The 144179-nt window shown below is 35.0% G+C and overlaps 7 protein-coding genes and 1 pseudogene across 11 annotated transcripts in view; 3 read left to right on the top strand and 5 right to left on the bottom strand.

Moving 5' to 3' along the window:
* LOC132281116 (homeobox protein HD1) overlaps positions 1-818 on the bottom strand; it is a 7999-nt gene extending 7181 nt beyond the window's left edge. The window contains exon 1 of the mRNA XM_059782851.1: positions 1-818. This exon is cut by the window's left edge and continues 27 nt beyond it. Coding sequence (XP_059638834.1) covers positions 1-282 — 282 coding nt within the window. The 5' untranslated portion in view covers positions 283-818.
* A 7383-nt stretch (positions 819-8201) lies between these two features.
* On the bottom strand, positions 8202-25177 carry LOC132286374 (uncharacterized). The gene is made up of 12 exons (XM_059788700.1): positions 24846-25177; positions 24204-24322; positions 23898-24004; positions 23567-23654; positions 12620-13712; positions 12434-12488; positions 12242-12323; positions 12021-12101; positions 11417-11521; positions 11282-11331; positions 10508-10625; positions 8202-8475 (listed from the first exon to the last, which is right to left on the bottom strand). Exons 1-12 carry the CDS (start codon positions 24979-24981, stop codon positions 8389-8391), a joined length of 2121 nt encoding a protein of 706 aa, XP_059644683.1. The 5' UTR covers positions 24982-25177; the 3' UTR covers positions 8202-8388.
* A 13707-nt stretch (positions 25178-38884) lies between these two features.
* Positions 38885-89258, top strand: LOC132286604 (MADS-box protein SOC1-like). Of its 5 annotated transcripts, XM_059788963.1 has the most exons (8): positions 38885-39255; positions 39423-39648; positions 86554-86635; positions 87954-88015; positions 88113-88212; positions 88302-88343; positions 88455-88496; positions 88776-89258. In XM_059788963.1, exons 2-8 carry the CDS (start codon positions 39467-39469, stop codon positions 88893-88895), a joined length of 630 nt encoding a protein of 209 aa, XP_059644946.1. In that variant the 5' UTR covers positions 38885-39255; positions 39423-39466; the 3' UTR covers positions 88896-89258. The 5 variants fall into 5 exon arrangements, with proteins under 5 accessions (XP_059644946.1, XP_059644945.1, XP_059644950.1 ...); XM_059788962.1 differs by having other exon boundaries at positions 38885-39648; XM_059788967.1 differs by having other exon boundaries at positions 38885-39648; positions 88455-88501; positions 88785-89258.
* Positions 89259-93338: 4080 nt separating this feature from the next.
* On the top strand, positions 93339-95423 carry LOC132286857 (protein STAY-GREEN homolog, chloroplastic-like). Its single transcript, XM_059789263.1, has 4 exons — positions 93339-93858; positions 93961-94134; positions 94505-94672; positions 94780-95423. The coding sequence occupies exons 1-4, from the start codon at positions 93733-93735 to the stop codon at positions 95104-95106; spliced, it is 795 nt and encodes a 264-aa protein (XP_059645246.1). The 5' UTR covers positions 93339-93732; the 3' UTR covers positions 95107-95423.
* A 3685-nt stretch (positions 95424-99108) lies between these two features.
* LOC132286856 (PGR5-like protein 1A, chloroplastic) lies at positions 99109-113577 on the bottom strand. The gene is made up of 11 exons (XM_059789262.1): positions 113275-113577; positions 109133-109248; positions 108787-108883; positions 108568-108668; positions 106725-106781; positions 105661-105737; positions 105465-105516; positions 100451-100561; positions 100248-100345; positions 100013-100088; positions 99109-99417 (listed from the first exon to the last, which is right to left on the bottom strand). The coding sequence occupies exons 1-10, from the start codon at positions 113465-113467 to the stop codon at positions 100019-100021; spliced, it is 972 nt and encodes a 323-aa protein (XP_059645245.1). The 5' UTR covers positions 113468-113577; the 3' UTR covers positions 99109-99417; positions 100013-100018.
* Positions 113578-116400: 2823 nt separating this feature from the next.
* On the top strand, positions 116401-118776 carry LOC132284221 (anthocyanin synthase). Its single transcript, XM_059786305.1, has 2 exons — positions 116401-117164; positions 117997-118776. The coding sequence occupies exons 1-2, from the start codon at positions 116665-116667 to the stop codon at positions 118559-118561; spliced, it is 1065 nt and encodes a 354-aa protein (XP_059642288.1). The 5' UTR covers positions 116401-116664; the 3' UTR covers positions 118562-118776.
* Positions 118777-118896: 120 nt separating this feature from the next.
* On the bottom strand, positions 118897-125700 carry LOC132284223 (glyoxylate/hydroxypyruvate reductase HPR3-like; annotated as a pseudogene).
* Positions 125701-126219: 519 nt separating this feature from the next.
* On the bottom strand, positions 126220-130373 carry LOC132284222 (glyoxylate/hydroxypyruvate reductase HPR3-like). The gene is made up of 2 exons (XM_059786306.1): positions 129853-130373; positions 126220-126917 (listed from the first exon to the last, which is right to left on the bottom strand). The coding sequence occupies exons 1-2, from the start codon at positions 130318-130320 to the stop codon at positions 126393-126395; spliced, it is 993 nt and encodes a 330-aa protein (XP_059642289.1). The 5' UTR covers positions 130321-130373; the 3' UTR covers positions 126220-126392.
* Positions 130374-144179: the final 13806 nt, after the last annotated feature.

Raw genomic sequence — 144179 nt, 5'->3', positions numbered from 1 at the left:
GTGAGGAGAGAGAGTGTGGCTATTGTGGTGCTGTTGGGAGGCATAAGACCTAAGAAGATGGTGAGACTGTGTGACCTGCGCCTCAATAAGAGGCAACTGATCAATCGGCGTTGCGACGCGGAGACACGCGACGTGGGCGGCGAGAAGCTGCTCATAGAGAGGGTGGGTGGCGATCTCCCCCTTGAGCTGCCGGTGCTGCTCACCGGAAACCGCCATCGAAACATCGGTTAAACCACCAATCCCACCACCACCACCCATCATGCTGAAACCTTGCTCTTGCATTTTTTTTTTTTTCTTTCTTTCTAAACACTAGAACACTATGAGATATATATATATATAAATGAATCAATCAAACTAAAGGGTATATAGTAGAAGAGATCATGTGTGAACAAAAGGATTTTTCAAGAAAGCAAAAGGAAAAGTGGGGTTGAGTTTGAGACTACAAAAGAGTACTCTCTTATATAGAGGAATAGGAGTACTGTTGTGATACTCTCTGGTTGTGAATAGAGATGGAAAGAGAGAATAGAGAAATGAGAAAGAAAAAAGAAAAACAGTTTTCTTGTTATTGGTGTAAGAGAGACCCTCTATATTGGGATCTGAGACACAAGACTTTCTGCACCCCTTCTGTATGATTACAGATTTTTACATATACAGAGGAAAAAAGAGATGCCACTATGCAGGCTTACTTTGAAATTTTGTTTCTTTATGGATCCTTAGAGAGAGAGAGAGAGAGAGAGAGAGAGAGAGGGGTTATAGAATCATTACTATGAGAGGAGGAGGAAGAGAGGTCAGATAAAGAGGTCACAGATAAAGCTGCATCAGTGGCCTGACATTTTGAACACTTTTTTTTTATTTTTTTTATATATTTTTTTTTTGATAGTGATGGAAATGTCCAACCTTAACATCGCAACCAAGATTAGATTAATGGGTTGGATTAGGTATGCTGATAATCTTGAGTTATAAGAATAAGGTGATTAATCAATTCTTGTAAACTGATTAATTGATGTATCTGATTTGGGCACTACATATGGTTTTATAAATGGGGCACCACTTTCATTTAATGAAGACATTGTTGACTAATAACTACCCTTTATTGGCATTCATACACTGTTTGAAGTTTGGCAATTGGTACGGTACCAACTTCATATTCACCTGCCTTGATACATAGTTAATATTCATTGTAATTAGTTGATTATGAGCTGCAATATATATTATTAATGATATTTGTTTATAACACATGTAATAAATCATGTAAAGAGTAGGTACGGAAGTTCTATAGTTGAAAATGTTTATTGTTTCTCTAGATACTATTGAAGTGGTTATGTCATTCTAGATTTACAATGCACATTTTAAATATATTTACCGTGCGTGGTAAATCTAGAATGTTTGGTATGCAAGAAAATGTTGGAGCTAAAGTGTGTCCTTGTTTTGCATGCATGACATGTCAATTTAAACAGTATCTAAAATTTTAACTCACATAGTTTTATTTATAACTTGTATTAAAAGGATAATGTGCGTGTATATATATACATACACATGTAGTGCTATATGATCAAGGCATTTCTTTGAGTACTCTACAAAGCTATAACTTGCGGGAATGATCCAAAATGGATTAAAACAAAAGGAAAGTGTAATGATATTTTTTTTTCACTAGAAAATATCAAAAGGAGGAGTTAAACAAAGGTCTTTCTCGGATGCATTTGTCGGTAGGGAAACTACGTTATTCGACTCCCCCTCCGTCATTCTTTAAAAAAATAAAAGGATAATCAAGTTTTTTAAGAAACTATTACTTTTTTCAAAAAAAAAAAAATTCATAGAACATTTTACATGCAAACAAATGCTGAGAATGTTTCTCAAAACTATGTAAAAAAAATGGACAAATCACTGTATAATTATACATAAAAGAGTATGACAATGCTTCAATTCTAGCTTTTGTCCCAAATTAAAAAGAAAAACAATCAAAAACCTCTGGAAAAATTATTGAGTACACCAAAAGTATCAACAATGTAGTACCCGCATCGCTATTCAATGATAAGTAAATATTTTTTTTAATAATTTCAATACACCCGAAATACATTATTTTTTTTTCTTTACTGAGATTCATACAAATCAAGCAATTCAAAATAAAATATATATGGTTCGTAATGCAATCTGCCAATTTTTCACAATAAAGCTTCTCAAAGGCTCATTGTAAGTGGTGATAAAATAGACATTTCGATCGAAAAAAAAATAATAAAAAAAAAAAAAGGGTGCTCGATTAATAAAGTTGTGTTATTTTTTGTTATTTAAGAAAGTCGGCTGAGGGTTGAGCTGTCACTGTATTGCCCCCCTTGGCTTCTGTTTGCCCTTCGGTTTTAGTCTCCTTTCTACGTTTTCGGGATATCAGCCACAAGGAGAAGAAAATATTGGCTACACGTTTGTTAGGACACAAATGACCCACCACCAACTATATATCTACATATTTTATATATATACACAAATACATATACTATGGGTGTACGTATATATTAGTATAAGGTGGTAGGCAGGCATAAACATAGGTGTTGAGCCCCCAGCCGAAGCTTTGATGGGATGATATTAACCATTGGATCAATCAATTTCATCTTGACAAAATTTCTCAAAACCTCAAGAAATTTGTGACATAAACCAATTTAATGAATAAAGAATCTTTTGGGACGAATCATAAAATCAAAGATTTTAGAATTTTTCTTTCAAAAACGATTAAAAATATTTGATTTAAATGATATATGTAATATATTCAAAAATGTATCTAAAATTATCTTAAACTAAAAATTTATCTTAAACAAAAAAATCACATTTTATCAATTACATGATTTCAATTTTGTCACTTAAAAAGAATCATTTTTTAATTTTTAAAAGTTTAACCTACACTCATATTATTGTCATCTTCATCCATCAATTGCATTTGCTTTTGAATTGAAAAAAGAACAAATTGTGAATAAATGTTTCGTAAGAATAATGTGACCATATATATGTACGTATAGGCATATATCTCTTGTTAGTTATTGCAAACGTGTCCATATTCATGGAATGTAAATGGGATGTGTAATGTACATGTCACTCAATAAAGTTGAACGAAGGAATATGGTAGGTGTTCTTCGGAGGTGGTGGACCCCTTGTAGGAGAATTTCAATTGTGGGTCCCCACTACAGAGAATACAATTGTTGGGGAGTTCACAAGAAGAAGATTTGGGCTTAAGCAAAAAAACAAGAAAGAAAAATTATTTTATTTTGGTTTCTTGTGTTTTAAAGTGGCAATGTTGCTTGGATGCAAGGAATCTGCTAACTTTCAATAAGGGTGTGTTTGGTAGCAACAAGTTTTTTGTTTTTTTATTTTCATGATTTGATGCACCCATCTAAGTTTCTAGATAATCAATGATAGTTAAGTTCAAATAACAAACATGTCAAGCAAATAAAAAATTAAATAATATTAACAATTTTTATTTGTGTTACATTTGTTATTGGCGGGATAATACGAAGCCGTCACTGAATTAAATGTGTGAATAGAAAACAATTTTCTAAATTATATAACAATAGAAAACTATTTTTATAAAATTCAAATTAGTAATCTCTATTCAATTGAGTAATCTCTATGAAAAATTACATTGTAACCACGAACCGCGCGAAAAGATGTCTGGTTTGGTTAGAATGGGACTTGAAACTAGTTTATAGAATTTAGCGGCTTTAAATAAATCCACGTACATATTATTACATAAAATTATACAAATCATATTCAGACAGTAATTGAGACACACTTGTCGCCATTTCCATTATTAAGATTTGGACCTTCTTTAATAGTGATTACATTTTTGCCATATAGATGGCTACCTTCTTCTTTTTCTTTAAATTTTTTTTCTGTTAAATTAGGCGAAGGAGAATCGAACACATGAGAATTAATGAAAACCTCACAAGACATAAATTGAAGCTCCATTAGGCACTCTTTTGTAATCGTCGATTCTTCAAAAGCATTTATCACCCTTCTATATATGTTATAAATTCATATCTTATTTAAAACAAGTGGTTATAATGTTGCACATTAACAATTGTTGATGACCCTAACCACTTGAGATTGATTTAGTGGTGATGAGCTTAAAAGTCTTGTAAGGAATCAACCAATGCAATATAAGTTTCAACATGGTCATTTATAATTTGAAAGCTAGGGTTGTTTTTCTTTTTGAAAAAATACTTTATTGAGCGTAACATCATGTAAGTATCTAAAAGTTTAATCTTAGTAGGAAGACGTAGAGGGAGTGAATAGTCTATTTTACTCTTTTGATTAAGTTTTAGATTTTCTTATTATTATTTTAATCAATTTAAGAGCAGAAGAAAAGTAAAGAGACCAACACTAGATCATTTTACATGCAAGAAAAATGCATGGAAACTTAATTGTCTCTGGTGAAACAATTCACTGTAACTGAGAAAAATTACCAGCTCCAATGCCTTCAGATTTGCTCTTCACAAGAGTTTGATTCCAGTGCCATTAAAATCACCTATCTTATATTTACCTCTGACAGTTAGTGCCCTTCGACTCTAGTGGTCTTTAGAATTCACCAGCAACACTAATTCACGCCAACGCATTCAGCTCGCGATATTCTGCTTCTCTTAACGACTGAACTCATCTTGTCTTTCACCATCCGTGAAAAGATGGGAATGAGGGAATGAAACGTGTTGCTCTAATCGATTAAATAATTCTATTGGCAACTCAGAATGCCATTTGACTAGACCTGAAACATTATACTAAACATTCAATAAGGTCATTGTGTACCTTCAAAATAAAAAAAAATGGAATTATAATCTAAGTGATTTCTCTTCAATCTTTGAAGGTGGAAGATTAATGGTTTAATTTCGGTCAGGGATAATATATATATATATATATATATATATATATATAAAAGTGTGTGACTTTCTTGCCATTTCATTATAAAAAATAAAAATAAAAAATAAAAAAAAAAAAAAGAAAAAGGTCGGACAATTAGAAGGTAGGCTCATTGGAATAACCATGAGTTGACTCCATGATAGGTTTACTAATTTTACAGAAATGACACATGTATAAAGCTAAATTAAAGTAACTTCTGATCAGTTGTAACATCAAACACTCATTGTCGATGGCATCTCTCTTTGTACTAGTAGTGTACTACTGATTCTCATCTTCTTCTTTTTTGTTTTTGGGTCAAACGTGCCGTTTTCATCAAACAAACATGCAAATACTGCTACTCAAATTCCACAAATTAAATGAAAGCCCCAAAAAAAAAAAAAATTCACAAATTAAATTAACATTATGTTTGAGAGTATTAAATCCAGACAATTTGATTTTTCAGACTCTAAAAAATAAATTTTAAGGACTTTATAAAAATAAAAAAATTATTTTCAAATAACTATAAAAAAATAATTATCTGAAAATAAATCTTTCTTTTAACTGAATTTTTTTATTAAAAAAATCACTAGTAAAAACTGTCAATCAAGCATATTTTTTTTACAATTTTTTAATTTTAATTTTTAAAAACCATAAAATTATTCTTCGAAAATTGAACTACGCAGACGTGAGTTTCTATGAATTTAAATTACATTATGGTTGCGAGAGTCTTAAAATTAGAATTTAATATGTTATGATTAATTAAAACTTAAAATGCTACATTGTTTAAGTCTGAAAGCTTTTTTGTTGATGGTTTCCAACTTTCCATAAGCACTGTCAAAATGCAACTGTCACCAATGTACTGCTGCACATTAGAAGAGGGCACAAAATTTTGGTGCTACCGGAGTAAAAAGTAAAGAATACGTGTCAAAAAAGACAGAAGAGCGTCTGAGCCGAGCCGACACGAGCAGAGCTCAGCCGGAATTGCACAGTGTTTCTAAACAGGTGGTGGTGGGGTCACCGTCACAGCTGTAGCATTGTCGTATTCCCCGTCTAAGATCTCGACAGGTGTAGAGTGGTCCCCTGACTAAAACCCTAGAGAGATAATTTTTTTGAGTGAGAAAAGTGATGCGGACTATATCTATATATTTTTTTGGAACTATATATATATATATATATATATATATTGATAGAGAGAGGAGGGATACGGTGTTGTCGTTTTCATCACCCCCTACATTGTCTCTGACCTTTCTCTTTCCTTTCTCTGTCTGATCATTTTTCTTCCTTGCTTTTTTTTCCTTCTCCCCCTGCTACCTCGAAGTGCACAAGTCAATTTATGCACTAATCACATTAGCCAAAAGTCCATTGCAATTAAAAATATATACGATACATATCTATCAATGTACATAGTAGTCTATCCAATTGAAATACTCTAGTTATTTGAAAAGAAATATCATTAGTAGTCATTCAGTATCCTAATAAATAAATTGAATCTTGATCAGGTTGAAAATAAAAAATAAAAAAAAATTTGATCACTATGAATACACCCAAAAAATCACAATAATAACATTTTAGCACAAGCGGTATCAAATTTTTTAACAGCTTTGAATTTCTTTATTTTATTTTAATAAAATCGAAATGTCTTGAATCAAACTCCTTCAACTTCTATTTAGGTGTAAGAGGAGTTTTATCCCACGTTAAGTTCGGATATATAAAAAAGGAATGTATATATGGATCGATAGTTAACCGTATCTAACAGTTTGAGTTTTTTAATTAAAAGGCAATTACCCAAGCTGTTAGTGTTAATATCAAAGTCAATTAAAGACCTAATCCTTAATTCAATGTGAAAATTTCAGGGCATCTCATTATCAAATTTTATAGTGACGAAATATAACAGACATTTTAATTTAATTTGATCATGACCGTTGAATGCATTCATGTAGGCACTACTTGAATGAATCCAATGGTTATATTTAATCAGTTTTTAAAAGTCAGCAGCTTATTTAAATTCAAATTATAGACACTACTTCGTGCTCTTCATAATCAATAGAACTCGTATTGCTTCCAATTTTTTCAACAGTAAGCTTTTTTTTATAGTTGTCTATAAATTAATTAATTAGGATCATTATGAGTACCCGTAAAGGAAAGAAAGACGGAAACAAACCAACTACAAAATGGTGGCCTAGTTGTCGGTGCAGTCAAGTCCGACGTCTTAACACGATACAAATGTTCAGCATTAATGGGTTTGGTTCCACAAGTTAAGTTGTCATCTTATGGTATTTTTTTTTTTTTTTTTTATCAAATAATCTAAGTTAGTGATACTTACTCATTTTGCACTTTAAAAAATTGAAGGAAATGTATATGATTGTATTTCTTGTCGAGGTAAAATTATATATTTATTTATTAAATTAAATTTTAATTTTAAAAGCGATCTAAGTTTGTCACGTGACTTTCTTGTGAATAACCCTTTAGATCAAATTTTATTTTTCAAAATAAATTAAATAAACCACATGATTTTATTAAAAATCAGTCCGAAACAATATGACTTCATAGATAATATAGAACAGAGAATAAAACATCCGAGGTTTGACTGAGGTTGTCTATTATTTAATAATATTTTTCTTTTTCTTTTTCTTTTTTTTTCATCTCCTTGGATCACTCTTTTCTATTAGAATAATATTAGTTAATTAATTAATAATTAATTACCAAGCATTTCATTTTAAGAAAAATGCTTCCGAGCCTTCCGACTCAGTTGTGAAGCCCAGGTATCCAAGCCCTCCAGAGTGTTTGGGTTGTTGTACTTTGGGCTTTTAATAATTTGGGTCAACTCGTTGGGTTGTCCTTGTAATTATTTGGGTCATCCGCAAAGCATAGAGATTTTAGAATTTATGGCTAAAATCAAAACAAAAACTAGAATATATTACCGAATGATAAACAACATTTTATGAAAAAAGTGAATTAGCATTTCTGAAGTTGGAGCTGGCCGAACCCACCAAACATTGATCAGCTATGGCTTCGGGCACATAACATTATGGGTCGGAAAGAGCATGAAAATTCAGCATTTTGGATTGTGTGGGAGAGAATGGGGATTTGTTCGTGTGAATCGACATTTTTAGTACGTGTGGACATGGGTATAGTCATAAATAAAAAGAGTATCGTCATTGCTAGAATAAATTATGTAAACTCCGTGACATGTATGGACAGGTTTATAGTATGATACCACATACTAGTAGGCACACCTAGTCCACAAATGAAAGGTCTTAAAAGTGAATCAAACAGCAACCCATAATAATAATAACAATAACAATAAAAGCTGATTAGATGGGGGAGAAAAGAAAAAGAAAAATCATAAATTGCAGGCCTCGCAATGTGGTAACATTTTACTTTATTTACAGCCGAAAACCAATCTACAAACACATTTATATGCTGAATAGGCTGATGATATGGGATGTAAAGGGACCAAGAAAGTCGCACCATTTACATTACAAACTTCCAACCCGCCTCCTATTGAAATTCTCACATTACAATACACTTCTCTTTTGATTTTGCTTCCTGCTTCGAAGATGAAGAAGACGGCGGGGTTTTGTTATTATTCCTTGGGACCTGCACAATGCCATTAAATTGTTTTTAAGTATGGAGTGCATGCACTAGCAAAAGGACTAGTTCCAAGCTAGAAAGTACATAAAAAACGATTCAACATTATTTTACTTGATAGACATCGAGTCTGGTGATGGTTTAATACCCAATTTATAAGATTCTACTACAGCAAGAAACAAATATGTCCATTCTCAGAACAGTTGGAAAAAGAGTCAATCGGTTATATCTTAGTCCCAACAAACAGAAAGAAACACCATTAAATTCAACTAGTACACGGTGCTTCCAACTCTAAGAAAAATAATTTCTTACATAACAGACATATCAAAAGTTTTCTGGTTTTTTTTTTTAATCCGTTCATTTTTTGGTTTCTTTCTTTGGGGAAAAATAATTTGCATGTGCAATTAAGCAAAAAGCATGAACCAGAAAATATTGCACGGACATACAAACTTACAACTGTTTTTTGCAGTGTTTTCTAACCATTATAGATAGGCAGGCACTAGTTCATTTGAAGCTGACATTGACCTCCTCTCGCCCCCAAGTAACAACAACTATTCAAATTTGATTGCAACTAAATCGGGCATAGGTTATATAGAAGGATAGGAAAGACTGGTGGTGACAAACGTCACAAATCATTAGCTTTCATTCTTGTGTCACTTGTATTTCTGTATCTGCCTAGTACCCGCGCATGAAAACTTGGAAAGAAAGGGAAGGCAAAAAGGAAGTAAACAAATGAATGAACCTTTCTCATCACATGCTTTTCAGTTGAGAGGAAAGGAAATGAAGAAAGCATATTGCATCATTTGACAAAATAACATAGTATTAAAACATGTTTCTTTCATTCTTCCCTTGAATCTTCTTTTCCCTCCATACTTGTCATAGCAAATAAACAAGGAAAAAGAACTTTCCTAAATTGTCTTTTCTTCTCCTCCACAAAATACGCAAACCAAACAGAGATATTTAGGATCAATAATAGGACGGGTAGAATTGCAGATAGATGACGAAGTACTTAATAGGATAAAAATACATTGGACAAAATACAGACATGTTAGCGGAATCCTATGAGAAACAAATATCAAATAAGTTAAAAGAAAATTTTTATAGGACAATTATTTGGTCAACTATTTTCTTTAAAGCAAAATGCTGAACAAAAAAAGCCACAAGAACAACGCAATCATGTAACTGAAATGAGAATGTTAGGATGCTGATAGAAGTGACTAAAAGACATTAGGTTAAACAAACATGTTTTGGAATGATACTTAATAGACGGAGTGGAAGAAGGGAGGAGATTCTCGAACGAGGAAAAGTATCCAATGACTTCGAAAGAATTGAACGAGGAGCCGTATGAGGTGAAAATTTCATGTACGGTTCTGTAGAGTGGTAGTAAGGGCGACTTATCTGTCAACTTTTCCACTATCACCCCAAAAAAACCAAACTCTGTGCCTTACGTAAAGTTGCCAGAGTACAATTAACCTCTGGATTTGAAATCACTGCTTGTGGTAAAACAAGAGAAAACAGACTTAACTGGTTTCTATAAATACACCGTAGACCCGCGGATGTATTGGTAAGTAAAGAATTATTAGTTTGCATAAAAGATAAGAGACAAAGAGGCTGACCAAAAAGAGCAAGATATGAAGTAACTAGAAACGATTATAAAAAAATTAAATGTAATAGGTAACATTGTTTGTAATAGAAAAGATGGAAGAAGAGAATTAATGTGGCCGGCCACATTCAAATGGGAGATTAAGGTAAGGACGATGATGGTTTCTTTACAAATTTGGACGCCACATAAAGGTCCAAGAATGCTCCAAAGTATTCTGAATCAGAAACAATGAGTTCTTGGGTGTGTGTGTGTGCGTACGTCTTTGCAGACATCAACTCAAATTAGCAATTAATCAAAAGTAGCCTGATCAGCCAATATCACCAGAGCCATATTAGAAACACTCAAGTTTGGCATTCAGGCAATACACTAAATCAAAACCACCAAGAAAACATGAAATATTTGAGGCAAAAAAAATATAAGTACAAATTTAAAGCTTACCTGGGGTCCTGTGATCAGCCTTGAACCGCCACCACTAACAGTGGGTTGCTGCAGACTACGCTGTGGTTGTTGCTCAAACTCCTGTTGCTGAAGAGCTATCGCCAATTGCAGATCAGAACTGTCAAAACAAATATAAAACATAATAAGAAATTGATCGAAACAAAATGCAGACTCTAAACTTGATAAAATCCATTTCTAGAATGATTTAGCCCTTCAATGAACTACATAAGTAAATGTGAATTATTGATAATTTTGAATAGGAAGTGCCCCATAATACAAGAAATGAATTTCAGAACAAAAATTTGCAAATGTTTTAAAATGACACATTGAATTCGAAATTTTGAAGCTTGAACGATATTTCCTCCACAAAATTCCCCATATTTCCCCATTAACATAACATTTTAATATCTCACTTCAATATTAACTAGAGATGAAATTAATGCCAAGACGACAACAGGATATATGAAATATAAAAGTCAAACAGCTGAACTCGTGTAAAAATCTCAAAATTAATCCAACAAAAAGATACTACAGGTTTCTTTGTGGAAAGGTATACAAGCAGTGTAAAGGGAGGATAGAATAACAAGAAAAATAATCAAAAAGTAAATAAAACATTAAAAATTTCCATAAACTCCACCATAATGGGATTTAACAACGAAAAAAAAAAAAGGACATAACCACTTACTGAGTTATCTATGTACAATGTACAAACAAAATACTTAAAATAATAATAATAATAATAATGCATACGTAAGAACCAGTTAGAAAAATTACTTGAAACTTGAATCCACTTGTGCTGAATTATCAATACTGGCAAGATAGTCCTGGGGAACATTATTTGGAATTAGCTTCACAATAACCACTGGAGATAAATTTCTGAACATTTAGTGTAAAGGAAAAGCTACGTACAGCAGTACTGGCAAGGACATTTTGTTCGTTCCACGTGGTGTTGTCCAGATTTTCTACCTTGAATTCCTTAAAATTACCAGTCATAAAAACTGTATCTCCATTAACCTGAAAAACATCATGAATAAAAATTATTTACTGATCCCGCAGAATGATAATCCCAACAAATACTGTTATCTTCTTATTATATGGATCTTAAGTCAAATATAGGACAATCGGCAGTAATGGCAAGTATAAAAGTACAACACAATTAAAGCTAAACATTCTAGATTTCTTTCCAACTTTGGGTCACCTTCAAAACATCGACTTTTTGAACTGGACAACTATTTGTTGACACCCAAAAGTGTAGATTTCCTCGATTATCCCTTTCTAGTTACACGAGTTAAATAGTGGCAATGGAGGGGAGAGTTTGAAAACCAATAAGTTCTTGGGCTGCAGTGGGATTTTCTGTTAATAGACCAATAGATTGGGATTTCCAGATTTTGAAAGGAAAAAAAATTACTTTATTTAGATTTCAACCATGCCGAAATGCAGCAGTCAAATGAATATTTAATACAACTCTTAACAATATGTCCCTAATAAATAAGATCACTGAAAAATGTTTTACCTCATTTAGTTTTTCCCATACCAAGTCAGGCTGATTTATGTAACCTTGGTCTGTAGCTAAAAGGTATAGTTCACCATCAAACTGCAAATCAAAATAACATTAGATTAAATTCTTAAAAATTGATGTTGATGAAAACAAAAAAAAGACATATTTCAGCAGTCCATTGGTAGCAACATTTTTAATTAAACAGTAGCAACAGAGACTCGTTGCTAGTAACTGACCTTGAACATAGTGCTAAAGTGATTATTACGGAAAAATACACAAAGCTCGCGCTCTTTCAGACCATCTCGTAAGCAAAATAATCTGCCGGAAATGCAAACAGTAATAAAATAAACAACCTCCTCACACAGCAAACCAGAAATTATTGATTCTAAAAATGACTCAGAACTTCTAAAGCCAAACAAGAATTGTACCCGTATATAGTCAACTGGTTAGCACTGTTCTTCAGAAAATTCCTTATCAATTCTCCTAGAGAAATTAAGAAGTTAATAAATTAAGTGTACTTTACATAAGCTCAAGAATACATAAACAAACATACAAGAGTATAAAGAAAATAAGAAAAAATTAAGTCAACTTCTTAGTTATAGAGCACTTCTCACCATGTTTTGGAGTGATTTCATCCATGGAACTTGAATCATATCCATCTCTAGAGCTTTTGTCCACTTGTTCTGCAAGAGCCACCTCACCTTCATACATAGGCTCTCGATTTTCATAAATTTTTGTTCCTGAATCAAGTATGCATTCCTCTCCTTCATAAATGGGTTCGTTGTCATCAACGCTTGAAGTATAACCTTTGGGAGCATCTATCTGTTGTTTTCTGCTACTAGATGAATCTGAATCTGCATTTAGTGCAGATAAATTAGAACATTCTGTCGTGTCACAACCACTTCGGTCATCTTCTTCCCCATGTATCACGGCTTTGGAAGTGGATAGGTTCTGAACTTTTTCACCTGCACCAGAATTATATATATGTCTTTCGCAAGAAGATGCAGAAGAATCAGATGGTGCATTTTCCTCCTGGTCCAACACATCAACACTAGCTTTATCAACTAGATCTTTACACACAGCATGTCCTCCAGATTTTTCTGAATTTGATTCATCAGTGTGGATTCCCTGATCAGTCTTCGGCAATGAAGTAATAGCTTCATTTGCAACAGTTTCAATAGTTATCACATCACTATTGTCATTGCTCAAGGAATTGCAATCTGCAGACATAGGTGATTCCTGTTGATGAGACTTTTGACTTCCAACATCCATATGTCCTTCTAATGTCTCGGTGAGAACTAGAGGTTCAGGCTTTTTGAGATATGCGCTTTCCTTCAAACTGCCAGACAAATTTTGTCCACTAGCATTGTCTGTAAGAGAATCAACTGATAAAGTTGGTAAATCAGCCTCTGAAATTTTCAAGGCTCTCAACAGCTCAGCTTCTTCTTCAAGGTCTCCTTTTCTGAATTTAAGGTGATCAGACACAGAACGGGGGGAATCATCAAAAGATCTACCTCTAGAAAGGCATGGAGAAAGGCATGGAGAAGGAACACCTAAGGTTGCAGTTGTTGCAGCAGCAAAATCAATGCAATCTTCTTCAGAACCTTTTTTATGTTGACCCTCCATATTTTGTGTTTCAAGGGCAACAAGCTCCCCCGTGAGAGTATTGTAGGACTTCGATCCTATCGCGCACACAGTATCATGATCCTGGTACACATGCAAAAGAGAAATGGTTATAACAATGTAACGTTTGTGTATAAACGTAAATGCTAATCAGAAAATACACCTTTGGCCACATCTAAAGGAAGATAATTGCCCACTGAAGAACCAAAATGAAAAATTTTCACACAATGCTGTAGATGTAGAACTCTAGAGTCTAGATCCAAGATGTTGGTAACATGTGTTAGCAATAGAAAACTAAAGACAATGCTGCCTACAATTGTGTTTATGGTGGGCTTAAGTTGAGAAATCTTGCACCTTAAGGTTTCAACAATTATAAAATGAATAGTTTATAGATTAAAGGGCAAAAAAAAACCCTAAAAATATTGCAAGCATATGCCCCCGCCATTAAACTAATATTATTTTATGGTCATGTGCAATGAAAATGGCATATATTTTTAATATTATGACTATAATACCCTTGGTCACTATGTAAGATTGTCCGACCCATTAACCATTTTGACCTGAATAAAAATACCAAATCTGCCCTTATGAATCCACTTCTAAATGTTCAGCAACCTGCAAACTTTAAAATCCTATATTTTTGCCCCTTCTACAAGAGTAATAGTTAATCATGAGTGGCTCATGCATGCGAACCATCACTCGTTCTCCATCAATTCTCCCCAACTGAGAAGAATTCTCCTCCGGAGAGTAAAGCTGTTAATACTGCCCCGAAAAGCTCGGATGAACACAGCAACACTCATTTATACTCTCAAGTGTTGCTGCTGAAGAAAATGTATCTTCAGCTGTATGAACACAAGCTAATAACACAGGAGGCTCAGAGGTACCTTGGTTAGGCATCAAATACTCCACATGAAAATTTGGACTAACACTATTATTTGATTGCAAGTCAAATAAATATGGGTAAGGTCATGACATAGGAATGATGTGGAAAATCCCAAAAACTTGGGCTTGCATTGCCCGAAGTTCGGACGAATTCTAAGAATAAGGTTGCGGTGGAGGTGCACGAATTATAACAATATCTCCTTCAATAAATTCATGATTTTTATGAAGAGCATATGTAGTAAGTTCATAATTTTTATCTATGTTACCCAAACTCAGGTACAAGTGTCGGACACGGGTGCATGTCTAAGAGTCGGATTCGTCAATCTATCAATTTTCAGGACACGTGGACTCGGATTAGAAGTGTCCAAATATTGGACACGGGTACTTGGACACTTCGAAAAGAGAAAATTTTGTAAGTTATGTTTGAGACATTAATCATAAAACGAAAAAAATATATATCAATTGTACTTTTTTATAAAAATTTTATAATTATTACTGCATTTATTTGCCTCATTTGATAGATGGCATGTCATGGCTACGCATTCCCCTTTTACTACTATTTTATGGAACCTGTAAATAAGAAATTCTAAGCTATAGGGCTCCTTTTGTATATACCCAAGGGCGAGTTTGGGCTTGGGCTAATATGCCTCTGTATGTGCATCTGGCATTTGGGCCTGTACAAGTCAAAGCACAATTAAAAAGGATGACTAATTCAATATGGGCTAATATGTCTCTGTATGTGCATCTTAGTCATGGATTGATGCTTGGGTTTTGGGCCTGTACAAGTCAAAAGCCCAATTAAAAAGGAAGCCGATTCAATAGACACGGTATTTATAACAGCACTATAAAAGCAAAGTTACAGCTGTAAACACTCCACAGTAGGTAATGCTTTACAGCTGTGTCCCAATGTCTCTTATCTTTCCAGATCCAAATAAACAGGTGCTATGATCCTAACCGTTAAAAGGCTAGATATTAAGTTATTAACAATTGCGGGAAACCACGAACAAGATGGCACAAAATATTGCGCAAAAGCCAGCACGTGTGGGTTCACAAACAGCTAGTCGTCTTCAACCGTCAAACCACCGATCTGAACCAAAACGACCATTGTTGAAACAGAAAGCTTCGTATGGCTGCAGATTTAACAAAAAAACACGAAAAAAATTCCTAATCCTTCACAAGCATCAAACTACACATCATTTTATGTATTTTCGTCATCAACCATGCCCGATTGAAAAATGGAGGGTCGGACACATATCCCGTGTCCGTGTCCGTGTCGTGTCGTGTCGTGTCGTGTCGACACGGACACTCTGGCCTTCTCCGACGAGTCCAGGTAACGCAGATTTTTATTACTCAAAACAATTTGTCGTCTCGTATGGACATGAAACTCACGGACAAGCTAAACAAAGGAATCAAAAAAATTAAATCAACAAGGATGTGGAGGCAAATGAATAAAATCAATGCGTCTCCAATCATCCTCCTTTCTTAAAAGGACTTGATGGAATGCAAGTCTTGACATTCTTTCGGGTCATCAGCTATCCAACCTTTCGTGTGGTCAAGAAATGGTCTAAATCTAATTCATGGCACCGAAGTACTCAAATTAAATATGACAATGGATAGGTAGAGAATACCGATATATGACTCAAATTGTTCAAGTAAACCAAATTATCAATTGTTGCAATGCTCACACAAGAAACTAAAATGCTGAAAAGGTGAGAAATGATGACCAGAATTAAGTGTGGTAGTGGAGACAAGTAACAAAGAGGCCGTGGAGTGGTGAAGGTCAATGAGCAAACAAATAATGATTTCCAGCTGAAGCCAGCACATTTTGCAAATTTATGGATTCCAAACAAATAAAATTATTTATTTCAATTCTTAAGTGAAGTATGCGTATCTTTACTGAGTCCAATGAAGCTACCCAAATAATGAATGCTCCCAAGTAACTCCACAATCGGTTTTTTTTATTTTTTCTGTTCCTCTCATGGTTACTGGTTTTATACAGAACTGAGTCAGTTCTGGATCTGGGCTGGCACTGCTCTTGTATCCAAACAGGACTGAAGTGAATAAAATGGTTGGGTTCAAGGTTAAAATAGCAACATAGACTGAACTTGGCCTTGGACTAGAGCAAAATCGAACAAGGACAAGCAAAAAAATTCCGGCTTGGATCCAAATCTAGGCTTTTTATTTTTATTTTATTTTTTTTTTTAGCAATTCGAGTCAAACCGAGTTAAGGGTCGGATTAGTTTTGGGTTATAAAAGAAACCCAACTGATTGCCTATCCCAAATCTATCATTACAAAGAGAGAATGTCCAGGGTTCTTGGCTAGGTTTGTTGCAACAACTGACGGCGAGACAGGGAGTTCCGACAATGAGAATGATATAGAAAAGGTGAAGATGACAGCGTCGCAATGACAACAAAGACGACAATGTTCCGGTGATGGTGGTGAAATGAAACTTACGGCGGTTGCAGTTAATGATCGGTGACTGATCCGGTGGTTCCGACAATGAGAATGATACAGAAAAGGTGAAGATGACAGCGTCGCGATGACAACAAAGGCGACAATGTTCCGGTGATGGTGGTGAAATGAAACTTACGGCGGTTGGAGTTAATAATCGGTGACTGATCCAGTGGTTTCACCTGATTTGTGACAACCAATGAGATGTTTTGCTCATTGTCGTTTGTTCGGCAATGGCAAGCAATGGTTGTTGCAAAATCCGGTGATGTGGCTGTCGTCACCATTTGGGGCTATTGACTTAGGTCCGAAGGAAAAGGGTGAGATGGGTTGTGGTTGTCAATTGTGTTCGGGTTTGCGATTAAGTCTTGGGGCTTAGTTTGGGCTACACGACAGTGGGGTTTACAACGATGGGGGGTAGGGCTGCAAACAAGCTAAGCCGTTCGCGAACGGCTTGGGCTTAGCTCGTTAATTACTCGTCTCGTTAATAAGTGAACCGAGCTCGAGCCGAATTATGAGGCTCGATTTATAAACGAGTCGAGTCTGAACATTAGTAGACTCAACTCGTTTGTTCATGAACCGTTCACGAACTGGGCTCGATAATACATTCACGAACATACTCGATTATAATATATATATATATATACACACATACTCAATTATAATATATACAAAAGTTGGGGCCAGATTGTAAGATTGTAATTGTATGTAGCACATTTATATGTAGATATATATTTATGTTGGGGTCAGATTGTAATTGTATATAGAGTTTGTGTTTATTATACAAATAAGTCTTTCTTGTCTTTGTATATAAACTTTTTTATGTTTAGGAATTAGGGTTGATGGAATAATAAGGAGTTGCGTCTCCATCTATTCTCTCTCTCTCATGTAAACTTTTTTCCTTTTTTTTCTGAAAAGGAAAGTCCCCCGAAAAACGAAGTGAAGGATCGGGGGTAGATCTTCCGGCAATCGTAGATTAGGTTTGGGGGATAAAGCATATGAGTGTTGCTTTGCTATACCTACAGGTGTGGGTCGCCGCCCAGACGAAGGGTTTGGTTGGACTGCAGCATTATACCCTGGCAACTCTTACATTTTCCTTTAGTTCCGAAGTGCTCCTCATCTCCATTTCGTTTTCATTCCCCATCATATGTGTAGTCAATCAGCATGTCTGCCATGGGCTTAGAAGATTCATCTCTTAAGATTGTGCCTCTACGCTAATGTAATTTCAAAAGTTCCTTTTGAGAACTCTTTCCTGGACTTACCCCCCTACTGCTTCTGATCTTAAACTAAACGAGCCGAGAGCTCAAAGCTCGTCAAAAATAGCTCGACCCGAGCTCGAACTAAATTTTCTAGGCTCGACTTGAGCTCTAGCTGAGCTTGAGTAGCATATTACCTGACCGAGCCGAGCTTGAGCACACCATGGCTCGGCTCGGCTCGTTTACAACCCTAATGGAGGGTAAGGGTTTGTTTGGTGGTTTGGGTGGTGGGTTTGTTTTTATGGTAGCAGTAGATTTAGGGTTTGGGCTTCACTAGTGACGATGATGAAGGATGTGGGTTGGTTTATTACAAAAGGTGATTAGGGCGTGTTTGGGTTTCAATTGGATTGGGTATAGTGGATGGTAGTGTACATTGTGGTGAAGGCAGACAAGGGAAGGGTTCGACTGTAGGGATAGGGTAGATTTTGTTTATGAATGAACAGTAGGGTTTAGTAAGAGTGATGATTGTTGCTATGGATTTTTCGCTCTAATTCTAACTTGATACAAAGATAGTATTTTGATACAAAGTTTAAATAAAACCAGAATAAAAGAAGGGGATTTTAGTAATTTCTCATCACTACTAAAAGCAATATACACTTGGCCTTCATTACACTTTTTTTTAGTTTAGGGAGTTTTTTACAATGCCAAGGGGTATCTACAAAAAGTTGATAGTTTAGGAACTAGGAAGCACAAACAAGCCTAATAGATCGAAGTGTCTAACATAGCCCAACACGTGTCAGACATGCCAAAAAAACATTTCTGAATATTTGCCTTTCAGACACACCATGGACATGTCGGCAGACACACGACAGACAATGCCGACACACCACTGACATTCTTGTCTTATTAAAAGAGGATTTTTTTTTATTTTTTTTTTTTTTAAATGATGGGTTAAAATATAATGCAAGTATTTTTGTTCGAAAAGTTTCAATAATTTAAAGGCTAAAACATAAAAATAAAAAATAAAAAGTTAATTATAAAGGAATTTTATTTACTTGATCTTTTTATAGTTACTTGTTTGACATCGTAAAAGATCACAAAGAGAACGGTAACAATTTTGCTCTCTTTCGCAACCACGCTTCGAACTTACTACAATGGATTATCAAAGCTCGACTACCAGCAAACTTTCATATTCTCCTCCAATTTTTCTTTTCTTTTTGTCCTCTTCTTCCTAACACAAACGTCTTGGTTATCTCTGTAGGTACCTAGTCCATGACCTCCAAATGATGATCCGAACACATACAGACATATATATTTATATTTGTTGATATGTCATCCTAGCGTAAATACAGGAGTAGGTAGTGGACATGTGTTATACCACGTGACACTTGCCACATCACTTAATAAAGACCCACATAGTAAAAAATCAAGAAGTCAACAAGTTATGTGACACTTGCCGATTCATCAACAAATCTCAAATGGAAGACTAAACACTTGAAGACCCGAGTTGGGAGCAGCACTCAGAAATATTTGGGATCCGAGGAGGCAATTGGTTTCACTCCCATTCACCCTATCCTCACCTTATCCGTATTAATATAATTGATCTCGTTAAATAATTACCCTTGGTACATTTACAATTATACACCCTATTATTGTCTCCCACTACTTTATATTCTTTCCTTTTTAATTATAATAATGTTCATTACCTCAACATGACATCATCTACCCTCACTCACTTGGCCTATAAAAGGACATGGCCCAAGGTTAAGAGAAGAAGAGGACGGGTGAAACAACCACCCACACTCTAAGCTCTCTCACTACTCCCTCTCACCTCACCCCATAAATCCTCAACTAGGGAGTCAATGTGAACTGGCACACTGCCATCCTCTCTCTCTCTCTCTCTCTCTCTCTCTCTCTCTCTATATATATATATATATATATATATATATTTATATATTCAATGATTGAAGCAGTCTTTTTCGCCACATCGGTGCTAGACAGATCAGTTGGTGTTGATGGCAATGATGATGTAAATAGTGTTTCATCAGTTGTTGAAGAGCAGCAATAATCAGGCTAAGGCTTCATAAATGCCCTTGAGTTGATGGACCTTACTGATGAAGCTCTGTGCGAATAAACATTTTGACTAAACTAAAAGACTGACTTCTTGTTTGACCTGAGGCCTAAGGAAAAGGTATATATATAAGTTTGCCATATATATATATATATATATATATAAAAGTTTGCCTGGACTTCCACCTCACTCAGTCCACTCTGGATCTCTACCATGTTACAAGTAACGCCTTATTATGTATATAGAACCACGGACAAACAATCTCTTTTATTATCAACGATAAGTAGAATTGTCTTTCCTTATTTTCAACAAAGCCCTAGTTTTAGAGAGGGTTTAGAGCAGGGGCGGAGCCAACATGTGGGGGGGGGGGGGGGGGGGGGCAGCTCCACTACTATTTTTTTATATATATAAAAATATATGTATATAATTTTAGCTTTATGCCCCGCTAAAATTATCTTTTATTCTAAATCCCCACTAGTTCTTTTTTTTTTTTTTTTCTTTCTTACCCTCTTCTTCTTCAATTTTATTTTCTTCAAATAAATTTGCATTCCCCCTTTTCAATCAAACCCTAATTTTTTTCCCTTCATAGTTCTTTCATATACTTTTTTTTCTTCTTATTTGTTTTTCTCTCTTTTCTCTTAAATTTTTTGTTCTTGTACTCATGTATATTGCATTGCTTACTTAGAATTTTTTTTTTTTTTTTATCATATCTATTATGCCCCCCCTTAATCAAATTCCTGGCTCCGCCCCTGCTTTAGATATTCTACTAGAACCCATTCTCTCTCTCTCTCTCTCCTTTTCTTTCATTCTTTATACAACCGTCATATTTTGTTTAGCTATGGATTTAGATTATGACAATTTTTGTAAAGGGAGTTTAGAAACTATACTTCAGCCCATACTCTCTCTCCCTCTCTAATCTTTCTAGGTGATATAATTGATTTTGTAGTTCACTTTTTTTTTCTATGCTTTTGAAGTTAATTAGTTATTGTGATATGCATTGCTTACTTAGAAATTTTTTTTTTAATCATATCTAACCCCCCTCCCAAAAAAAAAAAAATTCCTGGCTCCGCCCCTGGTTTAGAGATTCTACTAGAACCCATTCTCTCTCTCTTTTCTTTTCTTTCATTCTTTATACAACCATCATATTTTGTTTAGCTATGGATTTAGATTACGACAATTTTTGAAAAAGGAGTTTAGAAACTATACTTCGGCCCATTTTCTCTCTCTCTTCTTTTCTTCCATTCTTTATACAACTGTCATATTTTGTTTAGCTATGGATTTAGATTACGACAATTTTTGTAAAGAGAGTTTAGAAACTATACTTCAGCCCACTCTCTCTCTCTTATCTTCTTAAATGATAGAATTAATTTTGTAGTTCACTTTTTTTTTTATGTTTTTGTAGTTAATTAGTTATTGTGATATGCATTGCTTACTTAAAAATTTTTCTTTCTTTTTTTGTTTTAATCATATCTATAATGCCCCCCCTTCGAAAGCACTAATTTGCTTCTGTACAAAACTGAATGGAAGAGGAGAGAAAGAAGACAAATTGTAGGATGCATTTCAAAGGACTTTACCATCCTCGTTTAGTAGGTGTACGTTATATAGTGAGGGGTATACAAGTTTACTACATATAACCCCAACATTTTCATTACTAGATCCCTTTCAACCACATTCTCATTCCCCTTCAATTACCATATCCCCTTAAACCACCAACTCATCCCCCACCATTCAGGTGAGATATGCAAAATTGATCACCCCTCTAGATTGAGCCACCCATTGGAAGAATTTATTTTGTCATCCACTCATTCAATGAAGTAGCACCATCTCTTTCACATCAACAGCTCTTCTCCAAAAATGCGACATCAATCAACATATTTAACTATTTATTGCTTTAGATCTCACTTGAGAAAGAGGCAATAACAAGCAGAGTCCAAAATCTCAAAATAATTTCTAACTTGCTTACCCAATACCCACAAAGTGAAGGGACTTCAATCACATATTGCAAATCTGAAGGAACTGGTGGCTCTAATAGTCAGTATCCTTCACGATAAAAAGAAAAATAATCCCAAAGCAGCTCTATCCAACAGCACATCAGATCACTCAACACCCCATCTCCATATCCAGCAACAAAGTGAAACTATCATGTCTTATATACTCAAGGTCTCCCAAGTCCAGTAGGATTCAGTGCAAACACCACAATGAGAGAGGTCTAACAGCCAATCATCTAAGAAGTGCCCAAAGATTGTACATCACTGTGATTACAACCTGTTCTCAAATATAAATATATATAGATATATTTATAAGTGCAACCTTTTCTCAACTATTAGGAACAACAGCACTATAACGCTGAAAAACAGAAAATAACTCAATAAATTTTAAAGCCCGACAGATAGATTAGGTGCAGCAAATGTGCACTGATCTCGATACAGACCTCATGCATATTAGCCATGCAAAATGGCAAAATGGCAAAATGGAAAAAGTGATCGATAAATCTTAAATTTTTATTTACAAATAGATGAAGAAGAAAAAAGAGATTATCGCAAAATTGTTTCTCAAATTTTATGGGTTCCAAATAGGTTTTCCAAGAATCAATGTTTGCAGCTACAAGTTTTCCATTTGCAGTTTTATTCCATCACCCCCTCACCCACTTTTCAGTTTGTATTGTCCACCGTCTCCCACTAGTTGATTTTTAGGGTACCAAAACCTCTTCTCTAACACCACACTTTTCAGTTTGTATTGTCCACCGTCCACCGTCTCCCTCTTGTTGATTTTTAGGGTATCAAAACGATTCTAACTATGCAATATAAAGAAAGGTAAATAAGAAACCCCCTAAGTTTCCTCCAGGTATACACTTTTCAAGGTGAAAGATAAGGCAATTCCAGATGAACCATGGACAGAATGTTGTCAAAAACCTATATTTACAGTTACAGAATCAATTCTTCAGTTATTGCTTATAAAAGAGAAAATTAAACTACAAAATTGAAAGGATCTACGACTTTACTCCAAATGAGAAAACTAGAGCACCGAGGTAGCTAGACAAAACTCCAGAGTTTTCCCAGGTTGGGCTAAAACTAGTAGCTTTAAAATTCTCAAAAAGAGAAAATACAGTGAACTTTGTATTTGCAAGTTCAATCTATTGATTTCCGAGGGTATAAGGACAAAATACAACAATTCTACTAATGTACTTGAATGGATTGCATATCAACCCTTTAAACAATAGTAATCAACTTCAATCTGAAAATTGAAAAAAAGGAAAGATGAAAATAGGACAAGTAAACTGAACTACTGTTGAAAATAAGTTGTTTTATACAATGAGATTTGAAGCCCAAAAAATTTGTACCTGGTGATCAACTATCCAACCATGATACAGTGGAATGTCTAGAAGATCAAATATTGCACACTCTGGAGTAAACTCAAAATCATCAATTCTGCAGGAGTAAAGCATTTTGGTTAAAACTAAGAGAGACAGAAGAGGCTAGTGCTTCTAACTCACCATCAGAAGCTCGTGAATATGAAGTACACAATAACAGATAGCCCCTCCCCACCCCCCCACCAAAAAAAAAAAAAATATATATATATATATATATATCCCACAAACCACACAAATAAATGAATAAAAACAACAAAGAGAGAAAATGAATTCCTACTCCATGGTAAGTTAACAAATTTACCTCCTAAATTTTATATTTACATCAATCCCAGTTGCAAGCCGAGGGAGCAAATCAATTGCATCAGCTATGTTCTGTTGTTGATTCTCAACATACCCTGCATCTTTGTTCTGTACCCCAATTAAATAGGGTCAAATTTAACAGAAAGCTGAAGGGGGAAAAAAAATGTCTCTGTTTGGTTCTTGGCAGTTATGAGAGAGAAGAAACTTGTTATAAACAACCTTAATCCAATTTTAGGCATTTTCTATTCTCTCATTCTTTTCAGAACCAAACAATGCTTTTAAAGATACAAAACAGGAGAGCAATTACATGGACGTTACTATTTGAATCAATTAACCGTTCCGCAACAAGAGAGAGCAATTTCTCCTGAGAGACTTCGGCAATGTCTGCACTCAAGTTCAAGTTGTTCTTTAACAGAAGAACATTACCTGTCACACACCCAGCATGTTGATCATCAAAACTCAATTCGAAATATAATTTCCCAACTTATAATCACAAGAAAGAAAACCGCCATAATTTATCACATATTTAGAATCAATTCATATTACAGAAACTCAAAAAATCAAACAATTTGCATACTGTCTTAATAATTTGCTGAAAATTATAAGAAAGCATTCCACTCAAGGAAAAATTAGAATACATTCCAGTCATCATCTATTAACTAACAGCAACATACTTTTGAGAATAAACCTAGATATTAAGTATATCATCAAAGCATAGCTGTATATCATATCAATCAGAAAGAAGACATAAACCTTGAATATAAAATTATTCATCAATATGACACAAACTTACTTTCAAATTGAGAATAGAATTACAAACAACAATTCACATCTCAAAATCATTTCCTTATTACAATCCTGTGAATTTAATCAAGCACCGTTGACACGATTGCGAAACAGTACGTACTGACGGCACTAAAATAAGAAACCCTAGGAGAGAGAGATTTACAGATAGCGAGGAGAGGGCAAGGGCCATTATCGTTCTGAAGGATGATAGGCGTTGCGCGTCCTAGGAACTGTATTACCTTCGTCCTGTGCACCATTTCTTTCACTGGCTCGTCTCTACGCTCTTCAGAAGAAGCCATAGGTGGACCTTGGACCGACTCTATTTAGAGAAAAAATATATTTGTTTATATATGTATATATGTTTATTGTTGTTATATATAGAGAGAGCGTGAGAAATGGAAGATACAGAGAGAGAAATGTAGAGATGAAGAGAGAGAAACGCACGGATGAGGGGAAAATTTAGGGAGAGAACGACCGACGAAATTGTATTAATATAAATATTTTTTATACATAGACGGCGACGCCAAACACTCCAAGGTCGTTTTGGCTGCTTTTTCCCGTTATGTATGATATTTTCGTTAAACCAATATATACATATTTAATAATTTATACAAAAATTATTATTTGTTCATACCAAAGTATGGTGCCAATTAAATATAATTGTTATATTTTTTGGTAATAACTTTTTTAACACTTAAATTATATCTAATTATCACCATGAACAAATGAATATTTCTGTATATATGTGTCGGACGAAAATGTTGGGTATATTTATTTGAAAATGTAGTACTTTCTTAATTTGGAAAGATAATTTTCTTCAACTTATTATTAAAAAATTTGGGGAAGAGTAGCTATTTTTTTTTTTTTTTAGGGATCTTGGCTGTACTTAGAAGTATAAGAACGTTCTGAAATATTATAAAAATAATAATAAATTTTATGAAACTTTTTTAACATAGTTGTTTGGATATATCAACGTATTAAAAAAAAAAAGCTTCTTTTCCCAATTTCCACAAAAGTATGTCAAGATCTGATAGCCCACAAAGCTTTTATTTGACGAAACCTACCTAAGATTTGCATGATGAGAATGTGGTATAAAACACACACACGCATAAATATACATATATATATATACACACACATAATACTAGCTACAATTTTGTATAAGGTTATGTGGACTTTGTGCGAGTATAGAAGTATTTATGTGAAAGGTTATATGAAAAAGGAGTTCTACAAACATCAAGTAGGTTCAAAATGTGGAATGATTGATAAGAAAAAGAATCCACGAGTAATGAAAATGTGTGTTATATTTTTTTAATGTGTGAGAATACAATGAAAATAGATATATTCGGTAACTCTTACTTAAAATAAACAATATATATAAGCATTTAATTAGAATGGTTCTCAAATAAATCCTTTCAACCTTTCCACGTGGTGTGAGGGGAAGTTAAAAAATTTTGCCTGTATCTGACTTTCCTGTATGGTTAACATGGTAGAGATTCTAACAAATTTTAAGTTCAGGGGTTCATCTTATTTTTGCCAGAAAGTATTTAATATTCTCGTACCAAATGCTTTTGACCATCGTGAACATTTACTTGTTCATATTAATCTTAAATTATCGACTTCTTACTTTAAAAAGTAAAACAGTAACACTATAATACAATCATTTATGATAAATCTTTTGAGTTTTAGATACCTAATTTTTATATATTTGTATACTACTATTAAATATATGTAAAGCTTAAAATAATATATTATTTAATTTATTAAAATATAGATTTATATATATATAAGTGATAAAAAATTGTGTGAAACACTTAACTATATATATAACTTGGTCAATTCTCATAGTACCCTTTTTATATATTTATATTAAATAACTAATAGATATTAATTTCATATATTTTAATAGATAATTGACTATTAAGAAAATATTGGAACTAGATAACATCGGTTTATATGTTTTGAAACTTGCTGAAGTCTTCCCCACGATAACATACAGAGAGATTTATTTCTCAAAGTTGTGAGGTCATCAATGATGCAGGGTCTAGACTTCTTCACTCATACGGGGCAATTTATTGTGCTCTCTGATGGCCATCCAGCTCTTTTACTTTTCATATGCTTTGTAACAGGATTTCACTTGTATCCTTGGTTTAGTCTAACACTTATTTTAATTTTAATTATTAAAATGATAGTGAGATTTGAACTCATGATGATATATCTTGTTAGTTTTGATACTATGTTGCCGAGTGGCGGACTCAGAAAATTGCAAGAGAGGGAGCTGACTTGAACAACAATTATATATAATAGGGTATTGTTAAAAATTTGAGTGGGGTGTTTTTAAATTTTAACAAAAATTATAAGTAATTTTGTAAATAAAAAAATCAATGATCACCTTCTACTCTTAATTCTTGTTGTTGGAGAGGTGTAACTTCAACGTTTAAATTCTTAACAGAAGTGTCAACGGGTTCTAATTGTTTCTATTTTCCTTTCATTTTTCTTGGCAACCAAATAGAACCTAGATTGAATTGTATTGTGAGAAAGTTGTATACAATAGTATCGTCAATTCTATGTTGAGCTACACATGCTTGAGCTCATATTTGCATGGTGTTGAGTTTGTTGCTCGAAATTCGTGTGTAGGTATTAATTTTTTCCCGTTTAAGACTCTAAAAAGGCATATACTTGTGAAGAAAATTGTTTCTCGTTCGGATGCTTCTATTATAGAATTATAATTGATATGATAATTTTTTTTAGGCAAGTTAGTGGAATTCTTGTCCAATTAAGGAATTGATATTTGAAGAGGATGGAATGATTTGGAGGGAAAGGGAAAGAAGAGAAAGAAAGGAGAAGAGTGTTTGGATGGCTTCAGCAGAGAGAAAAGAAAAGATGGGGAGGGATTTAGGGGAATAGTTATCCCTCAAATACTATTCCTCAAAAAATGAGAAGACAGAGAGGGAAATGATAATGGGTTAAGCTGCCCTTAACAATTGGGAGAAAATTGTTATTCCACTCATATCCGATTTAATTAAAAGGGTATGATAGTAATTTTATTATTATCATTTTTTTTCTTTTTTTTTTCATTTATCTTACCCAAACAATAACACTATCATTTCTTTTCTTTTCTCTCATATATATCCAAACATAAATAGTGATTATTGCTATAATTTTCTTTTATTTTCTCTTATAACTAATGATATCATTTCCTTTCTTTTCTCTCCTATGCATCCAAATAGAGCCTATAAGTAAATATGAGTTTAGGCAGAGGGATGAAGAGAGGGGAAAGATGTAAGGGGCTAATTATGTTTTGTGAAGAGAGGGGATAATATATGTAATTCATGTGGATGCCCGGATAAAAACATAAGAGTGGAAGAGTGTATGGAGTTTTGACATTTGCGGTTATATATTTTATTTGTCATACATAACAATGGAATCTCTCTTTTCATGAACATAACTCTATGGTTAAATGAATCATGTATAATATCACATTGTCCGTGGATGTGTATGATTATTATTTCTATATATGCATGTAATTGATGATGCTTTCATTGTGTACGACGAAAGACATTGAATTCTCAACAATAACCGATTGTGGAGTGGGTTGAAATAAGTTATTATTCTTAAAACATAAACCGTGACACAATTTTTTTATTAGAAATTATTGAATCATGACATTTATTACTATATTACGATTTTTGTTGTTGTTATTAGTATTATTTCATCTGTTATTGGTTACAACATAAGTGAATATAATCGTTCATTTAAAAAACACGCCATTCTTATACTCTATTAACAAAATTGTTGCAGTATATTATGCTTGATAGCATTAAATATTACGCTTTTATACTTTTTAGGAAAAAAATATATACTTAATTCAAAGATTGCAAGAAAAGATGAATATTATTCGCTTACTTGGTAGAGCGTATAGCTTTCTGAACGGATATGTTAAAAATAAATAAATAAATAAATGAAAAAATAAATGAAGAAGAGAGAAATAGCCAAATCATAATAATAACACTTAACAGTCATAAAATCACATAGGATCTTCTAGAAGACCAATTTGATGATTTAGATAACCTATTTACACAATCGAATCTTCATAGATCTCATGACAGTTTGAACTTGACCCACTCTGTTCAGTAAGAATGCTTCACCTGACGATCGGTCATCGCATCAGAGAGTAAAAAATAAAAAATATATATATACGTAGGTTGATAAAATTTACCGTAATAAATTTGTTAAGAATAAGAGTACTTTCACGGGTTGATTGGGTCGTCCCAAATTTGGATAAATGACTAATAAATTAGAATTACAAAAAGAAAAAATGTTAAATTGTATACAACAACTTTGATATTAAATAAAACTATCCACATCTGACAAGTAGAGTTTTTTTATTGGACTTTGGGTGATTTAAACTAGTGAGACTTTATAATATTCATTTGTATAGTCCCTTAAAAATATAAAAATTATTAATTTTTTTATATATTTTATATTAGTAAAATATTTATTCAAATTCCATCGAAAATAAATTTAAAGTCTTTATAAACCTAATTTCAAAGTAAAAATTAAAAATATTTTCGTACCACTCAAATACCAGAAGAACGAGAAACGCCACTACTATTGGGAAAATCAAACATCAAACTAATATTCTGTAATAGTTTACTCTAATGTCTCAATCACAATTAGTGACCTAACAACATGTCTTGATACGGATATTCCCCAAATCACTATTTTTTAATTTTAAAAAATAATACTAACGATTGAAACATACAAAATATAAAATTCGCAGTTAGACATACCATAACTTTTAAAATAGAACTAATATAATTAAAAATATATAATGGCATTCCTTTATGTCCTACACGTAGTTTGTTGCTGCAGAAAGAGAAAAAAGTAGTACGATGATGAATGGTACATACATGCTCTCTGTGGTATACAGATACGATTGGAGATTTTATTTTTATTTATTATTATTATTATTATTATTTCTTTTGTAGTTGTCCAGATAAATAACTCCTCCTATGTATTTAGTTATAACACTTAAAAAAATCTAATATATTACAAGAAGGTTATTTTTAAATTCAAAATAAGAAGGTTAAATAAGTAATATTATAAATATATATATATATATATATATATATAGTATTACTTTGACTTTAAATATGACATTTAATTTAGAAGGGAGGAAATAATAAAATGCAAAAGACTTTATTTGCGTTTTCAAGTCAACAAGACTCAAGTGGAAAAAAAAAAGTAGTCAAGACTCAATATTTTTCATACCAAACCAAGCTTTAAGGGGACAGAGAGTTGACATGACAGTTTGAGGGAGATGTTTATAGATAATTAGATATATATAATATAATTGCTCTATATATATATATGTGCGCGCGCGCTTGCTTATTTCTCCCATCTAATTTTGAGAATTAAATCTCAGTACCCAAACTTTTTTCGTCCCATTTTTTGACCCGCTAACTTTATCATAATTAATCAATGGCATCCACTAGGTATCAACCGACTGCTAAGCTATTATATAATTTTTCTTGATTGTATTACTAACCACTTACCCAAAGAACGCCAACTAATTAACGTACTTAATTATACAGATCAGGGAAGTTAAATACTCCTAAAGGGATTAGGTTGTTTATAGATTACACATAAACCAGCTATGCACCACTAATATATCTATGTGTACACACTCACACACATGTACATTATACGTCACCACTCACCAGAAGCAATTTATTGTCCTACAAACAAAAAAGTGATGATTGTCTTTGAACTCAAATTTGAATTTTCCACCCTTTACAATCCATGATTTGCACGCATAAACACACACATTCACATTTAAAATATTGTTCAGTATATTTAAATCGAAAATTTAATGTTTTATATTCTCAATTTAATAATGCTACAGTGTTACAATTCAATATAAATTAATGTGTTATGTGATTGTTACACCGTTGTTGCATTTAGAATGAAGTGTGCTGAAACAATTATGCTAGTGGGTGAAACCATTAATTTGTTGCAACCTATCCATACTAGTAATACAACGAGCTAGAACATATTTAATTTTAACAGTCTATTACAACAATTGGTCGTTATAAACATTTAAGCATGACCTTTTAGTTTGGTAGAGAGTAAAAGAAAGATGCTCTTAACATACTGTGAGCACCATAGGGACAAGATAGTATGTTTCAGGTAAAAAATAACAAAAAAAAGGAAGCCCAAGGTTGGGCCATCCATGAACCCCTTGTACATGTGTGTGGTAACTATTCACAATAAAACATTCCCGTAGATGGATGCAAATCATCTGCCGTGCGATTTTCATACTGTTTCCTACAGTGGACGGTAAGTGGCCTTGATTTGGCTACGTTTTACTCCAATTAATAGATACTAAGACTGTGTTTGGCAATTGTACCACTATTTATAAGTAACATTTCACCACCATTTATAACTAACATCACAGAAGTATAAAAGTAATATCACATTGTCTAAAAAGTAACATCACCACCATTTATAAGTATCTCCCTCAAAACGTGGTGATGTTACTTTTTAGACTATGTAATATTACTTTTACACTTCTGTGATGTTACTTATAAATAGTGGTGAAATATAAAAATAGTCTAAAAAGTAACATCACCACCATTTATAAATTTCAGAATCTGGGAATTGTATATTGTCATTAATTCTTTCTGTTAAAACAAGTAGCACTACTTTATTGAATTATTGTAGTTAATGCCTCTAAAAATATTGTATTTTTTGAAAATGCAAGCACTACAAGTAATTTCATAATTTGTTGAATATATGCTTAATTTGATTGATTAATTTATTTGTGGAAATGCTAAAAATTATTCTAACCCTGGTTGATTTCTTAATTTTATTTGAATTTTCTTAGTTGAGTGCTCAAAATAATGTCCAGTGTTAAAATTGTATAATTAGATCGATTTTTCCAATTGGGTGTCTAAACTTAAGGCCAAAACTTGAATTTGCTGATTTGGGTGTTACATATTTAGATGTATATATATATTTTTACATTTTACAGAAGTAACATTACAGAAGTCTAAAAAGTAATATCACCATGTTTTGAGGGTGAAGAAACTTATAAATGGTGGTGATATTACTTTTTAGACTATGTGATATTACTTTTAGATTTCTGTGATGTTGCTTATAAATGGTGGTGAAATATTACTTATAAATAGTGGTGCAATTGTCAAACACAGTTTTAGTGTGTATTAAGTGGAGTAAAACGTGACCAAACCAAGGCCACTTACCGCTCACTGTAAGAAACACATGGGAATCGCACAACAGATGATTTGCGCCCGGCCGCATATATATATATATATATATTGAAAGTTAAAATAATTCACTCACACACCCTAATTCGAGACCGTTCAAATCTTGACCTCTTTTGAAAAGTAATGATACGATACTGTTGGGCTATGTAGAAGTTATCTCTCGTTTCTCTGGCCTTCGCATGACACTAATCATGTTCAAACACATTCAACTATGCAAGTATCTCCAAATTCGTGTGTATGTTGGTTTAGAATGTTTGCACCAACACATCTAATCCTTAGGCATATGGTTCTCCATCTAAGATTAAAAAGTAGAGGCTTTGATTGCTTAAAATAATGGACAACACTTATGTCCAAGCCAAGTTGGATGAAGTTCATCCAACATGGGTACGTGGCCTAATCAAATTGCGACATGCGCTTATTAAGTTGGGCATTTCCCATCAATTTCCGAGTATAATCCATTTTTTTTCTTTCTCATCTCTCCTATTTTCCTGAGAAAATTATGAATTTCTTGAAGTCCAAACAGCATGAATCATCCTCACCGCAACCCAAATTTCTCCAATTCAACCTTCATCAAGCCTTAACAAACTTCCAAAACCATTGCTATAGTTTCTCCATAACCACCACCACCACCACCACCACCACGTACTCTTCAACATCCCTTTCTTCAGCCCTAAATCCAAACCCTATTCTCTCAAAACCCATCTCGAATCCACCCTTTCTAACCTCCAACGCCACGCAAAACAAGCAATCAAATTCGAGCTTCCGGGTCAACTTCGGGTTTGGTTCTTCTGGCACAAGCCCAGTATGGGGTCGTATTGCAAAAAAAAATGGGACCGGACATGCCGGGGATGGAGTTTTGCGGTGGACTGGAGATCTAATTGGCATGGACGTTGCAATGGAGAAAGGGGGAGAAGGGGTGGAGGTTGTCGATGAAAGCAAGCCAAAAAAAAAAAAAAAAAAAAGGAGTTATAAACGGGTTAACCCAAATAATTGGGTAATACCCAACTTAAATCCGATACTATTAATGGATAGTTGTCATGCACTGATTGGGTCACGTACCCAGGTTGGATGAACTTCATCCAACCTGGGTTGTACCCAAGTATTATCCTAAAATAATATACATATATATATATTTTTAAATCATTGGCTAGGGTCTGGTGGAGATCATTCAATTAGGCTATGTTATATGGACTTTTCATAGTAGTGAAGTATTCGTTTTGGACACATTTTACTCGGACATCGGTACGAGATATACATCCAACACTTTTGATTGGACATGTACTTAAAAAATATATCCGATTATTCAATTATATTATATTATTATTTTAAAATGTGTTAAATACCTATATTGAACATTATATTAGATAAAAAAATTACTTTACTCTAAAATAATAAAATAAAATAATTAATAAAATTAATATTTAGTCTTATCAGTGTGTTATTCAGATTTGACACATCCGACACATAGATATATACTTGCGTCCAACAAATGTACCCAGTCCATATAACATATAGCAATTAGGTACAAAAATTATGTATATGGAACAAATCTACATTAATATGAAAATGGCATGCTGGTCTATGGGGTTAAGTTTTGAAGATTAGGTGGGAACACTGCTTATTGGGCTGGATAAGACAGTGGATTGTTAGAGAGATATGTGGGTCATGGACAAGAGTTGAAAATGGAGGCCCATCCACTTGATTTACAAGCTGCAAAGAGGAGAGGAAAAAAAAACGCCTGGTGAGGCCCACCTTGTTTCAGAGTGATCTGGCATTGATTAAACACACGGGTCCCACATATAAGATGATTTCGAACTGGAAAAGGAACTTGTGTCGGTGTGTTATGAACTGGACTGAACAGAATGGGCCCTCTTGTATAAAAATTGCTTTTAATTATAACGGGCTTGTTGAACCCAGCACACATCATCTTCTAGTTTAAATCCAAACAAAATTAATATATACTTTAAGTATCACTCGGAGTTGTTGTACTTTAAGTTATAATAGTATTTCAGTTCTGTAATTTTTATTTTATTTTATTTTTGGCAATAGTGTGCAGGCTCATCTCATGATCTTGTACAACCGACAAAATATTAGGACTTGCCATTTTTTTTCAAGAGACAAAACATTTTTTCCTATGTGGAAGGGCTCTTGGTTTTATGGTCAAAATGGATTTCACAACCTCAAGAGTGAAGAGTAAAACAAAAAGAAAACACACACACACAATAAATTACACTGTGAGGACGGTGAAAGTAACCATTTTGGTGGTGACAACAACTAGGATGATCCTAGGAAGTAAAAAAAAAACACAACTAGATGGTAAAATTTAATATAATTCGCGAACACGACTCAAATATAATATATAGGAAATGAATTAGCGGGCTTTGAATTTTAATCGCGTTCACGTTCTAATCATGTCAGCCCCTTTAACTTATTTTATTAATGATATAATGTTCTGTGTTTCAGGGCTCAATCTAGATAACCTAATTAGACACATTTAATTAATTAATTATTTTCATTTTCATGAATTTATTATTCTCATATCATTTCTCATTATATTTGCATTTTATACTTAAAAACAAGTCGATAAACGGTATAGATGACCAATTTAATTTAAACGATTAAATAAGTTGTAAACGATTGGTGTCGTGTTGACTTACATAACTTACACTATCTAATTATTAAATAAATTACATTGATCATATTGTGTTACATGTGTTCACACCCTATTTTTCCATTCTCCAGAGGAAGATTGCTCTGGTCAATTCCAATGAGAAGGTATTATGACATTCCAGTGGAAAGTCTTGGGACACATGGCCGCTAAGGAAGCAAGCGATTATAAGTAATTACATGCAAAGTTATGAGACACATGGCAGCCTAGGAAGTTGGTTGATTCCAATGGAAAGGTATTACGACATTCAAATGGAAAGTCTTGGGACACATGACAATTTAGAAAGCAAGCAGTTACATGCAAAGTCATGGGACACATGGCAGCCTAGGAAGCTGGTCGATTCCAATGGAAAGGTACTATGACATTCCAATGGAAAGTCTTAGGACACATGACATTTTAGAAAGCAAGCGGTTACATGCAAAGTCATGGGACACATGGCAGCCTAGGAAGCTGGTCGATTCCAATGGAAAGGTATTACGACATTCCAGTGGAAAGTCTTGGGACACATGGCAACCAAGGAAACAAACGGTTACATGCAAAGTCATGGGACACATGGTAGTTTATGAAGCAAGTGGTTACATGCGAGCTACCATTACTAAATTCTATAAATAATGTATGATATTGTAACTTAGAAATCCGCTCAACGCCAAATCAAACACTCATTTCAATACAATATATACTTTTCATTGATATGCGCTTTCAATATGATTAGTTTTTGTCCTGCATTTTACTTTTCATTAGATAATTCATTTACTTTCATAAGTAACGTAGTTCTTCCTAACCAGTTAACTATCCCAAAGTCTTTTATTAAAGGCAAAAAGAACTCAGAGGTGTTCATTCCAGACCTTTTTACAATCGCCTGGTCTCGCAGTCTTCCTTCTGGAATATTTGTTTGAATCTCTCTTTAGAACTACTGCAGTTCCTGGCACGCCCATCCGGTTTTATAGTAACCGACCCCGCTTTTTTACAGGCCAAACAACATGTTTAATAAAATAGGACACGACTGTATTAAGGGTTCCTAACTCGATTATTAAACGAGTCCTATTCAACTTATATTACTTTAGGTTAGTTAATAGAACAACTACAACAAATTTGTGATAATTCATGGACTTTGTTTGAATTTTATTCGAGTTCATGATATTTTAAAAAATGGTTTTGAAATTAACTGAGAGTTAGCGGTGAGTTACCAGAGTTTTGGTGATGAATTGATTATTATTTATTATTGTATTTATTATTTTATTTTTAGAGACATATTTTTATTTTATTTTATCATTTAGCAGTTTCAATAAATAGGTATAAACTTTTTCGAAACTATAGATAAAATTCGACTAGGCATGTTTTAATATAAATAGAAATCATGTCTCAGTGAGTTCACAAAAGCTAAGCTACCACATTTAAGGTCAACTTGTACAATAATTAGCCTATTGAGTCAAGTTCAAGTTTTTTTTTTTTTTTTTTTTTCTTTTTCCTGCAAGTAAGACAAATTCAAGTTGTTTATTAACAATTCAACACTAAATTAATATACTAACTCGCTAGTAGCTTATTATTGTTTTTTCTTCCATTTTGAGGACATCATTTATTTGTTCATATTATTTATTCAAGTTTTTTTTTTTCGGAAATTGCTATTTATTCAAGTTGTTATTACTCTTCGGTACGAAATTCAATGTGCAAATTATTCATATTCCCTTTTGGGATAGATGTTGATGTTCTAACAACCTATATAAACTTATCACTCTAAACTTCCAGAATCGCCCAAAATGGTAATGGTCCCTTGCTTCGTACTCATTTGAATGTATTACATCTTTGCCATTTTAATAAGTAAATTTCTTAATAAACTATATATATATATATATATATATTTCAAAATTTGAAAGGGCCACCGACAATAAAATATATTGAAGGACTCGAATTTCAACTTTTTCAATAAAAATCGGAGAAATTGGATCATCGGACTAGTATTCGGTAGTAAACAAACAAATTGTGAATTAAGCAGCTCACGAGACATGCCTTCAAAAGATTTGAATCCCTTTAAAAATGGTTGACGGAATCAATCAATCAGTATGTTCTACCCATAAAATGCTGCTAGTTAGAGAAGACATAGCCATCACCGGATATGGAACCCTAGAGTGTGCCACCTCAAACCCTAGTGTGGTCCCCTTGTTAATACGAAGAACAACACATGCACCACTAGCACGCACCCGCCAGAAGACATGATATTATTCCCCAAAAAAAAAAAAAAAAAATTCAGTAATATTATTATATATATATATATCGATAAATCCAAAAGATCTAATGGTAAGGTCATTGGCCTTCCAAAAATAGCATCCAATACTACATCCATGTCCTTTCAAGACATGTGTGTGTGTGTGAGAGAGAAATTTGTCCTCCAGTTGCCTCCTTTATCCTTTCCCTCTTATTTCTTGAAAACATGTATAATCTTTTGATTTTGCGTCAATGGTTGGAATATTTGAGTGAAAATTTGGATGCCCAATCTCCCACCCAAAAGTTCTCCAGAAAAGTAATGTGATGACTAAGGCTATGTTTGGTACGGTGGGATTGAATGGGAAGGATAATATTAGTTATGAAGGAAATAGAAGGGAAAGAAAAAGAAGGGAAGGATAATTTTAACCCCCGTGTTTGGTTGATTAATGAAGGAAAAAAAAGAAAAGTATAATAATCATGTTTGAAAAAATGAAGGAAAGAGAGAAAAATTACTATTATACCCTTTTCCATTTTAAAAGATATATATATATATATATATATATATATATATATATATATATATATATACCAAAAATAAAAAAGTAAAATAGATCAAAAATAAATAAAAAAAAGTAATCTGTAAGTCACGTATATCAGTATATGAATGATGGGCCACAAGATTTAGGGCAAATCATTTCAGCCTCCCCAATCTCTCTGCCTCTATCTCAATTCTCGTTCTCAACTCTGAACTTGCCGTCTCTCTCTCTCTCTGTGTACTACAGCCACTGTCTATCGAGAATCAAAAGTTCAAAATCTATATATTCCAGTTTATCTATTAAGAATCAAAAGTTCAAAACCCATATCGACATATCATTTCAGATTGTTCAAAAAATCAAAACCCATATCTTTCAGTTTCCATCGCCCGCTATTTCAGTTCGGTTCGCCGTTCGCAAGCTTCAGCCGCTGGCCGCCGCCGTTCGCAAGCTTAAGGTGACGAGAAGAGGGTAAAATTGGCATAAAAAATATTACATCAGTTATTGCCTTCCATTTCCTTCCATTTCCGTCCATTTTTGGGAAGATAAGCATATTACTGTACAAAGCAGACCATAACCCTCCAAACCCTTCCCTCTCATTTTATTTCTTTTCACCCATTTTACCCAAACACAATTTTTTAATCATCCTTCATCACCTTTCATCCCATTTCCACTCTACCAAACTCTGCCTAAAAGATTGTGGTATGCTAAATGAGTGCCATTTTGGTGGAGGTGAGGGCTTACGGTTAAAACTAAGTTGAAGTTTAATCTAAAATTGAACTTGATGCAAATTCGAATCAAAATGAATTTAAATTCATAAAATTACAATGGTTGAAAACAGTTCACAAGAACTAATTAAAGCATTGCTTTATTTTGATTTTTTGAAAATAAAATAGTCAATTTAAGAGAGAGAAAATGAAATAGTCAAAAAATCATAGCAATGGACAATATCCTTGTCCCAACATCATTTATATCGGAGGGCCTTATTGTCAATTTAATGCAAAGAGGAAGAAAAGGACCACGACGCGCCAAGCAAGAATGAGCCACGTGATACTCGTCGCATAAAAGAGATGAGCCACGTGACACGGTCTGGTTATGGCATCGCTGGCACAATCCTATTGGCCTGAGCCCTGACCACATCGTACGGGAAGAGTAATAACGTTTGTTTAGCTTTTGTACGGACAAACCATTTTAAACACTCTCGCGGGTGTGTGTCCCGGGAGTGCGTCAACTTTACGTGCAACTACCATTTACGTTTACTGGCAACCGACAGGAATCTTTGGTATCTAACCCTAAACCGTGCTTTATCTTCATCCAAGAAACACCGGACTCAGAAGTTGTCAATGACTCTTCCCACCCCACGTGTCCACACTTGAAGTGGGTAGCATGGATTCTTACGCGCCTCAAATCCAATTTCTTTGTTCGTCCATGTGTCTACAGTAGTATTATTTTGGATTATATATATATATATATATATATTTATATATAGTTATAATGGACTAGTGATGTGGTTGCCATTTGTTCTCTCTCTTTATTTTGTTCTTTTTTTGGGTGGGTGTTCCATGTGAGCTTACCAAAAGAAGAAAAAAGATGAGGGTTTTGGCCTTCTCAAAGTCTCTCTCTCTCTCTTTCTTTAATAATTCATTCTTCTTTCTCTTTCTATCTATGTGTTCTGTCCGTTTTTCCTTGTAAATCTTTCTAGGGTTTCCACTTTTTTCCCTACCCAGCTGCCATAGATCCTACAACATTTGATTTGATTTCCCACTTGCAATTAATTTCTCTCTTCCTCTTCCCTTTCTCTCTCTCTCTCTCTCTTTTCCCCCTCTAGCTTTCAGATCTGCAACAACCCAAGAAAGCTTTTTTCTTGTTATTCTATTTTGGGTGAGTTCTAATTTTATCCTTTTAACCCTCTTTCTATTTTGGGAAAATCTTTCTGGGTTTTGATTTGTTTGTACTGTGTTTGAGAGTGAAACCATTTTTTTTTTCTTCTGTTCTGGGTTTTCTTGGGAATTTAATTTCTTTTATTTTCTCTCGTCTTCTTGAACTAGGTGTAAGCTCTAAATATATAGATAGATAGATAGATATATACATAATGGTGAGAGGGAAAACTCAGATGAAAAGGATAGAAAATGCTGCAAGTAGGCAAGTGACCTTCTCAAAGCGGAGGAGTGGGCTTCTTAAGAAGGCCTTTGAGTTGTCTGTTCTATGTGATGCTGAAGTTGCACTCATCATCTTCTCTACAAAAGGAAAGCTCTATGAGTTCTCTAGTTCCAGGTACGTACCTTCATTTAATTAATTTCATCATCAGATGTATCATTCCCATTTTATTTTTTACCTTCCTTTTATATAAATATTACTTGTTAAATGGCATAAATCTGTAACGGAAAGAGTAGGTTTCTAAAGATTTTTAGTTTATATTTGTGTTTTTATATATATATATATATATATATCATTTTGCTAGATATTATGCCAACATGCCACACATTAAATGAGTACAATTTTGTGTTTTTATACCACCGTACCCCCACCAAGTACAATGATCTCGATCAGTCAGTCTTTATCTGTCCAAAAGGATCATGATCTTCTCTCTCTAGCTGATCTCCTGTTCTTTTTATCTTTTTCCCTCGAATCAAATCTTACCAATCAATGTCAATGCGATCTCTTGATAGTTGAGCTTTCCTTGTTTCACCTAAAATTTCAGATCCCAAATCCCTTTTATTCCACGTGTTGGCTAGTTGTCGCTAAAAAGCTCTACTGGTACAAAATTGAATTCAAGCTGAAAGAACCCAAATGTGACATTTTCACCTACTGCATGGCAGATCAATACTTACATTTCTGTTACACCGTACACGGTACATAAGTTTATGTATCTGCAGTTTTGAGTGAATGTCAAAAAGCATGGAATAGGAAAACTATATAATTACTATTATTTTTTGGGTTAGTAACCCATACGATATTATTATTCTTTGTTGCATAATAGTGGGTTTAAATAGTTCTATTGAGAACGAAGAAGTGTAATCTGTAGATTAGCCATTATCACAATTGTAAGGTGAGATAATTAACCATCCAAGAAATGATCTTGTGGCCTTAAATGAAATAGCTAGCCATCATAGACATGACTTGTTAGAATTGAAAACACGCACCCGCGTTTTTTTCCATGATTGAGCCCTTGGCTATTGATGATACATTAGGAGTTAAAAAAGAAGAAGTGCAATATAGGCTAATTTTTATGATTGTGTAATATGTTCTTGCTTTCTTCCTCTTATTATATTATTAATTCTTCACACTTTTTACTCACAAAAGAAAAGAGTCATCCAATGATCCTCTAGCTACTTACTTTCAATACATGTACGACCCCTAGGACATACTGCTTTGGAACACTCTAATTGATTCATCACCGGTACATGTTCTTTTGTCCAACATACATTGGGCAATTATCAAAAAATTCCTTAAGTTGGCCTCAAGGAGATCACAAGGGGAGATAAGTCTTGGACATAAGTCTTTGATTCCACCATGTTTCCTTATCCCCTTAAATCTTGGACATAGTCTTTGATTCCACCATGTTTCTCTATATATCTTTTGAACTTAGGTTAAGTGAGTAGGATTTAAGATATACTAGGTGTGGATATAATACGATGTCGATATTAAAAAAACGTTACGTTGCACATCACATTTGGAAACAGAAAGGCATCTACCACATATAATTGGTTACATGGTTTATGGTATAGTAATTGATCATTTAATTATCACTTCTCTTATTATTAGGATACTGTTAGATTTATTTATTTATTTATTTATTTATTTTTTTCAAACATAAACTTGGAAAAAATAGTACTATTGGCATTTGTGACCATGCTTTTCTCTCTCTCGCGCGTGCTTTTTCCTTCCTATTAGTAAATATGTTTAAAATAATTTGTCAACTGTTTTTTGCATGTCCACCTATATTCTTACTCCAATTATTAACATTTTTTTCATTTTCTATCTTAAATTTATTTATTTATTTAATTTTGATTCTCATAAGGTTGGACTGTAGTTCATACTAGCTTCAATGTCCAAGAAGGTATGAATAAAAAATGAAAATGAAACGTTAATTCGTAAGATTATTATCCAATATTTTGAATCTTTTGATGCTATAAGTAGCACGCATAGGATGCAAAACTGATCTCTAGTGGGGTGAATAGGTCTTATCCAATTTTAACAAACAATAATGACTTTTAAATCACTACAACTATCATTTAGGCAAAGGTCTAGAAAACAAAAATAATTAGATCATGCAATCACACAAAAACTCCGTGATTTTTATGTGAAAAATCCAAACGGAGGAAAACTGCGAGACCTAGCCTAGAAAAATCAAATTCACTATGAGAAAGAAGTTACAACTAGGTTAACTAATTTTTCCAAACCTTATAAGGTCTACTTACCACTTGGCACGGATTGATCTACCAAATTCTTCACTAGAATCTTCAGACACAATCTGCTCGTTTACAAAATTGTTCCGTACACAACTTGCTTCTCTGATTAGTGCTTTAATCTACAATGATCAGTTGTTCAATCCTTTGATATGTAGATGTTGTGGTTGACCAGTTTTTTAAGTATTCAATAGAACTTATTGCTTTAGAATTCAATCACACAATACTGTAGGACATTCTATATGAAGTACCTCGGTTGTATAGGAAAATAATGCTCTGCTTTCTCTTGCACTTGTCTCTGTTGTGTTATGCTATTTATAGAACCCTAGAGCACATTTTTGTAGTGTTGAAGTGATTACAAACTAATTAGGAATGTTATGGTTTTCGGAAAGTTTAGGAAACCTTTTCGGACTCGGTTAGAAATAGGGTTGCAAATGAGCCGAGCCGAGCTTTACCTTGTTCGGACTCGTGCGAGCTTGGCCAAACTGAGCTCGGGCTTGGCTCGTCAATTTTTCGGTGAGCTCGGGCTTAGTTCGGCTCGGCTCGAGCTCGCATTCAATCCCCCCCCCCCCCAAAAAAAAAATTTAGAGTAAACCAGAAACTTCAGATCTATATTGTTTCAAAGATGGAAGAACATGCTGCATCTCTTTCACCGACGTCCGTCTTCAATCATCTTCATCTGATCTCGCCAACACTAAAATTGAATTGAGACATCAAGACCCAAGAGAGAGATTTCATAGCTATAAACGAAAGAGGAATTGATGACCCAAGAGAGAATTTCATAACCATAAACGAAAGAGGAATTGATGTTGGGTCAAAACTTGAAAGATATTAGAGGAGTGATGTTGCAAGATTTGTTGTGGTTGCACATGGATAGGGTTTCATCCTAGATATTTCAGAGATTTGGAGATCGTGGCCGAGTAGAGAAGAAGAAACAATGTTGCGCGATGTGTGAGGCTACCTATGGTTGGGGTTCACAAATGCAATCCAACGGTGATATAAAGATAAGGCTGTGATTGATAGGGTAATAGTTTAAGTGGAGTTGGGCCTAAAGTTGAATTGAGTTGGTCTTACAAACTTATATGATGTTTGGACTGGGTTTATATCTAATGGGCTAAACAATTGTTATATAAAATTTGAAAAAATAAAATAAAAATAAGCCCTTTAGTAAACGAGTTTGTTCACGAACCTAATGAGCCGAGCTCAGCATTGTTCAAGCTTGGTTCATTTACTTCATGAACGAGCCCGAGCCAAGCTTTTAACGAGCCGAGCCCGAACTGTTTATGAACAGCTCGACAGCTCGGTCCATTTATAACCCTAGTCAGAAAGCTTATAAAGTCTAGCTTCTGAATATGTGATGCAAATTTATTTATTTTTCAAGACAAAGTTCAGTTTTAAAACTTAAAATCCTTACCAAAACAACTTTTAAATTGGTTTTCAATTTAAACTCAAGATCTAAGTTTTCAGACCAACATTAAGGTTTCCAAATTTATTACTAATGAAATAATATTCAACTTAAAATATATGATTATATTAAAACTAAATGATAATTAGTTTTAAATTAACTCCAAAATAATTCAAGTTTGTAATTTATTCACTCTGAATGCTATGATCTCCTAGGTTAGCTAACCTTCTTTATATTGTTTGATTTTTATGAAGGTTGAAGCAAAATGTCAATTTCAAAAGACGTATTTATAATGCTGTGTTTGGTGTGCAAGAATAAAATGGAATGCAAGTGGGAATGAAATGAGGATGGGAAGGAAATGACCATTCTCATTCTATTGTTTGGTTGTAAATATATAATGTGTATGAATGAAATGATAATAACCATTCTAGTGTTTGGTTGGATCAATTTAAAATTTAGAATGGAATAAATTTCAAATTGAGTTCTCCAAATTATCCCTCTTAGTAACAAATAAATTAAATTAATAAAATGACATTTTTCTATAATTTTTTAAAAATTAAATGGTGGCAATGGCGGTGGTGGATGGTGGTGACTATGGTGGTGGAGGTGGAAAGTGGTAGTGGTATACGTGGTGGTGTTGGAAGAAGGCGGCGGTGGCGGCGGCGGCAATGGTGGGAGACGGTGGCAGTAGTGTGGTGGTGGGAGATGGTGGCAGTAGTGTGGTGATGGTGGTGGTGGAGGTAGATAGTGGTGTAGGTGGCGGTGGTGGAAGACAATGGAAGTGATTGTGGTGGTGGTGGTGGAAGGCACTGGAGGTGGCGGTGGTGCTCGTGGTGGAAGGCGGTGACGGTGGTGGTGGAAGGCAGTGGAAGTGGCGGTAGTGGAAGGAGTGGCGGTGGCGGTGGTGGATAGTGGCAATGACGGCGGCGGAAGGCGATAGCTGTGGTGGCGGCGGCGGAAGGCAGTGACAGCGGTGGTGGAAAAAGGCAGTGGTGGTGGCGGTGGTGGAAGGTGGTGACGGTGGTGGTGGTGGTTGTGGCAGTGGTGGAAGACGATGGCGGCGGCGGTGGTGTTGAAAGGCTATGGCGACAGCGGTGGTGGAAGACGGTAATAGTGATGGTGGTGGTGGAAGAAGGTGGCGGTGGCAGTGGTGAAAGAAGGCGGCAGCGGAAGGTGGTAGCGGTGGCGGAAGGTTGTGGTGGAAGGTGGTGAAAGGCGGTGGCGGTGGCAGTGGCAAAAGGGGGTAATGGTGGTAAAAGGCAATGGTGGTGGCGGCGGCGGCGATGGTGGTGGAAAGTGGTGGGTAGTGGTGAAAGTCGATGGTGGTGGTGGAAGGCGGTGGTAGTGGTGGAAGTCAGTGGTGGTGGTGGTGGTGAAAGGCGGAGGTGGTTGTGGTATGGTTTTTGGATTTGGAATATATGAGAGTTTTTTGGGAAGTTGATTTATCAAAAAAATTTACTTAGGAGTGGAATGGTCATTCCATATGTTTAGTTATGGAATGGATTTTCATTCCAATGGAATGACCATTCCCACTTTAAATTGCATACCAAACAAAGGGATGATTGGAATGAGTATTCCATTCTATTCCTGCATACCAAACGCAGCATAAGGGTGTTCTCATGTTAGCTCGCACTTGCACTCTTATTCATTGACTGACTGCATTGTGACATCACACATTTGATTAAATTGACGAGAGTACAGTTTCATGGTGAGAGCACCCTCATTTTGAATTTACTCTTTCTTAATAAAAAGCATATTCATATTGTTAGGGGACTCGCCTAACAACATTTTTTCCAACATTCTCCATGTTTATAAATGAATTCTATGTATTTGTTCATTTATATGAAGAACAATTAAACAAAAATTTAATTTTCAAGGACAGCCCATTGTAGCTGCTGCAAATGGGTTTGTAATTTTCACAAATGCAGGCTGTAGAACTGCATTAGGGGAAATCAGAAAAATAAAGAATATTGCATTCGATAGGATGAGCACATTGAGATTTGGATATTTATATTCCTACCATAAGATAAAACATGAACACATGAAATTCAAAACAGCCACCCACTAAAACGATCTGCATAATAACTTTAGATCTAGGAAGCATGGGATATGTTTAAAAGGGTAAAGAATCTTTGTCGGACATTCACGCCAAAAATGTATTTGACTTTTTATTTTTTGAATATTCGGACATGGAGTGGACACGACGTGTCCATGCATTGTACACGCCATAGATACGTGTCCAACATGCGGGTCCCATTCTTAATTTTAATTTTAATTTTTATATCTTATTTTATTATTTATTATTATTTTTTAAGGCACTTGGGATTTTTAGAAAGTTTTAGAAAGAAAGTTAGGTTGAAGTGTAAATATGAGGAGTTGTATTATGATAGTCATTGCATAATTACTTAAATGTTGTTGTTTTAAAAAACAATGTTATATTAAATAATCAGCTATTTATGCTTATATTTTAGTTTAATGGTTCAAACTCTTGCACATTATCTTTGACTTTTTGTTGTTCTCCCTGTTGGGGATAATTAACTCCCTCCAACCTACTCAACGGTCGGCTGTTGTTGATAGTTAAATCCCTCCTTCATCACACACATCGGAAGCATTATCACATTACATCAACACAAACATATATGGAGATAACAATCACACACATCAATGCACAATACATTGTTCACCCAACTCTAGGGTTACGTCCATGGGAGAGAGATTTCACTATTATAAATCAAGGAAGAGAATATACAACCAAATGTCAAAACCCCACTCATTCACTCATCATCTCTTATGAGACTACATGTATACATTCGGGACTTACATATACTCACTCCTTTCCTAACAACACTCACCATTTAACCCCTTACATATTTTCTCTCCTCTCTCTCTCTAAACCTCTCATACCCATCTCTATTTATAGAGTCTTTAAACCCAATTCCTTGTTGGACAAGTATTCCTCAACTTGTCTACAAAGAGTTACCATAATGATCACACTCAATTCCTAGTTGGACAAGTATTCCTCAACTTGCCTACAAGGCTTCACCATAATGATCACAACTCTAAAATAGAAACTTAATGGGACACAATTTCCTTTACAAATTTCAACCTTCCAAAACGGAAAAGGAAATTAATTTCTGCACACAAATTTTGAGCCACAAACCCAACAATCTCCACCTTGGTTCAAAATTCAATCTTTACGTGCTTCTCCATTGCTCCACCTCGAATAAGGATCTCTTCAGAGCTCCACCTCAACTGAAGATTTCTCTACCTCAAATAAAGCACTATGATGAACTTGAGAAACACTCTAACAATCTCCACCTTTTTTCAAATTCATCATTCTTCATTTTTCTTCTATCTTCTCTATCCATCCCATTGGTGTTTAATTGCTTACGCATGGCAACCCACCAATCTTCAACTCATTTTCATTAATTGCTTTCTGGCTCAAAGCAATAAACCTCTCATCTTCACTCTTCATATTCCTCTTTGCTCTTTATCGGGCTTAGAGCAAACCCCTTCATTCTTCACACCCTTTGCCCCATCTTGAGAATTAACAGCCACTCTTGGCTTGTCCTTAAAACTTGTTCCTTGTGGGCTTCATCTCTATCACCTTTGTCCCATCTTGAAAATGAGCATCCTCTAACTTGTCCTAAGACTTGTTTCTCATGGGCTTCACACCATCATCTTCTTCATACCTTCATGTCACCATCAACTCTGATTGAATAGCACCTCACGATCATCTTTTGCTCTGACGAACTTCGCAGCAATCATCTTTTACTGATCTTCAGGACCAATCACAAGCTCCGACCCACCATCAGCTCTGATACCAGTTGTTGGGGATAATTAACTCCCTCTAACCCACTCAACGGTCGGCTGTTGTTGAGAGTTAAATCCCTCCTTCATCACACATAGCGGAAACATCATCACATCACATCACATCACATCAACACAAGCATATATGGAGATAACAATCACACACATCAACGCACAACACAATATTTTACATGGTTCACTCAATAATAGGGTTACGTCCATGGGAGAGAGAGATTTCACTATTATGAATCAAGTAAGAGAATATACAATCACATGTCAAAACCCCACTCATTCACTCATCATCTCTTATGAGGCTACATGTATACACTCGGGAATTACATATATTCACTCCTCTCCTCACAACACTCATCATTAAACCCCTTACATATTCTCTTCTCTCTCTCTCTCTCTAAACCCCTCATACCCATCTCTATTTATAGAGTCTTCAAACTTAATTCCTTGTTGGACAACTATTCCTCAACTTGCCTACAAGGAGTTGCCATAATAATCACACCCAATTCCTTATTAGACAAGTATTTCTCAACTTGCCTACAAGGCTTTACCATAATGATTACAACTCTAAAATAGAAACTTAACAAAGACACAATTTCCTTCACAAATTTCAACCTTCGAAAACGGAAAAGGAAATTAATTTCTGCACACAAATTTTGAGCCACAAACCCAACAATCTCCACCTTGGCTCAAAATTCAATCTTTACGTGCTTCTCCATTACTCCATCTCGAACAAGGATCTCGTCATAGCTCCACCTCAACTGAAGATTTATTCCACCTCAAATAAAGCACTATGATGAACTTGAGAAACACTCTAAAACTCCCACCTACCAAACTTCCCTCCTGGTGGATCGCCTCTCTCTCTCTTATTCTTTGTCCTCTTTTCTTTTTTTTTTTCTTCTTCTTTTTCCTCTTGTTTCCGTGAACATTTTCTCTTCTATTGATTCTTCTATTATTCTTTTTCTTAATTTTTTCCTAACAAAACCCCAATCTTCTTTTTTATTTTTTTATTTTATTTATCTATTTTTCTCTTTTCTCATAACTCTCTTTCTATTGTTCTTTCTTTTTCTCAGTAAAACACATTTTTTTTTTTCATTATTAGGTTGATAAAAAATAATCTCTCTTAATTTCTTAAGTACAACATCATATATATATATATATATAATATTTATTATTTGTCGTGTTCCCACTGTGTTTGTGTAATAATTTTTTAAGATTTATCGTGTCATGTCGTATCCTTGTCCCATATCCGTTTTCGTGCTTCTTAGGGGAGACATAATATGCTCTAAAGCTAAAAAAGAATCAGAACTAAAGATTTCTATATTATAGACACTTACTTCCCAAACTATATATTACCTCCGTCCCAAAATAAATGTCCATTTTTGGGAATCTAACTTTTTAAGATGATGAATTTTAGTATTATTATTATTTTTATTATATTGGTAGTGAATGAATTACCAAATCTATTTATATTGGTCCAGATGGATGTGATGGTTTACTTTTTATAAATTAAATGTAAGAAGGTTAAATTGATAATGTTAAAAAAATTAGTACTTTGACTTTTCAAATGAGACTTTTATTTTGGGATAGGTGGACATTCTCACCTCCAATTCCACTACTTTTAATGCCAAAAGCTTATTACATCTGAAACAACTTAAATATTCATTCCCAATACTTATTCCTTCAAAACTTACAACTCTCCCTTGACAAATTGTAAGGCACTGTACAAAAGTCATGTAGACTAGATCATTCTTTTAGGTTTATACATGAATCACAAGGGTTTCCTCAAGTTCTGCAAATGGCAATTTTAATTTTATAATATTTGGAATAGTTTTCAAAGGATGATCAAAAGCCAATTATATTTGGGTATATTAGGGCATTCGGTATGTAGTTATAAGATTATCTATCCATTTTTTTTTTACTAACTATGTCCCATGGTGTGTAGCCCACTATCTCGTTATCTACTTTATTATTTTATGATGTAAGCGGAAGCGATAAATTTGTTCACGAGTAACATGTTACCTTTAATCCATAAGGTAGGTGTATTACACATATTTATAATGAAAGAAACGCTAATCCATAAGGAAATTAACTGCAACTTGAATCCTTATAACATAAGGAAAACGAATCCCGAAAGGATGCTAAAACCCGAAAATAATCCTAAAAATAAAGTTTCTTTAAAAATTATGAAAAAATAGAGAAAGAAACCTAATAAAATAAAACTGCTAAATATAAAATATGAATGCAATCCGAATTCGTTTAGACAACGAACAAAAATCTCAAAATATTCGATAAGCTTCTTTTAGACTGAAAAACCCCGTTTTGAGGCCCTAAACGATGGTATTTCGTCGAAAAACTCGTTACGTCACGACATAACGGTGAGTCTTGTTCGTTGGGCCGTTTCCACTCAAAAAACTCTCCTGTCAAGTAAAAAACGCATACTTCGGGATCAGCCAGAAAAAATGTCAGCATGCCTGTTTGGCCCCTAGTGGTCCAAACAGGCCATAAAGGCTTTAGAATCAATTCTACATCAGTCTCCCCTGCTTGAAAAGAACTCGTCAAATATGTCGTTTGGTCCCCTGGCGGTCTAAACGGTCATAAAGGCTTCAACAATCAATTCTACATCAGTCTTCCTTGCTTGAAAAGAACTAGTCCTCTAGTTAAGACTGAAAGAGCGCGTCTCATCTGGCGGAAAATACTCAAATAGATTTGCAACATTAAATGTAGGAGAAATAGCCATGTCTTCGGGAAGATTAACAACATAAGCATTATCATTAATCTTTTTCAGAATCTGATAAGGCCTATATTTCTCGTTCTTCAATTTGTTGTAGGTACCAACAGGAAACCTCTCCTGCGTAGAAAAACCATAACTAAATCTCCTTCTTGAAAGACTTTCTTCCGCCTCTTTTTGTCTGCTGCTTGTATTTTGCATTTGCTTGTTCAGGATGCATTCGAACATCACCCTGAATGGCTTGGATGTGATCTGTTATGTGTTCTGCAGCAACACTCTTTCTAGGCAGCTTCGAAAGTGGGACCAAATCTAGCGTATGCTTCGGCGGATAACAGTAAACAGTAGCAAAAGGTGACTAGCCTGTTGACCAATTAACCATGTTGTTGTATGCAAATTCTGCCTGTGATAACGCAAGATCCCACTGTTTTGGTTTCTCACCAGAAATACAATGAATCAGATTGCCTAAAGTCCAATTAACCACCTTTGTTTGACCATCAGATTGCAGATGACTAGTACTATTGAAATTCAAAGATGTATCAAAATGCCTCCATAAAGTCCTCTAAAAATGGGATAGGAATTTGGTGTCCCTATTTGAAGTGATGGACTTAGGAACTCCATGAAGACAAACAACTTCCTTGAAGAACAGATTTGCAACATGTGTAGCATCAGAAGTCTTCTTGTAAGTTATGAAGTGAGCCATCTTCAAATAACGATCAACAACTACAGAAATTGAATCTGCCCCTCGTTGAGTGCGTGGAAGTCTTAGGACAAAGTCCGTGGACAAATCCTCCCAAGGAGAATATGATGTAGGTAGAGGGATATAAAGACCAGTGTTTTAAGAATGACCTTTAGCAGATTGACAGATAGGACACTGCCATACATGGCCGCCAACATCCCTCTTGAGTTGTGGCCAATAATATCGCTCTTCGACCAAGGCTATGGTCTTATCTTGACCAAGATGTCCACCTAAAATGTCACAATGTAATTCATGAATAATCTGCTCATGAAGGGAACTCCTCGGAATACAAAGTTGATTACCACGAAAAAGAAATCCCTCTTGTATGTGCATACTTTCAGCAACATGTCCAGCCTGACACTTAGCCCAGAATTCCTTGAAGTCATAATCTTTCCCATACAACTCCTTCAAACACTCAAAACCCACAACTTCAGCTCACAAAGTCATCAGGAGTGCTGCTCTTCGGCGAAGTGCATTATCGATTCTGTTTTGCTGGTCTGATTTATGCCTCAATGAGAAGGTAAATCACTGTAGAAAAGAAACCCAACTAGCATGCATCCTGTTAATATTATTCTGACTATTGATGAACTTCAAAGCCTGATGATCAGTGTAAATAACGAACTCTCTCTGCACTAGATAATGTTCCCAAACCTTCAATGCATGTATCACTGAATAGAACTCAAGCTCATAGGTAGTCCACTTCTTCCTTGCATCACTAAGCTTCTTACTATAGAACGCAACTAGTCTGTCCTCTTGGGATAGAATAGCATTAACTCCGACAACTAAGGCATCACACTCAACCTCAAACAATTTCTCAAAACTTGGCAATGTTAGAATAGGTGCATTGGACCGTTTTTCTTTTATCAGCGCAAAGCTCTGTTTAACCTCTTCGCCCCATTTAAATTTACCATTCTTCATGCATTTTGTAATATGAGCAAGAATACTACTGAAATTTCTGATGAATCTCTGATAAAACGTTGCTAAACCATGAAAACTGCGCACATCGCCTACTGTTTTTGGTGTGGGCCATTCTCGAATTGCTCAAACTTTTCCCTCATCAACCCGAATGCTTTCAGCACTCGCCACAAAACCCAGAAACAATTAACTGTTGGTCATAAAATTGCACTTCTTCGGATTGATGTACAACTTGTTTGCCTGCAAAACTGTCAGTACCTCCCTCAAGTGCGATTGATGCGCCATATCTGACGGACTATTAATCAGGATATCATCAAAATAGACAACAACGAATCTGCCAATAAAAGGTTTCAATACCTGATTCATAATCATCATTAAAGTGCTTGGAGCATTAGACAACCCAAACGGCTTCACTAACCATTCATATAAACACTCCTTAGTCTTAAAAACAGTCTTCCATTCGTCTCCTGGTTTAATACGAATCTGGTGGTAGCCACTTCTCAAATCAATCTCTGAAAAGAGTTTTAAACCAGCCTGCATATCTAACATATCATCTAATCATGAAATAGGATGTGTACTTGATGGTGATCTTGTTGATGGCTTTGCTATCGATACACATATGCCAACTACCATCATTCCTTGGTACTAACAAAGCTGGAACAGCACATGGACTCATACTCTCTCTTACCATACCCTTTTGAACCAACTCCTCAATTTGGTCCTGCAGAATCTGACACTCCCTTCGGACTCATGCGATAGTGCGATAAATGCGGCAGACTAGCACTAGGCACAAGATCTATGTGGTGGTGAATATCTCGCATAGGAGGTAGACCACTAGGCAACTCGTCTGGAATAATCTCTCGAAACTCTTCAAGCATGGGTTGTAATACTGTTGGAATTGTAGGAGTATCAGACACCTCTTCTCCAACCACCAGCGCCAAAAATTGTCCGGACTCCTTGGCGTCCTCCAAAAACTACTGCCTACTACCACTTAAAAGAATAGATTTTCCCTTAGCTTGTGAAACCTTGAAAAAATTCTCTTTGGTCATAGGACCTAACACAATCTTCTGCCTTCCTTTATGAAACATGTAAATATTATTTCTTCCCTTATGAGTGGCGGACGTCAAACTGCCATGGTCTGTCCAGAATCAAGTGACAAACATCCATATCAACAACATCGCACAACGCTTCATCAATATACTTATTCCCAATAGAAAAGGAAACCCGGCAGATATCTGTAACCCTTGTTTCTGCCCTTTTTTTTAATCCAGTCATTTTTGTAGGGACTCGGATGCGTCTCTATTTTCAGCCCTAACTTCTGGACCATCACCTTTGACACAATATTGTTGCTGTTGCCACCATCAATAATAGCATCACAAACTTTCTTATTGATAGTGCATCGTGTCTTAAATATATTATGCCGTTGTGGATGCTCTTTCGTTTTCGGGGCAAGTAACAACCTTCGCACAACTAGAGAATGTGAGAGTAGATCCCCTCGTCTTCTCAGATCATTTTTTCCTTATCGTATAAAGGAAACCCTTCGTCAACTTCTCTATCTTGATCCTCCTCACCCCTAAGCTCTTTTAAATTGACTGAGCGCCTTTGGGGACATTCATTAGATCGATGTCCTTGTTGCCCGCATCGATAACACTTCATGGGGTCTGGTCGTTTGTAGGGATTATTTTTGGATGTATCCCGACTTGTTATGGGAGCTGTTCCGGTCTTCTTTGGTTGAGTACTAGTACTAGCCGAATTAGGTACTGTTGGAACGGAAGGTTGAGAATATATGGGTTGTTTTGCTTTGTTTGTAGATGAATGCCTCGAATCAAAGTAATTCCTAGAGCTGGCTAGTGTTTTCGCTTTCTCCAAAAAGGCCCTCTGTCTTGGTTGCTGCATTCGTGGCTTCTGCTAAAGTGTAAATTATTTGTGTTGATACTCTATCGTGAATGGCATATCGCAGATCATTTAGATAACGAGCAACTCGTTGCATCTCAGTTTCCCTACATCAACCGATTGAATTCCTCCGTATAGGCCTGAATCGTTCGACTTCCCTGTTTGCAATCCTGATACTTCTGGAATAGAGTTTGCTTATAATCTGGTGGCAGGAATCTTGCCCTTATCAGACACTGCATCTTCTGCCAGGAGCGTACTGGTGTCTTCCCTTGCCGTTCGCGAGCAACCTGGAGTTGTTCCCACCACGCAGAAGCTCCTTCCTTGAGCCTATATGCCACTAGTTTCACCTTCTTATCTTTTTGGATATGCATTCGTGGCTTCTGCTAAAGTGTAAATTATTTGTGTTGACACTCTATTGTGAATGGCATATCGTAGATCATTTAGATAACGAGCAACTCGTTGCATCTCAGTTTCCTTATGTCAATTGATTGAATTCCTCCGTATAGGCTTGAATCGTTCGACTTCCCTGTTTGCAATCCTGATACTTCTGGAATAGAGTTTGCTCATAATTTGGTGGCAGGAATCTTGCCCTTATCAGACACTGCATCTTCTGCCCGGAGCGTACTGGTGTCTTCCCTTGCCGTTCGCGAGCAACCTGAAGTTGTTCCCACCACGCAGAAGCTCCTTCCTTGAGCCTATATGCCACTAGTTTCACCTTCTTATAGTAATCAAAGAATCTCTCAACTTCTGTCAACCAATCCAAGATATCGTCAATATTAAGATTACTGTTAAAACTAGGGAGATCAATCTTCATATGAAACTCCCTAGAATCATGATCTCCTTGATCCCGATATCTTTCAGGCCCTCTATTTTCCCCAAGCACCTCTTCAGCGTAGTCATCATCACTGAAGTCTTCCTCGTTGGCTGGCTACCTACGTGGCGGGATGGGGTTGCGATTCCAAAAAGGACGAACGCGATCTTCATCAACGTTTCACACCCTGTTGTAATCGCGATTCTGATTTGGACCTAACACGAGCCCAGCAAGGGTTGCTTGAATTTCTTGCAACGCTTGTTGGGTTGTCTATCGAAAGTCCTGGAATTCGGCCCTCGAAATAGCCTCTTTCTGTCGATCTTCGTCGCTAGCGAGGTTGCCGTCACCAAGAAAAGACAAGGCTCTGACACCAACTGATGTAAGCGCGAAAACGATAAATTTGTTCATCAGGAACAAGTTACCTTGAATCCGCATGGTGGGTGTTTTGAATCCATAAAACGAAAAAATAATTCAGAGAAATCTGATATATTATTTGATAATTGAATGAATGATTCTGATCTCTATATTACACATATTTATAATGAAAGAAAACGATAATCCATAAGGAAACTAACCGCAACTTGAATCATTATAACATGAGGAAAACGAATCCCGAAAGATACTAAAACTCGAAAATAATCCTAAAAATAAAGTTTCTCTAAGAATTTTGAAAAAATTGAGAAAGAAACCTAATAAAATAAAACTGCTAAATATAAAATATGAATGTAATCCGAGTTTGTTTAGACAACAAACAAAAATCCCGAAATATTCGATAGGCTTCTTCCGGACCGAAAAATCTCGTTTTGAGGCCCTAAACGATGGTATTTCACCAAAAAGCACGTTACGTCATGGCGTAGCAGTGAGTTTTGTTCGTTTGGCTGTTTCCAGTTAAAAAACTCTCCTGTTCGGTCAAAAATGCACTCTTCGGGATCAACCCAGAAAATATGTCAGCATGTACGTTTGGCCCCTGGCGGTCCAAACGGGCCATAAAGGCTTCAGCATTCAATTACTACATCATTTTATTATTATTTAAATTATTTATTTAAAAATTTAAATGAAAAAAAAATAATTTTGTTTTATTATTTTTAATTAATTTATTTAAAAATTAAATGATTTTTTTAATTGTTTGTTTGTCTTTTTCCTAACGGCTATATTACAACGGTTATATTTCAATTTGTATAAACCACTCATTCTATCTTATTTCAATACTCAAGTCCACCCCTTTGCATCCTCGAGTCCATTTTATCTTCTTCGAGTTTTCATCTTTATTATTCAAAAACAGATGAATGCTATGAGGAGGTTGTTATCGCTTGATAGGGTGCGGGCATTCTTTCAATCTCGTAAGAGAAAATATATTAAACGTGACCGAGATGAGGCAACACAATGACTATTCCTAGATTACTTTGCTGAAAACCAACTTATCCACCAGGATGCAACGAGAGTTGTTTTTTCGCATTTTGAACAATGTTACAACTTATGACGAATGGTAAATCCAAAAACCCGATACCCTCAGTCATATGGGGTGCACTCCTAGGGGCAGAGCTAGAGGGCAGGGGCCATGACACCCCCCCAACTTTTTGAATTTTTTGATTACTATCCTTTAAATAGTAATTAATTTATAAATATGACCCCTAAAAATCATTAAAAATTTCAATTGGCCCCCCAAATTTTTATTTTGTATGTCTTCTTGAAATTTTAAAAAAGTTCTACTTGAACCCTTTTAACTATACTTTTAAAAGCTCAAATATTTTGAAGAAACTCATTATTATTATAGTTGTTATTATAACACATTGTTAATTTATTTATATATACGCGTACAATATCTATAATATTAATTCAAGAGAGGAAAAAAAGGGATAAAAATCATTAATGTTCCATCATGTTTAATAAAAAAGCTTCAAGCATTTTTTGTCAAACATTTTTGTACAATGATATCTACAAGAAAAATATCTAGAATTATATAACAATCTTTGGTAACATCTTGTGTAATTTAAAATTATTTTATTTAGTTAAAATTCATTATTTTTTTCTAATCTTTCATCTAGGTATATCTTTCCCACATGAAATCAAAATACTCGAAAATTTTCTTCCAAAAATTATATTTTGAAAAACTGAAACAATTGATGAAGAAATTTGATTATATGACAATGCATATTTCTGTACATCTTCTCTTTTAAATTGTAATTCATCATTTTTTACTCTATATTTTCCTTTTAATACTCGAAAATTTTCTTCCAAAAATTATATTTTGAAAAATTGGAACAATTGATGAAGAAAATTTGATTACCTGACAATGCTTATTTCTATACATCTTCTCTTTTAAATTGTAATGAATCGTTTTTTCTCTATATTTTCCTTTTTAATTTTAATTTTTCATCTATTATTAAGTTGTATTTTTCTCATTTTTGAATTTTCTCAAAGTATATATACTACAACTAGTATTTATAAAAAATCATATTACAGTTGATTTATAAAATTTTCAAACTTTAGTTACATAGTAGAAATCCGGCCCCCCTAACCTAAAATTTCTTGCTCCGCCCCTATACACTCCTATATAGAAGAAGATTGTTTCGATACATATACTCGCCTATAGAATTTCAGCGGATCTTTGTGACAAGTATATGATTTTCAAGCGCATTGCGATCGAAAGCTTGAAAAGGTTTTGTGATGCTATAATTATTCTGTATGTGGAGCGGTACAAACGCTCACCAAACACAGACGACATTGCACGTCTGCTTCGAGAAGGTGAGGAGAGAGGATTCCTAGATATGCTTGGCTTTGTAGATTGTATGCATTAGGAATGGAAAAACTGCCCCTCAGAGTGGCATGACATGTACATGGGAAGAAACCGTAAGCCTACCCTCATATTGGAGGCCGTTGCGTCGAAAGATCTGTCGACCTAACATGCTTTCTTTGGTATGGCTGGTTCACACAGTGACTTGAACATCCTCGATCATTCCCCAGTATTCAAGACCATGGTCAATGGTACATTGCCCTCGGTTAATTATGAGGTGAATGGGCACTGGTGTACAATAGGGTATTACCTATCTGATGGTATATATTCTAAGTAGACAATTTTGATGCAGACCATCCCGCATCCAACAACTGTCAAAGGGAAATCGTTTGCTAACAAACAAGAAGCCATTAGGAAGGATGCTGAAGAGATAAGGAATGCTCGGTTTATGACATTGACGTCCCAACGTTCGCATTTCAGACCATGATATTCTATTTGACACACCGAAAATCACCAATGCAGATGAGGTGGGTTATAACGCAAGAACGATTGCGTTTTTGGAATAAAGAAGACTTGAATAAGATAATGAGAATGTGTATCATATTACACAATATGATCATAAAATACGAGCGTGAATACAGTTTGCAATGGACACCTCCGACTGGGGAGCCAATCTCTCTTCCACATTACATTCGAAACCCATTGATCTTGGTGGATCACATTTCCTCTCGCCTAAGCAGGATTCGCAATAGAGTGGACATTGTTGATTTTAGTAGAGATCTCATTGAACGTATGTAGAATCAATTTGGCGATGAAGATGCATAAATTAAGTGCAATTCAATCAAATAAAATTTTCATATTGAAGGAGATAATTGTTGAATGATAAGAATTTTAGGTAGAGTTCAAATAGTATTTATAAATATTAAAAAAAAGAAAAGAAGAAAAAGAGTTGTTGAGAGAGAGCCATTTGATCGGCTAGAATGATGGGGGAGAGAGAAAAAGTGAGGACCCAGTAACCAAAAAGTAAAAAGCGGATTCCAGAAAATGTTCCAAAAAGTGACGAGAGATAATCTATTTGACTCTCTCTATCCGTGGATATTGGGATAGATGATGGAGGGGTGGGGCCTACTGTCGTGGCTATCTAGTCTCCACTCACACCATCTCCCTCTCTCAAATTTACTCCTTTATTATCCACTCACTCATGTATACCGGATGCCCTTATCATTGGATAGGTATGTTAATGACATGGCATGTCCCACTCACTTAATGTATACTACTTCAATCACTTGCCACTTTAGCTTCCACAATTATTGCTAAAATGCTTCTATCTTTGTCACATATTAGTAGTCCACTTTTCTTTTTAAGATATCCAAATTAGTTGTTCAATTTGAAAAGTCAAACTAAATAAATACTATCTTTTCATAATTACCCTTTTAACTTTTAAGGACATATCCCCTTCAAAAAATTGAAAAGTTAAAAATGGACAACTAATAAAAGATGAAGAAGTCCTTGTCATCTTATTATTAGCCATTTTTGGCCAAAGGGCATGTTTCTTATTAGAAATGAAAATAATTGTAGTTGGGTTCTTGTCCACTAACAAAATAAATGTCACTTATAATGCTTTAAGACAATCACAAGAACTTTTACATAATCCCACTTTCTAAATGATAGGTGTCTGCGAGTTTGATATTAATTTATTATGCTAGGGAAAGAGGGATGGAGCCAGAATTTTTGTTCAGGGGCACATTGTACATTAAATACATATAAATTAGTGTTTTTGGAGTATATATACATAAAGAGAAATAGGTGGATATATATAGAGATTGATATTTTTGGAATGAGATAAATTAATAAATTACATATATGGAATATAATGAAACAATTTAAGGAAGCATATAAAATATACAAGGGAAGGAGAAATTTGAGGGGGGCATTTTAACACATTTTCAAAAAATATATACATATTATAGGAATATATATATATATATATATATATATATATATATATAATAAGGGAAGGAAAAAATCCAAGGGGGCACGTGCCCCGGACCTATACTGGCTTCGTCATTGAGGGAAACACGTGTTGTAGATTTACTCAGAAACAATAATGAATCACAAAAAAAAGTTTGACGTTCCATTCCCATATGAAGCGAAACGATTACCATATTTATAAAAGATTATAGGGAGATTACTAAATTTCTTTTACAAGGAGAATACTACATTTTGAGACAGTGGTACACAAATCCGTGAAGGAGCTTAGATAGTAAATTCATTAAAAGTACCCAAATTATTAGTGTAAGACGTAGTCGTTTTATTCTTTTCAAACGTACCAAACTTTACTCTCCGTCTTCATCTATCTACTCGCTCGTCAAACTTCTCATGCCCACTTATTTTAGTTATGACTCCTACCTATATATACACATCCTCAGTCATGATGCATTACAATAAATGCTTAGGATTTAGTTTCCAGATCTCTCCACCTAAGTATATACATATTCACAAAATCTCTGCTCTCCTCAAATCTTCTCCAATGTACTACTTTCAACAAACTCTTCAATGTTCTAAATTATTCATTTCTCTACAACACTTCATACTTTATTATTATTTTTAGTCTTTTATATTATTGATTGAAATGAAGGCATAAGAAAAGAAAAATAGTATACATGTAGTCAATTTTGTAACAAAAAAAAATATTATACCCGAACATGTCTGTATTCGTATTTTTTTATTTTTATTTAAAAATAAAATAATATTTATATGTTTACATGTACGTATTTTCTCACTGTATTTTACTAACCATGGTCCGAACCTCTTAGTCAAATGTTTCTTTCTTTTTAACTCATTAATGGTATTTTTTCAAATTTACCAACGATCTCTATAGACCCTTGTATCACTTGACTCACCCAAGAGATTACCATATTTCTTGTGCTCAGTTTGTTGGGAATATTAGCTTCCTTCAACTAGCTTTGGTACTAGTTGTTGCGAATTAAATCCCACTTCATTCAGGCATAGCATAGCAGAAGCATATCATCACACAATCATCAAACATGCATATGCATATATGGAGATACAATCATACACCAATCAGGCACAACATACAATATTTAACATGGCTCACCTAATACTCTAGGGGTATGTCCATGGAGAGAAGAAAAGAAGAAAATATTTCAATAGCAGAGAATGCACTCACCCACCCTTAGCTCTCACGAATCTTTTTGGGCTCAGAGCAAACCCTTCTTTTATAAGGTTACATCCCTATATTCTCACCAATTCATACCCTTTGTTAGAATATACTGTAGAATATTCTATTACTATATTGTAGAATATATTCTAACCATGTATTGGTTTACCATATAGGGTTTAGGTTTCTTGCCCTCCACACATCCCGTCACCTATAGGGTTTAGGTATCTTCATATCTCTTACATCAATACAATACAGAGTTCTATACTCTCTCTTATTTCTAACATGGTATCAAAGTTTCTCGATTATTGATAACAATCTTATCAATTTATTGTAATCACCGCCGGGGATGGCACCATCAGCCCCATCCCTGGCAGTCAACCTTCGGCGATCAACCTTCAAACTTATAGACCTTTAGTCTCAAGTTCATAATCAGCAAAAGCCTTATTTGGCCGCCCAAATAACTCAAGATGGTTTTATTCAATCCACCTTGATTTTGAGGGGGCTGTTAAAATATATTGTAGAATATATTATTACTATATTGTAGAATATATTCTAACCATGTATAGGTTTACTATATAGGGTTTAGGTTTCTTACTCTCCACACATCTCGTCACCTATATAAACTCTCATGTGTCTTCATATCTCATACATCAATATATACAGTCTCTTCATTCTCTTTATATTTAACACCCTTTTTTCTTCTCTACCTTCTCCACCTCTATTTATAAAGTCTTCAACCCATCTCTTATTGGAGAAGGATTACAATTTATTGGTAGCCAAGTCTTGCCTTAATTTCAAAGAAACAACTTGCACATATTAGGCAAGTGCAACTGGTCCGCAATAGTGCGACCAGTTGCACTTTTCAGAAATCCCAACCAAGAAAGTGCGACAGATGTGCTGCTTGTTCGAACTTTTTCGAACAACATTCTTCAGGTGAGACACATCCCAACACAATTCTCAAAAGTCTTAGCATAGAGTTCCCAAAAGTTTCTTGTTGGACAAGGGATATGAATCTTTAATATATAATTTTTTTCTAATAAGAGCATTTCTAAACAAAATAAATAACTAATTTTAATGGGAAGGTGTACCACAATAATAAAGATTTGTGATTCGTCGTATAATTAATGATATCTTTTGAATTTCAAAACAATTTTAAACGCAAAAAATGTCCAGCTCCACTTTTATTGGAACATCCAAAAAAAAAAAAAAAAAAAATTCTTGTGAGAGGTATTTAAGTGTGGACAAATGATACTTCTCCCCGAAGAGATGGTATTGGCAGCCAAATGTTAAACATGCCAATCTAATGTTATTAAGCTCAGGTACAGTTACAGAAATCCCAGAAATCCCAAAGCTGCTTCAAAAGTTGGTTGGAGAAAGAACACTCAAACATCCAAAATAAAACCTTATTTTAGTTATATATAATATATGTATAACTAAATTATATATATTATATTTAATGAAAAAAAAGTTATATATAATATACAAAGGACAATACTTGCCTCCTACCCTATTAGAAGGAAATTTCTTCCTAGCTGATGTGGACCAATAAAAATAAAAAATGTGACTAAAAATTAAAACAATTGCAATTGGATCAAATTAACCCATCATTTCTGGTTTAAGAAACGGATAACAAGATATTGTCTCTCATTCGTGTTTCTCCCTCTCATCTCTCTCTCTCTCTTCCATCTGCAACTGGATCAATGTCTCTCTCACCCATTCTCTCTTTTTGATTTGCAGAACTCTCTTTGCAATCAGATCGCATTTCTCTCATTTGTACCAAATCTTTGTATAGTACAAACCTCTGTCCGAAACCCTAATCTCCATATTCTTCTTATTTTATCGCCTGTCTTCTAATTTTTTTTGTCCTTTATATTACAAATACACACACACACACACACACATATATTTCTATAAGGATATCAGATTTGTATGAAGTGTTGCTGTAGATCTAATAGGGAGAGGAAAGAGGACCGATGAGTTTGAAAGTGGGATTTTTCTGGTGGGTTTTAATTTGAGCCCGTTAACCCGTTAAAAGTTGGTTGATCCAGTTTTTTAGTATTAGTTTTAAAATATTTAAAGTGAAAATTTTGTTGGTCCACATTAGCTAGTAAAAGCAAATTCCTTCTTACATGGTAGGAGGCAAGTATTGTCCATATATAAATCTCATATTTTTTATACAAGTAAAGCATCATTAGAAACGCATGTGCAACCGGAGAATGCATCCCACAAAACGACCACACAAGGGCCCTTAATCTCTCAACATGTCCAAAAAGTCCACTATATCCCCTGTAGATTTACAATTTGATCCAAAAACCCAACAAAATAAAGAGGTAATAATAGAGAACTTAAGCACTCCAATAGGAGTCTCCTCTTCGTCAAAGAATCTCCTATTTTGATTCCTCCACAAGCCCTGCTATACACTAAGGGTGCCACCCTCCAAGCATCTCGAATTTAGGTACCCACTCTCCAAGAATCAATCATGCTCCCCTGAAAACGTGGCAGGACTCAATGAACCCCAAACAAACCCAAAAGTATGGTCTAGTTGTCCCAAGCCACTAAAGAGTGCAGGTGAAGATGATTCACTCACTCCTTATCCTTTTTGTACATGCAACACTATTTCACAATGATGTGTGTCCTCCTCCATAGATTATATATCGTCAATATTTGCTCCAGAACTTTTGTCTTGAAAGAAAGATCACACATCAAGCTCCACTAATCTCGCCCACCTTCATACTTTACATATTTATCTCTATGCAATTATGTACAGATCACGATCCACCATTATAGCATGTAATTAGGGGCACGTTTTTATTTTTATCTCTCACTATTTTGTATATATTGAGCAATGTACAGACAATAGAAAGGACAGGAGAATTTCACAATTCTTTGTGATTTATTATGGTATCAGAGCCTGTCTTGCTTTCATAGGCATTTTTTTCCTTTTTTCTTTTTTTCATCCTTATTCCTTGTTTAAGCCAAACCTTCCTTCTCACATCCGATATCCTATCTCGTCGTATACCAAATGGCCAACGCGTCAATCTCCGGAGAATCCACCCCAAATCCCACTGTTATCACCCCTGGCAATAATTCATCTGTCAACTCCGTTGTTACGTTCAATGCTTGTTGCCTTCAATGCTGCCTCTCAAGCTTATCGGCAAAAACTACCCCACCTGGAGAACCCAGATCATTACTCTCCTAGAAGGGTATGATCTAATGGGGTTTGTCGATGGCACCTACACCCAACCATCAACTCTCATAAAAAAAGGTGATGCAACCGTCTCAAATCCAGAATATAGAATCTGAAAAAGACAAGATAGTTTGTTGTTGAACGCCATCATCGGCTCAGTTACCGATATTGTTGCTCCGCTGGTTGCTTTTGCAAAGTTAGCCAGAGAGGCATGGGAACGCCTCAATAAAACCTACGCCAATAGATCTCATACTCGGATTTTTGGCCTCTGTGAAACACTTGCCAAAACGTCCAAAGAAGGAATCTAAGTTGCCGAATACATGACGACTATCAAATCCATCACATATGAACTTGCTATCGTTGGGTCCCCCTTAGCTGATGTAAAATTGGTTGTCAGTGTCCTTAATGGATTAGGACCAGACTTAAAGGAGATTAGTGCTGCTATTAGAGCACGTGATACTCCTATTACTTTCGAAGAGCTACACGACAAGCTGTTGGATCATGAAATCTTCATGAAATGTGAGGAGTCTAGAAAAGAAAGTCAAACCATCACCGCTCAACTCACTCAGAAAACCTCCAACAAATCCAATGGCAATAACTGGAACGGCAAGAAAGGGCAGAATTCTAATAATGGCAACAATTCCCAGAATCAAAGCTATCAGGGAAATCGTCCTCAACAAGGCAACAGACATTTCGGTCAACAAGGTCGTCCCTCATACAATAATCGGCTACGAGTTGCCTATCAACTATGTGACAAGGTTGGGCACACTGCCAAATACTGCAGATCTAAGCCACCACCATACTATGAACCATAAGCCAACTTTGCAGTTGGGGACTCTTCAAATTCCAACAACAATTGGGTGGTGGATTCTGGAGCATCTCACCATATAACCTCAGATCTCCAAAACTATCAATCCATTCAGATTATGGCAGCAATGACGATATTCTCGTCGGTGATGGTAATGGTGTCCCAATTACTCATACTGGATCCACTCAGCTTGTTACCCCTAATTCTGTTTTTACACTTAATAATGTTCTGTGTGCTCCATTAATTCGTAAAAATTTATTATCTGTATCACAATTTGCTAACAAAATAAAACCTCAATTGAATTTTTCCCGTCTTTCTTTGCTGTGAAAGATCTGAACACGAGGGCAACACTCGTCGAAGGCCGGAGTAAAGGAAATCTATATGAGTGGCCGACCACCTCAAGCCCATCTAAGCCGCAAGTTTTTCTCTCCAATAAAGTCTCTCTCAATCAATGGCATCGTCGCTTGGGTCACCCGTCTCTTCGAGTTTTAAAATCTGTTGTTTCGTGTCAGTCTCTTCCTGTTTTGGAAAAATCATCTCAAGATGCATGTAATTCTTGCTTATGTAATAAGAGCCAGACTTTCCTTTGGTGTCTCATCTTTATCCAGCAATAAACCTTTGGAAATCATCTTTACAGATGTTTGGGGACCTGCCCCAATCACATCATTTGATAATTTTTGATATTACGTGATTTTCGTTGATTATTTCACAAAATATTCCTGGATTTATCCTATTAAATACAAATCTGATGTCACAAATGTATTCGAAAATTTCAAAAATACAGTTGAACGATATTTCCAAATGCCAATCGTTACAGTATATTCTAATGGTGGAGGAGAATATCAAGGTCTACATCCAACTCTTTCCAAACTGGGCATTCAACATCTTATCTCTCCACCACACACCCCTCAAATCATGGGGACGGCTGAAAGATGACATCGCCATGTCGTTGAGACTGGCTTAACTCTTCTTCATCAGGCATCTCTTCCTCTCAAGTTCTGGTCGGTTGCTTTTCAAGCTGTTACTTACCTCATTAATTGACTACGAACCCCAATCCTTGCCAATAAGTCACCATTTGAAAATTTGTTCCACACTTCACCCAATTATCATAAACTCAAGACATTTGGCTGCCTCTGTTATCCATGGTTACGACCTTATTCTAACGATAAACTAGAACCATGGTCAAGACCATGTGTGTTCCTTGGTTACTCAACAACTCATAATTCATATGAATGTCTTGATCCGACTACATCAAAAGTTTTCCTTTCCCGCCACGTTGTTTTAGTGGAAGATATATTCCCATTTCAAAACCTCCAACCCCATGAATCTAGAGTCAACAACGATGTTCAAGCTAGTTGGCCTTCCCTAAATTTGTCACCATCGAATCCTCACGTCCCTATAGTCACGAGCGTAACTCAGGAAACAAATTTTCCTAATTTCCAAGAAGCTACCCACGTCTCCGTCCTATCCATTGATTCGGCTATTCCAAATTCCAATACCTTAATTAACTCCAATCTCACCGAATACTATGAAGACAATTCACTGAATCCCCAGTCGCAATCTTCTCCCTTTTCCACATCACAATCTCTCACTCAATTTATCATCATCCACGTCACCAACTTATGGAGATTTACTTTCCACATCCTCAGCTAGCAAGTCCCCGGATTCTTCATCACCAAAGGTAAGAAATCTCTCGCCCATAAATCTTTCAAATCAACCATCCCAAAAACCACCACCATCCCTTCCAACTCATCCCATGATCACTTGATCAAAACATTATGTTTTTAAACCCAAGAATTTTTTTTTGACCATTGCCCATACCTTACCCGAACCCATAGAGCCTACCTCCATATCACGAGCAAAAAAACATCCATAATGGCGTTCTGTCATGTGCGATGAATTTGATGTTCTTGTTCGAAACTCCACTTGGGAACTAGTTCCCCCCACTAACACACAAAACATTGTCGGGTGTAAATGGATTTACAGGATCAAGCGCAATCTCGATGGATCGGTGGCATGATACAAAGATCGCCTGGTAGCCGAGGGGTTTCATCAACGCCCTGGCCTTGATTTCCAGGCCACATTCAGTCCAGTCGTTAAGCCTACTACCATCCGACTTGTTCTCTCCATTGCTGTACAATTTAATTGGCCAATCCGTCAGTTGGACATTAATAATGCCGTCCTTCAAGGCACCCTTAAGGATGATGTATACATGCAACAACCACCAGGTTTTATTGACCAACAGTTTCCTAATCATGTCTGCAAGTTAAGAAAGGCAATCTATGGCCTTCGCCAAGCTCCTCGAGCTTGGTGCAATGAATTGCGGGGCTTCCTTCTCTCTTATGGCTTTATCAACTCACAGACTGACACCTCCCTTTTTATACTTGACCATGGTCACTAATGATTTTTCTGTTGGTTTATGTTGATGACATTCTTATAACAGGAAATGACTCCAAGGCCGTTCAGATGTTCATCTCTTCCTTCTCCAGTCGATTCTCTCTGAAGGACCTTGGTTCCCTAACTATTTCCTCGGTGTGGAGGTTATCAATACAAGCAAAGGCTTGTTTCTCTCTCGACATAAATGTATTTGTGATCTCTTGGAGAAAACAAATATGCACGGTGCCAAGGTGGTCTCCAGTCCTCTTTCCACCTCTGAGACGCTCACGCTTCATGATGGTGCACCCCCCACTGAAGCAACACAATATCGCAAGGTCATTGGTGCTCTACAATATCTAGCTTTAACTAGGCCGGATATTTCCTTTTCTGTCAACAAACTTTCCCAGTTCATGCACTGTCCATCTACCACTCACTGGGTTGCGGTCAAAAGAGTTCTACGCTACCTCGAAGGCACCTTATATCATGGTCTTCTTCTCAAACGGTCTTCATCATTCTCAATTCACTCATTTTTCAACGCCGACTGGGCTGGCAACGCTGATGACAGAACCTCCACAACTGCCTATGTGGTATTCCTTGGTGCCAACCCCATTAGTTGGAGTTCTAAAAAGCAACGTACTATGGCCCGCTCATCCACTGAAGCAGAGTATTGAGCAGTTGTATCCACTGCGGCTGAGATAAATTGGTTGCAATCCCTGCTGCTCCAACGATTTTTTGTGACAATGTCGGGGCCACGTACCTCTGTGCCAACCCTGTGTTTCATTCTTGAATGAAACATATTGCCATTGATTTTCATTTTGTCCGCGATCAAGTTTCCAAGAAATTGCTCAGAGTTTCCCATGTGCATTCCGCTGATCAGCTTGCCGACTCATTAGCCAAACATTATCCTGCTAACAACTTCAGCGACAATGAATCAGGATAGGTATTCTTGATGGAACTCCTATCTTGAGGGGGCATGCAAGAAAGATCCCACATCAAGCTCTACCAATCTCGCCCACCTAATGTCCAGATCATACTCTACATATTTATCTCTATGCAATTATGTACAGATCACGAACCATTATAGCATGTAATTAGGGGCACGTTTTTATTTCTATCTCTCACTATTTTGTATATATTGAGCAATGTAAAGACAATAGAAAGGATAGGAGAATTTCACAATTCTTTGTGATGTATTATGTCCCAGCAAAGGTCACCTAAAGAGGAGCCTTGGTGCCCTAAGCTGCCTTCCACGAGAAGGTAGATCCACGAGCAACTGACAGTCTCGTATATAAAGACCATAACTTGAATATTCATAAAGAGGTAGTTGTTAAGGTTTCACACACAATTGACAAATATAACAGAAAAACACACCCACACAAAAGCAAAACGAGATTTACATGGTTTGGCAAATTGCCTAGTCCACGGGCGAAGAACGATTAACTTTACTTCAAAAACTTGATTACACACTCTTTTCCTTCTCACAATATCAACTCTCTTTTTTTCCTATCTAAACCCATTATATATAGAGTATTCAAAACCAAATTTCTTGTTGGACAAATATTCCTCAACTTGCCTATAGTGAGTTACCATATCTGTCTTCTACTCTAAAATAACAGATACAACTTCTTCTCCAAATCTTCAGCCTTTTTCCCCAAGTCCAAAACCAATAAGGAAATCAATTCACGTAACTTCACGGGAGAGTTGAACCGGTTCACCACCACTGAACATGTTCAACTTTGTCATGTAATAATGTGGTAAAACTTCATTGCCCAACTTGAGCTGGTAAGTGGCTCTGAGCCGGTTGAAGTTTCGTAGTAGCCAAAAAAACGACGCCACACTTGAACCGGTTCAAAGCCACTGAACCGGTTCACCTTTGGCAGTGGCCAACGTACACCCAATCAATGACCATGTCTTCACATGCTCCACCGTAGCTCCACCTCAAGCTCTTCATAGCTCTACCTTGAATAAAACACCATGATAAAAATGAGAAACACTATAACAGTAGCTGCCCATAACTAGTCATCACAGCTTACACCATCAACTTTTAAACGATACAACAATACCAAAAACTCGTTGATATGAGCTCCCAAATTGTAGAAATGCCTCCCACATTGCACATCCCAAGTCATCCTCCAACTATCTAGTTGATAACATCAGCTACCGATACTTGCCTAGCTCACACAAGGTGATACTCGAATGACGTAAGTGGAAGCTATGAATGTTCACAAACGATAAACAACTTTGAATCCACAAAATTAAAAGAATATTGCTGAGCAATATAATAATATGCTATAAATCAAAAGGTTGAATTCTGCTTTTGCATATATGCATAGTTATAAATAAAATAAAATAAATTCTAAAATTGTAAGGATACTAATAGCAAAAAGAAACCTAATAGCAAAAGGAAACAAATTCCTCAAGCAAATTAACTAAAATTAAACTTCTTATAAAAAATTATAAATAAGAAACTTAATTAATAAAGCTACTAAATATGATAAAACTGTCCAGTATATATGCTCCACACTACCCATCATCTATTAGTTTAAGTGTAGGAATTTTGATATAAAAGTATAATTGAAGTAAGAGTTTATTAATTTGACATAGGAGTACAATTTATTTTAATATTTGTTTGTCTTTAAAAATCGGTTCTTTATCAATTTGGATTATATGATATGTGATCCTAGATTCCATACTACTATGTATTATATAATTTTCTTGTTGTAAAGCATAAAATGGAAGCAAATAGATAAATAAAACAAGTAGAACACATAGATATTACGTGGTTCAGCCACTAGGACCTACATTCACGGCACAAAGAGCCCAAAGGGTTACATCACTTTTATAATACTCTCTCAATTCATATACAATACAATGGTGGAGGTTCCATTATATGGGAGAAGAAATTATGAGAATGGAAAGAATTAGAAAATAGGAAATAAGGCTAGTAACACCAAATATTCAATAATGGGAAACAAAAGATTTTCCTTCACTGATTCCTCCATTAAATTTTCAATACTTTCCCTCAAGTTGGAGCATGAATGCCCAACTTGCTATTGAGATGACGAGTAACAAGTGTGAATGATGAAGAGAGAAGATGAAGAGCAATGCTACTGAACACACCGACAACCCAAACAAGTCAACAAAAAACTGCCGGAGACATGGCAAAAGCAAGGGCAATGCTACCGAACACACCGACAGCCCAAATAAGTTGATAAAAACTGCCGGAGATATGGCAAAGATGAAGACAATGCTACTGAACGCACCGACAACCCAAATAAGTCAATAAAAACTGCTGAAGACATGACAAAGGCGAAGAACATTACTGTCGAACAAACTGACAGTCCAAACAAGTCACAAATAGCTCCGAGAAACCCTTAGCAACATTTCATATGCTAAGAGAATACCCCAAAATGGGGGGTCCGAACCTAGGAGGAGAAATTAGACTCTAATATCATGTTGTAAAGCATAAAACATATGTGGAGAAATTTAACGAGAAAAACACACAGATATTACGTGGTTCTACCATTACGGCCTACATTCATGGCACAAAGAGCCCAAAGGGCTACATCACTTTTATAATACTCTTTCAATTCATATGCAATACAATGGTGGAGGCTCTTTTATATAGGAGAATAAATTATGAGAATGAAAAGAATTAGAAAATAGGAAACAAGGAGGATTTTTCTCTGCTAATTCCTCTAGTAATACCAAGTCTTCAATAATAGCAAACAATATCAATTACTTTAAGATTTTCCTCCATTAAATCTTCAATAGTTCTGAAATTCGAGTGTTCTTTTTTCATAAAATTTGTGTAAATTAAGCATCAATAGTCACCTGTATTAAAAGTTGATTTATTTGTACTTCAGAGAAGTTGAATAAAGAACTTGAGTTTTACTTCTTGTTCAACGTTTGTAATTGTTTTTCCTCCTTCAAAGGCCAAACCAATATAATACTAGAATCATATGATCTTATATTATTTTTGTTTTTTTATCTTTAAATCTAATCAAGCCACACAGTTACTTAAGCAACGCTCGTAAAGATTATCATTTTGTTTCAAATCTACTTTACACCATACGCATTCTTAAGCTATTGATGCATGATAGCACTAAGAAACTTAAAATGGCATAGCCTAGGTTATAATTGGTTTTGTGGTGGATGTTGATTAAGATAAAGCTTGACGGTTACAGTCTTAAGTGGTAGAAGAAATGTGGTAGAATTTGTGAGTTGGAAGGTTGAAATTTGCTTAATTCTAACTTTTAAAAGTTACAGAAATCTAGGTTTGGCTGATGAAAAATCTTGTCACCAAGTATTTTAGGATTTCTAATATTGGAACAAATATATACACTAGTTTCTTTCTTGAGTGGTGTCTATTTGTAAGTGATCTTAGAGATTGATGAAAGCATTTCTGTTGCATTGGAACGATATCAAAGAAAGATCAAAACCCAATATTTTTATTGCTAAAATTTCCCCCCTTGGTGAGAAAAATTTAGGGAAAGTAAAGGAATAATAATAATTATTATTTAATCAATTGGAACCCAGGATAGCTTAATTAACTTTGGTCCTTAATTACAAAAGACATTTATTTTTCATAATTTTACAATAGACATTTATATATTAGAAATTTACATTTAATGTTTGGGAGGCGATATTTCCACTATTTTTTCACCGTTACATTCAAAACTTAAAGAAAATGACACTTCTAACCACCCTTACTTCATAAACAAATAATTATATTTTCTCAAATACCGCAACTATCCTTGAATTCCTCTACCTAAACACGATACCTAAGGGATGGCAATGGGCCGGTTTGGAGTGGGGAACGCCATCCCCATCCCCGCCCCAAAGCCGTTTATTAAACGAGGGTGGGGCGGGGCAGAGGCAGGCCAGCAGGGCCATGGCCCCCCAAAATTATTATTAACTTTTATTAGTACTACCTAAAATAAAAAATAGTATAGATAAATGCATACTTGGCCCCCAAAATATTTTTCTAATTATAAATGATTTGTAACTTTTTATTAAAAATACACGGTTTTTTTTTTTTTTTTTGTTAAACCTTTCAATATTATATTAAACTAAGCCCAATTACAATAATAGATAATATATTCACTTTCCTTTACAGTTGAATTTTTTTTAAATTTTGGCTTAACTATCTTACTGGCTTTTTTTTTTTTTGTATTTGTTATGGAAGTTTGATAAAATAAAAAAAGCTTCTTTAAATAACTAATTGATTGATTAATTTCAGGTTAATTAGTTATATGATGGTTAAGCTACAAATCGATAATATATGAATTTTATTGTCTCAAAATAACTATCTATCTTTTCTAGTAGTTATTTGGTCTTTTTGGTTAATTTTTGTACATACTTAGGTCATTTTTGACTCGATATTGGCCATTTTTTTTTAACACAAATAGGCTTACAGTTGGTTTAATAAATTTTTGTATGACTATAATCAATAATATGAGAGCCCACCAAAACAAAAAAAAAAAAAAAATTAAATAAATAAAAAATTCCTAGAGGTAATTTTAGTCCAATTTAAAAAAAGAAGAAGAAGAAGAAGAAGAAGAAGAAGGAGGAGGTTTTAGTAGTACTATCTCAGTCCACAATACATTAGCTCACCTCATTATGTAATTCTCCTTGAATATATATAAATATATATATGACTTAAAATAGTTTTCTATTAATTGTAAGTTCGGCCCCCAACCATAGAATCTTGGTTCCGCCCTTGAGGATAAGGCGGGGCGGGACGAGTTTTGTAAAGTATTTTCGTAATTGTAATAAGAATCTAACAAAAATAAATAATAAAACAAGGGAAAAGGCAACTATGATATCGAAACTTAAGGCTAAAATTATTGTTCGAACATCAAAATAATAGATAGAAGTTTTTTTTTTTGTTTTTTTTTTCTTTTCTTTCTAATTGGTATTCACACACACATGCCTCGAGGCTTGAATCCCGACCTCCTTTTGAAAGTAAGGGCCCGATACCGCTAGGCGACTAGCCGTTGGTAATAATATATAGAAATTATCAAATAAGAATAATACAAAAAAATATTTAATAATTGGAATAGAATAAACTGGGATTTGTTTAATATATACCTAATATTATTGAATATAAAATATAGTATAAGAACAAAATTGTAATTTATTACTATAAACGGGGCGAGGTGACCTTTCCCCATCCCCGCCCTATAACCATCTGAGTTTTCAATCCTAACCCTCATTCTCGTCCCCAAAATCATTTAACCATTCTAAATGGGGTGGGACGAGTACCCAATGCGGCGGGATATTTGCCATCCCTAACGATACCAAACCTATGTCAAACACAATAAATAGGTCAAAAACACACCATAAGACATTTTAACAAACACCCACTTTTCGTATAAACAATACATACTGTATAACACATACTTGTAGTTAAGAAGAGGCACTTGGGTCTCCTCAATGTTGGCCACTAAAGATATACAAGCAACAATAGCTGACTGACTCATCCATGACTTCTCTTTGAAAGCACAAGCTTTAATTTGAATCTGCCATAGTAACTAAACAGCTAAAACAATTGTCAAAGTAGTGAAACAAAAATGGGCATTGATCCTTAATCTCCGCTCAGTAGCCTTTTTTCTTACCACCATTTTAGATCCATCGAGTCCAAATCACTCACATCCAAATCAGTCTTTTCTCTCTTTTTAAAACCATACGCTACAAAATCATTGTAAAATTGTTTCTTTTGAATCTCTCTTTTAGGGGGAGAAAATAATAATAATAATAATAAATAATTAAATAAAGAAGGTAAAAAAAAGAGAGAAAAAAAAACAGAAGAGTTCGGAGACAATTAGAGAGGATGGAGTTTGGGGAGAGGTGGAGGAGGTGGATTGAATTCTGCATATCCATTATTCGATTTTCGGTTCTTGTGAATGGCTGTCCAACAGGTTTCTTGGGTTTGAGGTAGGGGGATCCGCTATTTCCGTTCATTTTTATTCTTGTGATGGAAGCCCTTAGCAGATTGTTGAGAAAGGCAATTGATTTTGGCTTTCTTCTCAAAGGGTTTACGGTCGACAGGGATTTGACCAGTCAGTTGGAGATTTCCCACTTATTGTTCACAGATGACACTTTCGTCTTTTGTGATGCTGGTAGTCCCTCGTTGAGATACTTGAGATGCATTTTGATTTGGTTTCATGTTGTTTATGGATTAAATGTGAAAGTGGGAAAGAGTGTTTTGATTCCGGTGGGGGAGGTTCTTGAGATCTCCGACCTTGTTGATATTTTTGAGTGTAGTGTTGGCTCTTTTCCCTTTTCATATTTAGGGTTCCCCTTGGGGTCGCCTTTTAGGAGAGTGGGTGGTTGGGATCCGGCGGTGGAGAGGTTTGTGGAGGGTTATGGGTAAAAGAAGCAATAATTGTCGAAAGGTGGGATGGTCACCTTGATGAAGAGCACATTGTGGAGCCTTCCTACTTATTTTCTTTCACTTTTTTAGATCCCCTCTTCTGTAGCTGAGAGCATTGAGAAGCTTCAGCAGGGACTTCCTTTGGGCTTTTAATAAGGCTCTTTGGGATAAGTGGCTGTGGAGGTTTGGTGTTGAGAGGCACATGGTTTTGGAGGAGGGTTATTGCTTGCAAGTTTGGAAAAGAGAGCGGAGGTTGGTGCTTTCTTTAGGTGAGAATTCTTGCTGTGTTTGGCGTTTGAAAGTTCATTTGGAAAGGGTGGGATGAACTCTCTAAACTTATCAGATTCAGAGTTAGAGATGGGAGGGACATTCGTTTTAGTGAGGATATTTGGTGTGGTAACCATCCTTTGGCTCACTCTTATTGTTGGAGTTGCTCTGCACAATCAACCGGATTTGATATCAGTGCGAAAACGCAAAGTAAACAACGCTGCTCAAGGAATAAACAAACAATCACGAAGAATAAAAAAAATTACATACAAGAATGCAAGATATACATGGTTCACCCAAATCTTAGGGCTACATCCATGGAGCACACTAAACAAATTCATTGTGAAAAAAATGAAGAATTACAATAGGGAATTTTCTCTCAATCTCTCTCAATTGATCTTTCTTGTATTGGTACAAATTAATCAATCACACAACACGTATAATGATCCTCTCTATTTTCTTCTTTCTATTTTTACCACACCCTAAAATCTGATTTGAGTTGATATATATATAGACCCAAATAATTTGTCATACAAGAAATTGCCTTTTGTAGAATCCAAAACCAATAAGGAAGTTAAAACAGATTAGGAAATTGAATTTTCCCTAAAATTCAACAGTCTTGAAGTTTCCATATAATTAAATCTTCCTAAAAATCTTTTACCTAATCAGACTTCACAAAACCACAACACTTATCCCATTCTCTTTAGGATTGCCTCGGATAGACATGCCATGGTTCTTGACTGTTATTGGCTTGACAGCAGAACGATGATTTAGGATGGTAGATTTTTGAGGCATTTTCAGGAGTGGGAGATGGAGGATGTTCTTGCACTCTTGGAGGTTCTATACGGTTAGGTCGTGGGCAGTGGATTGGATTCTCGGATTTGGGTTCCCTCATCTCAGGGACGCTATGATGTCTGATCTCTCTATAAATGCCTTACCAATGATTTAGGACATGTGTTCCCAGGAAGGCAATTTGGCATTCCAATGCCCCTTTTAAGGTGGTGGTTTTTTTTTTTTTTGGACTGCTATTTTGGGGATGATCATAATGCTGGATTAACCTTAGAAGGATAAGACAGGTGTTCGTCAACTGGTGTTGCATGTGTAAGAGAGATGAGGAGATTGTTGATCACCTTTTGTTGCATTGTCCAGTGGCTTAGGATTGCTGGAGCTTACTGCTGGGCTTATTTGAGGTGTATAGTGGGTGCCTCGTTCCTCGCGAGGACTAATTAAGGCTTGGAGAGGGTGTATAGTGGGTACCCAAGCTCGTGATTTTTGGTGGGCAGCGCCTTTGTGTGTTTGGTGGTGCTTATGGCTTGAACGTAATAGGGGAGATCTTTTGAGGGAGTGGAGTCTTCTATTGGGGTGCTGAAGTTCTCTATCTTTAGCCCTTTTTTTGTTGGATTCTTGGGAGAAATTGTAAATCTATGGGAAAAATAGTTGATTTTTTGGACTCCTTGAGAGTTTAAGGGCCATATTAGGCCTTGTGTAGCTTTTGTGGGATGCGTTCCCCGTTTGAACGCTTTCTATTACATTTTTACTAATGAAAAAAAAAATAATGATTATTTAATTAGTGATTGATAGAGTTAGGGATTAGAATTCTTATAGAATTATTAGAAAAAATTAGATACTAAAATCTACTTGAGCTAGGAGTCTATTTGCAGGGAATTTGTATTAGAAGAAATTTTGATACAAAGAATATAATGATCTAGGAATCTAATTGTAGGGGAATTTGTATACAACTGAAATATTTGAAACAATTTGTACTTTTAATAATATATGTAATAATTAACTTAATTAATTATAATAATGGGCATATAAGTGGTGAATAATGGTTATTTAATTAGTAGTTGATAGAGTTTAGGATTATAATTCATATAGAATTATTAGGGAAAATTTTGATTCAAAGAATATAATTGATCTAGGAGTATATTTGTAAGGGAATTTGCATTAGGAGAAATTTTGATATGAAGAATTTAATGATCTAGGAGTTTATTTGCGGGGGAATTTGTATACAACTAAATAATTTGAAACACTTTGTACTTCTAATAATAATATAAATATAGATATAGATTATTCATCAAAAGATTGAATTTTGTTTCTGCATACATGCATATTTATAATAAAAGAAAACCTAAAATTATAAGAAAACTAATAGCAAAAAAAAAACCTAATATAAAAAGGAAACAAATTCCTCAAGCAAACTAATTAAGATTGAACTTCTTATAAAAAATTATATATAAAAAAAAAAGAAACCTAATTAGTAAAAATTACTAAATACGAAAAAAATTTCCTACATCATTGAACTCCTTTCCCATACCACCCCATAGAAAATTCTGTTGAGCATCTCAATCCTCCTCACTACAAACGAAGGAATCTTAAAAATGGACAAGAAGGCTCAACAACGTACTCTTCTTTAACGTAAGCTTTTCTCCCACCGAAAGGTATTGCCTTTTCCACCCAGTAAGCCTTTTCTTAACAATGCGACCACAAGGGCAACCCCAAATACGAGATCCAAAACGACCTTACACCACAACCCAAAATGTCATCCAATTTGAAAATCTCTACAACCTTCCTGTAAGGACCCACTCCACCATATGGTATGATATTGTCCGCTTTGGGCCCGAGTCCGCACGGTTTTGCTCTTGAGTTTTACCCCAAAAGGCCTCATACCAATTGGAGTTAATAATTCTACATATAAAGCACATTCCCTTTCCACACCCAGGCGATGTGAGATTGTGCACCTGTAGCTTAGTGTGGTAACTTGCCAGTGCCCTTTGCACGTGTCCACGGCACACCCATCCACAAGGTTGCCGCAATCACCCCACTTTCGGGGCCAACGTCTCCGTTGACTACACTTTCGACTGGATCAGGCTCTAATATCATTTGTAATAACCTACTCCATCATATGGTATGATATTGTCCGCTTTGGGCCCAAGCCTACACGGTTTTGCTCTTGGATTTTACACGAAAAAAACCTCGTACCAATATGGAGTGTTTGAATCCTACATTTGTACCACTTTCCCTTTCCACACCAAGGCAATGTGGGATTGTGCAACTGTAGCTCGTCTAGTGTGGCAGTTTGCCAGTGCCTCTTGCACCCGCCCACAAGTTTGCCACACTTCCCCCCATTAGAAGAATCACATACTTCTCCATATTGACTTTTAGGCCCGAGAACACTTGAAAGCACACCAAAACACTCCTCAATTATCTTAATGAAGTCTCATCCGCATCACCAAAGACTAGTATCATTTGTAAACAGTAAGTGGAATATTTAAAACTGATTGGAGGGGTCCTGTACACCCAAAACCGTCTAATGAATCCCAACTCCACATCATTCCTTATCAAACAGCTAAGAGTCTCCATAATTGTAATTAAAAAAAAAAAAGAGGACAAAGGATCCCCTTGTCTAAACCCTTGTGAACTGCTAGAGAAATCGGTCAGAAGGCCATTCACTAGAATCGAGAACATTACTCTAGAGATATAAAACTCAATCCACTTTTTGATCTCCCCAAACCCCATCCTCTCCAAAACATAAAGCAAAAAGCTCCAAATCACATGATCATAGGCCTTTTCGACGTGAAGCTTGCAAAGATCCTCTAGAACTCCACTACTCAGCTTGGAATCCATGCACTTAAAAGAAATAAGGTTGAATCCAAAATTTAATAGCCACCAAAAAGGCATTCTAGGATTTCAAAATAACTTCGTCAATGACTTCCTTCAACCTCGAGGTTATGACCTTAGCTATTAGTATATATAATATCCACCAAACTAATAGGTTTAAATTCCTTCACATCGGAAGCTCCTCCTTCTTTGGGATAAGGATGATAAATGAGGCATTCATGCATTTCTCAAACCGGCCATGGGTATGAAATACATTCGTAGCATTCATCACCACTCCCTAAACCACCTCCTAATTCTTATAAAGAAATCCCAACCCCGAGGAACCTTGAAGCTTTATCCACATTACAACTGTTCGATGTTGATAACATTTCCTCTTCTCTAAACGGTCATCTTTCTAGGCAAATTCTATCTGCCTTTAAGATTGAGTCAAATTCTAATAGGTCTACCAACAATCTCCAACTAGAATTCTTTGTATACAAGCCCTAATAAAATGAGGCAATCCCCCTGGTCACCTCCTCCTCCTTACTCAACAACTTCCCATAAACCTGAATCCTCCCAATATGATTGCTCATCTAGTGAGCATTTGCAAGTCTATAAAAGAACTTTGTATTCCCGTCACCCTCCTTTAACCACAATGCCCTTGATTTTTGCCACCAAAAAATCTCCGTCAAAATAGTAATCTTAGCCTTGCGCTCCTCCCACTTACACTCCTATGACTCTGTTAGGCCCCCTTCCCTTCCTTATGGTCTAGGTCTACAATTTCTAACAAGATTATGTTCTTTCTCCATGCAAGATTCCCAAACATCTCTTTATTCTATTTCTTAACGAATTTCTTCAATAGTCGGAGCTTGTTAACTTGGATATAACTTGGATTAGATCCCACTTTGTACCCTCTCAACTAGTCCTGACTCTCTCCTTGAAATCCTCTACCCAAAGTCACGTGTTCATGACTCTAAACGTGTGAGTTGTACGCAACGGAATATTTAGAAAGTTTTGTATTTTTAGAAACAGATATTGTGTCTTTCCAACTTTACTTATTTTAGCAATTAAACAATTAATCTCATGCAAGATAAAATAAAGCAAAGTAAAAAGTTAGAGATGACACCAGGATTTTTAGCAAGGAAACCCTGTTGATAAAATATGTCAACTGTTTGTACGGGAAAAACCTCGTGGACTGTGCAGTCCAAAGTAAACCGATCCATTATGTTTGAAACAAAGTAAACTGAACATTGACTCTGGCTCACACCCTATCATTCTACCAAATACCAATAGCTGACAATCCTCTGGCTTTGCGATGTCCCGTCTAACAGCAACTTGACCTCAGGCTTATACTTGATCTTTGTAGAATAGTAGCAGGTAGAGCAAACAACACTCCTCGAATGCTTTAACTCTTTCAAAGTGTGATCGCTTTTACTTCTGTTCTTCAATATCTGAATTCGATGTAGAAGTGGATCTGCTTTTCTCTGATCGATGTAGATGCAACTGTATGATCACGATCAGATTTTGAACAACACCACTCTTAAACTCACTATGTGTTTATATGTGTGTTCTAAAAAGACTAACAGATAAATCTTTTGGATTTTCTGCGAAAATAATCTTTCTAAGGCTTTTAAGAATAATGAAGTTATAGTGCAAAAGCCACAAATAAACCTAGATGACTATTATGGTTTATATAGAATTTAGAATGACCTAATCCCTCTGAAAATATCGAAAATTTCGTGCATAGGACTTGGTACAATTCTAAACCAACTAGGAAAGAAATCTGAAACAGGAAACTGAAGTTTCTATAAGCTATAAGGAGTCTTGAACCGACCGGTTCAAAGAATGTTGAACCAGTTCAAGGATGGCAGAATGTAATTCGAGCCAACCTTGAAGGCCTTGAACCGGTTCAGAAAAGCTTGAACCGGTTCAAGTCTAGTAGACTTGAATTCTAAGGCTGAACTTGGTAAAAAACCCTATTTTGGAAATTTCTGAAAATATACCAAGTATGGAACGTGTCCTAACCTTTTTAGATTTCTTCCTAAAGTGTTGTTCTTTCTTTTCTTGAATGATCTCAGTTATGGTAGCTTTGAATTACCACTCAACTAGGACTTGTTTTGTTACCAGAAATTGCCAATTACAAAATTTATATCTCACAAAATGAAGTGCTTTTCTTCTCAACCAACCACAATGGATTTCCCCTCGCCTTTCCCCGCCCCTCTACCTCTCTCCTTCTCGACACCATCCCTCATATGGTAATTCACATATGAAATAAGGTTTTGTACCTCTCCCCCCTCTAAGAATGATTCTTTTTCTTCCTAGCCCCCATATTTCTTATCAATGGAATGGAATAACTCCATTTGTGGTGACCTTCTGGGCAGATGTGCCGTGGGCGGGTGCGAGAGGCACCGGCAGGCTACCACATTGGGTGAGCTACAGGTGCACAATCCCACATTGCCTGCGTGTGGAAAGGGGAAGTGTTATATATATAGAATTTGTACACTTCAATTGGTATGAGGCCTTTTGGGATAAAACCCAAGAGCAAAACCGTGCGGGCTCGGATCCAAAGCGGACAATATCATACCATATGGTGGAGTGGGTCATTACACCATTACACTTTCTTCATTTCCTTCGAATGTCACCTCCAAACATTTGCTTCCCCATACTCTCCATCATCTATTCCTCCCCGCTCTTTCCCCTGGCCATAATAGCCATGTCATCCATCCCCTACTATGATCCACCATAGCAGGTTTTGACAGCCCCACGCCATGACTGTCTTCCTCTTCCTGAGCCTCTATACCTATTAAGCAATTAAACGGGTCATTCGGAAGCCCTTCCCTATCCATCCACCTGGACAGGTCTGTAGCCGCTAATTGAATCATCTCCATGCCCTTGATGGTCATCCACCCACCTTTTTATTCCTTTATATAATCTCAATTCCTTCACCAAAGCTGTTGCATGTTAGACTATAAGTTTTTCCCTTTACCTACCACCTAGATTTCTTGCGTACTATAAATTACAATATATAATTACACCTACCATATTACTATCTATAGGTTACTTATTCATACACCTACCATATTACTATCTATAGGTTACTTATTCATCGCTCACTTACCCCCAAACCTTCTCCTATATAATATACCTTTATGTAATATTCATACAATACGATACAATATAATATTTTCCCATTCATCACTCACCTACCCCCAAACCTTCTCCTATACCTTTATGTAATCTTCATACGATACAATACAATATAATATTTTCCCATTCCTTTATTTCTAACATGGTATCGGAGCCTTTCGATCACTAATAAATAGTTTATCAGTTTATCGTAGTCATCCAAGGGATGCCACCATCAGCCCCATCCGCGGCGGCGATCAACCTTCAAACTTACGTAATTTCATGACAATAGCGCCATAATACCACCTCGTTAGTGCTTTATCCTCAGATACAGTTAATAGCAGTGCCAGCCGTAGTGCCACATCATCTGCCACGACAGCTGCCATGTCAGACACAACCAGTAGCTGTGCCAGTAGTAGTGCCACGTCAACTGCCATGGTAGACACTGCCAGCAGCGGTGCCAGCAGTAGTGCCCCGTCACCTGTCACGTTAGCTCTTAACCGTGCCTCCATCTGCATCATGGGTGAAAACCCATCTCCATCAAATTTCTGTTAGCCTGCTTTCATGATCTTGCTTTCAATTCTAAACACTACCAATTCGTCTTTCAGCCTAACTGAATGTCTCACCCCATACACAAAGTAACCACATCTTCACCCTCCCCATAATTGAATCGAGATTCTTTTACCAAAATAAACCATCCAATCTAATCTCTAATAGATTATGTGTTCCATGTATTAATTTCGAACCCAATGTGATTATTCAATGAAGAACTCTTTTGAAATAAGGAATGAATTCAAAGAATAACTAAATAAATAAACTGAACTAGTTTCAAGTCTCTGGTCTTTATATATTTTCATATTAATCCATCATAAGACCAATCTCTTTTTTCTTATCTAAAAAGTAAGGTTTTTCTCTTTAGATTATCAGGATATTTGTATCCTAAAGAATATAAAAAAAGTTTAACAATGTTTTTCTTTAAATCTTTCTTTTTGATTCACATTCTTCTTCTTTTAAATTCATTTGCTCTTTTTGTCTTAGCATGCTTGTGTTTTGTCAAAAAAATTTTTGTTTCAAAATTTGAGCCTTTAAAAGATTATTATTTAAAGTTAAAGCTTTTTCAGACAAATAATTTACGTTATTATTAACATTAGTATTCTTAAACTTGTTTTTTCTAATACTTACTGGAAAAAAGAACTTTTTTTTTTTTTTTTTTTTTTTTTCTCATCCTTTATATTTATCAAATTTCTAGTTTGACATAAAAAATTCTTCTTTTTCAAAAAAGAGAAGAAAATAATGTGACCCTCCTTATCACAATAAGAACAATGATATATTTTAGTATAATATGTGAGTCGTACGCAGCGGAATGTATACAGAAAAGTTTTAGGTTTTGTAAAATAGATCTGTGTCGTTACCAACTTTACTTATTTTAGCAGTTAGATAATTAATTGCATGCACTAAAATAAAATTAAGTATAAAGTTAGAGATGACATTAGGATTTTAGCGAGGAAACTCCAATTGATAAAATACGTCAACTGTAATGGAAAAAACCTCGTGGACTTGTGCAGTCCAAAGTAAACCAATCCACTATGCTTGGAACAAAGTATATCGAACTTTGACTCTGGCTCACACCCTATCGTTCTACACCACACCAACCGCTGACGATCCTCTAGCTTTGCGACTCCCCGTCCAACAGCAACTTGACCTTAGGCTTACACTTGATATTTGTAGAAGAGTAGCAGGTAGATCAGACAGCACTACGCGAATGCTCCAACCCTTCCAAAGTGTGACTGCGTTTACTTTTGTTCTTCAATCGTCTGAACGATGTAGAAAATCTGCTTTGCCTGATTGATGTTAATACAATCGTATGATCACGATCAGGATTTAAACACCACAACTCTAAACTTTGTGTTTATGTGTATGTGTTCTAAAAAGATATCAGAAAAATCAACTCTGATTTTCTGCAAAAATAATCTTCCTAAGGCTTTGAATAATATTTGAATAATAATGTAAAAGCCGTGAATAAACCAATGTATATTACATAATTTATATAGAGTATAGAATTACCTAATCCCTCTGAAAATAAGGTAAATTCCGTGCATAGGATTTGTTACAATTCTAGACCAACTGGGAAATAATTCAGAAAAAGGAAACTGAAGTTGTATTGCAAACCGGACATCTTGAACCTGTTCAAGGAGGCTGAACCGGTTCAAGTTTGGCAGTGACTCAAACTTGAGCATCTTGAACTGGTTCAAGGAAGCTGAACCGGTTCAAGGTTGGTAGACCTGAATACTCGAATTCTTGCAGCCTTGTTTCATTCTATTGGAATTTTAGATGTAACATGGTAAGTGTAGAATGTCAAACCTTGTTCATATTCTTTCCTGAATTAGTGTCCTTACCTTTTTCTTCACAAACTCTTCAAGTATGGTAAGTTTGAACTCCTTCCTAGTTTTGTAGTCCTGTCGACCTTAATGACTTGTAGAACAAGTAATTACAACTCAACTTGGACTTGTTATGTTGACGATAATTGTCAAAAAATAAGTAATATCTCACATAATATATTTTATAATACTTAGTATAATAAAATTTAGGGACTTCTATCTCCTTTTCAATTTCAATATTAGTAGTGGGTGCATCAAATTTATCACAAATCCTAAACCACTCTCATCTCCTACGTGTTTATTCATTCCTAACAGTTAATTTAATTTAGTTACCCTTGTCAGTTTTTAATAGTATCCTTTCCAAGTTCATGTTTGAAACTATATGTTCAATACATTTTAAGGCTTTCAGTTTCTAACTTGAAGACGTTCATGCTCTATGCTTTTAAGCTTTTCAACTTCTAATTTAAGTGCATCTCTCTCCTTTTTATTAGTTTTCATTTTGCACTTAATTTTTATTTTTCTTATTATCCTTGTGCAAAAATAATTTGTATATCCCACTATAATCAAATTCTGAATCGCCATCACATATAGGATTAATATTTGACAATTTACTAGATTTTGAACCAACATAACCATTGTCAAATCCAACGGGTAAGTGACAATTCAGGTTTTAGACCGTATAGCTCAACAATAAAAGCAGAGACATTTATAAGTTCTAAATGAGATTTTTATGTTTATTTTTATAATCCATAATTTCTATTCTCCATAAACTTAGAGATCAATCTATTTAGCATTTTGTTTTAGGCACCTATATCAATTGAATAATTAAATTATCTTTATTATAGTTTCGACGTGTCAATATGAATCAATAAGTAGGGAGAGTGTAAATGGCAATCCTCCTCTTCTTCTTCTTCTTTTTCTTTTTCTTTTTCTTTCATTTTTTTTTTTTTTTTGGGTTCTTAAATTAAATGACGTAAATCCCCCTTATACATAGATTCTTATGAATAGAATTAAGTAAAAATTAGTTTCTGTGACTAGTGGTAAAGGTGTTGACGACAATGTAAGCTCTACAATATCTTGATCAAAACTCGCCATCTAATGAAACATGATGATGATGAAAACAAAAATATGTTGTCTAAAATATTTTATGATATCTCTCTCTGTTGTGTGTAGAGATCTCTCTTGTATATTTTAAATGTGTTATGTGAGCCTAGAGGTTTTTATTCAGTGTTTTGAGCCCAAATAAATTGGGGTTTCTTAATTTCAATTAGAATATAAACCTAAAGCTTTTAGGATTTTGATTTTGAGGAGTTTCCAAAAACTATCCGCACACAGTTTGAAAGTTACTTGACTGCTTTGATTGATTGAGACTTCATTGAAGCATTCTGGACATCAATTAACATATTATGGAAGATTTTGGTCGATACTTATTGTTTTTCTAATATTCTTCTTTAAATATATTTATTCTAAAAATAGTTTAGTTAATTCAAACATATTTGTCATGAATCCAACGTGTATGCGTTATGCCCTAAAATGAATTATGACAAGAAAACATGATAATGAAATCCTAATTAGTGCGTTAATTATTCAAGATGTGATTTTACTTTTTATGTCTTTTGATGTACCTTCAAATTCTAATTATGCTCTGACATAGTTACTACCACAAACTACTTAACTAAACTAACTAGTGAATTTTTTTTTAAAAAACTTATGTTACAAATTTGTCAACACTAAGTTCTAATTCTAATTGATCTTTTAATGAAAAATAAGAACAAAATATTGCCTCGATGGAAGCTGCTGGATCACTTTAAGCAATGGTGGTGTTGCAGTGGCAGTGATATAGAGTGATGGTGATGATGATAAAGAAAGAAATTGTGAAAAGACGAACTTCATTTTCAGTTTGGCAATGTGGTCGCTATTTGTTATTCATTCTTTTGGAGCATTATTCTTATTATTTTTCTCTCTCTCCCCTTTTTTATTTTTTTTGAGTTTTCATCACAATCTTAAGTAATTGACAGTGAAATACAAGGAATAAGTGCAACTTATTGGAGTATCCGGCATGCGGAGTTCATGCATTATAGATTTTAGATTTAGTGTCATGTGAAGTAGAATGTAATAATTTACATTTACATAGATGAATATTCTTGTAAGATTTTAATTACACACGGGAGCTTTTATGAAAATGTTTATCTATATTAGTATGCATGAACGTGGTGTTTCTTCTTTCAGTGAAGGGCCAGACTCCAGAGCACCCATGAAATAGGATATACATCAACCCAAGAAACTTGTCTACCAAGGGATCTGGAAATATCTAATTATTAAGTAAAATCATTTCTTACTTGAAAACTTGTCTATCATGGTTTCTTAAAATATCTAATAATTGTGTAAAATCATTACTTACTTGAAAACTTGTCAACCATGGCATCTTTTGTTGTGTTTCCACCATATAAAGTTTCAATTCATGAAGTACATTATTTGTCCACAACCACCAGTGTTCAATATCTTACAAGGATCTGTTTTTGCATTTGTTTATTTCCAAAAATTGTGAGGAACTATTAAGCTTTCCAAAATACCATGATATTTGCTGTTTACAGATTTGGGCAAACGGTTTAAAATTTGCATTTCTATCATTCTTAAAAACAAAAACCCTACTGTTTCATTGACAAAATCTTAGTGCTAGTCAGTCTGGTTTCTCTCTCTCTCTCTCTCTCTTTTTTGCTCTAATTAGTTTGGGATAAAGACAAGGATGGGTTATGAGTCAGGTTGGTTTTTCTCTCTAGGTATCTAGTTCAGTATTGGAGTGGGGTTGTTAATATTATCTTTTGTCCTTTTGGTAAATGGGAAGACAATATCATCAACCAGCTTCGTCTAAACCACCAGTTCTAGTTTTGATATCTTCTCAATTTTAAGTTTAAGAAGAAAGTAACAATGGACTTCTTAGATATTAATTAATTTGATTTCTAAATTAATACAACAGCTATTATAACCATGATGCGTTGTTTTCCGGTATTTATTTTTAACATGTGGAAGGATATATAATTTTATTAATCTGACACAGTGGAAGTCCAAAGTAGACAATGCAATTATTAGAAACAAAATCAATCATAATTTGTCGATAATCGAGTATTGAGCAGATTGAATATTGTGGTCCTCCATCTTCTATGATCAAGGTTTAAAACCTAAGTTTATCTATACTCTCTGATACATATAACAGTTGGAAAATTATATATGTTTAGATTGTTTCTGGTGTTGGACTGTTACATATGCTTGTACTTCTATAGCAGAGGCATGCCCCCTTGATTTTTCAGTTAATTTTCTTTTCAATATATTTACCCTTTACGAAGAGAAAAAGAACTTGTATATGTTTAAATGCTGCTTTCTGTGTTTAATTTTTCCTCTTTTTCATGGAGATGCTTCAGTATAACCAAGACTATAGAACGGTATCAGAAAAATGCCAAAGGCCAAGGAATAAAAAAAATGGCATTTGAAGAAGATATACAGGTTAGTATTCCTTTTTCTTTGGTTGTACAGCTACTCTTCTGCCAATAGTTGTTAGATATTATCATATTGATTGCTTTTAGGATCAACTTATCTTTCTGGTGGTTGGGGTTTAAAATTATACATTAATGACTTCAAATGGCATTAGTTACATATCAACTGCTTTCTACAAAAAAATTAATGAACATGAAAACAACAGATTGAGTTATGCGGCTTATGCCTTAATGTTATTTGCATCTAGCACTGAGGCTTCATTTGGTGTATGGGATAAGTAGGTTCGGAAAATGTTCCTTGGAAATCCTTGAATAGTATGCTTCCAACATAAAATTGTAGGTACTTCGCCAATCAAAAACCTAAAATTTTATTTTAAATGATAAAACAGCAGGAGCTATGCTGCCTAAAACTTGTACCTATATTGCCTAAATTTTGTTTGTTATTCATGAAATACACAGGAGCTACGCTGCAATAATATGACATGCTGTATGTACTCTAGAATCAAATTGAGATTTTTATTTGTTCTACTGAGAAGAAAACGGCAGAATCAGTTCATGTACAGATGAAGCAACACGAGGTGTTTGTCATTGTGATTGTAATACAAGCATGCTACATGATTGAAGTGGTTGCATCTGATTAATAGTTTAGCAGAATGGGTCTTATTATTTAGCCTATATAGCAGAAAGAACCATCCCAAAAGAAATAAAAAGAGCCAATATTTTTGCTAACTTTGGGGATGTTGAATTACTATCAATCTTCTTCTTTTTATTTATTTATTTATTATTATTATTATTATTTTTTTTTAATATTGAGACCCCAGATTTATCGCCACAAAATGCAGCCTTATATGGAATAACAATTTTGAAATTTATTTTTACCTCTGTTATCCAATGCGTAATTTAGGTCACTGATGCTAAATTACATTGCAGCTGTTTAACACAATCATACATATGTACATATTCGGAACCCTTCATCAATTGCCATGTGTTTTCTTATATTTCTCCTTAATTAGCTAATGAATTTGCTAGTGTTGCAAGCATTTAATTTCACTTGGAGCCATAATCTTTGAGCTTTATGCAGTTGAAATAATTTAATATTTCACATAAAAAACAAATCTTTTGATTGTGAGGATATATCTTATGATTGTGCATAAAATAGTTTCATCTGCTACCATATGATTTTGTGAATATATCAGTTCCCATCAAATGCATGTCCTCTGATGGACCACCTTTTGTTGAGACTTGTTTCGTTGCTGATGGCAATAATTAACACCATGAATTTAGAATGAGACTCGAGCACCTTTGTCACTAACTGTCTTGAGTTGCAGCATTTGAAGGAAGATGCTGTTTCAATGTCAGAGAGGATTGAGCTCATTGAAGTTTCTAAACGGTTCAAAGCTTAGTTTTGACTTTTACTCCTAAACCTCATATATACATTCATTTTGCATTGACAATTGTTCTAACAAATATGAAAACCGCATTTGTAGAAAGCTCTTGGGGGAAAATCTTGAATCTTGCTCTATTGATGAGCTACAGCTGATAGAGGATCAGTTGGAGCGAAGTTTAAGCAACATTAGGGAGAAAAAGGTATAATTGATAAGAAATTTGATTTTCTTAATTAAGCAAATTATGAAGACAACCGCATGTTAATACTGTTGATGTTTCTTAATTCTCAGAATGAGTTATTCAAAGAGAAGATCGACAAATTGAAGGAAGAGGTAAAGTGTTTCTTTGAAAAAGTATAACAGACACATACTCTCTCACACACACATTTTAGGATAGCTTATAACATTTCTGATGCTGTTACCTTTTTATTTGGGGTAAATCAGGAGAGAGTCCTAGAAGAAGAAAATGCAAAATTACGAGAGAAGGTGAGGTACTATTACATTTATATTATTCTGCTTCAATTCAGTTGACATTTACTTAGCTCATGAATGTTGAGTATTGAAAATATAGGAGAAAGTAATTTGGGTTTGGTAGCATATATGGTGCACCATAATTAGATTAGTCCATTCTAACTACCTAGAGACGCGACATTTTGTGTGTCGTCTGATAAATGTTATTCATCTTTATGGTGATAATCGGCAGTACACTATGATTTTTAGTGTAGGGCTGATATATATTCATGACCACATGATTGATGTGTTCAGTTTGAGCAGCGATCAGAACAACTGTCAGTAATGAAGCAAGAGTTACCACGGAGACAGACTTTGGATGTAGAGACTGAGCTGGTCATAGGACCACCTGAAAGAAGAACTACCCATAACTAATTCTTCAAAGGACCATGTGAAAGAAGAAAACTACACATATAAACTAATTCTTCACATGACCATATATGTGAAAGAAGAAGAGCTGCCCAGAACCAGTTGTAAAGTTAAATGGTAAATCTTGAATAAGCTGCTACTCTCAAACTGCACCATTACTAAGCTTTCAATTTGCGCAGAAAAATAATTATGAAGCTCATGGACGGACACTTGAAGGAGGTGTGCCATTCAAATAAATGATTTGTTTGTTTAAACTTGTGTGCCAAAGAGAGTGTTTGTGAAGAGAAAATCTGTACTTTGACATTTCCAGACTCCATTTTATTTGCGTGGAACATACCAATTATTATTTCTTCTCCCGCTTTCTTCCTACATCTTCTTTCCTTCTTTTCTTCATTGATTGAAAGTGACAATATTGGACCACACTTGTTAAACTGCTATAGAAATTTTAATTTATTGCATCACCTTCTCTTATTCATGTATATATAGAGAGAGAGACAGAGAATGGAGAAAGAAAATTTAACCATGTATCAAGTCCCGTCACACTCATTTGGTTACATTTATGTTGAAATTAAACAAAAATTTAATTAAAATTCTATACCAGAGGAACGCCCCCTTTGATTTTTCAGTTAAATTTTATATTAATGTTTAACTTCTAATAAAACTCATGTCAAGTACTTAATGATAAGTGCAACACATTACCCCGATCGTGGAGTACATTATACCATTTGAAATCCATGTTATTATTTTTCAACAAATAAATATGTGAATTCTTTTTTAATAAAAATATTGAAATAGTATTTAGCAATTAGACAAATATTGAAATCCATAAATTGCCAAAATAAATTATTTGAAGAAAAATATTAAATTTTAGACTAATATCAAATTTATTATTTAATTAATTTGCAAGGCATAACTGAAAGTTCAAAAACAATTTGTTATGAATGTGAATATTTCTCAGAAACTAAACTTATAACTCTATTTTTGAAGTTTAACATAAGACTTATTTGTGTTTTTCTTTCAAAAATTGTATTAAAAAAATTAGGATAGTTCCTATAAGAATATCTTTAACAAATCGGATTATTGTACATTTTTAATGAATCCATGCAGGTGGGTGGGGGATGAAAATGTTAGTTTGATATATTAAAAATAGTTAGAAGGTTAAATGAGTAATTTAACATTTTAATGGCTCAATTGATAAGTCAATTCATTAGTTAAAGGGCAATAAGGTTCTTTTACTTGTATCAAAAGATATTTGGGATGTGATTGTTCAATTTTGTAAATTTGGAAATATCATTATTATCCAAGTTGTAATTAAGTATTTTTAACTTAAATTTGGGAGGTGTAAGTGTAATTCACCTCAGGTTCACATTAATGTTCTTTTTTATAAGAAAATGTGTCAAAATCACTTTATAGATGATGATATGCCAAAAAAGGAAAAAAAAATTGTGCAGTGGTTCACTTTTGTCCACAAATTAGGTTCACATTGACGATGTGATAAATTCCAAACGTATGCCGTCCTAAACAGGATTTCTCTCTCTCCAGAGAGAGAGAGAGATATATATATATATATATATATATATATATATATATATATATATATATTACACACATACAAATAAATACCAATGGTAAAATAAGAGGACTTGGTCATCGTTGGGCCATTGTATGGTTCACCGGATCCCTCTTGTTCGGGGGATTTGGTGCACTGCAACACACTTACATCCCCAATAAAGTATAATTACGTTACAAAATGAAACAACTACGTAATAATTTTTAAAAATTTATGCAATATATTTATACTGAGAATATAATATTCATGCACCATATTATATGCTCCTGTCATGTTACCTAAGTGATTGCGTTGCTCCCTCTAGTTAAGAGTTCTTGTACACTATCATCCTCTAACCACTAACTCCTAATATTATTGTCATAAAAAAAAAAAAAATACAACATATTACATCATGCAGCTTTGTAATACTATTAAATTAAAATTTTGAATAATTTGCACTTACACCCCCAATATTTGCGATAAAGGCAAATAAATACAATTTAGGAAGAACGTGATCCAATTATCCCTCCAAGTTTATAAATTTGAACAATAGCACTCCCAACCATGATAAGAGCACGTAATTGCCCTTTCATTTTTGAATTGACCCATTTAAATTATCAAAGTACAATATTAACTTTTATCTTTTCATTTGACCAAAATGACCCTTAGCAAAAATAAAAAATTAAAATTAAAAAAAAAACTTCAAACTTCACCTCTGTGGCTGTTAACGCCATATGCATACTGACTTCAAGATCACCCTATATATATTTTTCTCTTTCTCTCTCTCTATATATATAAAATATATATATAAAGCAGCAATATTTAACAATATTTTTAGATGCATCAAGACAAAAGTTTCCAGTTTACTAACCCAAAGTCCATGGACCGGAATTTCATTGGAGTGATTTTGTTAACTTTATTTCCAAAGTGAACTAATTCAAGTCAAATTTGTTCTCGATCTCCTGATTTGCACCTAAGAGTAGATGGTTGCTGGGTTGCTGGAGTTGGGTTTTTGATAAAAGGATCTATGAAGGTTAATATTGTACTTTAATGATTTAATTAAATCGGTTAATTCAGAAGTCAAAAAGTAATTACGTACTATTTTCATGGTTGGGTGTAGTTCAAGTTTGCAAAATTTGGGATTATTGGATCACACTCTGTCTAAGTTGTACTTACGTGTCTATATATAGGTGTTTTATTGTCAATATAAAAATTTAATACAATTACAAGCATGTTATCCGTATTAAACAATGTGGTAAATGGAGGGTGCCGTCTATATATAGGTGTTTTATTGTCTTTTATAAAAATTTAATACGAGTACAAGCATGTTATCCGTATTAAACAATGTGGTAAATGGAGGGCGCCGTGTGTAGTACAAACATTAATTGTATTGGAATTTGTAATACAATTCATGGAGCCAGCTGATCCCATTAGTTTTTCTTTCTTTCTTTCGTTAAATTAAAATTTAGGCATATAATTTATCAAAATTTACAAAGTGTCCCTCTTGAAATTATTCTTTTCTAAAAATATCTCTAATTCTTCATTCTTACTCTTCTTCTTTTATTTTTTATTTTTTATTCTCTTCAAAATATTTGCATTCCCTTTATTCAATAGAAAATTTATTTTTCTCCCTCAAAGTTCTTTCATATTTTTTTCTTGTTATTTTTTTCTTCTTCATTTTTTTTTCCTTCACTTATTTGTATTATTATAACTGAATGAGTGTAATGATTTTTTTTTTTAATAAAAAAATCAATATAATGTAAATACCATTTGAAAAATAATTCAAACATGTTTTTTACATGAAATATTGTGAAACAAATTAGTTGCCAAACAACTACAGAATAAATAAATAATTATTTACCAAACTTGCTTTTATTTTGGAATAAATCACACCACCAAAAAAAAAAAAAAAACCCTCTTTCATATGAAATTTAAAATGCAAAATAAAACTTGTTGCCAAAAAAATCCTTAATGTTTGTGTTTTATGTTTTGGAATTTATTTTAAAGCATTTTTTTTTTTAAAAAAAAAAAAACATATTATATGAATTTTGAATATGCAAGTCACACCACTTTTATTTCTCTACTTGTTGTCTTACTGCACCATTAATTAATAAAAAAAGTATTTTATAATAATGTTTAATACAATGCTGAATAACAAATAATTGATTGCTCTTGTATTGGGAGTAATTGGGGTGAGCCTGACATATCAAGTCATTGTTTCGCTCGTTAATGAAAATCGACGTAACAATTAGTTGAGAGAAATGAGATCAATTTTGAGAAATGATAGGCTTTACTTGGTTTGTAATTTTGAGAATAGAAAATTGTATAAAAAATACTGCTTAGTTCAGTTTTTTGAAAATTCAGTTATAAAAAGGTCTATTTTTAAAGAATTGTCTTTTATTATTCTCTAAAAATTATTTTCTATTCTTTAAATTCTTAAAAATTATTTTTAAAATTACAAATCAAATCAAGTTTATAAATTTTTATTAATTTGATATACCTGACACATTAAATACCCGTAGATCGAACTATACACAAGTTTGACAAGCGCGTGGCAAGTTGGGACTCAAAAAAATATTAATTCTTTATTATAAAAATTTTATACGCATATAAAAATAGTGGACTCTGTCAAATGAAGTACAATAGTAGAATACTTATGTTGTGCGGAGGATCCCAACTAAAAGAGACTCTAATCACATGCCATTGGACCAAAAACAGAGTAACTGCAAATAACCACCGTGGTTATTGTTGTGGCGATACTACACATGTCGAGATACCAATCAGCCACGTGAAAGTTAGGGTCGCGTTTGTAATCAAGTGGACAAGAAGTTCAATGCTTGAAGCAACCGACATGTTATACTGAGCGGACTCCCAACTTGACACGCATTCTTCTCTGTCCTCTTTCTCTCTCTCTTTCTCTCTCCTCTATGCACCGGATTTTTTGGAAGCTATTATTCTTCAAAGTCTCAATTTGCTAACCAAACCATTGACACGCATTCTTCTCTGTCCTCTTTCTCTTTCTCTTTCTCTCTCCTCTATGCACCTGATTTTTTGGAAGCTATTATTCTTCAGAGTCTCGATTTGCTAACCTAACCAGAAAGCAAAGCAAAGTCATAAGTAAAAGCAAAAGCAAAAGCAAAATCAAAGGCCAAAGAAGAGTGAACTTGCATACTTCTCTCTCTAATCACTTGGTCTTAGTAATAATAATATATATATTACAATACAATATTTGGGTGGCCTTGAGAGTACTTGGAAGCTATACACAGTCTCTCTCTCCATATCATCTCTTAAAGAATGGGTACTTTGACAACTTGTCTTCTGCTCCCATCAGAGCTAAAGCCTTCTTCACTCCCTCAGCAACAAAGATCTCTTTTTTTCTACAGTAGAAGACCACCCAAGAAGAGTCTATCCATTTTCCCTGTAATTTTCCATTTTTTGTATATATTTTTGGTTCTATTAATATGCATACATGTGTGTTTGTGTGTGTGTGTGTGTGTTTGATGATGGGTGTGATTGGAACAGGTTGCAAGGTTGTTTGGGCCAGCTATTTTTGAGGCTTCAAAGCTGAAGGTTCTCTTCTTAGGAGTTGATGAGAAAAGGCATCCAGGAAAGCTTCCAAGAACTTACACACTTACACATAGTGACGTCACTTCCAAACTCACTCTGGCTATCTCTCAGACCATAAACAATTCCCAGGTAATCTTATTCTATAACAAACCATTTTAACTCATGATATTATAATTTCTATTTCCTTTCAATCATAAATTTGGGAACTATATATATATATATATATATATATATATAACTTTTTGTCATATGATAATTTTGACCTTTAGCTTCTTTATTATACAGAACAGAGGAAAGCAGGGGATTCCATATAATAATCATATAATAAATATATCAAGTACTTTATATATATATATATATATATATATATATATATATCAGAGCGATCCTAATCTGCCAATTCCAGATTTTTTTTTTTTTAAAGTAAATAAATAGTTGCTATTTTTGATTTATTTGATAATATATTGATAAAATATTTTGCCGGATTGTTTGCTTGCAGTTACAGGGGTGGTACAATAGGTTACAGAGAGATGAAGTGGTTGCAGAGTGGAAGAAAGTAAAAGGGTTGATGTCACTCCATGTTCACTGTCACATAAGTGGTGGTCACTTCCTATTAGATTTGTGTGCTAGACTCAGATACTTCATCTTCTACAAAGAACTTCCTGTGGTAATTAATTCCATCTTAATCCCTTAATCTCTTATTTATTTTTTTCAACTATATATATATACATATATAGGTATATGTGTATCTGATTTGAAGACTAATATGAACAGGTCATAAAGGCTTTTGTCCATGGAGATGGGAATTTGTTCAATCACCACCCAGAATTAGAGGCGGCTTTTGTTTGGGTTTACTTTCACTCAAACATTCCAGAATTCAACAAGGTGGAGTGCTGGGGCCCACTCATGGATGCTGCAGCACCTTCTGGTGGGACCCAAAAGGAGAAGGGTGAAGCAAGCCCATCAAGCAACTGGGACATCCCCAAAGCATGCCAAGAAGATTGTACTTGTTGCTTTCCACCAATGAGCTCAATTCCATGGTCTCATGATCTTCCTGGTCAGGATCAAAAGCCCCACCAAAGCTTACAGCAACAAACTTGAGAGTATTTGTATATTTGATTGCTTTATTCCTCTCATATAGTGTTGTTAAGGCAGGTCTTAGTCCATCAAAAAAGTGATTTATTGTGATCTGAAGGTCACTGGAACTTCGAATGTGAAGGTAATTAGTCTTTGTTTGACCCTCACAAGACACAGGACTCCAGATTAGCCCTAGGTGTGTTAAAGAAAATGTATATACATATCTTCTATTCTTGTTTCCTCTCTCTTTTCTGGGAAGTGACTGGGACATGACTGCTATAGTAGCATCCGTGTAATCTAGGGCCAATAGAAACAACTTATGGCGTGTTTTTTGAAAGTTACGCAACGGTGTTTGTCACCCTCTAATTCTAACTTCTGCTTTAAACGAAGACTCATCTTTCACCAGCAACTCCATGTACATCCCCAAGCAATCCTTTGTGCAAGCTAGTCTTGGTCTAATCATAGTCATATACTGCCATTCGTTTTGGTACAGTGGAAAAGAAAAGAAAGTGCAACACTAATTAGGAAAAAGAAAAAGAAGAATAAAAAATGTATAACATTAGGTAAAAGAAAAAGGAAGGGGAAAAGAAAGTAAACTATTTTACAGAATTTACTATTGTATCATTTTCCACAAATTTTGTCTTTTATAAAAATAGAATCCCCCCCCCCCCCCACCCCCACAAAAAAAAATCTATTCCAATCATAATATTTCATTACTAACGAAAAACAAAAAACATAATATTTCGTTTCCCTCAATGTATACTTTCTTTTATTTTCCTTCCATGGCCCTCCAACCAAAATTTATTTATTTATTAATTTTTTTTTTCTTTTTCGAGGGTATTTTAGATATTTCAATTACTAAATTGACATAATGTTCTTATTTGTAGGTAACTTGATAAGTTTTATTACTTTAGAATTTTTTTTTTTTTTTTCACTAGAATTTTATACATGATTTTGAAAGTAAGAAATTTTATGATTTTAGCCAATCTTTATATGAATTATTTTATACAAAATAATGTTAAGTTTCTTCAAGCGGGGCTCGAACCCTCTCTAAGAGAGGTTATGCCATTGGTCTAATGGCCCTTACTCAGGTTGAGAAATGCTTTAAAACTCCAGTGACAAGTGAAGATCTTCCTCTTTGTTTGAAGCTTATTAGGAGCTGAAAAACCCAAAAGTATTGATAAGAACAATTTAAAGTCATTCCCAATACAAAAAAAAAAAATCATACCCTTTCTTCTCATTTCACGAAGGAAAATAATAGTGGAAGGGAAAAATCACTATTCCTCCGTTTTCTTTCTTGTTAGAAACAAATAAAACGTGTATTTCTTTTGTGGCACGCATTTCTCTTCTCTTCCACATCTTTGATATCTCTCTTCCAAGGGAAAAAAAGGGACGTGTTGCATGTTCCGACTGTATTATATGGCCTTATCACTTATGGGTCCCTTATATAGAGGGTTGATCGGATATGATGATAACCATTCCACTTCTCTTTTTCTTTCTTCCTTCTCTGAATTAATGGATGGAATTGGTCCTTTCTTTTCCTTGTGATAAAATAAAATTATCCCGGTTTTTACTTCCCTTCTCATCTTCTTTTCTTCCTTGGGGTACGTGCAACTTTGTATCTAAGATGAACTGTAAAATTGCACATACATATATAGTATATATATATAAACAGTATATATCTTGAATTACTGTACTAACTTGAGTTCTTAACAGAACCTAAAATAGTAATTCAATCACATTTCGTGTTGGTGACGGCTGGGTCGGTTGAAAGGTAATGACAGAAAATGAAGAGAAAGGAATTTGGAACAAAAACAAGAAAGAAAAAAAAAATGATTCTCTCATATGGCTGGTGATGCGGGAATCCCTGTGTCTCTCCCTCATTCACTCAATTCAACCTTCCGTCTTGGTCTAAGCAATCAAGGGATTAGCTGCAACTGAAATGGACATTTAAATAAACTTTGACTAAATTCACAACTAATTTACATAATGTCTATTATAGGTCAGTTTCGGCGAAACGTGCGAAAGAGACTTCCTAAAAATCTGGAAGCAATTCACAGATTTCAAAGTTGGCACCTACAAAATTAGAAAAAAATTAATTAGTAATTATTTAGCAACAAATGAGGGTTTGTAAATTGAACCTTTTGCTGATCCTATCTAAACTAAACAGTTGAATTGTCATCCAACCTTTAAATTGGCCGAGACTTATTTGTTTCGACGTAAAATATTCTTTTAAAATTGTTTTTTTTTTTAGGTAAAATATTATTTTATTTTTACTTTGTCGGTATTTGGCAAAGATCTACGTTGAGATTGAAGTCGAATTCATCGGGTATGGCATGTAAAATAAACTTGTCAAAAATTTATGGATAAATTATTTTTGTTAAATTTTAATATTTTTTTTTCGTAAATATTTTACGACAACCGAACACTAGAAAGTAAAAAAATATTTTCTGAAAAATAATTTACGTCCAAACAAACGGAGTCTAAATAACATTTATAAAGGGATAAAAATTTGTGAAGCATGAAGAATGATTCCTTTATTCTACTTTTCTTTTCATTCTTATTTCTTAGAAGTATACTTTTTTCTTCTTCTTATCGGTTTCTTCACCCATCTTTCACCCCGTAATCTTTATTTCTTCTCTACCAAACGAATGAAGGTTTTTTTTTTTTTTTAGTTCTCATCTTTCCTTCACCCATCTTTCATCCTTCCAAATAAAGTGATGATTAACAATTGATAGATAATCTATAGAGAGAGAGGGAGAGAGAGTCTTAGACTCTACCCTTCTGCATGATTTAGAACATCATCAACATCTCACTAGAGACATTTCAAACCATCAATTTGCAATAATATGATTTGTCGCTGCCAATCATTCCTCAGCCTTTAGCAAATTTCTTGGTTACTTAAAATCTGTTCCAAGCATGACATTTTTGCCGAGCTTCATTTCGCTAAACCTTTTTCCTTGTAGCAAAGAACCCTACATGCAAAGACAAACAACTAAAGGCTTGCTGGTAGAGTTGATTTAGCTGCAAATGAACCGAGCTTATTGAGCTTGTTCATTACAACAAGCTAGAGACTTACATGTAGAATTGCAAATGGACGAACTGTTCATGAACAATTAATTTGAAATTTGGGTTATGCTTGTTCATTAAGTTAAAAAGTCAAGCTCGAGCTCGAGTTTGATTTTTGAACAAGCCAATTTTGATCGATTAGAATCAGCTAGTGCTATATGTGTTCATGGACAAAGACTCATGAACACATTTGCAAACGTAGGGTTGTGTGTAAGCTTGTTCATGAACATAAATTTGTCTAGACTCCTATAAATTCATGAACGAGCCAAAACAATCTTGCACACAAGATCAAACAGAGCCTAAATACAAATATGTTATCAAGGTTGGCTTTTTATATTAAGCGAACTTAGTCAAGCCCAAGCTGAACGCACTAACGAGCTGAGGCTGAACAAACTGAAACTCGACTCAACTCGATTCATGTGCAATCTTAGTCTAGGGGTCACTGGATTTAAGTTCTTCCAAAGAAGAAAGAGATAAAAAAAAAAAATAAAAAAATAAAAAAAAAAAGATGCCCTAATTTCACTTTTAGTATTTTTCATTGACAGTCCCGCCACAAAATTGTTTCTCGTCTTGAACAAACTAGAGAAGGTGGGGAAGTGGTCAAGGAGAAGGAAAACAGGGAAAATGCAAGAAATTATCTCAATTCACATCATCAATGGTATAAGTGTATGCTACCCTTTTTAAGCAGCATAAAAGTAGGCATCGACTATTAATGTCCATAAAAGATTTGAGTAGTCCATATGAATCTCATATATGTATGATATGATGGTCAGGGTTCATCAAGGATGATTGATCTATGGAGAATGAGATACCATGAATACCAAGTTCAGAGATAAAAGATACGTAACACATTATGGATGATCACATTTCTCTTCATCTAGCTGCAATTGATGCACGTATTAGCCAAAGTTGCCATACAAGCAAATACGCATCAAAGGAATTAACGATTATGAGACAGACAAAAATAAGGGCAGCTTGAATATTACAAGTAAAGCATGTGTTGTTCTATTAAAATAGGTCATTTACATCATGAAAATTTGCACTCTTCGTAGTGTACAAGGCTATAGTAGATTTACATATGAATATTATAGTACAAATACATTTCAATATACACCTCAGTTATGCAACAGCCACCGTGTCTGACTATGAAACACGTTTCCCCTTCTACAAATTGTGTATGATATATGCCTAGTCGGCGTGCTTTGCCTGCAATTTGTGATAGCAATGGTACTGATCATATTTTAGATCCCTTCACATGGATTCTTCCTGCAATCAGGAGCCTTCGTATTGTTATTTACTGTGTCAACAAAATGCCTAATGGATATAAGTTATGCAAAGTTGCAAACAACCCTTATAAACCACAGCTAGGCTTGCAATTTGGTGAGGATGTGAAGGGCCTCCGGTCTTAGACCCTATGTTAAACAAAAGAAAAGAGAGAAAAAAATGTAATGGGACTATGAGAGGATTAAAAGAATCCACCTAGTCCATTATGGTTCAACCAGAATGGGATTTGGAACAGACTAGCACCAACAGCAAAAAAGCAAGGTGAGACTGGTATTGAACTCAGTTCCAATGTCATATGATGATGAGGTTAGTATAAACCAAGAATTCATGTCGGAATGGCCTAGTCAACCAAAAGTTGCAGCACTCATCAGCAAAATGTTAATTGCAAACAAAAGGGTGCAAAAAATAAAAGAAAAACAATCAACCTCAGTGACATCACTCTGGTTCTTTATAAGATTCCGTAAACATTAGTGAGTAGTTGCTGAGTAGCTTCTTTGACACATCAACTCTACAACTCTACAACTGCTCTAATACTATCATTTCTTTACAAGAATTTTAAGGTAGACAGAGAGTGTACCTCCGCTCATGCTTCACTTCCTTCTGGTAAGGTAATCAAGCGTGTCTTTGAATCATATACCAATTCAGTTCCACAGCTGGGGAAGAATTATTAACAATAGTCAAAAGTTACGGGAAAAAGATCCTCTTTCCTTTTTAAGAAACAGAGACGCAAAAAAAAAAAAAATTGATTGCAGGAACATAGATAAGGTATCATCAAAAGGTCCAACAATTAATATAATTACCCATTCACTTACTTGGAGCATTTGAGAGTGTTGGTGGTACCCCCACTAGCAATTGACAGTATGGTCCCAAAGAAGGAATTATTCTCTGTACCGCAGTTCGGACAGGGACCCTATAAGTATATAATATTTTTGTTAGCTTTGCAATACATAGCAACTGCAACAATTACATGATTGTCTATATAAATTCTTATAAAAAAGGTTGATAAGGACCATACCTTTAAAATCAAGAAGTCTTTCACAACAACATTTGTGATTGTGAAAGCTAACCACAAGATGAAGGGCAAAGCAGCAAACCATGTGAAAATGAAACTGAACGGCTCTGGAAGCTGTAACCCGAATTTATAAAACCAAATATATATATAACAGAAATATATATACGCTACAGAAGAAAACAAATGAACTATTTACACAAGAAAAAAACCCAACTATATCACATATGCTGAACTGGCTTTATCCCAGTCACATTTACTTCCTTTATGAGTTACTACATGATTCTCTGAGAGAGGGTGTCCAAGCCCCACTTTAAAAAATTATAGACCACAAGTTATAATAAAAAAAAATAAGGATATGTGCACAATTGGCATTGTCATGAATCACAACTGGGAATTGTAAATTAGTTGAGCCAAGATTGAACTTGAAAAAGAGAGAACGAAAATGAAAAAAAAAAAAAAAAAATTACGCAGGTTTAAAGAGTGGGGATATTCTCAATTTGTAATGGAACTAGTTTAAGGATAGAGAAAATAATCAGAATCACTCATGCTGTTCAAGTAAATTAAGAATATGATTTTTTAAGATCAATTCATTCAGTTAGGATGAATTCAGGAAATTTGTTAAAATACTGTTGGTGAGGTTCTCCACTGAAATTATCCAAGGGTAAACTATCAGCTGCATTATTCACTTATAGCACAATTGTTATGGAATATTCAAGATACTTGAAATTCTGTAAGTATAAAAAGCAATGCCTTAGCCATCTATCTGATGTTGGCAACTTGGCACAAAGATTTTTTCTTTACCATTTCAATCCATCAAAAGCTTTTGGTAACAGATCTAATTTCGTTTCTTTTCTTTACAATTTTTTTTTTTTGTTTTTTTTTTTTTGGTAAGTTAACAGATCTAATTTTTCTCACCAAGTTAAAACATTTTTTTGGTCTTCCCCTCTCCAATCTTGCACAAACAAACTTGTACCAGTTCACAAATTTCACATTATCCAACCAGCATCATCAGTGATGACCAGTTTTTTCAATGTTTCAGCACATATCTTTGTTCCATAGATCCTTTAGAGGATTTTGAACTAAAATACTTGCCTCTGATTTCATTCTCAATTTGGTTGAGGAATTTGACAACAATTCAGGGATGAAGCTTCATACTGGGAATCAAAGGGTGAGGCCACAGGCCAATAATACGTTTACAAGTTCGGGTCATAAATTTTTCCGACCTTAGTTTACAATGTTTATGGCGACATCAAAGCCAATAATAGTAACACTTGGTACTCATTATATCACTAGTGATTTGCAAGCAATAATGTAAACAGGTTCTACTGTGTCTATGGGATTTTTTCAAAAATAAGTAAGAACCGCTTTGGAATTCCTTAGTGAAGAACAAAATGTTATAAAACTCCATACCAGAGATAAAAGATCCGAGGTAAAAGGGGGAAGTTAATTTCCAGTCATAGGTACGGTCAACTTCACATTGTGAACAACAGCGTTGCCAAGTACCAACAAGATAGATCTAGCTATTAAAAAACTTGTGGTCATTGTGTGGCGCAATGGTAAAAGCTTAGTTCCCAAGTGTGGGAACATGGGTTCAAGTCAGGGGAAAACCAATTCGTGCAACTTCCCCTGAGGTTTGGAATTTACACCATGGATTAAAGTTTCAGCAAAATCACTCTGACCCAGTGTCATTAAAGGCTCAAGGCGCTAGAGGTCCTTTGGAGCCTAGGCGCGAGGCGCATGGCGAGGCACGCTCCTGAGTGAAGTGAGGCGCACAATTGAAATTTTAAACTACTATAAAAGCATTCGTATCTCATAAGTCGTATCAATATTCTAAAAATTAATATCAAATATAAAATAGTAAATTCATCAACCATATAAGCATGAACCATAAAACAAAGCACAAATTTGTTTTCTTGAAGGCAAAACAGAATTTGTTTTTTTGAATGGAAAAACAAAGCACAAAAAGAAATAAATCTATTAACAAAAAAAAAAAAAAAAAAAAAAAAAAAAAAAAAAAACCAGTGAACAAGAAAAGGAAAAAAAACAGAGCCAAAAAAAAAAAAAGATGCAGAGACAAAAGAAGTAGATGAGAAGAGAGAGAAAATGTGAAGAAAAAGTTAGGAAAAACAGAGCCCCCCAAAAAAGAAAAAGACAGAGAGAGAAGAGAACTAGACGAAGAGAGAGAAGTAAGCAAAGATGAGAGGAGAGAGAAGTAAAGGAGAAGAGAGAGAAGAAAGAACTGACATGGCTTCATCGTTTGTCTCAGTAACTAGGGCTTTGTCGTTGGTCTCACAGTCTCACTCTTTCTATGTTCACACTTTGACTCTTGGGCTCTCTTATTTGTTTGTTTATTCTTTTGAACAAAAGTTCCTTCTTTCATAAGCTTAGGCTTTCTTATTAGTTTATTAAGTTTCCAAAAGTAGCCTTTTTGGCTTAAGAAACAGAATAATTATTTAAAAAAAAAAAAACAATGAGGCTGCGCCTAGCAAATAGGACGAGGCGAAACCGAGGTACGCGCCTAGTAAATATCAGTGAGCCTGGGATGACAACAGGCGCTAGATCTGCGCCTAGAGCCTAGACGCGCCTAGGTGCGCCTTTAACAACACTGCTCTAACCTACCTTGGCAACGTTAACATTTACAATTTTCCCCCATGCATAGATATCTGATATGGTGACTATATGTTGGTGTAATTCTTAATGTGCAAAATTACAAATTTACCCCTTATCTTATTTTCTACAATTTGTCAGTTTATGTTTGGTCTGAGCTGTGGCGATTGGGTGGATCTGTAGGTGGGATTTGGGGGGGGGGGGGGGGGGGGGGGGCACTACCAGCTTGAATGAGTCCAAGGAAACCACTATAGCACAGTGGGATTTGGGTGGGTGGGGGGGGGGGGGGGGGGGGGGCGCGCCAGCACCAGCAGCTTGAATGAGTCCAAGGAAACCACCATAGCACAATGTTCAATAATACCCCATTGTGACTGTTGTCGTCATCCCTCATCTAATTGAAGAATTGAGTGTAATTAAGGCAAAAAAAAAAAAAAATCTTAAATTTCATCAAGTCACTGTTTCTTTTATTTATTTGGCTTTTTTTAAGTTGATCAATGCGCAGACCAAAAAGGAAACATCGCTGCCGCCACATCATATATATTTATAGTATATTTACAGGATATGTACTTTAATACACTGTGAAATTATGATATATTTATATTTATAGACACATAATGCTATATATTTAATCCATAATACATGCAATAGCTTATTATATATATATATTGATATACAGATCCAAATACCATATGAAAGGTTAATGGTTAGAGAGAGAAACAAAGGCTGATGGTTGAGTTTAGAGAGAGTAACAATGGTATTAATCTGGGTCCTTTTGGATTGTCCAGTAATCAAATCTCTTTTCCTTGATATGAAGTCAATGATGAATCAGTAGAAGACCGTGGTGGAGTTGGGGCTAGGGATTGGTGATGGGGTATTCTGTAGAGGAATGGCAGTGTTGATGGCATTGGTGGGGGTAGCAAGAGAGAGTAAGGGAGGAGGTGGTGGAAGGATGGAGGTGGTGCAGGCATGAGAGGGAGAGAGTAAAGGTTGATGGTTTATATTTAATTTGTTTATGGGTATTATCAATTATAAAAAATAACTAAAGGGTTAATTGTCATTTTAGCATACCTAAGGGTACGATCTGATGGCTCTAATGGCCCCCCAGGGCCCCACCCGGGGGGGAGGGGAAGAAGGACTGTAATTTGGGCCTAACCTCATGGGAGGTCGATCACATTTTTCATCAAACTTTAATCTACGGGTTTAAAACTTGAATCCCACGGGAGGTCAGGGTAATTTACCCTTACAAATCCCATACCAGTATGTGACTTGTCTATCGGTCTGCCCTTGATAAACGGGGACCATAACCGAAATACCATTGAGTAGTTTTGATAGACGACTACAAAAGACTCAAGAACAAGACTAAAAACAAAGAATTCGATTGAGGAACTTCTTAAATAAGTCTTCAACTTGAGAAGCCTCTTTACCATGGTTTTCTTAAAGCATTTTATTAGAATGTGCTTGCCTTACAAGAAGTTAAATAAAACATGCCAATACTCATCAGTCATCCCAATGAAGTTTGTCCGAACCATTTGGGGCCTGCCATACAGACCATGTTTTGTCAATCTAGGACCATGCTTTCTATTCTCAATATCTCTTTCTTACTACCTCAACCTACATCCTTTTTGGTCCTCCCTCTGTGTTGTAGCAAATGAACTCCCTAATGATCCAACTAAATTATATGACTTGTGATGTCATTGAACATTTCAATTTCTAGACTGGAAGGCGTGACAATGACTTCCCGATCCCAATTTAACAATTCCCTTGCAATATTCTAAATGGAGACAATATACCATTAAAAAAAATAAGTCCTTTGATCCTGACGCAGAAAATATGGTATGTTGGTAAGTTAAAGTTAGCTTTAATAATGCATGCCTGTCACATTAGAAAATTTCTCTCACCCTAACTGTCATTAAAGTACCATCATTCCCTTATTTTGCCCATGATAATGTACATCTATTTACTTGTAACACCCTTTTTTACCCAAAAAAATTCAGAATCAGTCTCTTTAGACTCTTCTCGTATCTCCTTCTGTTAATATAGATTCTGAATTTCTTTATCAATTGCCATTTGCCACATACATCCCTCTTCCTTCTGTTCCGGGACACAGCCTGGTTTGATGCGTTAAAACTTCAAACTAGCAGCTGCATAGTCGATTTCAATTTACATTTATTGGACCAACTCACCCAGGTTCACAGCCTCGAAATGTGGCAATTGTGGAATGGCTAAAGATTTTTTAACCGTCGGCCAAATTTAATTTCAAAATAAGAATCTGCTACAGGCTTGCAGCCAACTTATTTCACCCACCAAAAAGAAAAGAAAAGAAAATTTTAAATGAATTTTGCATCTATTAACTTCACTGTTCCAAAGTTAGAATGAGAACATGAAAAAAAGAAAAATAACGATTAGTTACCTCCAAAAGATATGTTATTTCAAATCCTGTCAAATCATCCAGGAAGAAAAACCTGTGAAAACAACAATTGAACAAACACACATAAACAAGTTGGGTTTCAACAAGTAATCTATCATTAAGATAAATATGACAATAATAATTCTATAGGATGGTGGTGAAATACCACTAATTATTGTACAAAGCCAATGTTACTTACAATGTCAGAGCAACAACAGCAGCGGGGACATTCAGCAAGAACATCTTGAAATAGTCAACAGATAGGTCACTGTAGACCTACAGGAAGACATTTAAATCAGTACAACAAAATCCAAGCTCATCTTCTAGCCTTTACACTAGCACACCCCCCAAAAAATGTCCTCAAAGTCTGACAGGAAGGAAGACAACTTTAAAAACAATTGATGCTAGCACTATAGGGACATCAATTATTTCACAATAAAAAAAAAAAAAGAACTTCTCAAAAATCAAAGAGTAACCATACCCTTAATTTGAAAATCTGAAAAACGAGTGCCGAGGTAATAAATATTTGCAGACAAGCCAGGGAACTAAAAATAACACTTTAGTCTTGTACTTAATAGGTTCATCAGATGGAGAAGAAAATTCTATTGAATTTGACTGTAACATTCAGTAAAAAATAATTTACATCATAATTGGTGTATGCTGCACAGAAACTTTATAATTCACAATATCTACTTCATAGATACCGACTAAAGTTGAAAACTTAAGATACCAACGTTAGATGAAAATGCAATATATCTCCAAAAAGCTAAAACTGAATTGATATGATGTAAAATGCACATGTAAGTCCTAAGCATAGCCCTCTTAGTGATCGATATATAACGTGAGTCAGGTGTCATGCATCCATGCTATGTATTAAACACACATCTTAGTAGCATGCTCATAACGACCCTTCTTTTCCTTCCTAGAGGTAAAATTTGCATGGAATACAATTTGTGGAGTCCATTGGACAAGGGAAAAAAATTATAACATACCTATGGAGAGAGAGACAGAGAGAGTTTATTATATCAGTGTCTATATAATGTAACAAGTATACAATTGTAGTAGCAATCACTACCTATAAATTACTTTTAGAACCAGTTTTCCTAGTTGATTTCAGTGACAGACAATTATGAGAAAATACGGGTAGTCGTGATAATTAAAAATAATAATAATAATAATATCAAATTTGTGCATTTGATAAAAGCACACATAAAAAAACAAAGAAAAGAGAGAAGGTAGAAGTAATTTAGTAAAGGAACACACCTTTCTACTACGGAGGCTGCATCGAGGGCCTTCAACCACAATATCACTCCCATCCATCTAGAAAATAATTATGGATGTTAAAAACTCGCAAGTAAATAGAATCAGAAGCACAGGCAGGAAGAAACAAGTATAAACAGTGGCATAAGCTTGTTTGATACTAGTAACAAGAAACTAGAAAATTACAAGATCAAACATGATTAAAATATGACATAAATGCTAAGTACAACTACAGATATAACATGCATGAACATGAACATAATATTACTCTCCTCACAACCGATATAGGAATTCCATAAATTTCTTTGGCAAAAAAATTTATGTTTCAATGCAAGTGTTTCACATGTTATTTTGTTATAATGAATAGACCAAGATGGGATGTAGAAGACTGATTATCTAAGACAAAGGCATTAACTGACACGTGTACCTGTTGTAAATGCACGTGTACTCATGAGCATATACAAGCAATGAAGGGAATATGCAGACATTTAATGGAGTAATAAAATTTATAGTTGCTAGCAGAGAAAGCAGAACCTGACCCCAGAACATGGTGTTGAAATTTAAACTTACTAACAAACTGGCACCTTCAAGCAATACTAATATTTGATAAGTAGCATCTATAGATTGACCTGCATGTATATGTTCCATTTACTGGGTCATCATCCATTAATCAGAAAGTAACTTATAGAACTTTCCCACCTCCTCAAACTTTGGTCTATTGCTAGCCACCAGCCTATGTACATTTCAGCCAATTATTCACTTTACATTTCAACAAATTGTCCACTTAAAATGTAGAATTGAAAAAGCAACCACCTTATAATTCTGCAATTGTTGTCTTTTACACACACACACACAATTGCATTGGAATAAAGTTTCTGCCAACATCATAGTAAGAAATTGTTTCCCCCTTACTTACGCAGAAATAAATTATTAATATAGCATTGTACCATGGCATATTTAAGCGTCTTAAATCAATTGGCTATCAGCTACTGAATACAATAAAACAAATCTAAAGGCACTGACAATAACATCAAATTGTTTATTCAAAAAGTGAGAAATCTCCGGAAAATGTACATACAGTGGTAAATTTTTGAGAATTATTACCCTATCTCCATACATGGCACGTAAACCCAAGCACTCAAAGACTCGACTTCAAAAGATCTATTCATTTGCTCAAACAGCCTGACACACACACACACACACTCTCTCTCTCTCTCTCTCACACACACACACACACACACACACCACTCTTTAGTTTCTAAATAGGAAGTGCAATCAAGCTTCTCTAGAAACTAAACCCAGTTAGCTAAACAAGATTCATTAAACTAATGAACTAATAGGTACTTCGACTAAAAAGAAGCCTAGAAAGAGTCAACCCCAACTAGACAGCCTCAGGCCAAAAACTGAAGTGATTAGAAATATTTTAATAGAACTAAAATAAGCCAACATTACAATGAGATTCGTTTTGTCCCTTCTCTACACACAAATAAATTTTTGATGGCATAGCAACATGGAACTTTAAGTCCAAAATTAATAGGTGATTACCTACCAGATAAAAATCAAAGGCACTGATAAAATCAATTTGATTCACAAAGAAAGAAATCCTTTGGCTATGTACAACACCATGGAGAAATTTATAAAATTATCATCTGAACATCATAATTAGTCTGCTAAAAGAAAATAGGTAGAGAAAACAGTGCTTGGGTTATTTTCAATGTGTTGCTACATTACAATAATGTCCAGAATACTATATATCCTCTCTAATTTTGAAAGTAATGGTCATTCTAAGTTAAACTAGATGCATATTGTTCATCTAAGTTGTGTACATGATACCAATAATGCAAACCTTTAGTTGAATCTTCAGTTGGTCATAATCTTCATCACTCATTATGGGTTTCCCAGCCACATAAGCCATTGAAGCTTCCAGAAACTTCTGTTCATCCGAGCCTGCATTGTGAATGAACCAAGAGAGTAATGCAATGGACATCTTAGATATTCACTAAACGATTAAAGGTCAACATCATAACATAGAAATGGAGGCTCTATATAAGACACAAGTCTGTACTTAGCATGACCACACTGCTTCCTTCCCACATTAGTTCCTCCTTGAGTAGGTCAAATTCCTCATTTGACATGATAGCCTTTCCTTCATAGTAGAAAGACTGTAGCAAAACCAGAAACAAATTATATATCTCTCTCGTATAGAAAAGAAGAAAAGCAGATGCATACAGCATCAGAAACAGTATTGGTAAAATGGAAATAAAGTACTTTATCTGCAAACAAATGACGTGGCAGAAGTATGCAATCAACTGATATAGACCTTTAATCTGACAAAAATCTAAAGACTAATATATATGGATCAAAAAGGAAATGAGGAAAAAGAAATGAAAAGTATCTATTTAAGTGCATACTTGAAGCGCTTGAAGAAATTCTTGCTCAAGCTCTCCCAATGACTTCTTCTCTTTCTTGTCTAAGTTACAGTATGGCAAGACATTACTGTCAACAACGTCATCTTTTTGGACCTGATCTGAAAGCAGAAGTGGAGTTAATGAACGGAATTTCAAAATAAACAGTGCTGAAAAATGTCAATTATAACATTCAATGGTTGCAGCAATTCCAGTAATCCATAATTTTACCTTTAAGAGTGTCTCGTTTCTATTATATACTTTCTTTCTCCTGGTGGGGGACTGACTAGATTGTTCCGACTATATAGAATTAACAACACAATCTGTTTCAGCTCACTATTCCACTTGAGATACGAATTCAGTGATGTATCAAAATGTGTTCTCACTTCACCCACTTTAATATTTAGCCTTTCTGTGGTCTTTATCATGCTGTGACACAGCTACAGTTGTTGTAAACATGATCAAATCATCTCATGAATTCTTTAATGTAGTTTCTCTTGGTAATAATTTTCAGTCCATTTTATATTTTTTTGCAATTCCCATTTGATTGCATTTTCCATTTTAGTACAGGCACTGACATGTGAGTTGTATATCAGGCATTTATGCTATACTAATTAAGTATTGAGCATGAACACCTTATTTGGGCACAGCCTCACTTAACTTGTCATGAAACTAGCACATGAAAGCATATGTAAAAAGTACAACCCCTGTTGCACTTGAGTTGTCACATGACTCACACATGAACATTTGGAATAAAATTAAGAGTGAGGATAATTGTGCTATGGCAACAAGGGGTGAAGTTGGGGGTTATAAGTGTTGTACTCTCCCAGTTTCCCTTTATAAAATGTCTAGATGTTCCAAAATAAGCATCATAAGAATTTAAGAAAACTGAGCCTAGTTGCCTCATGTCCTCTTGTTCTTTTTTCCTTCCTCAGCTTGTCCCTATTCTATCATTTTCCTATCTATCCATTTTCCCCCTCATCTCTCCTCTTTAGTGGCACTTGCAGGATATTGCAGGTTTGCAACCACATGTATCATGTAGGTTGGAGAATTTATCGTGATCAAGGGCTTGAAAAACCACTATAGATGCACCATCCAAGCAACTTTGTCTTTATTCTCCTTCATTCACTCATCTAAATAAATCTTCAAATCATTTTTATTCTTTCATTTCCTTCTACTTACAATTCCACCATCATTCTTCCATGGGTTTGTAGCTGCTTGGCCGACCTTAAATAAATAATGTTTAACTCCTTAATTTTATCCCCTAATGAGAGAAGACTTAGTACATACAGTTGTACGCCATATTGCCTTAAGTTATCACGTCATTTTCATATTATTTCCAATTTAGGTGATGGAGATCTTAATAAGCCACTTGGTCCACATATTTATTATAATCATAGGCGTAGAGTAGGATTTTATTTTTGGTAGTAGAGTTTGATTAGGGATTTTGGGTTATATTTTAATGCTTGTGACATTGAGTAGACACTTTTGAAAATTATTGACTATCGATTACAGAGATCAACCAGCAATTTTCTTCCCTCTATCAGAAGTTGTTCAGATTTTCTTCCCTCTATCAGAAGTTGTTCAGATACAGATAACACGTGGCGTATTGACCCAAACTTTTTGGAGTATTAACTGTAGTATCACAAGCTTTACACTCCATAGGAGAGTTCTTTTCAGGTAGGGAGAATCGATGGAGATCTTGATGAGCCACATTGTCTGCATACTTATTATAGGCGCAGGCGTAGAAGATGATTTTGGGATTTGTTATATATTATATATTTCTTAGTTCTTTAGGTTTTATTTTTGGTCGTAGAGTTTGATTAGGGTTTTATTTTGATGCTTATGTATATGCAATTTGTGACATTGAGTAGACACTTTTGATAATTATTGACCATCAATTACAAAGATTATTGAGAGATTTTCCTCCCTCAATTTCTTCTTCTTCTTCTCCTTATTTTCTCTCTCATTCTGCATCATCGGGTCTATAAAATGATTGTTGTCACGTTGAGGATTTTATGAACAATTTCTTACTTGCTTATCAGGTATCTTATCCTAAAACAAGGCATGATGCCACATGACTGGAGGAAAAGTACAACAATACCAATTTACTAAAATAAAGGGATATACAAATTTGTGGCAATTGTAGAGAAATTAAATTAACGTGTCACACAACGAAACTATGGGAAGGGTAATAAAACAAAGGCTAGGAAAGGAATCCAAGGTATCCGATAGCCAATTTGGATTCATGCCGGATACATCCACAATGGAAGCTATATATATACTTAGACAATTAGTTAAAAAAAGGTAGAAGTAAGCAACAAAACTTATATACGGTCTTTATAGACTTAGAAAAAACGTATGATAGAGTCCCAAGAGATATAATTTGGTGGGCTCTACAATGGGAAAAACTTCCCTCACAAATCATAAAAAGTATCCAAGATATGTACATGAACAGAAAGACTAAAGTCCGTACCACATGTGGTGAAACTTGTGAGTTCCCCACAAATGTAGGATTGCACCAAGGATCGGTGCTAAGCCCATATCTATTTGCTGAAATCTTAGACGAAATAACAAAAGAGTTCCAAAACGAGGTGTGCATGATGTTTGCAGATGATATAGTGCTCTTAGACACTTCTAAAAAGAACCTATCAACAAAACTTGAATGTGGAGAAATGTGTTGGAATTGAAAGGATTGAAAATTAGACCAACTAAAACCAAGTATAAGAAGTGAAAATTTAATAAATAATGGTCATCGACAATATAATGTTAACACTTCAAAACCATAAAATTACTCAAAACAACCATTTTCGATATCTAAGATTGATAATACAAAAGGAAGCTGAGATGGATAGAGATATAAATAGTAGAATTGGAGCAGATTGGACCGAGTGGAGAGAAGCTAGTGGAATTTTATATGATAAAAGAATAACACATAGAATCAAAGGAAAATTTTATACGACTGTTATTAGACCAACTATGTTGTATGGAGCTGAGTGCTGGGCCCTAAAAAAAGAAACAAGAGCAACGCCTTCATGTAGCGAAATGAGAATACTAAGATGGATGGGTGGAGGGACTAATGAGAGTGTGAGACAAATTAGGGGCGGCTCCCATTAGTGAGAAAATTAGAGAGAGTAGACTTAGATGGTTTGGACTTTGGACACCTACATCAAAGACCTAGAGACGCATCTGTCAAATGAGGAACACTAGTTGTAATAGAAGGTAAGAGATGGAAAGGGTGACTAAAAATACATGGGATGAGGTTATTGAAAATGAATTTTAAAAGCTAAATATAGTAGGCAAAATGGAATATAATAGGAAGGATTGGAGAAAGAGAATTCATGTGGCCGACCCCATTCATATGGGATTAAGGCACGGATGATGATGATGATGATGATTCAATGGCTACTTACTCTACTAAACAATATAGGTCTGATTGGTATAAGGTCCTCACTTCTTAGACAAGGCATTACTACCATAGACCAATCCTAGGATGCATCTCTCTTTTTTATCAACCGAGTTTAGATACCCTAGCTTCTAATATGGAGAATAAGTCATTGTGAATCTATAATACACCATAACCAAAAACACTCAAAAGACAAAGAGAGATAGAGAGAGTATAACCATAATGGACTGTTAGCCCACTCAATGTATACAAAATATATTCAAAACGAGTCAGTTACATTCTCAATAGCATTGTAATTACCTGGTAATTTCTTGGCACTTTAGAATTCAATAAATAAATTCCATTCTAATTTATCTAGCAATGACTCCATAGCTGCAGAATGAACTTATTCAACTCCATCAGGCAATCCAAAACAACCATAATCTAGATAACAAGGTACCTGATTTACCATACAATCATCCTAACCGTCTTTAGAAACAATAAATCCATAAACTTTAGGTCATGCAAATAATACTAATATTTTATCAACCGTAACAAACCCACTCCTCCATACTAGATTCCATGACAGTAATATACCAGCTTAGGCCGAATGCAAATAATACTCGGTATATTACAACTGTAGTCATGTGAAATATAACATTCGGACATTATTGAGCAACATTATCCAATTCCACTTGAAAAATCAAATATATACTACTAGATATTATAATATATATATAGACTTAAGACATAAAAACCTAACCTGGCTGGTCAGTGGTGGCTTTAGGTGAAAGTCTGAAGAATCTGTGTCGAAGCAATAACTGACGGCCTATGAAATTAATAGACTGAACCCTCGATGATGATGAAGGAGAAGAGAGAGAAACAACGGGTTTGCGAGAAGGGGCAGTGAAGAAACGAGGGGGGTTTGTCAGAGCAAACCCTAATTTGGTGGCCATTCGTGGCCGTCGTGGTGGTGGTGGAAGTGGAAGTGGAAGTGGAAGTGGAAGTGAAAAGGGTTCTGAATATCTGGGTAACGTGGTGGGTGGTTCATTGTGACTTTGTGAGAGAGTAGATGATTTTCTGGGGAAGACACAAGAGATAAGGCAACTCCACAATGTGTGGAGGGAAATGAAGACTCTTGTCCTCCTCTTCTGTCACGATGAATTGTTTGCTCATAAAAAGATGCCAACTCAGCATCTTAATCTAAGACTGGTGACACGTGGAGGGATGGTGTAACCCACGTGGATGCATGGGTTTGTCAACATTATGGGTCCATCGTTTTACAGTATCTTCCTTTTACTTATGGACTGATGGTGACTTTGGTGGACTGGATTAGTTGATTTGTTTTGTGAGCCTTGGATTGAGTTGGGCTAGGCTTTATGCTTCATCATCGCATGATTCACCTGGACCATTGTCTTTTTACTCTTTTATCCATGAACTTTTTACTTTTTTCCCTTGGTAAGGTTCTGGAAAGTGCTAATTTGTGAGAATTAAGAAATTTTGTGAAAAATGTCGAAAACCATTATGCTTTATATGGTCCATATTAAAAAAACTCTAAACTTATTTACTAGTGGCAACCAATAATCGAGTGATCTCTTCTTGTGATAGCATAACTCTAAAGAGTTTGAACTCAATAGTCTTGAATTAACAAAAATCTTAGTTCAACCATTTTGTGACTATTCTTAGAGTCAATACACAAGCATATATATATATATATACATAGATATATATAATTACAGGTTGGATTTGATTTGTTCCGATTCTAGTGAACCCCAAACTCAAACCAAATCCTAAGTTAATGTTTATTTTTGAAATTGGAATGCGACCAAACCAAAACAAAACTAGGCTATACGGTCCAATTCAGTTATGACCGGTTCACTGCACCCCTATACCAAATCAATGGTAGGAGAAATTACTAAACGTACGTTATTACTTTTGATGCAGGAAATTCTAGAAATGGCCGTCATCAACGTAATTCTCATTTTGCCATGGGCTGGGCCGATGTCAATTGCTAGAGGCTTTGTTGGGCCAAAGTTGGGCTTATCTTTTTTTATTACACATGTAATTTGCTTTGGCTTCTTACTGGCCTCGTCGTAAATATGAGTATATATAACTTGAATTATTGTATATATAAAATTGTTTAACCTTTAGGAAAAGTAAAATAAAAAAGTTTCAAGAAATGGAATATGGTGAAATGATCGATGGTCAGGTGTCCCATTTTCTTTGTAATAATGGGTGTTCTTTTTTTATTTCTTTCGAAAGCTATGCAAAAATGGGTGTTCCGTAGTGGACTTTGGATTTAACCTTTTAAATTAGGACAGAGAGTTGTTCAGTCTCTACTATATTGAAAACAATGGTCTTGCACACAACCTTTCTAGGTAGCTTTCCCTAGTTTCTCAAGTATACCTAACACTCAAACTAAACCTACTTCCATAGTCAATTAAGTAATCTAACCATTTATTTACCAAAAAAAAAATATATAGAAAAAAAAAAAAGTAATCTTAACATTTTAGCATCAAAGATTGGCCTCATAATATCGCTCTTGAACTAATTATTTAGTAAACTGTTCAACTTTTCAAGCAGGCTTGTCCGAACTCCTCCTCCCTCTAACTCGTAAGGATAATATAAAAAGCAAATAATATGTACACTTACAATTTTGAGGTTTATTTTTTGGCTTGATATATGCTAGATAGTAGGTAGTAAAATTTTCTGGAAGCTTTTGGCCATTAAAGTCGTTGATTGACTGACTTTTTTTAATTGGCTACATTCCAAATCCTAAAACCCTTATTTAATTGCTTGAAATGAATGTTATGGAAACATGTGAAAAAACGTTACTCTCATCACGATTTTTTTGTTGATTCAGGGAAACCAAACATTTAATTAAATTTTTTTAGTACAATGTCATACGACTTACAAAGTGGAAAAAAGTTACTATTTTATTATTATTTGTTTTTTTTTGCAAGTCTTTACTACTTTTGACTTTTGAGTAAAAGATCGATAAATGATCTGATGGTAGTGATTTAAATTGCTATTGTTTATCACATTTTATGTTGTGTGGTACTTCTGTAAAAATAAAATAATAATAATAATAATAAATTATCATAAACAATATTATACCTTACCCCCACAAAATATATATATATAATAATAATAATAATAAATTATCATAAACAATATTATACCTTACCCCCACAAAATATATATATATATATATATATATATATATATATATATATATAATATTAATATAGGACAACAATTAATTATTAACTAACGACTCACATACATATTATCCACTTTGAGAGGTAGAAGAGATACCACTGAATTACCAGACCCTTGATATTTTAGGGACATGAGTAGCACATATTATATATAGAAATTAATAAGCACAAACAATATAGGGTGAGTCAACAAAAAATAAAATAATATTTAAATTTGCCAAAAATGTAAAATTAACTTAAAATATACTAGTATTGAATTTGCTTATTCATTAAAAGAGTTTCGTTATAAAAAAAAAAATTGAAGTTAAAGTTGATTCAAAATATGGAAATTTTTATAAACAACATCAAGTCGAATGAAAGGGTTAGCTATCACGTGCATGGTTGGTGGCTAATTGGTAGATGGTTTTCAAAAGACTGTTCTAGGGTGGTTACTATACAACCAACACACACAATGACACACACACACACACACATTAACATTCTCAAGCCTTAAATGAAACCTATGGTTCTAAATTGTGGCTGTAATTTTCCCCCGTCACTCGATCTTATGCGACGGTTAGGGTTCCTCGTGTTTCAATCCTCCAGTCAACCCACCTTCCATGCATCTTCAATCTTCATCATCTCTACGACTCTTAATCCTATCTTTTTGAGTCTGGTAAAGAGCTCAACACGTGAGGAACAGATACAACTCTCTCTCTTTCTCTATGTTGGTAGCTCTACCCCATACATTTTTCTAGAGCAATTTGAATGCCGTCAACTAATTTTTTATTCGTTTTGCACACAATTTAGTTGAAGTACGGTTCTATAAAAGCTCACAAAGATTGGCAATACAAGTAACATATTGCTTCAAAGGTCTGCATCGTTAGTGATCATATATATTTTCACACACAAACACACACACACAGTGTTGTAAGTTGTAACACATTGTTGCAATGGTGCAAGTGGCTCCAAGAGTCGAAAGCTTGTCAAGCAGTGGGATCCAGTCAATCCCAAAAGAATATGTGAGGCCCCAGGAAGAGCTAATGAGCATCGGCAACGTGTTCGAGGAGGAGAAGAGGGATGAAGGGCCTCAGGTGCCCACAATTGACCTCAAGGACATCGATGCACCGGACAAGGAGGTCCGGGAGAGGTGTTTCGAGGAGTTGAAGAAGGCGGCAACGGATTGGGGTGTGATGCACCTTGTCAACCATGGAATTTCCCAGGATCTTTTGGAACGCGTCAAGGCTGCCGGAGATGCCTTCTTCGAGCAGCCGATGGAGGAGAAAGAGAAGTATGCTAATGACCAGGCCTCTGGGAAGATACAAGGGTATGGAAGCAAGCTAGCCAACAATGCTAGTGGGCAGCTTGAGTGGGAGGATTATTTCTTCCACCTTATCTTCCCAGAGGACAAGAGGGACATGTCCACTTGGCCAAAGACACCAAGCGATTACATGTAAGTTCTTCATCCTAAGCGATTACATATTTGATTGAATCTGCTTTCATTAAAATATATTAGGAATATATGCTTGTTTGCATTATTTAATCGAGTTAAGGAACACATGCAGAGACTTAAGAAAGATTGTATTTTGGGATTTAGAAATTATTTTCTCTTGTCGGAAAAAATTTCTAACGATGATATGATTTGAATATATTTTTCAAATGTTTAGAGATTATATATTTCCAAACCTTGATTTGAAACTTTGAGAGTTAAGATCCAAAACTATAAGTAGTCGGACAAAGGTAGACCGGTGTTATATACATATTTTAGCACACAGACGACCCTATTAAGGGACCAATCGCCCCCATTAAATTTTTTTTTTTTTTTTTTACAAAATTATCTATAATTTTTGTTAAAATTTTAAAAATGCCCCTATTCAATTTTTGGTAATACCTCACTATATATTTTGTTCTTCAAGTCCACCCTTCTCGTACAATTTCTCGGGTCTGTCACCAATAACATCATAACACATACATATATATATAGATATATATGTGGATACTGCTTAGCTACTCATCGGTGAGTAGCTTTACCCTACTCACTCCTTGTGTGTTTCAATAATAATTTACCACATCAGTTTTAATAAAAATATAATCCACGTTTATTCAATGGTTGATCCGAAAAAATCACGAAGATGTGAATTATTTTATTATTAAAACTGATGTGGTATATATATATATATATATATATATATATATATATATATATATATATATATATCATGAACTAATTGTCATGAAATAGGGGTGATTATAATTATATGATTAACTTTTTGCAATGGATGAAGACCTGCCACAAGTGAGTATGCCAAGCAACTAAGAGGCCTAGCAACCAAGATTCTCTCAGTGCTATCTCTTGGCCTAGGGTTGGAAAAAGGGAGGCTAGAGGAGGAAGTTGGTGGCATGGAAGAGCTCCTTCTTCAAATGAAGATCAACTACTACCCCAAGTGTCCTCAGCCAGAACTGGCCCTAGGTGTTGAAGCCCACACTGATGTGAGTGCACTCACTTTCATACTCCACAACATGGTCCCTGGTCTCCAACTGTTCTATGATAACAAGTGGGTCACAGCCAAATGTGTCCCTAACTCAATCATAATGCACATTGGAGACACTATTGAGATCCTGAGCAATCGCAAGTACAAGAGCATTCTTCACAGGGGACTTGTCAACAAGGAAAAGGTTAGGATTTCGTGGGCCGTTTTCTGTGAGCCACCCAAGGAGAAGATCGTCCTCAAGCCCCTGCCGGAGACCGTGTCCGAGACTGAGCCGCCTCTCTTCCCGCCTCGCACCTTTGCCCAGCATATCCAGCACAAGCTGTTCAGGAAGACTCATGACTCCCATGATACTAAATGAGTACTGCTTTGGTTACCTTTAATATTATGCCATTACTTTTATGTTAGGACAGTGATCTTTATTGTTTGATTGCATGTTTGAAGCGTTAATCTGGGCAGGAACTACACCATTGTATTTGTCCTCTTTGTCTAATACGTTTGAAGTTTTCTCCAATTGTAATCATGGTGATTTTGCCTGTGAAAATCAACAAATATATGTGTGTTAAATATTTATAATGTGTGGCAGAGGATTTAAGGTTCTTGTTCTTCTCACACTTCCTCAGCAATCAAATGAAGGCCAAGAAAAAAATATTTGACGGTGCAATAAGAAAACTTAAACATGGGAAAACAAATAGAAAATCAACATCAACTTTGGTAACACAAATTATTTCAGGAATTGCTTGATAAAGAAAATGTCCCAACATAAAAGTAAGCAGGAATGGGGAAAAAAATGAAAAATAAAATCGGAAGAACAATGTAAAGGGACGACTTGGAAATGGTCTACCAATATAACATTATGGCATTTCAATCTGGCATGTTCTTCTAAAACTTGTGTAGCTGCATTTGAAGCCAATACCTCTTTATTATCTGATATTGTCAAAGCCACCAGAAAACAAATGAAAATCAGCTAGCAGACTTCTTGTTCCAGTTCATCATTTCAAAGTCTTCTGCCTCACTAGCTCAATTTGTGTTGTTAGTACTACAACACCGAAGCAAGCTTGAACAGCACCATCTAAAAGACCTGCACAAAGACATCAGCTCCATTGACTAGGAACTAGCTACTTTAAAAATATTTTGATGTTTAACGGATGATGAACTTCATTATGAAGACACGCTGTCTCGGAAATTATGTCAAAAGAACAGATAACCCCCTCATTCAAGTTTGATCCGCAACAGCAAAAGTTTGTTTGATAGAGTGCCTACAAGCTTGCGATGCTCATCTCTAGCAAAGCATCACGTGGAGATAGAACAATCCAATGCAACATAGCTCTTTCAGTAAGTCATCATTCTCAAACATCCGGACCTACATCTGCAATCTCGCATCGCTCCAAACACCATAACACCAGTCTTTCCAATTGCCGTCACGACATTCCTGCTAACTGTTTGGTGGTTTTTGTTTGTCAATGCACAACAAATACTGAGAATATCAATATTAGCTTCAAGGTCTCAGCGATTTGCATAATAATAGTAGAATGGTAGATGTTGTTTCTTCTTCCCTTTCCCTGAGAGGTAGGCAATGATGCAGCCAAAGGCCTTGAACCTTTCTTCAACCTAAGAACCAATATAGTACAATCAAAACCAACTAAACCAAAGCTAATTAATATCAAGCCATAACAGAACCAACAAAATTTAAAAGCAGATTACACATCAATAATTGGCATGCACGAGTTCCTTCAGCCGATGGCAGAATAAGGTTAATGTTCCAATTTGAAAATGTAACAAGTATAAAATAAAAACTGACAATTCCAATCTATCAGCGAGAATGTTGGGAATGGTCTATGAACTTGATATAGTCGAATTTAACTCCAAGGCATTGTTCTAATAGTTGTGCATAACTGCAATTAAATAGCCCAAGCCCCTATATTTGTGTTATTGCCAAAGTCACAAAAAACAATGACAAGTCCAACTAGCCTCGCAGACACTATTCCTTATTTTCAGTTTTATATCCATCTCATTTTTTCTGAATCTTACACCATCAAAAGGAGCAAACAGGGCATTTGCAATAACTGCCCAAAAGTATCAGCTTCTTTGATTTAACAATTATTTCTTTTTTGAATTTTCTTTTGGTATCACTTGCTGAGAGAGTAAACATCGATAGTTTGATTGGTTCAATATTTTAATAATAACTTTCTATTTTTTAAGATTGAAAATCTGAAAACTCTAACATTTCTCTAAGAACTTTTAGTTAAAAAATGTTTGTTCTCTTATCATATTAAACTTTTGCCATTATAGTAACCAATCACTACCTACAAAGAATGCTCCATTCTCTTTTTATCTCTATAATTATCAACCCAAATAATTACGCCCAACTTGTAATATATTCATTTGCCAATGCCAAGTCAACTTACCCCATCAAATGTCTGTTACTAAAGAACTTCACTTACCAAAGTTCTTGATTAATTGAAAGAACTATGCCAGCAGCAGTGGACTTGACACCATCCAAACTGGCAACTCCGATTGCATCTCTGGAAACTGTACGTATTACTTCCGTGGAGGAGAGACCCACGTTCGGCATCCATGATGACCTTTCATTCTCATTGCTATCACAGCATCCCTGTTAATCTGTCAATGCAAAACAAATAATAAAAATGTCACTATTAGCTGCAAGGTCTTGAGGATTTGCATGGTAAGGGAATGACATGTGACTTCTTCCTTGAGAGGTAGGCGATGCTGTGGCTAAAGGCCTTGCTCCTTTCTGCAATCTTGAAACCAATATATCCCATCACCACAAAATCATCTATCCTGTCATTGGAGTCCTAACGCATCAAGTTCTTGAAGAAACAGTAAACCAGAAAGGGTGAGGCTAATTGGGGCCTAACGGCCTAGTAATAAGCTTCTCTAAGCCCAGAGGAATGCTCATTCGCGACTAAGCTCCAATTCCTGTGGTGATTGTTGGCAGGACAACCAGCAGAATTGTTTCCTTAGCAATAAGTATGATGGACCTTGGAGGATAAGTTCTGGTTGTGTACCTTATAAGAATATAGAATTAGAATTAATGGTTAAAATTTGAAAAAATTAATAAGCAATATATTGAGAAGTATATTACAGCGGACTAGCTTGGACACTCAAATGGCAAAATTGAAGACGACTAACAAGGGAAGAAAATTACCATCAAAATTGAGGCTGTTTGATAACTTATTTGGCAGGTAAGTTCCCAAGGGTGTGAGAGCCTAGCTTCTTTATCATTATCCAAAAATAAAAAGAAACCAACAAGCATTACATATGTTCCTAATCCCTTCCAAATTGAATAAATTTACTACCAACAAAAACAACAAAACTAAAGCTAATTCAACATCAAGCTAACAAGCCAAGAATGGATAAAATAACCAAAAAATCATTCATTGGTATGCACGAGTTACTTCACGCAATAGCAGAATAAAGGTAATGTCCCAATACAAAAATGTAACAAGAAGAAGATGAAAACTGACAATTCCAATACGCTGGCAAGAGTATTCAAAGTGGTTTATGAACTGTAGTACAAGGAATTTAACTCCAACTGTTCTGAAATTTGTGCCAACTGCAATTATACCATGCTCCATGTTATGTAGCATTTCTGAGGTCACCAAACCAATGACAAATACAAATAGCTTCACAAACACGCGCGCGCACACAAACACGCGCATAAATGCATGAAGAGATATCATCCATTCTTATCATCTTGTATCCATCTCAATATATTCTAAATTTACACCATAAAAAGAAGCCAAAATCAGTGCCATTTGCAAGGACTGCACAAAGGAATAAACTTATTCGGTTTAACAATTGTGGGAGAAATATTTTGACATTACACAAGATCTTGACATCTACAAGTGAAGAATTCATTGATAGAATATAAAATAGTCAATGCCAATATGATGTCGAATCTTTATATGAATCCATTCTGTTAAAAAGAATGGATTCCCCTCATTCAAAGTCCAACTGCGATAGCAAAGGCTTATTTGAAAAGAAAGCCTCTAAGTTGCCTAAGAATACCTCTTGCAGCGCTGCAAAGGATTCTGGGGTTGCAACAGCTTTATGTGGAGACAAAACAACATTATCCAACGCGAATAACTCTTTTGGCACGTTAGGTTCATTCTCAAACACGTCGAGACCTGCACCTCCAATGTCACCTCACACCAAAAACTGCACCAATTCCTTCTCATCAAGAAGAGCCCCACGCCCAACATTAATAATGATACCTCTGAAATATTTAGGGATACCTCTATGCTCCACAGGTCTAAAGAAGCCACATTGTTCAGTTTTATTGGATAAAATTTCAAATAAAATCAACGATTGGTGTAATAGTATGCTTTCAGTAGCAGGGAAAACTGACTTGATCAAGACAGTTATCACTCCGACTTGTTTGTACTGGTGCAGTGTGTTTACATTGCCTATATCAGTGTCCTCAATCAGATTCAAAACTTGTGCAGGGACTTTATTTGGGGAAGCAGAGACACATTGAAGAAAATGCACCTCTTAAGTTGGGATGTTATGTGCAGACCTAAAGCTGAGGGAGGTTTAGGTATCCGAAAATTGATAGATGTGCAACAAGCAGCTCAATGTACATTGGCTTGGGATTTTATTCTTAGCAAAGATAGGATTTGGGTTCCATGGTTCAAAACAGATATTCTTCTCAATCTACTTACTGGAATGCAGTCCCCAAGATCTCTCATTCTCTCCTATGGAAAAATCTGATAAATGTAAGGGATCTTATGCATCTTAATATTAAATGTTCAATTGGAAATGGGCAAACCTTCAAGCTACTGTCTGATCCATGGTGTGAAGGTCATTCTTTACTTCAGAAATTTGGTCACCGTATTGTTAGAAGACTGGGTTTTGCTTGGGATTCCTCTTTGTCCAGCCTTATGGATAATGGAGGCTGGAATTTACATATTTTGCAGGACATCAATTTTCATCCTATCAGAGATTATATTCAAACACTGATTATTAATGACAGAGAAGATAAATATACTTGGGATGGAGGTTCATTCTCTTTTAAAAATGCTAGGAAGGGCTGTAGGGTTATGCATCCAGAGGTGTTATGGTACAAGATGTGTTGGGGTAAAGCCCAGCCTAGGTGGTCTGTTCACTGTGTTTTTCTGTTCCATAATAAGTTGCCAACAATGGTTAATCTCCCAAGGCGGAAGGTGCAGCTTGCTCCAAGGTGCTCTATTTGTTTACAGGAGAGTGATACAAGGAATCATTTATTTGTTGAATGCTCCTATGCTAGGAATTTTTGGAAGTGGATAGCAGATATCACGGGATGGAATGTTGATTTTTCTGAAATTTCTACATTTGAAGAACTTTGGAATTGGTTCTTTCAGCAATCAAGCAAAATGATACATACTGTAATGGTGGCTGGGCTATGGAGCATTTGGCAGGAGAGAAATAGAAGGCTTCATGGTCATCTATCTAAAACTTTTCAAGATATTGCTAGACAAATATTATTTGAAGTTTTAGATCTCTATAGTGTTTCAATTTCTGATCTTACTTAATTTGCAGATCATTGTTTGATCAGTTTCATTGTGTTTTTTTTAATGTTCTTATTTGATCATTTTAATCATTTCTGAGGGTATGCCCTCTGTGCGCCTGTAAATATTTTTTTCCTTTTTTGATACATTATGAAAAAAATAATAATGATACCTTCCTTCCCCAGTGCTGTCATGACATCCTTGTTAATTATGTGGCGGGTTTCTTCTGTCAACGCACAACAAATAATGAGAACATCACTGTTCACTGCAAGCTCATGGACATTTGCATAATAAGGCAATCGAGCATGCAGCTTCTTCTTCCTCGAGTTGTACGCAATACTGCAGCCAAAAGCCTCCATCCTTTTAGTAATCATAGAGCCAATACTTCCCAGCCCCACTATCCCAATTCTTTTACTCCCTACCTGCAATAAAATCCATGTCACAATATTGCAGTGGTATAATTCATTAAGTACAAAAACCAAATTGGAGAAACTTGCTATATTACTATTCCTAACATTGTTCCCTGGAGGGGGTCCCCTCCGGGGGTAGCAACATATTGCATCAGATATAGAAAAAAGTTTCATTTTCAGTATGTCGATACCATTTGAGGAGGATGAAGAATGAGTTTTCTAAACTTGATACTCTCAAGATTGCAGCATGTACCATATATGTAGAAGTAGTGTAAGATGCCGATGGCAAAGACATGGGGAGAAGTTACTTGCAACTATTTCTTGTCATAGCATAACATAACTAGTCCACATACTTGGGAAAGGACTACATGCTACAGACTCCAACCCCTCTTATAATCCGTACCTTGAAACCATCTATAGACTTGTTTCTTGATTCCAAAATACTTTTCTAGATACCGATACCTAAGAAGGCCAAGAACAATAAGTGTTTCAAAAATAACAATAATATTGATATAACAAAACAAAATTCAACCCAAATAACAATAATCTTGGTTAAATGTTGAAATCAATATATTGACCAATCACTACCTACAAAGAATGCCACATTCTCTTTTTATCTCTATAATTATCAACCCAAATAATTACGCCCAAAAATAGGAAAAATACCAATGCATCCTTGAAGATGCAAACATGTAATTTATACATTCGCCAAGTCAACTTACCCCATCAAATGTCTGTTACTAAAGAACTTCACTTACCAAAGTTCTTGATTAATTGAAAGAACTATGCCAGCAGCAGTGGACTTAACACCATCCAAACTGGCAACTCCGATTGCATCCCTGCAAACTGTTCGTATTACTTCCATGGAGGAGAGACCCACGTTCGGCATCCATGATGACCTTTCATTCTCATTGCTATCACAGCATCCCTGTTAATCTGTCAATGCAAAACAAATAATAAAAATGTCACTATTAGCTGCAAGGTCTCGAGGATTTGCATGGTAAGGGAATGGCATATGTGGCTTCTTCCTTGAGAGGTAGGCGATGCTGTGGCCAAAGGCCTTGCTCCTTTCTGCAATCTTGAAACCAATATATCCCATCACCACAATATCATCTATCCTGTCATTGAATTGGAGTCCTAATGCATCAAGTTCTTGAAGAAACAGTAAACCAGAAAGGGTGAGGCTAACTGGGGCCGTAAGCTTCTCTAAGCCCAGAGGAATGCTCATTCGCGACTAAGCTCCAATTCCTGTGGTGATTGTTGGCAGGACAACCAGCAGAATTGTTTCCTTGGCAATAAGTACGATGGACCTTGGAGGATAAGTTCTGGTCGTGTACCTTATAAGAATATAGAATTACAATTAATGATTAAAATTTGAAAAAATCAATAAGCAATATATTGAGAAGTATATTACAGCGGACTAGCTTGGAAACTCAAATGGCAAAATTGAAGACGATTAACAAGGGAAGAAAATTACCATCAAAATTGAGGCTGTTTGATAACTTATTTGGCAGGTAAGTTCCCAAGGGTGTGAGAGTAGCTTCTTTATCGTTAGCCAAAAATAAAAAGAAACCAACAAGCATTACATATGTTCCTAATCCCTTCCAAATTGAATAAATTTACTACCAACAAAAACCAACCAAACTAGAGCTAATTCAACATCAAGCTATAACAAGCCAACAACGGATAAAATAACCAAAAAATCATTCATTGGTATGCACGAGTTACTTCACGCAATAGCAGAATAAAGATAATGTCCCAATACAAAAATGTAACAAGAAGAAGATGAAAACTGACAATTCCAATACGCTGGCAAGAGTATTCAAAGTGGTTTATGAACTGTAGTACAAGGAATTTAACTCCCAACTGTTCTGAAATTTGTGCCAACTGCAATTACACCATGCTCCATGTTATGTAGCATTTCTGAGGTCACCAAACCAATGACAAATACAACTAGCTTCACAAACGCGCATGCGCGCACAAACACGCACATAAATGCATGAAGAGATATCATGCATTCTTATCATCTTGCATCCATCTCAATATATTCTAAATTTACACCATAAAAAGGAGCCAAAATGAGTGCCATTTGCAAGGACTGCACAAAGGAATAAACTTATTCGGTTTAACATTGTGGGAGAAATATTTTGACATTACACAAGATCTTGACATCTACAAGTGAAGAATTTATTGATAGAATATAAACTACTCGATGCCAATATGATGTCGAATCTTTATATGAATCCATTCTGTTAAAAAGAATGGATTCCCCTCATTCAAAGTCCAATTGTGATAGCAAAGGCTTATTTGAAAAGAAAGCCTCTAAGTTGCCTAAGATTACCTCTTGCAGTGCTGCAAAGGATTCTGGGGTTGCAACACTTTTATGTGGAGACAAAACAACATTATCCAATGCGAATAACTCTTTTGGCACGTTAGGTTCATTCTCAAACACATCGAGACCTGCACCTCCAATGTCACCTCGAACCAAAAACTGCACCAATTCCTTCTCATCAATAAGAGCCCCACGCCCAACATTAATAATGATACCTTCCTTCCCCAGTGCTGTCATGATATCCTTGTTAATTATGTGGCGGGTTTCTTCTGTCAACGCACAACAAATAATGAGAACATCACTGTTCACTGCAAGCTCATGGACATTTGCATAATAAGGAAATGGAGCATGCGACTTCTTCTTCCTCGAGTTGTACGCAATACTGCAGCCAAAAGCCTCCATCCTTTTAGCAATCATAGAGCCAATACTTCCCAGCCCCACTATCCCAATTCTTTTACTCCCTACCTGCAATAAAATCCATGTCACAATATTGCAGTGGTATATAATTCATTAAGTACAAAAACCAAATAGGTGAAACTTGCTCTATTACTATTCCTAACATTGTTCCCTGCAGGGCGTCCCCTCCGGATATAACATATCACATCAGATGTAGAAAAAGTTTCATTTTCAGTATGTCGATACCATTTGAGGATGATGAAGAATGAGTTTTCTAAACTTGATACTCTCAAGATTGCAGCATGTACCATATATGTAGAAGTAATGTAAGATGCCGATGGCAAAGAAATGGGGAGAAGTTACTTGCAACTATTTCTTGTCATAGCATAACATAACTAGTCCATGGGTTTCTGCATGTAATGCTTGGGAAAGGACTAAATGCTACATACTCCAACCCCTCTTATAATCCATGCCTTGAAACCATCTATAGACTAGTTTCTTGATTCCAAAATACTTTTCTAGATACCAATACCTAAGGAGGCCAAGAACAATAAGTGTTTCAAAAATAACAATAATATTTGATATAACATAACAAAATTCACAATTGCTACTCTTAGAACACGACTAACACTACAGCCACAAAGATTTAGAAACTGAAGGACATTTTGGCATCAAAACTCTGATATTGCATATATACCCTATAAATAAATTGTCTACTGATCTCCCAATCCTAAGTGAAGTTACTGAACTAATAGCATAATATGAAACTCCTATTGAACACAAGTTGATTGAAAGAAATGCACACATATTGTATAGGTGGCTAAATCAAGATATTAATTTCACTCCTCCATAGCATTTGCATTATCTGAAATCATAACACCTAATTTGTTCTGCTTTGTTTTATCTTTTTCAGTGTATTCTGGAAACTGTAGTAGTATCAGCTTCAAAATCATGATGACAAAGAGCACCTTACAATTAACATACAAAAATTAGTAGGATGGAACTTTTATGCATAGAATGATCATGTGACCATAATTCATCTCTATACATGGAGAAAAACATTTTTCAATCCCAATTTTGTCTCCAATCACAGAACAAAAAACTCTGTTTTGAGGGAAAAGATAACAAATACAGTAAATGTGGGTGAGTTCAATTTAACTTCCAGATCACTTTGCCACCCTGAAAGCCCATTTTAGGTTCAATTATCTCAAAAAAGGGTCAGTAATAAAAATAAAACAACACCCAACAAACACATTGTATTGGTTTGTTTATGATTTGTCAAGATACAATATGTCAAACTGGCACAAAGACAATCATGCTTCAGATGTTTCCAAAATAAACAAATTCATTATAAATTTCTACTCAAATAGGATATGCATTTAGAAGTCAGTCGTGAAAATGATTTCCACTCTATTATCCTACAAGCATGGATCGGAACTTTTTAACTGAAATTGGAAGAAAAATAATTTAAACTCTGTAGGTGTCAATCACCAATTGCTGACATGGCATGTTGAAAAGTCAACAAAACCCCTTAACTAAGACTTCGTGGCAAGTTGAAAAGTCAAGAACTGTATTATGCCCTTGAGGGCTTAACCCTCAAGCACCCCCAAGTCCTGGCATCGCACCAGGCCATCAAGCCTCGGAAACTTAACCCTCGAGCACTCCAAACCCTGGCATCACACTAGGTCATCAAAGCCTTGAGGAACCAACCCTCAAGCGACTCAAACCCTAGCAGCGCACCAGGTCAATAAGTCTCGAGGAACCAACCCCCGAGCGACTCAAACCCTGACAACGCACCAGGTCAATAGGCCTCGAGGAACCAACCCTCGACCAACTCAAACCCTGGCATCGCACCAGGTCAATAGGCCTCGAGGAACCAACCCTCGAGCAACCCAAACCCTGGCATCGCACCAGGCCAATAAGTCTCGAGGAACCAACCCTCGAGCAACTCCAACCTTAGCATCGCACCAGGCCAATAAGCATCGACGAAGCAACCCTCGAGCAACTCAAACCCTGGTACCAGGTCACTAAGCATTGAGAATCCAAACCTCGAACATTACAAACCTTAGCAACATACTAAGTTGCTAGGACTCAAAGGCTCAACCTATGGGCCCCTTCGACCCTCATAGTACCCTGAGGCATTAGAGCCCCAAGGAGCTCGTCTTTAAATTGCTATATCTCCTAAGTCCAAACATAGCACGAAACAAAGGTAGGGCCTTCTCAGCTATGTGGGACCTTACTTTGGGAAACTTAGAAGGTATGGTGGATGAGAAGTAAAGAAGTGCCTCCACTCCCAACGAGGCCCGATCAACGAGATGATGGAAATATATACATTATGCAAGCAAACCTTAAAATCACATTTAATGCTATGATATACTTGGCCAATTGACGGTCAAGTAAGAACAAAGAGCGTTTAATGCCCCAAATGGGGGAGACGCAATATAGTGCATGGCTCGATAAGAGGATTTGACCTCTTAGGCTCCTAGGCCTGTCATGACTACCCATATGGTCATGGTTAGGACCGAGACGCACAAGGAACTGTTAGTTAGCATGTTTCATGGCCTATAAATAGCACTGTTGCATGAAAGAAGAACAGGCGAGAAAAGGACTGTCATCAGAAATGTATATCTGCCCTACCTCCATCTTAATTTTGTAAGATGGGTCTTCTTCTCTTCCTTCACCAAACATCTTCTCTGTTTCCTTCATATTTGTATTCCGGATATGACCTTTGTTCGCTTGTTTATTGTGTTAATTAAAAAGAACCCTACAAACTCCAATTCCAATTCTAAGCTTTCAAAAGCGTAATATTTTTTATAAAATTAAAGTCAGTGTGTGTGAAAAATTGTGCATATATATGCGCGTGTGAAAATTTGTAATGTAGAAGTATTTGGAGTAAATATGAAGAGAATGTACTCGCTCGATACCAATTCAGATGAAATCTAATTAAACTGAGAATGAACATGAGAAAATTGATCAAGTTCAATCTAGAAGTGGTAAAATTGACCTTAGAACCAAGAGGATACTCTCCTTTCAGATGCCACAACCCGGCCCGAACGTACCGGTCCGCAGCGGAGATCCGGCGGAGAACGCCGATGAGTAGTGCGACGGCGCAGTCGGCTACGTCCTCGGAGAAGGCGTCGCCGGCGTTGGTGACTCTGACACCGCGGCGGCGGCACTCGGCGACGTCTATGTGGTCGACGCCGGCGCTGGAGCCCACGACGCACTCCACAGACGGGTACCGATCGAGTGTATCGGAGTTCACGGGTGTGGGACCCACGGAGAGCAAGACCCGGGCTTGGGCAGGTAAGGGTGACGAAGGGTCGGAGTCGTTCGGGTCGAATAGGAGGAAACGGGTCTCGAGTAACCTGAAAAAGAGCTTGAAGTGGGGAAGACGATGGACGAGAACCAGACGGAGGTTATCTGATTTGTAGGTTTCTTGGGATTGTTGAAGGTCTTGCGAAAAAGAAGCCATGGACGAGCTTTGGGATGAAAGGAGAAAATGCAAAAGTTGGCACTACTAAAAAGTCCTTTTGATTTTTGTTTGTATACGGGATTAGGTGAAATTGCTGTTTGGACGTGGACATCATCCATGAAGTGTTTTTCCTTGTCCATAAGTGGGTAAGCCGTAACAACACGGATCCTTTGCTATAATAACAGACTCAACCAACAACGACAGAGGGCTGTGATTTACTCACTTGGTCTTGTGCGAGTAATACGTGTGATTAGGAAATGCTCCTGGAGGGATCCAAATCTACTCCAGTGCACTTATTACATAATTTGAGTGAGAATTCAAAGGCTGAGATCAAACTACTTCAAGAATTTTTGCCACATCAGCGTTTGACACAAGCCAATTCAACATCCAATCAAAAAAATTACTAATGTACTCTCTTTTTTTTTATTACATATACTAATGCAGTAGATCTCTAACGTTCACTTATATATATATATATATATATATATATATATATATATTACACAAATCTTATATATAAAAATATATTATATACAAAAATATTTTATTCCATTCCTTTTCAGTAAAATTATAAATCTCAATACAACATACACTTGTACATTATATGTTGTCCAAAATTTTAGTCTAATTATACTATATATTATAGTATTATTTATTTAAATATTATCTGTAAATATAAAACAATAATCTATAATTATATAATTTATTATAATATATAGTTTAATATAATCAAATAAAACTATAAAATAAATGAACCTGATTAAAAGTCGAGACTAGAATTTGATTCTATATCCTTAAGACAGATTCGTCCCGCTATGGTGCTAACGGACTCAGTGACATCTATCTCCTAGGATACAACGACTTGTCTTTCTTCGGTAGTAGCACTGCAAACCAAAGGAATAAACGAATCGGCTCGGTGTAGTACTATCTGACTCGAACTCGGACTCCAAACGACTGACTAAGGCTCAAACCCACAGACTAAAGAAAGAAGGAGGAAGAAGAAAATTCAGAAGGATAGAAGAATTCTCTGAATTTTGGTGGGATTTAGGAGGGGTATTTATAGGCTAGATGGTGCCTTTTTCGAATGGGTGCAACCATTGGTTTACAATGGTTCAGGAAAAACTGCAGGTAGTTTATTTTGCAAAAGGATGCAACCATTGGTTCATAAAAAACTATTTTATGGTTTTAATTTAAATTAAATACCAAAACTGTTTTAATCCATTATGAAGCCCAGCAAACAAGCCCAATTCGGCCATCTTAATAAGCCAAGCAAAAATAAAATTAAAATCCAATCACACAAGCCCAATTTCGTTTAATAAAAAATTAAACATATTTCACAATCAAGCCCCGCCCCGCCCTAGCCCAGGTCAGGCGGGCGGCGCGCGTGTGTGGTAGTTGGTTCGGATCCAAGCTTGTCTAGGTCCTCCCTCTCTTAAAAACTTGGGTGCCCTTGGGCCCAAACCCAAATCTCAAACTAGGCTTATTTAAACTTAAATTGGTTTTAATAATTTTTCGATATGGGACAAACATTTCTCAAATTTTGCAAACACATTTAGACTTTATCAAACACCTTACTTTGGAGCTAATTTCTCATTCACCCGGAAACGAATTTGAGAAAATAAATATACCACGTTCATCTCCTTGCAGAGAGGAACGCGCTTGTCTATAGATCCGCAAAAAATTCTTAGCGGAATCTATTCAAAATCTCTTCCAAAGTTTATATTTTTAATGCCCCTGTTTCCAACAATCCCCCACATGAATGGAAATTTGCGTAAATTGCAAATGAAGAAGATACAAACACTATAAAGAGTATTATTGGAAAGTAACTACATCGGGATAGATAGCTTTTGGCTTTGAACCTTCCCTAGTGTATTACTATCGGATTTACTGGCTAACCAGTGAACATAATGTCTTGAACTGTTCAGCCGTTGATGTAAACCAAAACAATAGCAAACACACAGTTCCTTCCCACACAAAGTTAGTTCTCACGGTTGTGTTCATATGGCCCTGAACAACTCTTGGTATTTCATGAGTGCTCTAGAAAACTTAACCTTAGAAGTCTTCATAGAAGCGGCCCCACTTCACACTCATATAGGTGACTTCTTATTAAGAGTATCCTACTATACCCCACTTGAATTTTCAAGGTATAAGAGTCATTAAAAACATAGCTTATCCTACTCATCGATGTAGGTAGCATTGTCTCATCATAGAAATGGGTAGAAGATTAAATCTTCCCAGTGCTTCTGGTGAGCCATTCAGAATTTCTGTTGTCCTTTGAACCTAGATCTTGGTATCTCCAGTCAACTAGGTTGGGTTTCCATTAAGATGACTCGTTAGCTTTCGGCTTTAATCCCATTCCCCTCGATGAGCTATACACTTACCCTCTTATCAAACCTTTTGTAAACGGATCTGCTAAATTATCTTTTAACCTGATATAATCTACTGAGATTATCCCACTTGAGAGCGATTGTCTAACGGTATTATGTCATCGACGTATATGTCGAGACTTACCATTATACATATTACTTTGTGCCCTTCTAATTGCTGATTGACTATCGTAATGTATACATACAGAGGGCACAGGTTTATGCCTTCTAAGAAATTACGAAGCCACTAAGCTTCTTCACCAGCTTTATCCAAAGCAATAAATTCAGATTCCATGGTGGATCTAATAATACAAGTTTGTTTTGAAGATTTCCAAGATATGGCACATCCTCCAATAGTAAAAACATAGCCACTTGTGGATTTAGAATCCTTTGTATCTGATATCCGATTAGTATCACCGTATCCTTCAAGTACCGCTGGATATCTAGAATAATGTAATCCATAACTTATGGTATATTTTAAATGCCTTAGAACCCTGTTTATTGCAGTCCAATGGTTCTTTCCTGGATTACTTGTATATCTACTCAATTTATTAACTGAGTATATTATGTCTGGTCGTGTGCAATTCATCAAATACATTAAGCTTCCTATAATGCGAGAATACTCAAGTTGTGATATGCTAGAACCAGTATTTTTCGATAAATGAAGATTAACATCAACAGGAGTCTTTATAAGACTACTATCTTCCTTATTAAACTTTTCTAATATTTTATCAATATAGTGAGATTGAGATAATACTAGACCATCTAATGTTCTAGAAATCTTGATTCTTAGTATGACATCAGTTATACTTAAATCTTTCATATCGAAATTTTTGGTCAACATCTTTTTAGTAGTTTTGATTATAACATCATTATTACCCATTATTAACATATCATCCACATATAGACACACAATGACATATCCATTTTAAGTGTTTTTCACATAAACACATTTATCACACTCATTAATTTTAAAACCATTTGACAACATCACTTTGTCAAATTTTTCATGTCATTATGTAGGTGTTTATTTTAATCCATATAAGGATTTTATAAGTTTGCACACCTTCTTTTATTTTCCTGGAACAATAAAACCTTCAAGTTGTTCTATATAGATTTCCTCCTCTAATTCACCTTTCAAAAATGCAGTCTTAACATCCATTTGATGTATTTCTAAATTTTGCAATGCCGCAATAGCTAGTAACAATCTAATGGATGTTATTCTTATGACTTGTGAATATGTATTAAAATAATCCAAGCCTTCTTTTTGCCCGTATCCCTTAGTAACAAGTCGGGCTTTATATTTATCAATTGAACCATCAGGCTTCATCTTCCTCTTAAATATCCACTTATACCCTAAAGGTTTAGTACCAGGAGGAAGATCCACCAACTCCCAAGTATGATTTTACATGATGAATTCAATTTCACTATTTATGACTTCTTTCTATAGAGGAGCTTCAGGAGAAGGCATAGTTTCCTTATAGCTTTGTGGCTCATTCTCCAATATATATGTTAGAAAATCAGGACCAAATGACTTGAACGTTCTAAATTTTTTGCTACGTCTTGGTTCTTCCTTATTTTCATCATCTATAGACTCTTGGTCTATATTCTCTTGTATATTGCTATTAGCAATATTATGATTTCTTTTAAGGCCTAGTTTAGTGCGGTGGAATGGAATGCAAAGAAATTGGAATGGAATGGTTTTTATTCCATTCTTGTGTTTGGTGTCCAATTTTAAACTTGAAATCGTCACTTTCCACCATTCTTGGAGAATGGTCATTCCATCAAAATCATTCCACCATTTCACAAAAGGAATGACCATTCCATTCCAACTTTAGAAAAATACAAACTAAAAAAATATTAAAAAATAAAACCTAACAAATTACAAACCCACGCATCACCATCTCCTCCATCAAACAAACCGTCGGCATCATCACATCCTCTATCAAACCCACCGCCGGCATCATCACCTCTATCAAACCCACAACCAGCATCATCACATCCTCTGTCAAGCCCACTGCCGGTATCATCATCTCCTCTATCAAACCCACCGCCGGCATCATCACCTCCTCCATCAAACCGCCAGCGTCATCATCTCCTCCATCAAACCCACCACCGGCATCATCATCTCCTCCATCAAACCCACTGCCTGATCTTGAACTTCAAAGTGATGGACCAAGACACAATAAAAAATCAAAAGTAGATTTGAAGGCTTTTTTGTTTTTTGGTAAGTTAAAAAAATAATAATAATAAAATAAAAAAAGAAGATCTGAAGCTTTTTCGTGATACTTTCCAAATCTGTTTACATAAGCTTTTTCATTGATTTTGTGAAAGAATTGCTGAAACCATTCTTTCCAAATCAGATCCGTCCTCACCCGATCGCACTGAAGTTTGTAAATTGGATCACCATTCTTTCCAAATCGGATCACCATTCTTTCCATCGCCTTTTCTCGCCCCAATCTCCAACACCTCACTTGCCCAGTCTCTACTTTCTCTCTCTATCTATTGCCCCAATTTCATTCTTACATACCTATTTCTATCCACTAGATTGGAAAAAATTTGATGTTAATTTTTTAGTTAATTTTTTTTTTATTAATGATAAAGATAATTTGGAGAAAACAATATAAATGATGAATAAGGTAAAACATTATAAATTTAATCCATTTTTATTTTTAGTCCAACCAAACAAATAAATAGAAATTATTATTTTACTTTTATACATTCTATTCTATGTTTGCAATCAAACAAAAGAATGGAATCATAATTCCCACTCTATTCCATTCTCATTCCATTCCCACCTCTATTCCCATTCCATTCCAATTCATTTCACCACACCAAACTAGCCCTAAGAGGATTTTTACAAGGAAATATATCCTCAAAGAAACAAGCATTCCTTGACTCAATAATTATATTGACATGGATGTCAGGAATGTCTGATTTATGCACATGGAAACGATATGCACTACTATTCTGTGCATAACCTATGAAAATACCATCAAAGGTTTTTGGTCCCATCTTAACTTTCTTAGGAGTAGGAACCACAACCTTAGCTAAACACCCCCACACTTTTAAGAATTTATAGGAAGGTTTTTAACCTTTCCATAACTCATAAGTTGTCACATTTGTTTTCTTTTGAGGTATTTTGTTGAGAACATAATTAGCAGAGAGCAAAGCTTCCCCCCCACAAATTTTGGGTTAAACCAGAACTTATCAACATAGTATTCATCATTTCTTTTAAGGTACGGTTTTTGCGTTCAGTAACACCGTTCTATTGCGGTGAATATAGAGCGGTAGTTTGGTGAATAATACCATGTTTTGAGCAAATGTCAGCGAATGGTACTTCGTATTCACCACATCTATCACTTCTAAACATTTTTATCTTTTTGCCAAATTGATTCTCAACCTCATTCTTGTAATGTTTAAACATTTACAAGACTTCATCTTTACTTCTTAACAAGTATACATAACAGTATCTTGTGCAATCATCAATAAAAGTAACGACATACTTTTTCCCACCTCTAGTTGGTACAGATTTAAAGTCTTAGATATCACTATGAATTAATGCTAGAGGTTCAGTACTTTGCTCTATAGAGTAAAATAAGGTTCTAGTCAATTTTGCTTCTACACATGTTTGACATTTTTTATTTAAATCAATATTAAATTTAGGTATAGACTCCATGTTAATTAATTTACGAATCGTATCATAATTAACATGCCCTAACCTACCATGCCACACATCAAATGATTCAATCATATAAGCAAAAGACAGTGGCGTAGCCACAGAGGGACAAGTGGGGGCAACTGCCCCCACTGAACTTTTAATTTTTTTTTTATATGGAAAGATTTTATGGTTTGACAGTGCACATATATATATACTATATATATAAAATACTATATATATAAAATCAAAAGCTCGTTCACAGTTTTACACTTTCCCACAAAATATAATATTTTTTCTACTTTCCTAAAATATTATATTCTACTTTCCCAAATAATTTGATATTTTTTTGACTTTTTCAAAATATAATATTCTTTCCCACTTTTTCCAAAAAATACAAAATATTATCACATTTTTAACTTGACCATAAGCAAATGCGTTGTTTCCATCGCATTTTCAATTTTTCACTCTTCAATATTTTTCTTTCCGCGAGTCTTCAACATTTCACAAATTCACAATCCAAAAAAAGCAAGCGGAGCAAGCATACTACTTTACCAGTAGACAGAGACTCGGTAAGTCGTACTATTTTTTTTTTTTATCATCTAAATTTACAATTGTTATTTGATATTATTATTTTAATTAGAAAAATTATTAGTTATTTCTATCAAAATTATTTTAGGGCTTGTTCTTTCAAAATTTAGTTTGTGTAATTGTATTTTTTTTTAATTTGCAGGCTTGCAACCCAAATCAATGAAATCACATATTCACTTACTCTATCAAATTTTTCGATTGATTGGATTATATGGTTTTAACTTATAAGGTTGGTTATCTTCATATTTTTTATTTATTTATTTTTTTTTAATATGAATGAATTTTTATTATGAGTAGATTGATAGACATAGTAGTTATTACTTATTAAGAATGTTTGTTAACATGAAATTTTTTGGAATGAAATTGGTCATCAATTATCTTGTAATTTTATTTTTAGTTATTTTTACACATGTGTTATATAATATATTAGAAGAGTAAGATTTAAGTAACTATGTTATTTTCTTTTTCATATTTTATTCTTCATTCATTGAATATGATTGTTTTTTTAGTATATTTATTTCATATATTATTTTGGTTCAAATTATATATATATATATATTATTGTTATTAAAAATTGCCCCCGCTGAAGGAAATTCCTAGCTATGCCACTGGCAGAAGAAGTATTAGCTTTATTATTATTATTAATAGCTTTGGGTACAACAGTCATTACATTGAACTTAAATAGTCCATTACTTAGATACCCTTTACCCACATACACCCCATTCTTAGTCAGCACAAACTTGTCAGATACAAAGACCAGCTTAAACCCATTCTTACTTAGAAGTGACCCAGAGACCAAATTCTTCCTGATGTCTGGTACATGCAGCATATTATAAAGAGTGAGCTCTTTCCCTGAGGTTATTAGTAGCTTGATCTTTCCTTGTCCTTCAACCTTTGTAGTAGAAGAGTTCCCCATGTAGAGTTATTCTTCATTATCTATAGCTTCATATGTAATGAACATCCTCTTTTTAGAGCAAACATGACGAGTAACTCCTGTGTCCACCCATCATTCTCTATTGTTGCTCACCAGGTTGATTTCAGAAACCACAGCTGAAAGATTTAGCTCTGATATATCAGCTGTCAACTTATCTTCCTCAGCAATGTGTACCTCAGTGGTCTTTTTCTTGGGGTTGTGTTGTGCTTTGCGGCTATGGCAGTCTTTAGCTCGGTGTCCTAGCTTGCCGCATATGAAGCACTTCCCAGTGAACTTCTTGTAGTTTCCTTGGTTAGGACCTTCACCAGAGTACTTCCTCTTCTTATTCTTCTGTCCAACTTCCACTACATTTGTTTTTGACACCATTGAAGAATTCCCGGCTTTCTTTTCAGATGTGCAGTTATCTTCTTCAATTCTTAGCCTGACAATTAGGTCTTCGATCCCCATTTCCTTGCGCTTATGCTTCAAATAGTTTTTAAAATCTTTCCAAGTAGGTGGCAGCTTTTTAATGATTGAAGCTACTTGAAAGGATTCACTCAATATCATCTTCTCAGCATGTATCTCATATAGGATAAGCTGGAGCTCTTGCACTTGGCTTATAATTGTCTTAGAGTCTATCATTTTGAAGTCCAGAAATCGTCCGACGACGAACTTCTTCAAGCCAGTATTCTCTATTTTATACTTTTTGTCTAGTGACTCCCAGAGTTCTTTAGTAATATTTATTGGACTGTAACATTATACAAAGTGTTGTCCAATCCATTGAGGATGTAGTTCTTGCATAGGAAGTCTCCATGTTTCCATGTATCAACAGCTCCTAGCTTGGTAATGTTAGTCTCACCCTCATCTAGCACTGGGGGCAGTCTCAGTTAAAGACTTACTTAGATTCAAAGTTGTAAGGTAGAACATCATTTTCTGTTGCCACCTTTTAAACTCCTCCCCATTGAATTTTTCGGGCTTCTCCCCATGACTGACGGGAACATTAGGCATAGTAATACTTGTATTTGCCATTTGTCTGATATATTTTAAATATACAGACCACAGTCAAATTTACAGAAATAAAATAACAACAATATTTAAATAATTAAACTATAATATAAGCGGATTCTATCTTAAGATTGTAATCCAAAACTTCGGTCTAATTATACTATATACTATAGTATTATTTATTTAAATATTATCTGTAAATATAAAATAATAAACTATAATTATATAATTTCTTATAATATATAGTTTAACATAATCAAATAAAATTATAAAATAAATGAACCTGATTAAAAATCGAGGCTAGAATTTGATTTTATGTCTTTAAAACAGATTCGCCTCGCTATAGTGCTAACGGACTCAGTGATGTCTATCTCCCAGGATACAACGACTTGTCTTCCTTCGGTAGTAGCACTACAAACCAAAGGAATAGGCGAACCGACTTGGTGTAATACTCTCTAACTCGAACTCGGACTTGGAGTGACTAACTAAGGCTCGAACCCAAGTACTAAGGCTCGAACCCACAAACTAAAGAGAGAAGGAGGAAGAAGAAAATTCAGAAGAAAAGAAGAATTCTCTGAATTTTGGTGTGATTTGGAATGAACCCAATGAGGGGTATTTATAGGCTAGATGGTGCCTTTTTCAAATGGGTGCAACCATTGGTTCACAATGGTTCAGGAAAAACTGTAAGTGGTTTATTTTGCAAAAGGGTGCAACCATTGGTTCATAAAAAACTATTTTATGATTTTAATTTAAATTAAATACCAAAACTGTTTTAATCCATTATGAAGCCCAGCAAACAGGCCCAATTCGGCCATCTTAATAAGCCCAACAAAAATAAAATAAAAATCCAATCACACAAGCCCAATTTCGTTTAATAAAAAATTAAACATATTTCACAATCAAGCCCCGCCCGGACCGGACCGGGCGGGCGGCGCGTACGTGTGTGGTAGTTGGTTCGGACCCAAGCTTGCCTAGGTCCTCCCCTTCTTAAAAACTTGGGTGCCCTTGAACCCAAACCCAAATCCTATACTAGGCTTATTTAAACTTAAATTGGTTTTAATAATTTTCCGATGTGGGACAAACATTTCCCATATTTTACAAACCCATTTAGACTTTATCAAACACCTTACTTTGGAGCTAATTTCTCATTCACCCGGAAACGGATTTGAAAAAGTAAATATACCACGTTCATCTCCCTGCAGAGAGGAACGCGCTCGTCTATAGATCCGCAAAATATTCTTAGCGGAATCTATTCAAAATCTTTTCTAAAGTTTATGTTTTTAATGCCCCTGTTTCCAACATTATATATATACAAATCTTAAATACAAAAATATATCACAGTTTAATATCCAAATATACGTATAACAATATATTATATACAAAAATATTTTATTCCATTCCTTTTCAGTAAAATTACAAATCTCCATATAACATACAATTATACATTATATATATACAAATTACACTTCAGTATCCAAATATATATATAACAATATATTATATACAAAAATATTTTATTCCATTCATTTTTACTAAAATTACGAATCTTAAACATTGATTATGTATCGGTACAGTTCAGTATCCAAATATAAATTTATTTGAGATTTTAGGGTTTTGAAATAATTGACTAATTATATAGATTTTAGAGTTGTAGAAGTTAATTTTTTAAACGTGTTAGGAAAATATGTTGATGCCATATGCAATTCATACGTGATACATGTTTAAAAAAGTTGTGATAATAATAATTTGATCTGTCCAACTTTTGTATTGTATGCTGTTACAAAAAGTAGGTGATGGAATATGCAAATCTTCCTAAATATATGTTGAAAGTATTTGTGGTTCTTATTATTAATTTAGGAATTGTAAAATTGAGTTGTGAAAGTTAATTTTTTTAATGTGTTAGGAAAATATGTTGATGTTATTTGCAATTCATACATGATACATGTTTTAAAAAGTTGTGATAATAATAATTTGATCTCTCCAACTTTTGTATTGTATGTTGTTACAAAAAGTAAGTGATGGAATCTGCAAATCTTCCTACACATATATATTTTTTAACGTGTTAGGAAAATATGTCGGTGGAATATGCAATTCATACATGATACATGTTTTAATAAGTTGTGAGCATAATAAATTGATTTGTATGCTGTTACAAAAAGTAGGTGATAAACCCAACCTTTAAATTTTTTGATTACCAATAATCACCAAAGTATCAAGCTTATCATTCAAGGAAATTACTCCTTGTTGCAAATCATCAAATGAGGTTTCCATTTGAGAATTTGTAGCATCGAGGTTAATTTGGAATGTGTGTTTCCATTCATTAACCATATCAATGAGAAAATTCATACCGGCGCCAATCTGGTTAAGATTAAGCGGATCCAAAGTTAAATAGTGTGGTATATGACTATATTTATTAGGGTCTTTGCCCACTATATTACAGATACATCCTACAGAGGTAGATTGTGCCATGAGAAACAGTTAATGGTTCTTAAGACCTTTTGATTTCTGTTATGGTGCCTAAAACCAGAGAATCTTGTTAATTATGCTCTCCGACTAACTGGGCAAGTTTTAAAAAACAATTTATATGAGTTAAAGAAAAATCTTTCTCGCAGTCAATTATGAGGCTTATTTGGATGCAAAGCTGTTTAAGCTTTTCAGTCATGGCTGTTTGTTCAGCAATGATTAAAGTAAAATTACTCAGGTGTTGCCTGAATTTCTTATTGCATTCTAGTTTATGCATCTTCGATACATTATTAATTTCATCATAAATATGGTATGGAAGTCCAGGATTATAGAAGTCTTTTATCTCTATTGTTTCCTATCATTTTGCAAAATTAGCAAAAATATGTTGTGAAGCTTTACCCACATTGTAGAAAGCTGTTTGGGCTTCTTCAAGTGTGTCATAAGCTTTGAAGCATGCCTTTGTGTTCTCATCGACACTGGAGCAACCACAAGCTGCTGCAGATACAGCGCCATACCAGCAGACAAATGACAACAAATGAAACACCCCATAGGTGTACAAGGTATAGATGCAGAAACACCGCATACAGTCATTCAGTTCAAGGCCGAATTATACCTATGTCAACGGTATTCTTAATTTCAAAGGTTATAAACCCTACAGCCTTTGTGTTCTCATCGACACTGGAGCAACCACAAGCTGCTGCAGATACAACGCCATACCAGCAGACAAATGGCGACAAATGAAACACCCTATAGGTGTACAAGGTATAGATGCGGAAGCACCGCATACAGTCATTCAGTTCAAGGTCAAAGATATAGCTATTTGGCTTGATGATAAAAAAAATTTATAATTCCAAAATTACTTTGCTTTCCAATTATGCATGGTGATTTTATTTTAGGATGTAATTTCATTTACTCCTATCTCCCTTTACAGTTAAAAGAAAAAATCATTTCTTTAATTTTAAAGGATAATACAGTTGTTGAAATTCTTATTCAAGAAAATCTAACATTTGTCTGTGACGGTAATTTTTCTCCACCAAAAAGAGAAAATACTGATATTTTTGTCTTAAATGAAAATCATTGGTTATATGTTATATTAAAACAAAATTTTTCTGAAAATCCTTTAAATCTCTGGAAACGAAGCCATCGTTTTTGCAGGTTACAGCTTAAAGATACTAATGTCATCATTCGTGTAAAACCCATGATATATCTCAGAAAAGATATAGATGAGTGGCAACTTTTACTGTTGATGAATAGTGTGTCGTCTACTTTCACTGTTGATGAATAGTAGATGTGACAGCACCTTTGTCGTGTGCTGGATTGTGTGCAGTCGTTCAGTAGAGGTGTTTGTCATCCTTCCATAGCATTAATGAGATTATGGAGTTCATCAGATGACTATTGATTTAGAAAAACTCAAAAAAGTAAAGTTATCTGATCTTTATCCTCCTAATCCAAAATTAGATCCTCTAGATTCAAAGGTAGATAAACAGTCTACTTCTGCTACCAAAATAAAGGCAAAAAACCTTTACTATGGTACCGAGGATATCAAAGTAATTCATGATAAAACATCATCGAGTTACAATAAACAGGAATTTGACAATATCGTCGACTATCTAAATTGTCTACGACAGCTATATGTCAATCCTCAACTATCTATTGATGAAAGCACCCACATCATCAATCAGATATGAGAAAATTCTCTACAAAATGAAGATCTTCTTACACACTTCAGATATCAACTAAATATCTCTGATAGTGATACTGAATCAGACGAACAAATCAATGTTTTAACTGATCAATCTGATGTCGAAGAATTTAACGGTTCTGACGACTCAGAGTTAGAGAATGTTTTATAAGGGAGAGAGAAAGAAAATATGACAGAGAATAGAGAATGTAAACTTCAGATGCCGAATGCTTGGATCAGCTCTGGTTTATGTAGAAAAAGAAAAATAGAAACAGTTGATCGGATAAGATCGAATCTTGTTTTCTACTGTTCTGAAAAGTAGATGTCGGCAACTTTCACTGTTGATGAATAGTAGATGTGATTGCCGCCATATAAGATAAACTTTGATATATCATTATGAATAAAGTTACAAGAAATTCAAAATAATAACCTAATACTTATAATGATCGGAGCTTCAACTTCTCACCAGACTGTCGGAAATATTTTGGGAGAATCTCTCCTTTTCGAAAATTTTAGCTTATCACCAGAATATATGGTGATTTTTCCGACTAGATCTCTTTTTGTTTGTTATGCCTCTTTGATCTTCACTAAAAGAGTTTTTTACACATAAACATAAATAGTAAAGTTTTGGGGAGAGTTTCTTCACCGGATTTCAAATTCTTTCCTATTTGATATTTCAGACATAGTATATATAACAGAGTTTTGGGGAAGATCAACTTTCTTTTTGGGGAGAAATTAAAAATTGAAAATCAAATACGATTTTGGAAAGATGGAATAATACGGTGCATAAAGAAGATGTATAAATTACGCCGGACTATTTGACTAATTGTTTATGGGTTTAATTAAATTAAGTATTACTTAAGTATTTGATTATGTGTCTATGTGTTATTTATATTAGTCTATGTGTTAATTGTTTAATTAGATTATGTGCTTAAATAGTATTTTGATTAATTGTAAATTAAATATTTTCTTTTATTTTATTATTTTATTTTATTTTTCTTTTATGGTTATGGTTAGTAATAATGGCCAACCAATTGGGTCCCATGGACTACTTGGATAGGAGGTTGGATGGGTATGGATTATTACCCATGGATGGTTGTGTGTGTGTGTGTGTGTATATATATATATATATTATATACATATATAAAAGGGAAAGTAATTTATTAATTATTTTATCGTAAC

Source organism: Cornus florida, unplaced genomic scaffold (assembly GCF_030987335.1).
Source record: "Cornus florida cultivar Cherokee Brave unplaced genomic scaffold, ASM3098733v1 CherokeeBrave_3.0.0_Hap2_Chr11, whole genome shotgun sequence".
Classification (NCBI taxonomy): Eukaryota; Viridiplantae; Streptophyta; class Magnoliopsida; order Cornales; family Cornaceae; genus Cornus; species Cornus florida.
This window is presented reverse-complemented; position numbering and strand designations above follow the sequence as displayed.

Bases quoted from the DNA above. Each gene is read 5' to 3' on its own strand.
- LOC132286374 (XM_059788700.1), bottom strand. From the start codon at position 24,981: ATGGCTTCTTCTGAAGAGCGTAGAGACGAGCCAGTGAAAGAAATGGTG. The intron at 13,713-23,566 runs GTACAAATTTTT...CATGTGTACCAG, and splicing joins GTTGGATAGTTGATCACCAG to GATCATGATACTGTGTGCGC. The intron at 8,476-10,507 runs GTAAGCTTTAAA...GGCATTGTGCAG, and splicing joins GGCTGATCACAGGACCCCAG to GTCCCAAGGAATAATAACAA.
- LOC132286604 (XM_059788963.1), top strand. From the start codon at position 39,467: ATGGTGAGAGGGAAAACTCAGATGAAAAGGATAGAAAATGCTGCAAGT. The intron at 88,344-88,454 runs GTAAAGTGTTTC...GGGGTAAATCAG, and splicing joins TCGACAAATTGAAGGAAGAG to GAGAGAGTCCTAGAAGAAGA. The intron at 88,497-88,775 runs GTGAGGTACTAT...TGATGTGTTCAG, and splicing joins ATGCAAAATTACGAGAGAAG to TTTGAGCAGCGATCAGAACA.
- LOC132286857 (XM_059789263.1), top strand. From the start codon at position 93,733: ATGGGTACTTTGACAACTTGTCTTCTGCTCCCATCAGAGCTAAAGCCT. The intron at 93,859-93,960 runs GTAATTTTCCAT...TGATTGGAACAG, and splicing joins AGAGTCTATCCATTTTCCCT to GTTGCAAGGTTGTTTGGGCC. The intron at 94,673-94,779 runs GTAATTAATTCC...TAATATGAACAG, and splicing joins TCTACAAAGAACTTCCTGTG to GTCATAAAGGCTTTTGTCCA.
- LOC132286856 (XM_059789262.1), bottom strand. From the start codon at position 113,467: ATGGCCACCAAATTAGGGTTTGCTCTGACAAACCCCCCTCGTTTCTTC. The intron at 109,249-113,274 runs GTTAGGTTTTTA...TTCTGCTTTCAG, and splicing joins AGCCACCACTGACCAGCCAG to ATCAGGTCCAAAAAGATGAC. The intron at 100,562-105,464 runs GTAACTAATCGT...TTCGGGTTACAG, and splicing joins AAATAACATATCTTTTGGAG to CTTCCAGAGCCGTTCAGTTT.
- LOC132284221 (XM_059786305.1), top strand. From the start codon at position 116,665: ATGGTGCAAGTGGCTCCAAGAGTCGAAAGCTTGTCAAGCAGTGGGATC. The intron at 117,165-117,996 runs GTAAGTTCTTCA...CAATGGATGAAG, and splicing joins AAGACACCAAGCGATTACAT to ACCTGCCACAAGTGAGTATG.
- LOC132284222 (XM_059786306.1), bottom strand. From the start codon at position 130,320: ATGGCTTCTTTTTCGCAAGACCTTCAACAATCCCAAGAAACCTACAAA. The intron at 126,918-129,852 runs GTCAATTTTACC...ATTTTATTGCAG, and splicing joins AGTATCCTCTTGGTTCTAAG to GTAGGGAGTAAAAGAATTGG.